At 36.3% G+C, this 144,179-nt stretch overlaps 1 protein-coding gene and 2 pseudogenes across 2 annotated transcripts; 1 reads left to right on the top strand and 2 right to left on the bottom strand.

Annotated features, from left to right (window-relative positions):
* Positions 1–12,473: 12,473 nt before the first annotated feature.
* On the bottom strand, positions 12,474–12,961 carry LOC113187176 (vacuolar ATPase assembly protein VMA22 pseudogene; annotated as a pseudogene).
* A 5,361-nt stretch (positions 12,962–18,322) lies between these two features.
* Positions 18,323–19,298, top strand: LOC113187220 (MORN repeat-containing protein 4 pseudogene; annotated as a pseudogene).
* A 23,481-nt stretch (positions 19,299–42,779) lies between these two features.
* Zmym2 (zinc finger MYM-type containing 2) lies at positions 42,780–130,969 on the bottom strand. 2 transcript variants are annotated; one of them, XM_026394909.2, is made up of 27 exons: positions 130,882–130,969; positions 129,822–129,890; positions 119,989–120,035; positions 103,707–104,208; positions 103,352–103,445; positions 99,749–100,034; positions 98,041–98,206; positions 96,342–96,554; positions 84,570–84,641; positions 78,761–78,911; positions 78,179–78,294; positions 75,226–75,342; positions 72,945–73,095; positions 69,849–70,021; positions 66,844–67,009; positions 66,208–66,242; positions 60,844–60,973; positions 60,049–60,164; positions 59,252–59,423; positions 57,170–57,295; positions 56,255–56,349; positions 54,691–54,859; positions 54,361–54,512; positions 50,300–50,414; positions 49,446–49,697; positions 49,031–49,151; positions 42,780–47,850 (listed from the first exon to the last, which is right to left on the bottom strand). In XM_026394909.2, the coding sequence occupies exons 4-27, from the start codon at positions 104,196–104,198 to the stop codon at positions 47,658–47,660; spliced, it is 3,873 nt and encodes a 1,290-aa protein (XP_026250694.1). In that variant the 5' UTR covers positions 104,199–104,208; positions 119,989–120,035; positions 129,822–129,890; positions 130,882–130,969; the 3' UTR covers positions 42,780–47,657. The 2 variants fall into 2 exon arrangements, with proteins under 2 accessions (XP_026250694.1, XP_077651358.1); XM_077795232.1 differs by having other exon boundaries at positions 103,352–104,208.
* Between the last annotated feature and the right edge of the window lie 13,210 nt (positions 130,970–144,179).

The following is a 144,179-nucleotide window of genomic DNA, read 5'->3' as shown; positions in this document are numbered from 1 at the left end:
GTTTGAGGCCAGCCTTGGCAACTTAGTGAAACTGTCTTAACATTAAAAAGGGCCAGGGATGTAGCTCAGGGGTAAAGCAACCCTGCGTTCAATACCCAGTACCTGAAAAACAAAAAATCAAAACTTCATTTCATCCAACTGCACCCTTAACTTATTTGCCAATAAACTTATGGGCCAATAAAGTTGATTTCAAAGGAACTGTGCATATTTGTGTATATGTATATATATTCTCAGTCAATATAAACCCTAAAGTTCACACAAAATATTGATTCTTTAATTTCATTTATTTATCATTTCAATGTTTAATTTTAAATAGTCTTTTTTAATGGTTGTGGCTCAGTCTGAGAAACAAGGTTTGGGGGAATCTGAAGCTGATGAGCCATTAGGAGCCAATTATCTTACATCAAAGTGTGAAAACGGGGGCTGGGGATATAAATCAATGATAGAATATTTGCCTAACATTCACAAAACCCTGGATTCCATCCCCAGCATCACAAAACACAACAAACAAAAACACAACTGTGAAAAAGACAGAAGAAAGCCCTTGAATTGCAGCAGGTTTGGGACCACCTGTCAAATAAGACATCCTGGTAGACAAATATGTCACCACACCCACATGCCTGGGTGGACCATCACTTAATAAATGATAGCTAGGGGTGTGGCAGATTCATTTTTCGTGGCTGCTATAACAAAAGACCACCAATGTAAGTGGCTTAAAACACCACAAATATATTCTCCATTAGTTCTGGAGGTAAAGTTCCAACATCAGCTTCATAGAGCTAAAATCAAGTTGTGATCACTCTGGTTCCTTCCAGAGATCTCAGGAAGAATTGGCTGGCTCCCTGAGTCTTCCCTGCAGAGCTGAGCATTCCTCCACTCCTACCTCACCACTCCAGTCTCTGTCTCCATGTTCATTCCACCTCACTATCAAAGTTCCATGTTTCCTCTGAGGAGGAGATTTGTAATTACCTCAGTATTCCAGGATATGCTCCCCACCTCCAGCTTCTTAACTTGGTCATATTGCCAAAGTCCCTTTTGTCAGAGAAAGTGATACTTCCAAGTTCCGGGGACTAGGATATGGACACAATCAAGAGCAGTTAATTAGCCCTGAACAGTGGTGATCATTAATTCAGGCTAGATAGGCACTTTTCATGATCTGCCTTAAGGCAGTGTGCTTGGCTCTGTCTTTCCTCAATGTCGTGTCCATAATGTGAAGGAAGATAATGAAAGTCAGTTTATGAAATAGATAGGTACCACTAAGGTAGAAGGGACTTGCTGAATGGGAGACTCTTGAGTCCACATACCTTGCCATTTGGATTGTTAGGCTGAATCCAACTATGGAGTCGACATGGAGATCAAAGTTTAAACCTGTCCTTGAGTACAAAAAAATCAAGCTGCATTAGTACAGGACTCACATGGGCAAAGCCTCGATGGGGGTTCATAAACACAGAGATCATGCAGCTGGCAAGATAGAGACCAGGTCTCCAAGCAGGAGTAAGGAACCAGAGGCCCTCCCACTCTTCCTGCACCCAAGTCTGACCCACTTGATTGTGACAAGGATAAGGAGCCACATTTTTTAAGAGTGATTCACATGCTAGAACCACTCTAGTTGAAGGCCTGACAACCCGGGGGGTGCTGCAGAAGGAGCTAGCAACACCGGGCTGTCAAGGAGACAGCCTATGGCTGTCCTGTACCATCCATATTGTATATGGCTGCCCTAGATCATCCATATCCAGGAGAAGATGCCCAATGCCCGCTGGGCTCCAACCAGAGGGTCCATTCTGCTGGCCTGTAGAGGAGCGTGCTGCCTTTCCCCAAGACACTTTACAGACATCCTCACCCACTTGGCCTCCCTGTTGACCATGATGGACAGGTAAGCAGGCCTTGCTGCCCCTTCAGGAGATGCCCTTCAAGGGACCCAACCCAGTTGGCTTCCCCAGGACCCAGACTGGACTCCTCTGCAGCCTCCAGCCATGCCCAATTTAGAATCCACAAAAACAAGGGGTAGCATCCTGATGTTTCAGTTGAAAGATAAAAGAAAGCCCAGACCTGACCTAAAAATTTATTTTAGTTCACAACAGTATGTGGAATATGTCATCAATAAGGCAGTGTTTTTAGTTAATAAGTACAGTTGATAAGGAGCAGGCTCCAGATGGAGGTTCAGGCCCTTGGATGCAAACTCAGGTGTCCTTCACTACATGGTAGTTACTGTCAGAGCCTCATGGGGCTACAAAGGCTGCAGAAGCAGTTCCTGCTACAGAGAAAGGCAGTTTGTGGGTGGGAAGAAGCATAGGAGGGAGATGAGAGGAGACAAGGAAGGTTGTAGCAGGAAGATCTGTCACTCCTCAATGATAGACCCTCAGTGAAATCATGGAAGCCAAGCAGAAAGAGCTTGGCATGGTTGGACCTCACTATGGTGGAGTCCTTCTGAAAACAGCCACACCAGGAAATCTAAAATCACTGGATGGTGATTGTAGCCTGAAGGGATGACCCTAAGTGGTGTTACTACCTACATTTATGTGCACCAACACTTGCAAAGCTAAAGACTCCATTGCATAGTATCTAGTGGTTGTTCAATTTCAGTTTGTACAAGAATCACCTGGAGGTCTTATTAAAAATAGATTTGTAGGCCCCATCCCTACAGTCTCTGTTCAGCAGATCAGGATGGTACCCAGGAATCTGTATTTCTAACAAGCTTACAAGTAATGACAATGATACCATAATCAGAGAACCATTGTCACTCCAGAGATGCACAGTGAACAATCTGCGCAACCATACACAGAGACCCTACTTACCATAAAAGTTGTCTTTAAAAACAGCTTTCAGGCCTGCATTTGGGAGAAGAGCCAAACTGAAAAAATGACAGTGAATAATGTCCATTATCCATTAGTCAGGGACAGACACAGATGTACAGGCACACCTCAGACTAATGACAGATTTGGTTTCAGATCACTACAATAAAGTAAATATTGCAATAAACTAAATCACACAAAGTTTTCTGATTTCCCAGTGCATATAAAAATTATGTAATTATGCATTATTAGTGTAAACACTATGCTGCAATCTATTAAGAGTGCAACAACATTATTTCTAAAAAACAAAGTACAGACCTTAACTTTAAAATATTACATTACTAAAAACTGCTAACAATCATCTGAGCTTTTGTAAGCATGTTGCCAATAGACTTACTCAACAGAGTCGCCACAAACCTTCAATTTGTAAAAAAAAAAAAAAAATGCAACATCTGAGAAGTATAATAAGGTAAAGCACAATAAAATGAGTCATGCCTGTTCCTGCAACCTAGATAATTCCGGGCTACTTACCATGCCTCCTTTTTAGGGTATTGTCACTCTGACATTTTTGACAAGTCGCCTGCAGAAATGACATGTACCTTTCTCAGTATACTGCACCAAGTGGTGCATGATATGGATCTGACTTAAAATTGGTAAAGCAGACCTTGATCACTTGGTTAAGGGAGCACCTGCCACTGTAAAATTAACAACTTGAGGAAATACTCTGAGATAATATAAAGCCTGATTTTAACATTCACCCTGATTTTGCCATCCATCACTGCAATAATTACTCATATGGGGTTTACCTAGTACTGATTTTCTTTTGTTCCCTCTACATCTGTGAAGTACTGGTCACTGCTTTCCAACTGCCGTAGTCTCAATGTTGTCCCACGGTAGTCTTTCAGACAACAAAATCCCAGGACTTTTGCTGACAAAATACTTAGCTTTTGTAAATTCACAGTTTACACATGCTTTCACTTCTACTGCCTCATTTGATTTTCTCACATGAACAGCTAAGCAGAGAGGCCTCTGCATTCCAGGACCCCTTCAATGGGCTTTAATCACCCAACCTAAATGAAAATCCCACATTATTGTCACTAAATCATCTTGTTAAATAGGTACCAGCCCCCACTGGCTAGTTAAGTTTGGAAACTCAAAAACCTCATGCATTGTATCAAGCTGGTATCCTTGGAATATGAAGTAAAGAGACTTCCTCAGTCCTTATTCAAGTCATTGGTAAAATATGTTGAACAGAATAGAACCATGAACCTGTAATTTTTTAATTTCAATAGCACATTTACTATTAATTGGACTACCTAATTAATACTTAATGAATTTTATACATAGCATTTCCTAGTCAACTTCCGAAATTCTGAAGTCCAAACCACATACATCTGCAACCAATGATAATTTTCTACCTATACAGAATTGTATGAGTTCAGTTAGTTTCTCTGGCATCCATAATAGCTACCAAGTGATAAATGAAACAAAAATCTTGTTAAAAATATGTATGCTGCACCATCTTTAGTATGGAAGTGTACAGTCAGTCTGCATTATCTTATCACTCAGGGTAATTTTAGTATACTGTGTGCCTGACAAACAGTGGGGATTAATAAATACCTGTTGAATTAATAAATGGATGGGTGAATAAGTGTGAAAACTAATGAATGAATATAAATGTAGCTTATTCTGGCTATAACAGAATAACTGAGACCAGGTAATGTATAAATAAAAGAACTTTATTTGACTCCTACAAAAGAAAAAGGGGGCAGAATTCAAAAGCCTCAAGCCTTTTCATAATTGGCATTCATCTATTCATGGGGGAGAGTCTCAGAACCTCTCAGACCCGACCTCCCAACACCATTGCATTGGAGATGAAGTTGGCAGCACGTGAACTGTGTGGGGAACGTTGAAACCATAGCAAAACATAAACAGTAAGAGGCTTAAAAACACAGGTCTGTTTTCATTCATTTTAAGGCAACATAGAGCGAATGGGATGACAATTAAATGAATAGGGTTATTGCTTAAAAATGTCCAGGCAGTAAACCCATCTTGATGTTGAGAAAAAACATCTGCTGAGCCGGAAAACCAATGCCACCCTTTCAGTCTGTTTGCCCACTGCTTCCAGGATGCAGTCCCTTCCTGCTACCTTCAGTAGAAACTGCTCCAAGCACTATTTTCACTCAACTGGGATCCTGCTTACATCCTGGTCTCCTGAAAGTCTACTGCTAATACAGTAGCAAATAGTCAAATCACAACCCTCTTTCAATAAAACCTCCGCCAGCCACTTCCTCCTCGCTCAAAGTAAAAGCTGACAGAATTCACAAAGGTCTATCAGGCACTCTGGTCTGGAGTCCCAGGCTTCTTTGAGCCCTACTGTCCCTCCATTGCAATCACAGGTCCTCAGCTTGGACCATTCTTCTCCCCAAGACACCTGTGTCTCCCCTCCAGGTCTCTGATTCAATGTCACCTTCTCAAAGGGGCCTTCCCTGATCACCCAATTTTAAATTGTAGCTCCTCTCCCACCTCTTCTCAAAAATGTTTTTCCACCACACTTGTCACTATACAACACACTGCATATCTGATTTATATTGATTAATACCTTTCTTTCCCAATACTTATTCCCTCTCAGAGGGCAGGAATTCTGATCTACTTTGTTTACTACTCTTTTCCCAGCACGTCACATAGAGTAGCATAGGGCTGGCACATAATAAGCTCTCAATAAGCACGCATTGAATAAATGAATCAACGAACCCTACGTTTTCATATTTATAAAATATTTTGGAGGTCCTTAGATTGGAAATACTAAAAGTTATCTCATCTAGTCTTGGACTCAGCCAAAACAGATTAAACATCTATTTTGAAATAAGGACTTTGCTTACACAAGACTTCTATTTTCCATTTAATTTTTCCATTTTTTTCCCTGTTGGATGTCATTGTTTCTTCTACAGAAATATCTCCAACTGATGAATGACTTTTTCAAAAAGAAAACTTGTGTTCGTTTTCCATTACTATAAAAAAAAAACACCTGAGATAAAGAACTTATAAAGAGAAAAGTTTTATCTTGGCTTATACTTTTGGAGCTTCCAGTCCATAATCAATTGGCCCCATGACTTCTGGGCCTGTGCAGAGGCAGCACGTAATGGTGAAAGTACATGGTGGTCAGAACCACTCTTGTCATGACCAGAAAGTAGAAAAGAAGGAGAACAGAAAAGAAGAAGGAAGAAGACGGGGCTGGAGTTCCATAATCCCCTTTGAGGGAATGCCCCCAGGGACCTAAGAACCTCCCACAAAACCCCACCTCTTAAAAGATTTCACTACCTCCCAAAAGCACCACCTTGAGAACCAAGATTTTGGGGGATACATGATTAAAATGTGCATCTTCCTAATGTTCTTTTTAAAATTCCTCCTCCTGGGATATTCTCTGGATAAAGAACAGAGAAGTTCCCTGTTACGATTCCTTCCTAGGGATCTGAGTTAATTAAACCTACTGGGAACAGGACAGGAAGGACCTGTCCCACAATATCCCTCTTCCAACCTAGAATATCATGAAAATAAATTTAAATGTTTCAGTTCTCCACCACCTCCAGCAGGTTCTTCAAATATTTCTCTCTAGTCTGAAAAGAATTTCATAGGTTTAAAATCACATAGCTCTAGAAAGAGACTGGGAGTCAGCTTCATCCAGTCATCTGACTTTGTGGAAAGGGAGAGGCAGAGGTTCACAAAGACCAAAACTTTTTAACTATTCCTAATTCAACAAACACTAAGAATCTACTACTTGTCAGGGATTGCACTGGACTGTGGAGATATGGGAGTAAACAAAACAAAGTCTCTAGGAAAAGCATTCTCTTTTCAACAAGTTGTATTGGAAAAACTGCATTTTCACATGCCAAAAAAAAAAAAAAAACGGGAATTCTGCACATCCAATGCAAAAATTAAATCAAAGTGGATCCAGGACCTAAACAAAATATCTAAAACTATAAAACTAGAAGAAAACAGGAGCTCTTTATGACTGGATTTGGCAATAATTTCTTGTCTATGACACCAAAATCTCAGGCAACAAAAGAAAAGAAAAAAGATAAACTGGACTTCATTAAAATTAAAAATTTTGTATATCAAAAACACTGCCAACAGAGAGAAAAGGCAGCCCGCAGAATAAAATATATATAAGCAAACATCTAACATGAGGCTAATATCCAGAATAGATAAAGAATTCAACAGCAACAGAATAACTCAACTCCTATAGAAAACTCCTACAATTCACCAATAAAAAAAATAGCTAAATAAAATGGGCAAAGGACTAGACTAGACATTTCTCCAAAGATGAGATACAAATGACCAATCATCACATGAAAAAATTGCTCAGTGTCACTGACCATCAGGGAAAATGCAAATCAAAACAAACTCACACTTGGGGCTAGGTTTTGGTTCAGTGATAGAGAGCTCACCTAGCACATGTGAGGCACTGGGTTCCATCCTCAGCACCACATAAAAATAAGTAAGTAAAATAAGGGTATTGTGTCCATCTACAACTGAAAAGTATTAAAACAAAACAAAACAAAACAAAACAGCTCATTAGGATGATGTGCTATAATAAGAAGTGTTTGATCTTTGTTCCCAGTGCCTGGCACAGAACAGCCAAGATCTTTGGAATTTCTTGAATGAAAGGAGATTCTTACTTCAATTATAACAAGCACTTCCCCTTTCAAAATCACCTCTGGGTTTTCACTGATGAGGTGACTTAGAGTGGGGGTCCCTGAGTAACCTCAGGATGGGGCTGGTCACTAGAAAGAAGTGGTTAGAGGCTCAGAACTTTCAAGTCCATCCACGGATCTCTGATAAGGAGGGGAGCACTAGAGATTAAATTTTATAAAAACTCTTGAACAAGGATATTTGATGAGCTTCCAGGTTATTAAACACAAGGAGGTGCTGGTGGGGTGGAACACTTTAAGAAAGCACTCCCACCACCACCCCATATTTTGCCCTCTGCATCTTTTCCATCTGGTTATTCCTGAGTTGTATCCTTTATAAAAAATGGGTTAAAGGTAAGTAAAATATTTTCCTGAGTCACTCCAGCATACAATTAAACAAGGAGAAGCTGTGAAAACTATTGACTTAGAGCCAATTGGTCAAGAGTATGGGAGACCCCAAAACACAATTGGCCGCCTCTGAATCAGGGGCAGTGTGTGGGACTGAGCCTTTAAACACATTAGGCCTATATTGTCACTTGAGATAATTAGTGTCAGAACTGAATTGACTTGTAAAATATTTGGAGGACTCAGTAGAGGGTTTGGACATTTTATTATATTTGTGTTCCTCATATATAATGGGACAAAATATAGGGCCATGCCTATGAACAGAGGTAATATATGGGGTGGGTTGACTGCCCACTGCATGGATGAATTTCTTCAAATGTTATGAGTACGTTCTTTAACTTTGCAAGCAAGGTCACTCTGCTTTGATGCCCACCTAAAGATTGGAGACAAGGGACGTGGTCAGTTTTCCCTCTGTTTCTTTCATTATCATATTCTCTGGAGTCCTTATCTCACCTTCAGAAACAACAAGACTTCTTAGGCACTGATTAATGTTTGCCCCAACAGACATTCAGCTTGAGCCTGACCAATTAGAGAATTGCTGGGTGTGGATAAACCCACACCTCTGGTGTCAGTGTTGAGTGTGTTTTTCCCAAAAATGACTACTGTAAAAAAAATAAAAATTAAGAAAACAACAAGTGTTTGTTGGTGGGAATAAAAAGTGATAGATCTTCTGTGGAAAACAACATGATGGTTCCTCAAAAAATTAAACAAAATTCCCATAGGATCCAGCAATTCAACTTCTGGATATATAACCAAAATAATTAACAGTGGGTCTTAAACAGATGTCTGTACACTCACTTTCATAGCAGCATTATTCACAATAGCCAAAGAGTGGAAGCAGTCAAAGTGTCCATCAGTGGGTCAACAGATAAATAAAATGTGGTATGAACAAACAGTGGAGTATTCTTTAGCCTTATAAATGAAGGAAATCCTGGCACATGCTACAACATGGATGGGCCTTGGGGACATTATGTTGTTAGACAACTGGGGTCTTTTGAGAACTGAGGCAATGTGAAGATCCACTTCCGGCCCCGATTCTCGTGACCAAGTCAGAAAGATTTTAGACATGTCGCTTAGAGTAACAGGCATGAGTTTATTGAAGGGATGGGAAAAGGGAAAGGGGACACTCTGGAGGAAGAGAGTGGGTCCTCTTGGAGAGGAGAGGCACGTTGTGCCTGCACTTGAGTTTTATTGGGGATCCCAGAGAAGTTTCCAGAGCCCCACTCAGGTCTACCTCTTGACTTTGGACTGACAGTAGGGTAACATCAGATTTTCAAGTCCCCGTTGTCATGGCAACTGTAGGTCACCTTGGCCCGTGCCAGCTGGTTATAATTGGATTCTTAACCATACATTGTGACAGATTTTATGATTAAGAGGAACTATCCTAATCTCCCATAGTTTCAGGACCTTACAAAAGTCTCCTGGGTTCCTCCAGTCAACATTATTTGGGGGCCTGCATTTTTGCAGTGAACAGGTAGTTTGCTGAGGAATGTGACATATCCTGTTTGCTCAAGTCAGGCAGGGCTACAGGTAAATTGCTTCTTGGAAGAGAAAGCATATGGGGGTCAGCACAGTTGGCCCATTTTATAGAATTATTGTCTTAACCTCATGTTCACACTGTCCTCATCGGTCTGTTCCCTAACAATGCTAAGTGGGGGAAAAAAAACACAAAAAGACAAATACTGTATGATTTTTTCTTATATGAAGTGTCTAAAGTAGATAAGGTAGAGATAAGAAATTTAAAATTATTGACAGGTACTAGGACAGGGGATTGGGAAGTTAATATCTAATGGGTACAGAGTTTCAGTTTGGGAAGATGGGAAAAGTTCTGGGGGTGGATGCTGGAGACAGTTGTACAATGTTGTGAAATGGCTAACACCACTGGCTCACACACCTAAAAAAGGTAATGATGATAAATTTTATGTTAGGTATATTTTACCACAATAACAAACAAATCCCCCTTTTTGAAGTAGTTTACATTCTACTGAATATAGACAATAAACTGATGAATATACACTGTCAGGAGATGTCAGTAGTTGGGTGAGATAATTACAGCAAGTCCAGGAGGTAAGATCTGAGGCACCGGTGAGTATCTACAAGAGGAACATTCCAGACTGAAGCAGGAATGTGCTCAGCATTCCTGAAGAATAGCAAGGGGGCTTTTGTGGCTAGACCATCCCATGAGGGTAAGAATGTGCCATGATGAAGTTGGAAGGGAGCCAAAGGTCGATGCATATACAGAGTTTGCATCTTTTTTTTTTAATAATGCAGTCCATGGAGTTCTTAGTAGGAGAGCGAATATGCCTATTTACATTGAAAAGAGGCATACAGGCTGCTATATGAGGACTAGAGTGTATGGGAATAAGGATGAAAGCAAAGGGAACAAAAAAGACAACAATGGTTTGACTAGTATGGAAATGATGAGAAATGAAGAGATTCTGGATATTCTCTGGAAATAGTCAATGGGATTTGCTAACAAAAATGTTGGGTATCAGAGGGGCTGGGATTGTAGCTTAGAGGGAGAGTGCACGGCTTGCATGTGAGGCACTGGGTTTGATCCTCAGCCCCACATAAAAATAAAATAAAGATATTGTGTCCACCTATAACTAAAAGATATATATATAAAAGAAATATGGGGTGGGCTGGGGATGTGGCTCAAGCGGTAGTGCGCTCTCCTGGCATGCGTGCGGCCCGGGTTCAATCCTCAGCACCACATACAAACAAAGATGTTGTGTTCGCCGAAAACTAAAATACAAATATTGAAATTCTCTCTCTCTCTCTCTCTCTCTCTCTCTCTCTCTCTCTCTCTCTCTCTCTCTTAAAAAAAAAAAAATGGAGTATCAGAGAAGTCCAAGATAACTCTAAGGGCTTTGGCCTGAAAAACTAGATCAATGAATGACTTCAAAGGTATTAAATCTGAGATGCTTATTAGACATCCAAACATCTATATCCATCTAATTTGGATATATCATCTGTAGTTCTGGGGAGACATTAGAACTGGTGATAAAATTTGAGAAGCCTCAGCAACCAGATGCAATAAACGATTGAGCTCTATTGCATTTTAACAGTCAGAGAACAAGAAATACAGCATATTAGTTATCCATTTGTTGTCCAGCATTACAACATATCCAGCATAACAAATCATCCCTAATTTAGTGGCTTAAAACCATGATAATTATCACCTCTTCTAGTTTTCTGGGTTGGGGATCACTTGGCTGGGAAACTCTAGCTCTCACTAAGTGGCAGCTGCAAATCAGCTGGGAGTGTAATTACCCAAAGCTTCCACCAGGATGAAGGATTGATTTCTAAGTGTCTCATTTTTTTTTTTTTAAGGTTACTATAGCTTTCACTTTAGTCATTCATTATTATTCTGTGCAGTTGATGTAGTTTTATTTTACAATGAAAAAGTTTTTTTAAAAAAACAACTTTACAGGGGCTGAGGCTGTTGCTCAGTGGCAGAGCTCTTGCCTACCACCTGTGAGGCACTGGGTTCAATCCTTATCACCACATAAAAATGAACAAATAAAATAAAGGCATGCTGTCCATCTACAACTACAAAGATAAAAATTAAAAAAAAAACACTAGAAGCAAAGTTAAAAGACAAACTGGGGAGAAATATTTAATTTCATATTATGAACAAAGGATTGCATCCCCCCCTCAATGGCAAGGGGGACCAGAAAGAGTCCCTAGAAATTGCTAAAAAGATAAACCACACAGTAGAAAAGTGAAATACAAGAGTTTCTGAACAGGAAAAAAAAACTGGCCCTTCAACAAATGTAGAAAGTCTTTGTCTCACTCCTGGTAAGATAAAGGCAGGTTTTTGAAACAGTCAATCTCTTCCTAAAGATCCCTTGAAAATCAAGGTCAAACCTCTTTTTTACTTCCTGGTTTAGAACCTGCTAAGGGCTACCCATCTACTCAGGTGTTTGTTTTGTCTTTGAGACAGAATCTCAATATGTTGCCAGGCTGGTCTCAAACTCAAGGCCTCAAGTGATCCTCCTGCCTCAGCCTCCTGAGTAATTGGGACAACAGGCGGGCACACATCACACCCAGGTAGGTGTTTTTATTTTTATTGACTGGAATCATATTGTAATCATATTGTATTGGCCATGTATTATCTTTTCCTCTATCCAGTCAGTTTTGTGTATCTGGTGACCCTGAAGCCCTATCTTTTGTCTTTCACTGCCGCTCTTTGTGCAGTGTTTCATCATCCAGGAATGGCACTTTAGTTGGCTAATCTATGAGGCTGTTTAATCGTTCATTAACATAAACAGCCTTGTACCTGTCCCCTGGGAGAGGGTGTCCTATGAGAACATGGGCCTAGAAGTGGTTCCAAAGAAAGTGGCTTTCAGTATTACTCAGTTTAGGAAGAAATATCTATAGCTCATATTACGAATATAGGATTAAAAACTTTGAACTTCACACCTGACAAAATCGAAAACATGAAGACCAAGGACATTTTAAGGAGGGGGCATTAGCTGGAGGGGAGGTTGAAACAGGGGCTAATTGTGAAGGAAGAATGCCTGAGAAAAGGCAGCCAAATCCATGAACAGCTGTGCTGAGTTCCTGCCTCCATGGACACAGATCAGGCAGCCCCAGGCTCCAGGTGCTGAAGTTTCTCCTGGGGCATGGGAGCTGGCTTTCACCCCAGTCAATTCCTGGGAGCTGGCTTCGGCCTGCCACAGACTGTGAAGAACCAGGATCCCAAACCAGTCCAGGGGTCCTGTGGGGCTTCAGAGAGCTCTGGCTCTGGAGTTTTGGTAAGGGACTTTTTGCCTGTGCAAAAGCTGATTCACAGGGCCCCAGCTCCTTTGGAGTCTGGGCATCGACTCTCACCACCCTGAATGTCTGAAGTCCTTCCAGGGTCTTACTAGCATACACACATACAGACCTGGGACTCCATGAGAGAGGCATACTGCAAGGGCCCTACTGACTTGGCACCTATTACATAGCGAGCTTTTCCAGGGAGAGCCAGCCCTTCTCCACTCAGACATTCACTTCCAGCTCCTCCAGGTCTCTGAGCAGCTGCAAGATTAGTGAGTCTGGCTCCACCTGCAGGTTGGGCACCACCATGGGCCAAAAAGTGTCTCTCTTTTGTGACTAACAAGTTGGTGCTGGCTGTTGGTGGTTGGATCCCCTTCATGAAGGCATCTCCATAGGGCTACATGTAGCTGGTTTTCCCTAAAGCACCAAACCAAGAGAATAAGGCTGCAAACCCTTTCTTGACCTAGTCTTAAGAGCCACTCACCATTATATCTGCTGAATCCTTTCTATGGATTTCACAGAAGTAACCCTGATTTGATGCAGAAGGATGCTACATTAGGGCATGTGGTCCAAGGTTACCATGAAGACCACCCAGCAAAGGTAACTAAGAAGCAGTCATGATCTAAGAGGAAAACCAAGAGAATGTGACATCCCAGAAGCCAAGTGAAAGACGAGCAAAATAAGGGGGCAAGCGCCTTCTAGCAGAGGAATCTCTCAGTCTGGTTCATGAAGTTTCTTTTTTCCATTCCCTAGTCAACCTGAGCTCACAAGAAAAAGATCACTCTCACCTCGTATATCCCAATAACACACTCTTCCTTGTGAATGATTCTACAGAGAAGCCATGGAAGTAACCATTTGTGTCACTCTCACCCACCTCATCCGTGGTGTCCCCAACAGAAAATGCACCCAGCTGTTCTTTTGAACCATACCCAAAGCTGCTGCAAACTTGAAAGGAATGTTTTGTTTGTTTGGGGGGTACTGGGGATTGAACTCAGAAGCACTCAACCACTGAGCCACATCCCCAGCCCTATTTTGTATTTTATTTACAGACAGGGTCTCACTGAGTTGCTTAGTGCCTCACTTTTGCTGAAGCTGGCTTTGAACTCATGATCCTCCTGCCTCAGCCTCCCAAGCCTCTGGGATTACAGGCATGCGCAGCTGCACCCAATTGAAAGAAACGTCTTTTTGCACCCGAAAATGGAAGAAGCGTGAATGGGGCTAAAAGACACGAAGTCAGTGGGGTAAATGTTGGCAGATAGAGCAGCCACCGCTCTCCTGACAATTTCAATTGTCCTGGACCTGCCTCCTCCCTTCCTCACCAAACTGGGGGCTGGGGCCTTGTGGTGGATCCAGAGCTGGGGAACAGACAGGTGGGGGAGGAGAAGACAACTGGGGGAAGGGCAGGAACTGGTGCCTCCAGAGGCTCTCTCGGACTAAACTGGTTTGCCCATCTCAGTCCACCTCTGCTCCCAGGCTAGAGGAGCTGGAAGCCAATTCTGTTGACTTCAGCACTTTGGGAGACTCCTCTGACCAAAGGAAAAAGGAGAGCATGACGCCAAAGCCCTGGAGAAGGGAACGGAACTCCTTCCAGCAGAAGGATCTGCTTGATCTGGTTCCAAGAGGTTTCTTGTTTCCACTCCCTGATCAACCTGATCTCCCAAGAAAAGGGTCACTTTGTACCCTTCCAGGTATTGTCTACCTCTGATGCCATGTTGACTTTTCCATGGCTTATGGTTATCTATTGCTGCATAACTAATTACTGAAAACTTAGTGCCTTTCAATCATAATGAATATGTATTATCCCATGTCATTTTCATGGGAATGGAGGTACTTCCCTGGGTGGTTCTTGCTGGGGTGCACTATGTTAGAAGTTGGGTTGTTGGTCAGCATTGCAGTCTTCCTAAGGCTTAACTATAGCTGTAGGATGCACCCAGAACAGAGTACTTACCTATATATTAGTGGAGATCTCCATTCCAGAGACAGCTCTCAGCTCTGTCAGCACCACAATTGCTTCCCCGCCACCACCACCATAAGTGACTGCTGAAAGGAAGGAAAGGACAGCTATATGCCTAAGATGACCTCTCTGAGCCTGGGTAATATATGGACACCTGTCTGAAAAAAAAAAGAATCTCTCTATTGAGTTCTGCTTTAGTAATTCAATGAAATATTGCTGCCAGGACCCCAAAGAACACAGATTTCTCAAGGTCTGAGAATTTACCCAACTCTTTTTTTAAAGCAAATTGTTTTCTTTCTTTCTTTTTTTATTATTGTTTAGTTGTCAATAGACCTTTATTTTATTTATTTATATGGAGTGCTGAGAATCGAACCCAGTGCCTCACATGCTGGGCAAGCACTCTACCACTGAGCCACAGCTCCAGCCCTGGATTTACCCTACTCATTTTTTAAATTAATTTTTTAAATTTATATATGACAGCGGAATGCATTACAATTCTTATTACATGTATAGAGCACAATTTTTCATATCTCTGGTTGTATGCACAGTATATTCACACCAATTCGTGTCTTCATACATGTATTTTGGATAATAATGTCCATCACATTCCACCATCATTTCTAACCCCATGCCTCCTCCCTTCCCCTCCCACACCTCTGCCCTATCTAGAGTTCATCTATTCCTCCCATGCTCCCTCTCCCTACACCACTATGAATCAGCCTCCTCATATCAGAGAAAACATTCGGCATTTGGTTTTTTGGGATTGGCTAATTTCACTTAGCATTATATTCTCTAACTCCATACATTTACCTGCAAATGCCATGATTTTATTCTCTTTTAGTGATGAGTAATATTCTATTGTGCATATATGCCACATTTTTTTATCCATTCATCTACTAAAGGGCATCTATGTTGGTTCCACAGTTTAGCTATTGTGAATTGTGCTGCTATAAACATTGATGTGGCTGTGTCCCTGTATATGCTGTTTTTAAGTCCTTTGGGTATAGACCAAGAAGAGGGATAGATGGGTCAAATGGTGGTTCCATTCCCAATTTTCCAAGAAATCTCCATACTGCTTTCCATATTGGCTACACCAATTTGCAGTCCCACCAGCAATGTATGAGTGAACCTTTTTCCCCACTTCCTTGCCTATACTTATTGTTGTTTGTCTTCATAATAGCTGCCATTTTGACTGGAGTGAGATGAAATCTTAGAGTAGTTTTGATTTGCATTTCTCCAATTGCTTGTGATAATGAACACTTTTTCATATATTTGTTGATTGATTATATATCATCTTCTGAGAAGTGTCTGTTCAGGTCCTTGGCCCATTTATTGATTGGGTTATTTGTATGGCTCAGTTGGTAGAGTGCTTGCCTCGAATGCACAAGGCTCTGAGTTCAATCCCCAGCATCACAAAAAGAAAAAAAAAAAAAAAGGATTTACCCTACTCTTGAAAGACAAAAGGCTTGACAACCTTGAGCCTGAGTCCCCAAAGCAATGGAATTACAGGAGTGGCCTCTCTCTAGGGAAATGTACCTCCAGGCCAACTGGTGTCGTGGGATTTGTGCTTTGCTGCCCCCTCTAAGGTCTGGACTTCTGGTGAAATGTTCATTCGTTTTTTCTTTTTTCTTTTTCTTTTTTTTTTTTTTTGTAGTACTGAGTACTCTACCACTGAGCTACATCCCCAGCCCCATGTTCATTCTTCGATGTTATACTTTAGAACCCCTGGCCTCCAGGAGTCCTAGTGATACATTGATAATAAAAACTTAAGTGACAAGGAGTCGTCTGGAGGGAGTGTCTGCTGGACAAGAGTGTGAGATTAGTGCATGGATATTGTTACAACCTAAATAGGACCTTGAACCTCCAGCTCAACCAAGTTATGATGTCCCCATTTTCAAGAGAAGTAATCAGGGTGACAGACTCCAAACACTATTGGCGATTCTTAAGAAAGTCAACCTCAGGGCTCTGGGCCTATTGAAGAAGAGATGTGTTGATATTTACATTGACATGGAACTTTTATCATTGCACATCTCCTGCTTAAATTTGCTTTTGCTTAGAAAACCCACTTCCAAAAATTACATCGATACTAAACATTTACAAACTATTTTCTTGTCATGATTTCCCAAACAATACAATATAACAACTATATCCATAGCATTTACATTTCACTAAACATTACATGTCACCTAGAAATGATTTATCATATACCGAAGGATGTGCCTAGTGAAAGAATTCCCCATGCAAAGACACTTCGCCGGGAGAATTCCAATTTTATTGCAAAAAGCTGTGTGCTTATATAGAACTAAGGGGGAGATGGTAGGGCTTAGATAAATGGCAGGCCACCCCGTTTATTGGCAAGTTCTTCCAGATATCAGCTCCGGAGCCCAGGAATTAGTTCTTATTGGGGATAAGGTTCCCCACCAGCGAGATTTGAAATTGGCGCCGGTGGGAGAGTTCACAAAGGCGGGAACTTTTCGCGCCACTGCAGAAAAGAAGAAGGTAGGAAGAAGAGGTCCTTAGGTGCCATGTTGGGGTTTTTTCTCTGGGGTACGGCTGCCATTTATACTTTTCCCAACACATAGGTTCTATAAATACTATATTATTTTATACAAGGGACTTGAGCATCCTGAAAATTTGGTGTCATGGGGAGGGAGTTTCCTGGAACCAAACCTGTGGGTACAGAGGAGTCACTTACAGATATGAGAAAGGTTTTTTTTCAACTCTACCCACCAAAGGATTGTCTATTATGATTGGCAATGTCCATGGTACCTCTGCCTCCCACCCACTTCCCTTCTGCCCTCTCATAGAAGGGTTTACCTGAAAGCTAATAAGCTTGAGTTTCAAGTATCTCACTTACCTGGGCTCTTTCCAGGCCTTCAAGGGGGTGGTAGCAATATATTCAACAGATGTGTTTTTTTTTTATTTTTCAAAAAAATAAAAATAAAAATATTTAACAGCAAGGGGTTCAACTCAAATTTTTCACTTGACTCCCCATTCACACTTCCCTTCCTGCAGGTGGAGTACCAGAGGCATCCTAAATCATTATCACTCCTCACTACATTAATTTCCAAATAAACATTTATCTTTATTCCTGATTTTATATTTGTGCTGGTGCATTATTTTTCTTAAAGACCTTCAAGCACCACAAGCCAGGCTCCCTCTGACGACACAATCTCTTTAATAAGACTGTCTTCAAGTTGGCTCTAACGATCTGGACAGAGTGGCACCTCTGGATCTACTCCATGGCAGACAAGCCTTTGGGTCAGAGCAGAGTCCAGAACTGCTCAGGTTTTAAGAAGCTACAGTTGGCAAAAGATCAAAAGTGGTGACTAGAGGTCTCGGCCACCGAAGCCCCACGTCGGGGCGGGACAGTAGTCCTGAAAGGCCAAGCCCCTTTTTGCTGGCAGCACCGGTGAGAGGGGGCCGCGAGAGAATGGTGAGCCAGGTAGGGACAGAGGAGCCAAGCAGATGACGTGGGCTGGGCAGCGCGGCTTCATCCTGATGCCCTGACCTGAGGGCTGCTGCCTGGGGAGGGTACCAAGCCCAGCACTCGAGTTTAGACCACTCGAGTCTCGGGAGAGTGCGCAGCACCCGGGTTAGCGGTCAGAGCATGAGGGGCTGCGTCTGGAGGGAAGGACAGAACTGTGTGAACAGAAGAACCTGCGGGGCTGGAGAGCAAACCCAGATTTCATCTTTTTCTACTGTAAGCTGTCACCATGACCCTGACCAAAGGTTCTTTTGAAAGGGTAAAGTTTCTAAGCTGCAAAGCCTGAGTTAAAATGTAAAGGACTAGGTATTGTAAAGTTTCTGAACTGCACACAGAACCTGAGATTCCTGAGGCAGTTAAGACAATGCCCAGTACTGACCATTTAGTTGTTAAATAACCTGGACCCTGTGCAGTTTGGCACGTAGGCATTCAGGGCCCAAACCAATCAGTTTGAATGTATCCCCTCCTTAGGATTGACCTATCACCCCCGCCCGACCTGTTCCCGCCAATGAATGGACTAATCATGTAGGAGAGTTGTTGTTTGATTTTCCTGCGGTGTATGGTGATTTGTTAAAGGAGACTGTGATGTATGTAAAGTCCCTGCCCTCCCTAAAAAAGTGTACTTAAGCACTGCTCAACCCCTGCTCAGGGCTCTGGGCTGCTCTCCCTTCTTGAGTGAGCATGGAGCCCCAGCGCCCTGGATTCTCAATAAACCCCCTTTTGCTGTTGCATGAGTCGGTCTCTTGGTGGTCTCTTCCTCCGACGTTCGCCGGACCCTTACACTTTCACCTACTCTAGTGGGGAGGAATACCGTGGCGAGTGGAAGGAGGGCCGCAGGCATGGTTTTGGTCAACTGCTGTTTGCAGATGGTGGCACCTCTCTGGGTCATTTTGGAGAATGGGCTCTTTAATGTCTTTGGGGTACTGACCTTTTCAGATGGTTCAGGGTATGAGGGGGAGTTTGCCCAGGGCAAGTTTAATGGCGTCGGAGTCTTCATTCAGCATGACCACATTACCTTTGAGGGGGAATTTAAAAATGGCAGAGTGGATGGTTTTGGCCTGCTGACTTTCCCTGATGATTTTCATGGAATACCCAGCAACCAAGGTCTATTTGAGAACAATAAGCTGCTGCAGAGGGAGAAGTGTTCCGCGGTGGTTCAGCGGGTCCAGAGTGCCTCCGAGTCCACCAGAAAACTCACTGTTTGATGGGGCAGTGGGCACAGCTGGAAGAGTGTCAGTAAAGCCCGTGACCACCTGAGATGAACAGAATAAACCAGATCTCAGATGAGATGAGGATGACCACGGAGCCGAAGCCTGTAATGTGCCCCATCACCTGCCAATCAGCAATTTGGTCACAGAAAGTGCTAAGGATTTTGGCCCGAAGACCCCGCAGTGGTTAAGCAGTTCTGTCTTTTCCTGATGCTTATTTGCTGAAGGCAGGAGCTGTGTTTTCTTACTTGCCGACATTTCCTTTCCTGAGACCTGGGGTTACCCAGTACAGACTGGCTGCAGCCTTCACTCCATTTACTGCCAAGTGATTCAGAATCTCCTCATTCTGCCTATGTTTGGGGCACATGACCCTAGCCCCCACTTAGGGCCAATGCTGGGTGCTGCCCTGGCAAAATGAGGAACAAGATAGACAGTACAGTGACCCTGTGAAAGTCGGGCTAGAACTTCTCTGTACATGAGACCCTCATTCAGTGCAGTTTGAATCCTGGCTCCAGGCTCCCACTTTGTCTGATCAGACTCCTCTTTGTGTCTCTTATTTCCCCTGTGAAGGATCTGGTAAGAGTGTTGTTTTCTTCTTTCTTGACTTTACAAGTCATGTTCCTTACCTGAGTTAGGGCATATAATCCAATCTCCATTTGTGTCTCTCTGTCCTTAGGGTCTATCAGACAGAATCCCTTTGTGGCATAGTCAAGAAAGAAACTGATGTAATAGTAACCTTGTAAGTTGTATTTGTCACTCACTCCAGGTCAAGGGGCAGATATATCCAGCCTCGAGACCTTCCTGGGGAGTGGACTGAGTGCTGGGGAAGGCCTGCACTCCCCTGTAGGTAGTAGATCAGACTCACCTGCACCCCTGGGTGTAGGTAGACTCACACCCACCCTGGGACTGCGGTGAATTAAAAGCATTGATTGTTCCTCGAATTTGGCTTGTTATGACTCTCCCACCAAGAGCCTTGATCTTCAGGCCTTGGTCAGATCTTGGCAGGTGGAATCCCTGTTCAGTTCATCATGAGGCCTCCAGTTACCACAGGACCCAGACACACCCCCAGCACCCATCCTCACACCGAATCTCCCTCAACAGCAGACTGTGGTGGAAATTATAACCGTGTGCCTCTATTTATTCTGTGAACTGTATTGTAGAATCAAGTGTTCATAGAAATAAACAAATCACCAGATCTGCCTATAAAAAAAAAAAGTGGTGACTAGAATATCCAGCTGTTGTTTGGCAATAGTCCTACCATAATAAAGAGAGAGTGAAATGGAATGGCAGGGGAAGACAGAATTGTCATCTGTATGAGTTTTCTGTTGCTGCTGTTACAAATCACTACACATTTAGTGCTATGGGTTGGATCTTGAATGTCCCCCAAAGACCTAAATGTTTAAAGGTGTGGCCCCAGCCCATGGCATTATTGGGAAGTGGTAGAAGCTTTAGGAGGTGGGGCAGGCGGCTCTTGAGGCCTAGGGGCTCCTGCTACTTTGGAGTTCTCGTGGGGATTCCCGGAGAGTTCCCATTGGTTGGGGAAGTGCCGGAGGAGGGATTTCCGGTATGGGGGTTTCTGGAAGGGCCGCGTGGGTGGCGTTGGCGGGAAAGCGTGCATGCAGTGCCAGCGAGAGTTGAAATAAAGTAGTTGCTATTTGAACCTACAAGGCTTTGTGGCGGCTCGGTTATTCATGCCCAGCCAGACTGCTGCAATTGGGACCCCAACTTCCTACTGTCTGTTTCTCTTTGCTTCCTGGTTGCCATAGGTGAGCAGCTTTTCTCTACCATGCACTCCTACTATAATGTGCTACCTCATCACAGGCCCAAAGGCAATGGAGCCAATTGACCATGGGTTGAAACCTCTGAAACTGTGATCCAAAATAAGCCTTTCCTCCTTATAAGTTGATTATCTCAGCTCTTTTGTCACTTAATGGAAAGCAGACTAACACACTTGGTGACACAAAACAATACAAATATGAATCTTACAGTTGTAGAGGTCAGAAGCCCATACTGAGTCTCACTGGGCTGCTTAGTGTCTGCAGGGCTGGTTCCTTCTGGAGACTCAAGGAATGAAAGGCAAGTGACTCACCTGAGACAGAGACTCAACCAAGAGATTTTATTGAGGGGCTGCCCAAAGGGGAAGAAAGGAGAGGCAGAGAGAGGAGAGGAGGAGGAGTGCAGAGAGAAAGAGAAAGAGAGCAGAGAGGGGAGAGAAAGAAGAGGAAGAGGGCAGAGAGCTGAGAGCTTGCAAGCTTCAGCTTAAGAAGGGCGACGTGGTGGGTGCTGATTGGCAGGGTGACTCAGGAACAGTGAGTGGACACTGTGTCCAGTGGGGATTAGTTGAGAAAACTTTTGAATTTGGTGCTCTTCAGAGAGGAGGGAGAGGGGTAAGGGATTCCATGATGTTCTGGCAAGAAGGAAACTTCAGTGGGGAGTCTCCCGCACACCCAACAAGGGAAGCATCCACTTCGTTGATTTTCTTGCTCCTAGAAGCCACTGAATTCCTTGACATGGGGTCCTTCTCCATCTTGAAAACCTGCAATGGCTGGCTTAGCCCTTCTCATGTTATACATTCAACCTCCTATCCTGCCTCCCTTTATCATTTTGAAGAACATTTGTGATTACCTTGGGTGCACAGTGGTAACCTTCCTATCTTAATTTCAGTTGATCAAAGACCTTAATTCCTGCTTTGCTAAGTAACCCAACATATTGACAGTTCTGCAGGTTGGGATTTGGATGTCTCTGGAGGTGGAGGGGACATTATTCTACCTATCTCATCCCCAAAGCAAGCATAAAAAGCAGTAAGGGAGGCAATCTTCATTTCTATAGGCCCTCAAACTGGACACTGCCACTTCTCAGATAGCCAACTCTCTGTTCTGTTTTGTTTTACTTCAGTATGATTCTTCTCTCTGTTCTGAATTATTAGATGTCAGAGAAATTACATGCAGGCATAGAAAGTATTATCATTCTTAGTACAGATGTTAAACCCTTTTAATTGTCCGAACTGCTTTGGACACATATTCCTACTCATTCTTGGAATAGAAATGTGAATCCTGCCATCTCTGTCTCTTTTCCCTTGCTGCAAACAAGTTTTACGAGAACTGTCTTCCTCAAAGATGGATCCAGCAGCCATGCAGCCAGAAGTCCTGCTACTCTTTCATCCTCAATTTCTTCATTCCTTTCCTTTCTCCATGACTGTCCTCTTCCTTCTAACCTATAAATGATAAAGACCAAGCTGATGAGGTTTTGATCTCATAGAATGATTAAAATTCACCCATGTTATATCCTGGAAAAGAATTTAACTGCATTGTGTCCATGCTCTGAGACTTTGTGGGAGGTGGAGTTTAAAAGTGATGGACTAGTTTTCCCACCTCTGAACATATTGCACTGGGACCAATCCTTCAATATATGAGTCTTTGGGGGACATTCCAGCTCCAAATCATAATACCCAAGTCTTAATACCAGCCTTAACTCTGACTTGTCATTGTCACCTTCAGAGGGAGCCACTTAGCAACTCTAACCTCAGTTCCATACTTTTATGCAGTGAGGGGAGGTGGGAGGATGGAGACTGTTGGTATTGATGCCTAAAACTGGAAAGAGGACATATGGAAGACCACTCATTCTTTCCCCTCCTTGCTTCAGGTAGGCTGGGACCAATTTTGTCTAGACCATGTCTCGGCATGCAGTAGTCTGTTTTCTGTTTCTAATAACTAAAATACCATAAACTGAATAAATTATAAAAAAATGAGGTTTATTTTGGCTCATAGTCCTACACCAAGATCAAAGTGTTGCATCTAGTAATGGCCATCTTGGAGGCAGAATCCTGAGTCCATTCAGGGCTTCCCATAGCAAGAGACAGGGAATGTGTAAGAGACTTAGCTAAGCTGGTTTTTATAGAAAACTCACTCTCAGGATAACCCATTAAATCATTAATCCATTAATCACATAAACTAATTAATCTATTTCAGAGGGCAGGGCCTTAATCACCTCCTAACTGTCCTCTGAGTCTCTCATAATGGAAATTAAATCTCAATATGAGTTTCAGAGCAGACAAACCATATGAAACCATAGCACCACCTGAACTGCTGAGGGCCATTACCAAGTAGGTATTGACGCATCGTAATCCTTGCCAGTGTACCCCATGTTAAATGGACTTGCCTTGGAAATTTGCTGCGACCTTGCTTGTGTGTTTGAGAAAGATGACCCTGCTCAAGGTGATCGAGGGTGGATCCAGGTTTGAGGAAGTATCCTGCAGGTTTGAGGAAGTATCCCGGTCCTTGGGCTTAGGGTGTTCCCGGTTTAAGGCGTTTCCCGGTTTAAGAATATGGGTTTTAGGGAAGTTGAGGTTGAAGATTATTGCTGCTGGGATTAGGGTGTTCCTGTTGCTTGTTCCCGTTGAGTTCTCGTGAGATTCAAATGGGATTTTGGAAAAAGCCTCGTGGAGTAGGTAAAGTGTGCGGGAGAACGAGACTGCCCCTGAACGTGTGTGGAGGCTGGTGTGAGATCCGGAATAAAGAATTGCTGTTTGAACCTACAGAGCTGTGTGGTGGCTCGTGATTCTGTGCCAAGCCGAGTCATTGGCACTTGGCTTCGGCACTGAACCTCATGTGACACAGATTGGAACATCAAAGAACATGCTATTAGAGAAACTCATTCACTTGCCAAGTCTGGGTAATTCTTTTATGTTTTTCAATCCTCTATACTGATATTATTTTTGCCAAATGTATTATGTAGCCATTGCCACAATCAAGAACATTTCCATCATCCCAAAATTTCCCTTGTGCTTCTTCGCATCAATTCTCCCTTACCAACAACCCCAGGCAATAACTAATCTACTTTCTGACACTGTAGATCAGTATGTTTTAGAATTTCATGTGTTTACCATTTGGATCATTCTATGAATTCTGTCATTTTTCACTGTTTTCAAGATTCATCTCGGTTGTTGCAAGTTTTAGTAGTTTGTCTCTTTTTAACTGCTGAGAATCCCATTGTTTATTCACCTGTTAATGATTTTTTGTGTAGTGTATCAGTCAGAATTCTCCGGAGAAAAAGAACCAACAGAATCGGGAAGAAAGAGAGTCAGAGAGATAGAGACTGAGGAAGGAAGGACAAATTTATCTTATAGGAACTGGCTCATAAACTTACTGAGGCTGAAACAAACTGAAGGCCCAGTAGAGCCAATTTTGTAGTTTCAGTTGGCTTGGGACCAGAAATTGGTTGTATTTCAGTTTGAGTTTGAAGTCAGGAAAAAAACAATGGCCCAGCTAAAATGTAGGGAAGTAGCTGGATACAGTGGCACACACTGTAATCCCAGCAACTAGGGAGGCTGAGACACGAGGATCACAAGTTCAAAGCCAGCTTCAGCAATGGTGAGGCACTAAACATCTCAGTAAGACCCTATCTCTAAATAAAATTCAAAAGTGGGCTGGGGATGTGGCTCAGTGGTCAAGTGCCCCTGAGTTTAATTCCTGGTACCAAAAAAAAAAAAAAAAAAAAAAAAAGGCAGTGGAATAGAAGAAATTCCCTTTTCCTGGAAGGAGGGTGAGCTTTTTGTACTAGTCAAGCTTTTAATTGATTGGATGGGGCCCACTCACACTAGTGAAGGCAATCTGCTTTATTTAGTCAAATGTTACTTTCATCCCAAAACACTACATTAGTACTTTTCCATTACTATAATGAAATATCTGAGGCTGAATAACTTTACAAGGAAAAAAAGATTTATTTATGTCATAGTTCTGGAGGTACAATGACATGGCATCAGCTGGGCTCTGATGTGGTCCTCATGGCAGGATTGTATGTAGGAACATGACGTAGAAGCAGCTATGGAAGGAAGAGATCATATGCTAAAACAGGAAGCCAGAGAGTGACTCAGGGATCAGGCTCACTCATAACAACTTGCTCTCATGAGAACTACGTCAGGGGGCTGGAGTTGTGGCTCAGCAGTAGAGCACTCGTCTAGTACGCGTGAGGCCCTGGATTCAATCCTCAGCACCACATAAAAATAAAATAAAGGTATTGGGCCCAACTACAACTAAAATAAAAAAGAGAGAGAGAGAGAGAGAGAGAGAGAGAACTACCTCAGGGTTCAACAAGAAGCACCTTAATCCCTTCTGAGGACAATGCCCAAGATAAATACTCACCTCTTAAAGTTCTACCTCCCATCATTACCACCAATGTCCAACAGGAGAACCTTCAGTGAACAAACAGCCTCTAAACTATAGCAAACATCTTCACAGAAACACCCAGAGTAATGTTTGAACAAATGTACCCCAGGGCCCAGTCAAATTAACACATACAATTATGTGTTTTCCAGTTTGGACAGAAATAAATGAATGTTTGTGTACAATCTTTGTGGAGACATATGTTGTTGGTTCTCAAGATGCAATGGCTGTGTTGAATAGTGAGCATATTTTCATTTTTTAAAGATCCGGTGAACTGTTTGCCCAAGTGGTTAAGAGCAGGAGAGTTTCAGTAGAGCTGCCCAAGTCTTGGCAAATAGATAAGTTTTATAACCATAAGCTGATTCTCACTCAGATTTGCTCACTAAATTCACACCACTAGATGGACAGATCCTTTCAAGCTTAGTTGCCTTTAAGTTGTCTCCAAACTGGGAGAGGAATCTGTAAATCTTTTCTGGATGAATTCCCTTCATCTTTCATCTCGAAGAAGCCCACAAAGAATTTTCCAATGAACAGCTGTGGAAGAAGTAATGGTCTTTCTTTTTCATCGACAAGAAAATTCATTTTTTATTTATCCTTATACAGCTCACAGATAAAACTCATTACCTGCACAAAGAAATGAGGCTCCATGGGTGAAAATAGATAGAAACAAGAAACAGGGGAAACAGACCTGCAAAAAGTTCTGATTTGAGAATTATCAGATGCAGAAAATAATATCTTTAAAGAATTAAAAGACAAGATTGAAAGTATGTGCAGAGAGCAAGAAATTATAATTGCTGAATAGAAATTATAGAGATTAAATAATAATAATTGAAATTTAAAACTCAGAGTTGACGTACAGCTAAAAAAGGGAATTGGTGAACTAAAAAAATATAGCTGAAGAAATTATCCAGAATGTAGCATTAAATATATGAAAAAAAGAGGTTCAGGGACATGAAGACTAGTAGGGAGAGAAAACTTCACATATGTGTAATCAATATACCAGAAAGGAAGGAGAAAGGGAGCAGAGACAGTATTTGAAAGATTACAACTGATAATTTGCCAGGATTCATGAAAAATTCTATTCATAGATTTACAAGCCCAACAAATTCCAGGTTAAAAACAAAGCAAAACAAAAAAGAACCATAAAAAGACACATTTTCATGAAAGTACAAACACCAAAATATGAAGAAAAAATATAAAAGCGATTCTTATTTCTCAGAAGTAGGCTCTGCTAACACTCTGATTTATTTTCTTTGAAGTATTTTTAAGTGTATATGATACAAAATTAGATCTGTCTCTTCTACATTTTACTTATTATATTAGGAATATCTTTCCATATTAATATATTTTCTTCAAAACCATAATCCTAAAGGTTTCATGATAGTCCACTGTATAAACATACACAATTTTTTAAAGCAGAATCTAATTGTTAGGCATTTAAGTTATTTTCAATTTTTTACTATTTTAAATAAATGTTTTTAAAAAATACTTTCCATATCACTGATTATTTCTTTAGGACAGATTTATAAAAGTGGGATCTCTGAAGTAAAGGATATATCTCTAACACATTTGAATGCACATTGCCAAACTACTTTCCAAAAAGACTATATGAAATCCCCCACCTCTAACCCCTGCCATCAGAAACCCACAAGGCTATATCTCACTCATGGAAGGACTGCTCTTACCTAACTTTACTCAAGTAAATTTACAATAGGTCGGTGGACTTATGCTCTAAATGTTAATTGGCTTTCATCCATGCATCCATCCCAAAAATAAAAAGACTTTGATGTTTATAAACTAGTAAGAGAGCCCTACTTCACATCTCACTGAAGAACGAAAGTAACCCAATTCACTCAGAAATAAAAAAATATGAAAATGTGAAAATGCTTTCAACAGTTTCACAGCTTTGCTTTTCTATTTTCCAAAATGACTGTGCTTCATTTACTTGAACAAAACGTTTCAAAATGCAGTTGTCATCTATTCCATGCCTCTGAGAGCCCGACAGTTTGTTTTATGATAAATGGTGGCCTTAGTTTAGATCACGTGATAAAAGGGATTCAGCACACATCCCAGCCTGTAATCACAGCCTATAATCTCGTTTTTTACATTTCTCTCTGGTTATCCTGCTTGACCCTGCTGACCCAAGCACTTTTATTGTGCTGGCTAAAAGGACAAGGGATTGAGCAGAAACAAAAGTGAGGTCTGAGAATTGTTTTTATACCATGTGCCCTGTCAAGCTCTGCTGCTAAATGAACAGAAACTATCTGGAATCCAGCCAAAGCCACTTGATGGAAAACTCTGACTTCTAAAAAGTATTCCTGGTGCTTTTTTTTTTTTTTAAACCACAATTAGCTCAGGTTGAAAGAGAAAGACTCATCTGCTCACAGTAAGAGCACACAACTGGCTAGTTGGCTGATGACCCCAATTCCACAAGCCTTTTTGTAAAGAGCTAGATGGTAGATATTCTAGATGTTGTGAGCCAAATGGTGTCTTCAGCAGCTACTCAATTCTGCCTGTCATAGGAAGCAGCTATAGATCATATGTAGATAAATGGGGTATGACTGGTATCAACATATCTTTACCCAGAGAAGACAATGGTGGAATTTGGCTTGCAGGTAGTAGTTTTGCCAATCCTCTTTGTAATCTAACTCTGAATCTGTTTCTAGGCTTGGCCCATGGGAGCATGTGGTATTTTGGATTTCTGTTACCTGGTATTGACTGATGGTAGAGCTGAAGGTAGAGGGAAAGGGGAATCTGCCAATGGCCGAAGGCAAACAGGGTCAGTGAAATGCACCAGTTGGAGGAAGGGAAACTCAAGTTTCTTTCCTCCTCTCTTATGGCTTGTCTGTTAACATCCAAGTTTTTCCTCACTCTATTCCTGTTAACTTTCTGTAATTGAGATAAATCTTGCAGATCCACAGATGGAGTGCACTTGTTTCTACACCGTGCTGTGATGAGAGGCAGCCAGTGGACCCATCCCCACTTCTGGGGACCAGCACAAGACAAAAATATAAGAGCCCAACTCTTAATCACATGACTGGTCCCTACCTCTTCATGAATTCATTTAAAGGAAATAAGAGACTCTGAAGCACCAACTTCCATAAAAGTCTCAAAAGAGAAACTGAGCTTTTCTCACTCCTCCACTTCTTACTGGCAAAATTCTCAGAGGAGGGCAGTGGGACTTTCTCAAGCTCCTGTCTGTGTTTTCAACTCCAAGTTCATATTGTCCACTGGACATCTGGTATCAGTTTCCCCCCCACCCCACCCCCACCCCCGCTTTCTAAGTGCTCTTCTGAGGCTCTCAGAAACGGATTTTGGAGCATGCCCCAAAGTTATGCCCTTTTTTTGTTTTGTTTTGTTTTGTTTTTACTGTAAACATTATCTTTCTGAAGTCTCATCCATTTCTAAGTCTGCATCTCACTGTGACCAACTTTAACCTCTTCCTATCTTTCCCTAGAGTGTCACTATTGCACCTAGATCCCGAACTCAACATGCCAGAGCTAGATTTAAGATTTACCTCCAAGGTGGTCTTCCTCCTGATGATCCTCTTGCAGTTTGTGGAAACTTTCATCACCCTAAACTTAAATTTTAAGAATAATCAGTCACTTCTCCCTTACTTTCAATCCTGAATGCTATCTGTTCCTCTGTCCCAATACCTCTTCTGGCAAACCCTACTTCCTACTTCTGCTACTCTGGTCTTTTAACTGTACTCTCTGCTGCAGATGACCCCTATTCAGTCAGCTTGAACAAAACTACTCAGAATATTTCAAAACATTTTGAAGCTACTCTTCTACTTAAAAACAATCTGTATTGCTATGGTTTAGGTCTGAAATGTACCCCAAAGGCCTGTGTTTAAAACACCTCAGCTTGGCACAATTTGGAGCTGGTGCAACTTTTAGGAAGTATGACCAAGTGTAATGAAGTGAAGTCATTCAGGATGTGCACTTGAAGGAGGGGTTATTGAGCCAGATCTTCTTTTTCCTTTCTCTCTTCTTCCTCCACCATGTGCTCCTGTCATGGTGTGCAAAGGCAACAGGCCAACTAACTATGGACTGAAATCTCCAAAACTGTTAGCCAAATAAACCTTTCCTCTTTTTAAGGTGATTATCTCCGGTATTTTGTCATAGTGATGGAAAGCTGACTAACACACCATTTAAATAAAGTTTCAATGCCCTCTATAATCTGATACCAAGCTTTTGGCCAGCACTTTTCACATGATTCAGTGGTGATTCTTTAAAAATTGCTCTAACAAAGCTGGGAGCAGTGGTATATGTCTGTAATCCCAACCATTAGGAGGCAAAGACAGGAAGATCACAAGCTCACGACCAGACTCAGGAATTTAGCAAGGCCTTTAGTAACTTAGTGAGACCCTGTCTGGAAATAAAAATAAAAAGAACTGGTGATGTAGTTCAGTGGTAAAGCATCTCTGAGTTGAATCCCCAGTTAAAAATTAATTCTCTCTTAAATTGCTGTAACAACAACTACAACTGGGAAATAGAATGGCAGCTCCTTCCCAATGATGTTGTACTTAAAAAAATTAAGGAAGTTATAGTAAACTGTGAATTATTTGTTTTTATTTTTGTTTTTTTAAAGTTACACATGACAGTAGAATATATTTTGACAGATCATACATACATGGAGTATAACTTCCTATTCTTGTGGTTGTACATAGAGTTACACTGGTCATACATTCATATATAAACCTAGGAAAGTTATGTTTGATTCATTCTACTGTCTTTTATCTACAGATAATTTCATATAATCAAAAATCTCCAGAGGAACTATGTAAAAATACTTGTATCAGGGAAAACATGGAATATAAAAATGATTGTATTTATAGGTAAATAATATAAATATATGGATAAGGACTAGATGGGGGAAATAGTAATATGTTGGGAGCAAAATTTCAGATATATTTGTTGTATTAAAATTTTTCTTCTTTGTGGGTATAGTTGTATATCTTTACTACTTTTATAAAATAATGACTCAAAACTTTTAAAGATTTAAGGCAGAATATTTTTTATCAGAATAAGAAGTGTCCAGAAAACTGTTATTTAGAAATCCTAACTCCAACAAGTAACTAGCCACTTTCTGCTGTCTCTGACATAACTCTTTTGTGCTTCACATCCCTAACTTCCTGCATTTCACCAGAATGTGTTTCCACCACGTCTTTCATGACAGGTCCATTTATGGCTGCAGTTTGTTGTTGTGTGCTCATTGAAAGCTCAATCTCATGATGGTCTCAGACTTATCATTCAATAGAGTGGAGAAGCTTCTGCCTGTATAATCAGCTTTAGGGCAGAGAAGAAGAAAAAAAAACAAGAAGAAGTAAAAGAAGACACACAGAGAGAATTTAAACAGAGTTTGCATTTTATTTCAGAAGGTTTGGTTCTTCATAGAAAAGTCTCTGAATAAAAACTCACCTAGGTTTTGAGAGTTCCAAGATTACCACAGGACTGAGATTTCAGTTATAAAATAAACCATTTCATTTATGATGCTGGTAGAATATATGGGAAGACCATACCATATGATCTTAGAAAACTATACATGAAGAAATGAAGTCATTATAATAATATTATAGAATTATGTAAGCTTAGTCAACTTTCTGTATAATAACAACAGCAGCTCTTGTCATGCACCTACTGTGTGCCAGGAATTGTCATCTGCTGCAACATGCTCCCCATCAGAGCTTGATGGGAAGAGTGAGCCAGGCAGCCAGCTGTGGGGATGCCAGTCTAGTGAGGGTCATTGAAACGTGGCCAAAGATAGAGCTGAAAAGAACACTTGACTTTGCACAACCTCTCAGCAAGACCAAATGAAGAGGAAAGAAATGCTTTTGTCAGCCTTCAAGGCAGAAAGCAAAACCCCAGAGTTGCCTAAACCATGATAGATGGTCCCCAGTTCTGCCTTTTATGGAGGGTAGATCCAGGTATCTATTTCCTGAGTGGGCTTTGCAAACTGGGGGTCAGAGCTAACTCTCTAAGGACCATTAGGGAGAGGCCAACCCCTCCCTCCCAGCCTCCTTTTTCACCACTACCAACCCCAGAGCAGCATCACTATTAAATAAAAACTGAGCAAATGTTGAAGAATATTATTTTAAAAGGGCACCAAATAATTAGCCCACACAGCCATCAATAGCCTCAAAACTAGCCCTGCTCCCCGTGTTTCTATAACAGTGATGCTACTTCCTTATTTACCTGTGGCTGCCTTTTAGTGTCAGACTGAAGTTTCCAGAGCCTGTACATAAATCTCCTGTCCTTACAAGCTGGCTTACTTAGACCCACAAAATCCCAGATATCTAAATGCTTTGATCCTACAAATTCCATCTACCGCCTCCCCAGTAAGAAACAGGCAAAGTGTTAGCCAATGTCATCACTGCACTAGTGCCCAACAGATGCAGTCTGCCTGTGTCTGCTGGGGACTGGATGATGGAGAAGCAAGCAGGACCCAAGCCCCGGGCTCTGGGTGAGCTCTCACACAGGCTGCAAAATTGGCATAGCGAGAGCTGTACTCAGGGGCTGGGATAAGGCCAGGCTGCTTGCCTGACTAGAGAAGCTAGGCTTGGCGGCAGCTGTGAAGGGCAAGCTGTCAATGTGAGATCCATACTCCAACCTTGTCACCATGGCACCCCATCTTTTTCTCATACCAAACCATCAAGGATGCAATCTCCTTCCCTACCCTTCCTTTCCCTTTCCCCTCCCCTCACCCCCCATTTCTTGAACACCTGTTTGGTCACTTCATTCCTCTTGGGTAAGTCTCTGCCAGTAAGTTCAATGTCCCCACAGACATAATGATTGCAGTGGAAACATCTCAAGATGTCAGGCACTTCTTCCAGTCTCAGTCACGGGGATGACCTTCCAGAAAGCATTTAACACAGTCCTCACTAAACCAAATCAAACAGCACAACTTGAAAACACATTCAAGATTGACTAGCCTACAGTCATGACAGGTATAGAGGCAGGAGTCCAGGAGCAGGGTTCAGCTCCACCCTCGTTCCGGTGGCCACAGGGCAAATTCTCACTCCCCTTTACAGACTGGCTCCAGTGCTCTGTGGCATGGTCCCTAAGCTCCTCCACTAGGCTAATCTGACAGTGTCCTCTTGTCCTGCTGTGAACTCTGCCCACTGTGTGCTCACATGGGGTCATGTTAGATCATAGACCCTGTCTTTCTTATTTATCAGGTGCCTAGTAGGACTGAAACATAGCAAATCCTCAAATCTTCCCTTAATGATATCTAACATGGCCATTCAGCTAGTCACAAAATACTATATTGAAACTTGCTCTTTTATATGTGTTTTTCTCCAGTATAAATAAATGCTTGAGATTAAGTAAAGCAAGGTAGTAGACATTTGATATTAAGACAAAGTTAGAGGGTAAGACAGAGAGGAAAGATAACTTTGATATAGTAAACAATAAATGAAATGAAATTCCCAAAGTATCATTCTCAAACTAATGCTTAATTTCCTCAGATTATAAATTGTAACATCAAAATTAATAATCTTTGTAGCAGAGACCCATATTTCAAATGCACCAATTTTAATAAATTTATTACTTATTGTGGTAAAAAAATAAAATTTGCCATTTTAATCCTTTTCGAGTGTACAATTCAGCTAAATATATTCACAGAGCTGTGCAATTATCACCACCATTCATCTCCAGAACTTTTTCATCTTCCTGAGCTCAACTGAAATTTGTATTCATTAAACACTGATTCTCCATTTGCCTTTTCCAGCCCCTGGCAACCACCACTTTACTTTCTGTTGGGGAATTTGCCTACTCTGGGTGAATAATATTTGTTCTTTTATGTCTGGCTTATTTCATTCAGTGAAATGTCCTCAAGGTTCACCCATGGTATAGCATGTGTCAGGATTTCCTTTGTTTTTCAGCCTGAATAATATCCCATTGCATGGATAAGTCACATTTTGCTTATTCGTTCATTTGTGGATGGACATTTGGGTTGTTTCCACATATTGACTATTGTGAATGGATTAAAAATTTTTAAGTAATACATCTAAATTATTTTAAAATAAAGTAGTACTAGTGGGGCACCATGGCATACTCGTGTAATCCCAGCGGCTTGGTAGGCTGAGGCAGGAGGATCACAAATTCAATCCCAGCCCCTATGTCATGCATTTATAATATCTCGATGTTTATATTTCTCTGTCAGGATCCAGAAAAAAGACAAAACCATATCAGTAATATAAATAGAGAAAATATAATATAAAGAATTATTAACTAGTAATTATGGAATTAAGTACTAAGAGGAATAAAGAGAACTCAAACACAGAAATAGCAAGTTCAGAGAGCAGCTGCTACTTCTAGAATGCAGGGAGAGCACAAAGGCTGACTGTAGACTTAGCCCACAGCCTGGTAAAGTAAGCAAGGTGCTGAAGCTGGGCTGATGAGCAGAAGCCACCAATGAATTGCCAGAAAAGTTCACTGGAAAGCTGCCCACTGGGGTCCCAATGAAAGCCTGGGCCATAAAAACAAGAGGCTAAGCCTTTTGCTCTTGCAATGTCCTCTAGAGCCCTCTATGGACAATCCTTGACATTGAGACAATCAGCAAAGGAGAAATGTTTACAGGATCCATCAGTTCCAGTATCACAAAGCAGGGCAGAAGGGTAGATTTAGACCTGAGAAGCAATAAAATGATAACTGGTACATTATAATTATGTTTTACAGTTGTCCTGAAACCCCTTCATCACCCTTCAATGTCTCTTATCTGGGTTTCTGGGTTGGATAGCTTATTTCCTAGATCCATATCTTCCTCTTTTCTCATTGATAATCTCATTTTGGCGGAAGATATATATATATATATATATATATATATATACACACACACACACACACACACATATATATACATACATATATATAAAATATTTTGTTTATATGGTGCTGAGGATCAAACACAATAACTTTATTTTGTTTATATGGTGCCGAGGATCAAACCCAGTGCCTCACACATGCTAGGCAAGCACTCTACCACCTAGCTAAACTTTCTGAAAATTTAAATATCTGAAAATGCCCTTACTCCCCAATACTTGGTTAGACATGGAATTCTAGGCTGGAAATAATTTTCCTCAGAATTTTAAAGGCATTACACCATTATTTCCTAATATCTAGCACTATTGCTATAAAGCCCAGTGATCATCTGATTCTTGGCCTTTTATATGTGATCTGGGTTTTTTGTTTTGTTTTTTAATTTTTTTCTTCTTTTGCAGAACTCTTTAGAATCTTTTCCTCATACCCAAATTTTTGAAATTTCACAATAATGTTATTTAAATATTTTTTAGTTGTCAATGGACCTTTCTTTTATTTTTATGTGGAGCTGAGGATCAAACCCAGTGCCCCACACATACTAGGCAAGTGCTCTACCGCTGAGCCACAACCCCAGCCCTGTCACAATGATGTTTTTTGGTCTGAACCTTTTTAAATTAATTAATTGCCCTGGGGACCTTATGCCCTCAGTCTATATCATCCTGTTCTTCTACTCTGGGAATTTTTCCTATTACTTACTTTTTTGCTATTTTAATTCCCTGAACTTTCTCTGTTTTCTCTGAAACTTGTAATTGTTTAACATGTAACCTCCTGGGTTGAATTTTTCTGTCATTTTCTCAACATTGCCATCCGATCTATGAAAATTTTATTTCTGCTATCATGTTTGAGTCTTTGTGATCCACCCCTAGCCCATGCCCACAAGTGCTTGGGATTGAACCCAAGGCCTCATGCATACCAGGCAAGCACTCTACCACAGAGCCACATTCCCAGCCCATATTTGAGTCTTTTTGATCAATATTCCTTTTTTATATCCCCTGATTCTTGTTTCCTGGATGTTTATCTAAAAAGTATAAATCTAATTCTTTAAAGGTTTTCTTGTGTCTCCTACATTGTAGTTCTTTCTTCCTCTTTCCTTTTTACTCTGGATCCTCATATTGAAAGTCTTCCTCAAATATCTAGCACATTCCTATTCCAGGGTGAGAAAGCTCCTGAAAGGAAGGTCTGTGGGCCTGAGGAGGATCTCCTGGCTGCTGGGGTTCACAGTGAGGTCACTGTGCAGGAATTTAATGTCAGCAACTGAGGTATGGATGTCTTTGTCCTGTGTTGCTCTATGTTCCCAGAGAGGAATCCTCAGATTTTTTGCCAGATGGGCTAGAAGCCTGGCCTCAGGTCTCCTAGGAACCAGGGACAGGGGTCCTCAACAGACTTACATAAAGCCCTCTGTTTTGAAAACAACCTTCTGCTTCTGCATCAGTCTTTCCTGGTCTCTGAGTCCCTCTCCAGAAACTAAACTTCAGTTCCTATGGGTCTGGATAATGACTGCATAGACTGGGGACAACATCTTGTAAAGGGCTGAAGGGTTTCTCTGACAGACTTCTTAATCTCTTAGACCCCATCTGCGCATTATCTGGTGTTTCCAACTCCTGAGACTTTTGGGAGTTCACAAGCATAAATTACCAGCTTTAAGTTAACTTTTTTGGAGATACATGCAATTTTCTAGGCACCGTAGTGATTGTAAGTGCACACACTCTGGAACCCAGACTACCTGTTGGAACCCTAGTTTCATCACATCATAGTTGGTGAGCTCAGGCAAGTTATTCTCTTTGTGCTTCTGTTTCCCCATCTTTAAAATAGGGATAAAAAATACAACTACTCGGGCTGGGGCTGCAGCTCAGTGGTAAAGGGTTTGCCTCGCATGTGTGAGGAACTGGGTTCGATCTTCAGCACCACATAAAAATAAAGATACTGTGTGTTCATCTACAACTAATATATATACATTATTATTTTTTAAATACAACTACCCTCTGATAGCTTATAGCAAGGGTCAGCACACCATAACCTACAGGGCAAATCTAACCCAAAGAATGTTTCTGTATGGCCTGTTAGCTAAGAATGGCTTTTACATTTTTAAATGGTTGAGGAAAATAAAATCTCATAGAAAAGATAAAAAATGTTAGGAGGCCCACAAAGCCTAAAATAGTTGACCCTCAATAGAAAAAGTTTTTTGATCCTTGGCTTATAGGGTAGTTACATTAATAGAGTTAATATAGTTAATACAGGTAAATACTGGAACAAAATAAGGTAATCCATTCATTCTCTAGAGTGTGTATTTTTTTCATACATGTAATGGAGTTTCAGTGTACTGATGATATTTAAAACCATTGGAACCACATGAGAACTCCAAAGGATTAAGTTAGATCAAAAAGAAGAGGCCCAAGAACTGTGCTCTGGACACCTGTGTGGCTAATAATGGTGTCAGCAAAGAATATTGCTAAGCGGCATATGAAGGAGAAAAAATCAGAATGTAGAATACTGGAAATGTTTTTTTTTTGTTTGGTACTAGGGATTGAACTCAAGGGCATTCAACCACTGAGCCACATTCCCAGCCCATTTTATTTTTCGGATAAAGTCTAAGTTGCTGAGGCTGACTTTGAATTTGAGATCATCCTGCCTCAGCCTCCCAAGTCACTGGGATCACAGGTGAGCACCACCATGACTGGTTTTGAAAGTTGAGTTATAAAAAGTGTTTCAAGTTTCTGGGGCTATAGCTCAGTGGTAGAGTGCTTGCCTAGCATGTATGAGGCACTGGATTCAATCATCAGCAACACATATAAATAAAATAAAGGAATTGTGTTCATCTACAAATTAAAAAACATTTTTTAAAAAAAGTGTTTCACCAGGTGCGGTGGCACATGCCTGTAATCCCAACAGCTCTGGAGGCTGAGGCAAGAGGTTCCTGAGTTCAAAGCCAGCATCAGCAATGGTGAGGCGCTAAGCAACTCAGTGAGACCCTGTCTCTAAATAAAATACAAAATAGGGCTGGGGATGTAGTTCTGTGATCGAGTGCCCCTGAGTTCAATCCCCAGTACCCCACCAAGAAAAAAAAAAAAAAAGAAGTTCAAAACAGAAGTGGGTTGTGGATATAGCTCAGGAGTAGAGTCTATGTTTAGCATTCTCAAGGCCCTGGGCTTAATCCCCAACATTGAAAACAAAACAAAAAGAAGTGATCTACAGTTTCAAATGTTAAGGAATATGATGACTGTTACCCACTAGTGTTCACAACACAGAAGCTTTGGGTGACAATGGTAATAGTCAGTGGAATGTTGGTAAAGACTTTAAAGTTTAAGAGACAACAGGAGTTAAGAGACTCTGAGGACAGACACCTCTTTTGAGGAATTCTACTACAAATGGAAGCAGAGAAATGGGGTGGAGGGATGTGGAGGTTAAAGATGGTTTTTTAAGATAAACAACAGTTTATGTGCTAATGCAACCAACCAAATCCTCATAAGTGGGTAGAAGAGATGGCAGAATCAGTGAACGTCTTTTTCAGTTGCTTTAAAATTGCATTAATTTGGGCTTAATTAATTAGAGCTCTTGCCTAGCATGTGTGAGGGAGGTTCTGGGTTCAATTCTCAGCATCACATATAAGTGAACAAAATAAAGATCCATCAACAACTAAATATCTATGTATGTGTGTGTAAATATATACATGTGTGTGTATATATATAAATTTTTAAAATTACATTAATTTTTTTGATTAATATAGAGAGCAAGGTAAGCATCTTAAGCCAGGATTGGCAAACTACAGGCTGCAGGTCAAGCCTTACCTACTGCCTGTTTTTGCATGATACATAACCTAAGTATGGTTTGTATGTTTTTAAATAGTTGGAGAAATGTAACACACAAAATTCAAATTGCAATGTCCATCAAGTTGGACTGGGGATGCAGCCACATTTTTTCATATATACTCTCTACAGCTGTTTTTGCACTACCAAGGACAAGGTGCAATTGTTACACAGTAGTACCCAGAGCTCCTATAGCTTTGCACTGTTGCTCAAAGCACTACAAAATGCAGTGACAGTGTTTCAAAAGAGATGCATATTGTTTCACTGCAGCATTGCATTATTCCCTTTACCAGTGAAAACAATTAAGGTGTTCTTTGTCACCTGTTAAAAGCACAGTGGAGAATGGATTATATTGTTGAATCACATGACATTGTGTTTATTGTGCACTAACACTAGAGATCCTTAAAGAACACAATATCCATTGATATTACCAGACTGAGAACTTGTCACAATATTTTCAACTCAAAGGAAAGCAATGGTCAGAAATGTTAGAAAATTTAAAACAGAATATCTCATTTCAGCAGAATTCTCTCACAAAAATGAAAAATTCCAATGAGGCTGTAATCAAAGCCTTAACCATTATCCATAGTAAATTAAATTGTTATTTGATTGCAGCAGCAGAAGAAATATAACCAGAGAAAATAAGTTTAAGATTATTGATCTTTGGCAAGCTTATTTGTTTTTAAAAAAATTTAATACAGCAGATGCTTTTTTGACTTTTTTCTTCAGTTTTGATGAGTCAAATTCTTTATCAGTCCTGCTTGTCTTTCCAAGGACTCAAAGCCAAATTTGAAGTAAGTAAAGACTTAGTCTCTACCCACACCACTTTCTTGGGGAGTTGGGGTCCAACCCAAGGCCTTGCATATATTAGACAAGTGCTCTACCACTGAGCTATACTACCAGCCGAAAGAATTAGCTTCTAGTAATAGGCCTATAGGTATAATTACAAGCAAGAACATTTTTAAAGAATTTAGTAAAACCTGCAAATAGAATCTGCTAAGATGGGTGTAACTAATGTGTATGGAGTAGAAGTCCTAGTTGAAATGTAAATGTTTAAATCCTAAGGTTGTTAGTGGTACTATACATCAGCAGAAATTGATGTATCTGAATTTATCATATTCTATTGAATCAGTAGTGACAACAGTGAATTTTATTCACTCTATGAGAGTCTATGAGACTTCACCTGTCAGTTCCATGGGCTTAGCAGTAGTTAATTCATTGCAATGTTTTGAGCTTAGGGCCAAAACTGAAATTTTTTCTTAGTGTGGGGAAAACACACACACACACACACCTTCAAACACTAGTAGTGAACACTAAATAGCTTTGGAAATCAGCTTTGCTGTAATGTTTCTTAATGAACTGAGTCTAAAATTGCAAAGCAAAACAGTACATTAAAAATATAGTTCAATAAAGCAATTTCCAATCCATATGTCTTCAATCACAAGTTACATCAAATTGTGTATACACTTCTCATGTTGAAAGTTAAAAGCAATGAGTAACATCATTTCTGCACACATTGGCAGCAAATTTTCCAGCCTCGGTTACATTTTTAACATTGTGTTTTAGAGCTCAGTGCATGTGTAAAGGAATTTTCATATTTAAAAATCCAGTTATTATGCAACTGAGATTTTCATCTCTCAATTTGAAGTGGTAAATCTGCAACACATGCTGAAAAGCAAACAGCAATAGAAGAATTTAATAGAATTGTACAAATAAATGCCTTAAAAGAGATAGATATGCTTGATTAAAATCAAATGCACAAGGCTTGATACGTTTTCAGTTGTATTTACTTATGTGATGATTGTGTGTTTGTGTACTGGGGCACTCTACTACTGAGCTACATATCCAGCCCTTTTTATTTATTTTGAGACAGGGTCTAAGTTTCTGAGACTAGCTTTGAACTTGCAAAGCCTCCAGAACTACTGGGATTATAAGCACCACTGTACCAGGCTTGAAGTCATTTTCAAGGTAGAAATATAGAAAACCTAACAGATAACACTCAATTTTGATGATGGCTAACTACTTATTAGCTTTGAGCCCCAATTAATCAAAATGGACACCCACAGGCATCCCATCCATCTCATTAGTCCTGTATTTAAAAAAATTGCACTCAATTATTCTTTCTTTGAGTAACTACTTGATATCCTTCAGTTGCCCTTGGTCTCAAAGTCTAAAATACTGAAAGCTTCCTGAGCCCTGACCTTACAGATAGTAAGTTGTTTCTTTCGGGACACTAAACTATGGAACGCCAGGTGGAGTAGGCAGGGCAAGTATGGCTATTACTAGGTCCCTTAGAGCCATTTCCATTTATCCATCTGCTTTCTAGCTTCCAAGATTTTGCTGCAAGCTCATTTGTGCATCATAGATCATATTTCCAATGGTTTGTTTTGGCACATGCCTACTAAACTTTTGTTCGATCAATAAGAGGAGGTTCATGAGCACATATGGGCTTAGAGGCAAAACCTAAATGTAGATAATAGCTGTGCCATTTACAATTTGTGACTCCAGGCATGGATTGATCTTTAAATCAGGGATAATACCAATATCTCACTGGTTGTCACACAGAAAAAACTCCAATAATTGCTCTTATTCCCATGGTAACTCTTGTAGGGATGGGGGGAAACCTCAAATTGAGGGCAAACAGCCAGAAAAATGGATCTGTTTATATAGTCCACACACTTGACTTTGGCTAGCCATTATGGCAAAACGAAAAGCATGTATCCTCACAGTCCACAACTCTCTGAAACATGCGGATAAAGTTAAGTGGTATCTGAAAACAAAACAGAGGCACAAGCTAACCCCAAACTTTTCCAGTGGGGAGTTTCTCAAAAGTCAGGGAAGGCTTTCAAGCTTTAAAAATCATAAAAATAGATTTCATATTTTCCACCCACTGCATAGGTCTATAAAACAAGGTTGATGAAGAAAATTCCTTTATTATGTTCTATTCCATGCTACTCTATTTTTCATTTAAAATTACTGTGGACTGGGCTGTGGTTGTAGCTTAGTAGTAGAGCACTTGCCTCTCACGTATGAAACACTGGGTTTGATTCTCAGCACCGCATATAAATGCCCACATACATACTGTGGACTGATTTTTGGACTGTGTAGGTCACCTTGAACCCACTCAGTGTTCAGGGAGTAGACCAGAAATTTCACGTGCTAGAAATGTTTATCCACTGAGCTATTACAAACCACCAAGCTCTGTATTCCAATCCCCTTGATTATCACAAATGGAAGTTTGAGGCATTCTAGAGGTATCAGTGTGTGGGGCAAGTCACAAAAGACTCAGAGGCTGGGGGCAGTGGCACACGCCTGTAATCCCAGCGGCTTGGGAGGCTAAGGCAGGAAGATGGTGAGCTCAAAGCACTAAGTTGCACTAAGCAACTCAGTGGGACCCTGTCTCCAAATAAAATACAAAATAGGCCTGGGAATGTGGCTCAGTGGTCAAGTGCACCTGAGTTCAATCCCCAGTACCAAGAAAAAAGAAGACAAGACCCACACAGAACCAAACAAAAGAGACAAGTGCTCAGAAGCACACCAAAATAGGCACTTTTTCATGCATCATAGGTCATATCTCCAATGGTTTCTTTATTTTCAAAGTTCTTGAACTTAATTGATACTTAGGATCACTGATTCATTCAACGAGCATATTAACACCTAGTGTGTGCTAGAAACTTTTCTAGGTACTTGGAAAAACAGCAGGGGGGGGGGGGAAGAAAGGGAAAACCCCCAAACCTTTACATTACATTCCAGTAAAATGTTTTGTTCTTGCAAGATACCTGGGTAAAAACTGAATGGACCAACACCAATTATTAACCTCAAAAGACTGACAACCTTTCCATCTGGTAGATGTTCATTGCTAATTTTCATTATGCATCTATTTGCATTCAAGTAGCTGGCACCTCCCCCTTGCCAGAACAGAAAACAGGTGTAATAGAGAAATCTGAAACCACAGTCTGGAGCCAGAACTTTTTAAAGTTCTTGATAGAATATTTTTAATTTAAAAGCACAAATGATTGAAGGGCCCATCTTATTCTGACTTTCCACCACACTCTTTTCTCTCCAGCTGAACTATGGCCCAGAGAGGAAGGGCTGGGTCTAATGTTCTACTGTGTTCCCACTACCCAGGTTCATTGCCTAGGAGGATAATCAATTTGTTAATAAATAAATGACTCTTCTTTGTAGGATATTTATGCTACAAATGCTGAGGCAAGATGGAAAGTTAAAAGAAAGCATGTTACTCGCATTTATGTGTTCTAAGCATTTCATGCATTTTTCCTTAAAATCTAATATGCAAATTTTACAAGAAACCTTTCAGTTATGTAAATATTTTATTAAGGGAAAATACTACATCTATTCAGTTCTTATACAGATCAGCATTTCCTTCTCAGTATTAAAAAAAAACTCTGAAAACCTAGTTTTCTCCTAAGTTTGTGACAAAAACTGACCTGAATGAGGTAAAGCAGTTTACTCCAATTACTATGTCTAATTTATAACTGCAGAAATAATTTTATTATGGGGTGCTGCCCCAGATGCCATTGAGTTTTTTGTAATCTACAAAGTACATTTCATCTTTAAAAAGGAAAAAATAAGAATTCCAAAACCCCCAAGGATTTCAGATAAAGGATTATATCTTTACAGCATAAAGCATTTGAAACCTTGTGCTGTGTGCACTGTTGCCACCTGCTGGCATGAATTTAGAACTATGTAATCAAAATGGAAAGGATTTATCTTACATATGGGGTTAAGAGGAGCATACCCATGACTTAGAAAATAGTTATTTTAAATTGCCATGGAAAAAAACAAAATCCTTTGTAGATGAAATTTTTTAAAAAATTGAACCTTGTACATTCCACCCATTCTACATAACCTAGAAATTGGATCACACATGTTGATTCAACATAGTTGAATACCTTTTAGACTTACCTCTAATGCCTGGAGAGAGTATTCTAGTCCACCCTTTGGGTGCCATTTTTAACTACGCATGCACTGCACTGGGCTGAAAGCCAGTGATAAGAACCGATGCCATCAAAACAGTATATCAAATTAATCAGAAATGGCAGTTATAGGAATCTCATTTTACATACTCACAGGTGGTAGTAATCCATCAAAACCTACTCTAGACCATAATAATAATAGCCTTTTGGAGTACTTCTGAGTGTCCACAACATTCTCTGTTCTAAATTATCATGCATAATATTCTTTATCTGTTCCCTAGGTGTTCATTGTGTTTGGTTTATCTTGTTCATACTGCCCCCAAAGATGTAAGGTCTGCAACAGTAATATCTTTTTAATCTTTCACTTTTTCTTTTTCCATACCATAGAGAGCAGAAGTTCTTTGGCACAGTGGAAAAACACAGCAAATATTAAGTTTGCGATAATTTCTGTATGCTAAGTTTAATTATGCAGTTACCTGAGTTGGAATTTAAAAATTAGGTCTTACAAGCTCAGTATTAAGGCTGTTTTAGAAAAGATCCTTCCCCTCTTCAAGAAAACGTGCTTCTAAATAAATCACAAGGATTCATACATAAATCTGTAAAGTTTACTATCGACCATGCTTAATTTGAAACTCCAGAATCAGCAATTAAGGCGATACTATCATTTACAGATGAAGAAATTGAGGCCCAGACAGAATAAAGAACCTAAGTTTTTAAAAGAGTTGTAATTGTTCTTGTTACTATAACACAACAGAAAATACTCTTTAAGATTTACATCTCCTGTTGACAACACACAAAGGTCTCTGGACCTCTCTTCAGGTCTGTTAATACAGGTTAAGCATCCTCTGTCTGAAATGCATGGAACCATAAGTGTTTCAGATTTGGGATTTTAGAACATTGGCATAGACTTAAATGGTTGAGCCAAGTATGTTGGCAAAGTTTTAGATTTTAGAGCATTTCAGATTTCATATTTTTCAATAAGGGATGCTCAACTTGTATTTTATTCATGAATTAAATCTTAGCTTCTTTTGTTCTCTTTCAAAAGGCCTAAATTTACAAACTTTTACAACCTCAGTAATAAATTAGGGCACCACCTGCCTTGATTTTAGGGATGACATTTTCCTTTCTCATTCATTACAAGGTGGGGAATCATAGCCACTTATTGAGATCACTCTAAAACCTAATTTCCAAGTGAAGATGAAGAGAGTAGGGGAAAAAAAAAAAATTGGAACACCTCTACAGGAATTTCTATTCCCAACCCAGAATGATGCAGCTAACCTATTCTGGACATCAGCTTCTAAACTGGCAAGATTCTGTTAGTAGTATGATATACCCAGAAACAACACAAAAGTATTTGAAAATAGCATTTAAATTGGTCTAATCCTAAGGATACAGTAGAATGGAATAAATGAAATTCATAATATTCTCTAAAAATGAATGAGGAGCTTATGGGGGGGGAATACAAAAGTATTATAACTTAAAGAAATTTATTCTTTAAAAATACTTTCATGTACACTTTCATGACTACTTTTTTTGAGGGGAGCAAGAAGATTTTCCTATAGTCAATATTAGCTTAAACATAACTGGCATATATATAACAATACATTTTGGAAATAACTGAAAAAATAAAAATGTAAATGTTTATAGTGATTTAAGACTGTAAGATATTTAAGATCTCAGATTAAATGGACCCACATTAGAGTAGTGCAAACCAAAACTTGAAAATTTCGGACTCCTTGATTACTATAGTCCCTAATACTATGTATGAATAAGTTATCCCCATTTGCAAATCACAACTGGTGGGGGAAAAGGAAATTCCATGAGAAAAAAAGTGATAAATTTGAATGCATTGTACAATATTCATCCTCCTATTTCAAAGTTAAGCACACTGGTAACAACTCCATTTAATAAAACATGAATTACTACTTAAAGAGAATTTTTTAACAAGGGGGGAAAAAAAGCTGAGTTTGATGCCTTAAAAAAAATAAAAAACTTTTAATATCTTATGTTACCTACTACAGAAAAAAAGTCTTTAAAAACCTGTTAATAAAGAATCAATTTGCATGGGAATCCACCTCCCTCAATATGTCTGATCACTTTTTCACTAAATGATTTTAAGTGGAAAAAAAATTCTCCTTCAAGAACAGAAAAATATAGTATTTTCAATAGACATCTCAAGACAATAAAGTTATATTTACAGGCTGTTATCAATAATCAGAAATCACCAAGAAGCAAAAATAAACTAACATTTCATTGTCCCTTTTCTCAGCAGTCAGGTATGACCACACAAACTAGGGAGATCTAGGAATCAATGAAATATGTTCTAGGTGAAATAAATTTCCCAGAACAAACAATTCTCATAAAATAGTTTTTTTTTTCTTTTCCCCCTGAGAATCAAGTTAATCTATCATTGGAATGCAATCGAGACAAAGACAAGATCTAAATCCTTTATCATGCTAAGATCAAAATTATGTAGTCATTTCCACTTAGGAAAGCTAAAATGTACAAATGAAGAAAATGTAAATAGCAAAAGACACAGTGCTTAATAGCAGTACCATGGTAGGAATTTATGGTATTTGGTAAAATATACAAGAAATGACATTTGGGAAGAAGTTTATTGCTCTTGATGGAATATAGCACCACTTTGAAGAATAAAAGATGGTTAGTATTAACCACCTTTTAATCAACAATATGCATTTATAGGAAAAGTGCTTAAAGAAGTAGTTCTGGAAAAAGATTGAGGAGTTTTTGTATTATATATTTTAAACGTTACCCATTTTTTTTCATTAGACAATTGGCAATCTATTTTAGTAAAGTAACTTATATCAGATTTTCTACTGATTATCACTCAACAAATATAAAATTGAGGGACTGAAAGTTATTCAAACTTATAAAACAAGTTAGAACATTATAAAGTAATTTTATACCAAAAACATTTTAGATAATTATTGCTTAAATATACAGTGATTATACCTGTGAAATTTTCCAACTCATGATTGGGAAAATTCCCTTAGTGTGCTAATATTTATCCTAAAAGAGAGACATATCTAAGAGATGTGTAGATACTGCCTATACACTGTGGAAAACAGTCCAATTTCCCCCTAAATAGTTTTTAAAAACTAATGTCACCATGGTGATTCAGGATTTAGAGACAAGAAATTAACCTGATTATATACATGCTATACAAAGTCAGCCAAATGATTTCTTTATGATAATTTGCAGCTAGCACTTTACTTAGTCTTTAGAAAGTAGGATTTTAAGTAAGCTTCCTTATTCTAAAATAAAAGATCTGGACAGATAAATTGCTATGCCGAAGCACAAAGTTTTTTTTTTTTTTTAATGCAATCTTCTATAAGAAGTAAATTTTAAAAAGCCAAACAATCTAACACCAAGTGTGATTTCCTCTGAAACAGACTTTATCCAGTTTTTCTTTGCTCTTCAATCATCTGAAATAATCAGAATTACTACACTGGTAATCGTCATAGTAAAAGGTAATACTATCTTATTTAAAGTAGCTTGACTTTCTATAACAACTATTTTAGGAGTGGCATTTCTAAAAATAATTTTACTTAATGTATGCATCAGTCATATTTGGAAGCAGGCACAAGAATTCTAATAAAATTGGTAAAGGTATAGAGTACTTCACAGGTAATATTGCAGCATGATCTATATCCATAACGGAAAGGGGAAGAAAAAAATTTGAATCTATTAATGAAGGGGATTTCAGATCTTAATGGTTGGCATAGAAAAAGAAAACAGAATCTTATACTTTCATCAGACATTTTTACAAACAAAAATGTCTTAATGACCTGTTTTCAACTTATAGTCATTCTTTGTGTGTGTGTATATATATATGTATATATGTGTGTGTATATATATCATATATACATATACATATATATACATACATATATATTTTTTAAATTGGGGTGATGCAGAAAGCCACAAAATGAGAAAAGGACACTAAGGTTTTAATAAGGGGAACAAAAAGTTGTTTTCACCAGTATAGATTCACATTACAGTACACCAATATTGACAGCATTCTCTTGTCTATTTTTGGTACAGAAGATGGTATCTCTCTACATAACTTGTAAGGCTTCAGTAACTAAAACATAAAAACAAACAAACAAAAACCCCCCAAAACAAAACAAAAACCCAGCCTATTAGTTTACAGTTTATTTTAAAAATTCTGAAAGACACTGCAAGTTCTAAACTTTTAGTAGTGCTACCCATACACAACCATCTGGTCAAGAACCCAGTAAAAGCGCCCCTTGTTGAGGAAGCTTTGCAACAGTAGAGTTGTGCAATATGGATGTTTCTTACTACAAGAAAAAAATTATACATGGCACATTCTCATTCGTATTTTGTAATGTAAAAAGTTACAAACATACCTAATCAAATAAATAATAATAAAAAAAAAAGGATTTGAATGTATTTGTTAAGTATTCTAAAACCACTACATAGAATAATGGCAACTTTCACTCACAGATTATTTACATGGTAATACCCAGTGTGGGTACACTGCTACAAAACTCAAAACAGGAGTAAACTTGAAATGTTTTCCATAATGAAGATCTAGCAGCATGACTACCTAATGCTGTTTTTATCCCGATTGCTTCTGAAACATTCCTTTTTAGTCTGTGTCTTCATCCAGTTCATAATTGTCTTTATCATAAATATCTTTTACTAGAAGAACCCGTACAAGCATATTTTCCAAGGTGTTTCGGTCCAGTGAAGTAGATGTATACCAGACAGGGCTATCTGTAGAACTAGAGCATTCTGGTTGCAAATAAAAAACATCCATTCTCTGATTAAGATTCTGTGGACTTTGGGGAAAAGAAGAGAAAAGGTCAATTTCATAAAGTTTATAAAAAAATCCCCTACTACTTTTTGTTCAAGAATAATTTAAACCCCAGAAATCACATTATTTGGTCAGATGCTCTGCCTCAATTTTCTACATTAAATATTCTGACACTACAACATTTAGTTATTTTCTGTGGTAAAAAGATTACTTACCTACCATAATATAAACTGTATTTCACTGAATTCAAGACATCATTTATTTTAATCACTTTTTAATAGTAATAATACAAATTGAAGATGAAATCAGTTTAAACATTTACCCCGTGTCAGGGATAGTGAAATGTGAAAAATGTCTTAGTATTAATGAATATGGCAACACATAAAATAAAAAACCTTATTGAGCAAAAAAATTTAAAATAAAAAAGATAAGAATTTCCACCTAATCAACAATACCACGGGAAGTTCCTGATCCTGTTGCAACTGAATGGAGCTACACTTAAACCATGGTCAGAAATACTTCTATCATTCTATAGATGATGTAAACGTTTTTATAAGTTCTTGAGAACCATCCTGGAAGATGAATTATAAAGTTATTTTTATAAGGAAGTACATTCTGAGTTCATGCCTATCTTCTGAAACCAGTGGTTTCTGAAGTATAGTACTTTCAGAACACTACTGGTCTCTGAAAAGTACTTTCAAAACTCTACCATATCCTTCAGATCTTCCTAAAGGGCTATTTTCTCTTAAATATAAGTACTTCATTTTCATCTCCAACCCCTTTTTATCATTTATTTTTTCTTTGTGGTACAGGAATGCAAGGGTACTCTGTCAGATATATAATCATCTGGCTTTCTAGCTCTAACAGCAGAACCAAGTATATGAAATAGAGATTTGAGATATTTTTTATCTGACCTTTTACCGAAAAAGTTGTGCCATTGCTTCCTTGAATTTTTTGAAGAGGACAGCAGTAATTTCCTTAGTACAGAGTAATTTCTTAACATATACGTGCTTGAATCCTAAAGTATATGATAAGCTGGGTATTTCTTAACAATGGGACTCAAAAGTTACAACTGAATGGACTTAAGTATAAGCCAGAAGAGAAAACTAAAAAAGGATCAGGGGAAAATATCACCTCTTGGTCATGTTAAATTCAACCAACTTACACTACCATCTTTAAAAAGCTACTTCTTTATTAATACTCACCTTTTAGACAAGTAGCATTCAAACATTTTCACAGGACATCTAGAAGGATTGGATGTGTTTTCAATTTGCTCAAACACTGGCTCATCATCTTCATGTTTTCTTTTTCCAGTAGTAATTTTATCTTAAAAAAATAAAATAAACCACCTAAAGCCAATCTTGAAGGAAAGACAGTACTATACACTCTTAGCGTCTAGTTAAATGGGAATAGATGTCCAGCGTTCTATGTTGTAGTTTCTGGTAATGCACAATTTTTCAAACAAATGGACCTGAGACGACATAAGATATCATAATTTGTCTTATTTTATGAAACGACAGTCCTTAGGTTCTCAACAAGTGACACAGGTGGGCTTTGGTAAAATAAGGTTTAAATAAACCCACCAGAGGTAATCTCAAAATAAAAAATCTGTTACACTACCTTCATTATCTGTTCCACATAAAGAAGATACTTGGTATCGAAGACATGCTTTGTTTTCCATTGTTAAAGGATTTTTTTTCCAATGCCTAAACACAGTGCCAAAGGAAAGTCTTAAGTGTTGTTCCACTGTTTTGAGGCCAAAATACTTAGTGTTAAAGTAGAACAGGGTATTCAAAAGAGCTACTGGAGAGTGTGATCCTAGTTGTTTTATCCTCCAGAGATAGTCTTCTTCAACTCGAGAGAATATTGACCCTTAAATAGAAAGAACTACTTTAAACAGAAGTATCATAAATAAAACCATGTACATTTACATTACAAATCATCCATAAATAAAGGTAATTTAAAACAAACCTATACCAAGTCTCCATTCACACCAGATCAACTGGAATGAATTTCAGAATTATCCATGTAACTCTTTAGCAACACACAAATTAGAAACATAGCAATCTATGGAACCATCAGCTCTAAAATAAGGAACTGGGTGTATGCTTCTGCCCTTTGGTAGGACAAGCAGATAGTCAGAAAATAATTTAAATATGTGAAAGGCTTGGGGAATAAAAGGTAATTTCCATATATACACATTTTCTTCACATAACAGTGGTAAAAAAAATTTACATCTCCACTGTAGAGTTTTTGACATAAACATTCAGCTTCATAAAGTAGGTCACATTCTTACAGAGCTCTTCATAAACACTACTAACCATATTCATTTCTAGTTCAACAAAAAAATGAACAGATAAACTGATGAGTAAATGCTCTAAAAATGTCATCTGATTTATTTGCTAATTACAGTTTCTATAAAAATAACAATCCCAGTATCAAGTTATGGATACCTATATTTAAAATAACATTACCATCTGGAAGTATGCTTGGTTGCCAACTTCGTAGTATTTTATTCAATTCTTGTTCAAACATCTGGTATCCTGGATCAATAAATATGTTGTCCTTTCGATTACTACCACACAAGTACTTAAAAAAATAAATAAATAAATAGAATATATTACACATCATATTTCTTAAGAAAAAAAATTTTAAAAAGCTTTGTGTATAAGAAAAGCAAGCATATTAAAAATGAGAGATTACTGGCTTTATGTGTATACATACAAAATTATCAATTAATCTGTGGCTTAAAAGACTCAAAGCTATACACTCCAGAATCCCAAATACAAAAAAAAAAGGAATAAGAAATCTTTAGTTTATCAACCAAAACAGACTCTCTGTGTTTATTATATAATTCATGGAGAAAACTAACAATTTTAAAGCAGTAAATAGTCAAAAAACGTAAACCTTTAACATGCTACCTAAATCTCCAAAGCCCACTCTGATGTCCAGTAAACAGGCACTTTACTGATTTTTGCGGAATTAACCATTTACATCATCATTGCTATTAAAAAATAAAGCAAAATCCTGAGGTCCTATAGATAGTTTAAATTTAGAAATGTTATGTTTATTTTTAATAGAAATATTTAAAATTATCCATTTACACAGCATCATAAGTGAGTTAGTATATTTTTAAAAATTTAATAAACAGAGTTCACTCCTCTTAAAAATACACATTCCTACCGATAAAAGATTTAACATGTAAAAAAATAAAAATAAAAACCCGGAGGGAATATTTGTGAAAATGACAAGAGTTACTATCTAGAACAAATAAGAAACTCTCACAAAATGAAAAGGTTAATGAAAAGAAAATCATATTTCCTTTTCAACATTTTCTTATTACTATTGTCAGATGTGAACCAAACCAACAAAATATGAGAACAGAAAAATATGCACAATCTTCCAAAACCAGCTTCTAATTCTGTTTATGTACTTGAAGTAACATTTGATAGCACTGATTTCTGGAAAGTAGTCTAGAAATCTTTATGCTGAATTTTGAATAATTTTTTTAAACTGCTTACAAATACCACACAGTCTTTGCAAATGCATCCAAATGCAAAAATTGTATTAAATAGATTCAAACATAAAATTTACCATCTTAACCATTTTTAAGAATATAGTTCAGTAGTAAATCTTTTTTTGAAGAAACATTTATTAGTACATGAAAAACCTAAGAGAAAAGGTTGGGAGTGGGGGGTGGTTTCTGACATATCCTAAATGAAATAAGCCAGAACCAAAAAGGACAAGTGTATGGTTATACTTCTATGAAATAAACTTATAGAAACACCAAGTAGAATCGTGGTTGCCATGGGCTGACAGAGAAAGGGAGTTTTTGCTTAATGCATACAGAGTTTCTGTTTTGCCAAGATGGAAAAGTTCTAGTGAAGGATGGTAGTGATGACACAGCAAGTGAATGTACTTAATGCCACTAACCTGTACACTTAAAAATGGTTAAAATTGTAGATTTCATGTTGTACATATTTTTATCACAGTAAAAAAAAAAGTGGAAAAAGATACTAAAGATATAATTCATATCATAATCATTCATTATGCAATCCATTTATTTGGCCCTCATAGTATTTAGAGCTCTGATATTTAAAATAATCCGTTCAATAAAAAGCAATATAGAGACTCAACTTCCCATCATTAAGTCAAGGAAAATATAAACACAACATACCAAAATTTGTGGGATATAGGTAAACTAATATTAGAGAGACATTTATATCTTTAAATGTTTCCTTGAAAAGAAAAAAGTTCTAGGGCTGGGGCACAGTTTAGAGCACTTGCTTAGCACTTGTGAGGTTCAATCCTCAGCACCACATTAAAAAAATAAATAAAATGAAGATATAAAATATATATATATATATTTTTAAAGAAAATAGTTCTAAAAGTCCATGATCTAAGTTTCCATCTGCGGGTGGGGAGGAGGGAGGTTCACACAAATTAAGAAATTATAATAAAAAACAGACCCTCAAGAAAGAAGACAAGACAGGTATAACTGTAGCTAGAAAAGCTGCCTGAGCAAACTATAGCTCTAGCTTCACTGGGCCAAATTCCAGCAACTACCTATTTTTGTTTTTGTTTTAAAAGCTGTGAGCTAAGATTTTATAAATGTCTATAAATGATTTTATTTAAAGCAGTTGTCTAAATAGCTATATAATATCCTAGAGCTTTGCTTGTTGGTCTATAAAGTCAAAACTATTTATGATCTTTCCCTTTAAAAAAAAATTACTGGGCTGGGGTTGTGGTTCTGTTGGTAGAGTGCTTGCCTGGCACATGTGAGGCACTGGATTCGACCCTCAGCACCACATAAAAAATAAAATAAAGGCATTGTGTCCATCTACTAGACAAAAATATTTTTTAAAAAATTGCTGATTCCTGAGTTGGCCTATTCAAGAAACAAAAAGCACAAATTATCAATACTAGAAATGAAAATATGGTCACATTTTATATTTAAATATAAAACCAGCCTCAGCAACTTAGCGAGGACCTAAGCAACTTAGCAAGGCCCTGTCTCAAAATAAAAAAGGGTTGGGTATGTGGCTCAGTGGTTAAGCACCCCTAGGTTCAATCCCTGGTATTAAAAACAAACAAGCAAAAATCTACATATGGCATCATATTTAATGGTGAAAGACCAAAGACTTCCCTCTCAAGATTAGAAACAAGACAAAGGATTCAGCTCTCACCACTTCCTTTCAACAATGTTCTACAGGAGGTGGGAAAGAGGTTATCTTTAATAGTATAATAAGGCAAAAAAAAAAAAAAAGAAAGAAAATGCATATTAGAAATAATGGCTGGGGCTATAACTCTGTTGGTAGAGTGTTTGCCTCACATACACAAGGCCATGGGTTCAATCCCCAGCAACACACACACATTAAAAAAAAAAAAAAGAAAGAAAGAAACAAAGGGAAATAAAACCATGTTTATTCATAGACAACATGAATGGGTATATAGGAAATTCTCAGGAAAAAGAAAATCACCTACTAGAACTAATAGTAAAATGGTACAGAATACAAAATGAATATATAATAATCAACTGTATCTCTAACATGTGAGTAATGCCAGAACTTGAATAACAAAAAGTATCTGCATGAAGAGAGAGCAACTAGATGACAAAACACAGGGCTGGGGTAGGCAGAGAAACCCCCATTTTGACCTCTGGGCTAAACCTGTAGTATTTGTTCAGAGCTGGAGGTCATTATTTCAAGCTGATCTTTGTGTTTACTGTGGGAAACAGACTCAGATTCATAGATGTGGATAGTTTACTTCAAACCCCTAAAAGATTGCCTCTTTTTACGATATATTCCCAAAGAATTAGTAATCAGGAACATATCATGAAACAGACCTTTTATACACAGACCTAAGACAATTTTTTGTACACATATAGATCAGCATGGGTCTATAGCCAGAATTATGTGAATTCACTTATTTGTAAAAGAAATAAAGTCATCATAATTATCACCTATACACTGTGGCAAATATACAACTTTGTGACCAGTGGTTAAAGATGCATCAGTTTAAGCCTATCCACACCCTATTTTTTTCATTAATTCTTTTTGGTACACAGTCCTGGAGAACTTGAAAAGTTTTAGGAATATATATATATACTGTGTTAGAATACAAACATAAAAGTAGATAGAAAAGTCCTTTATAATATCTTGGTATTTCCAAATAAAAAATTTCTTTTTCATCCTTTCCTGTGCTAGGGATCAAACTCAAGGTCTCATGCATGCTAGGCAAGTGCTATGCCCCTAAACTAAATCCCTACCTTTTTAAAATTTTTTTTAAAATTTAAGTTACCAAGACTGGCTCAGCCTCTCAAGTAGCTCACTTAAATGCTTATCTTTCTTGGTAAGCCAATAAAAAAGTTAACAGAAAACTATCCTTAACATGGCAAATGTGGACTTTAGGCTCCATTATTTCATGACTTTACATAAGACATCTCTCAATATTCTGGAAGCACATTTTCTCTCCAAAAACTACAATAACTTTCCTTATAAATGTTACATTTAAAAGGAGCCAACAAATTACTAACCTCCTGTATTCCAAGGCAGAGATAATAGATGCTGTCAGGTGCATAATTCTCTCCATTTGGTCGTCGGATCTCATTGACAAAATGAGCTAACCCATAGTTAAGCTCAGCTGTAGTATGAGACAGTAGATCTTCTTTTAACTTTACTGATTTAGCTAAAAAGAAATAAAAGTCAATAACTGTTATTAATTAAGTCTCACATAAGGCTAAGAAACTTCCTGAAAATGATTTACTCTTTAAAAAAATGCATTTTAGAATTGTTTTGAAATACTTTTTTTTTAATGAAATCAAAAGTTCAAATAGGACTTAGCAAAAATAAAATCAAACACTTACAAGATTTCAGCTCATCTAATACTAGAAGATCTTCATCAAGTTGCCTAGTTTTGACCCAGTGTTTCCAAGCATTCACACCATATGTGTATTTGAAAGGAAAGCTGCATTCTGAATTATCAGAACTATCGTCATGAGACTGGTATCCTGATACAGCTTTTCTCTTGGCTCCCTATTAGGAAGTAAAACACATGGCAAATGTGGACTTAGGCTCCATTATTTCATGACTTTACATAAGCCATCTCTCAACAAAGGCAAATAAAAAAAAAAAAACATATTTATTTGCTTTAGAATTGGCTGAAATTCCTGAATCCGACAATAGATAGAATTCCATTTCAAGAAAGGTAACTAAGAATGTCATATTTCTAAACAAATCACTTTGTACAACAAAATCAAATAAAATATCCATATGGCCAAATGATTCTAAGTATTAACTGAAGAACTTTTCAACAACTCCCCCTTATAGGGAAGGACCATTCAACTTCTTTTCACCTTTTTCCTGTTATTAGGAATTAAATCCAGGGCCTCATGCATACTAAGCAAGTGTTCTGTCACTAAGCTACATTACCAGTTCCCTCCTTTTCTTTTTCTTTCTTTTTTTTTTTTTTTTAAATATTGGGGATTATACTCAGGTACACTGCCTATGAGCCACATCCCCAACCCTATTTTGTATTTTATTGAGAGACAGGGTCTCATTGAGTTGCTAAGTGCCTGGCTGTTTTGAGGCTGGCTTTGAACTCTAAATCCTTCTGCCTCAGCCTCCCAAAGCCACTGTGTGTGCCACTGCGCCCAGCAACTTTTCACTTTTTGATGACAGTTTGCAATACAAAGTTCTTCATTTTACTTCAGTCCAATTTAATTTTTTGTCTTTTCTTTCTTGTACTTTTGGTATAGATGCCTGCTACAAAGTCACAAAAACTTAGACCTGTGTTTTTTTCTTCTAAGAGTTTTATATTTTTAGTTATTGTGCATGGGGTCATATAAGAGTTCACCTACACCCTAAAATAAACAACTCCTTTTTCAGTTTTTTCTCTTTTGTGGGAAATTTGTGAAAGCTATCTTTGTTACAGTGTTCTTTGATCTTGCCTTATGTTGTAAATCAGAAACTTGTTGATACGAACAATTACCATGTACATTAGTTTACATTACATGAAGAATCAAGTGTCCAGCATGTCTTTCTCTGTGTTGGCATGCTTAAAAGGGACCACATACCAAAAAAACCTGACACTCGTCCTTGTTAATTAATCTCACCAAAAGTAATAGTAAAAAAAGCAGTTCACTAGAAAATAGTCTAAATTGTTCTCAAAGAACTGAATTTACTTTGTTAAGCAACTAGTTTCTATTTTGACCTTATGTCAAAATAAATTTTAAAAGAAAATCTAAATAGTCATAATATTTGCTCTTCTTATATGACATTGACAAACACCACTATTACTTAGAAATAAATTCGTTAGTCTTCAACCTAAAAAACACTCTTATCATATTCTCAAGCACACAAAATGATCACCATATCTTATGTGCCTATACAGACATTAAGTAAATGCAAGAATGATATTAAATTTTGTACCTTTTTTTTAGATCGAGGTCTGGGCTGTTCCTCGTATTCTTCTCCAAAAACAGGTGGTAATAAAAACTCATTTTCCATATCAAGCTCCTCAGCAGCTGACAATTAAATCAGAAAAACTTATTTCAAATGCAAAGCCACAGGTTTCTGTTACATAAACACAGCCAACAAAGAACCTGAGAAGGTGAACAAGCATTCACACATGGAGATAAGCAGAGTTGGGATGGGGAGTAAATGAGCTGCTGTACCTAACATGATCTGTGAGTTGTGATAAACACTGTTCAGACTCCTGAAAAACCATATATATAAAGGATATCAACAGGAATTTTCAAAAATAAGTACAAAATCAGAAAAATTATTACAACCTGAAATTCAATTATAAGATCTAAAAAGTTACAGTATAAATGTTTCAATCTATTAAATCTTCCCCAAAACAATGTTTTATACCCTACTCAATATGTTCATTAGTCATTCATACATTTAGAAAATAAATACTGAAAAATGGAATATATTTCTTTTACAAAAGACCTGAAGTAATTTTCCCCTTATAAGTGAATTTTCAAAAAGTCTTAAGTAGAATGTTATTTGTACTTTTTAAACACATAACTCTATTCTTTGCTCTATCTTCCAGACTTTCTATAATTCCAAAAAAAATTTTTTTATAAAACTCAAAGCAATCACTTTTATATCCGTACAACTCAATTCTATGCATTATTTTGAAAGCTAATTGTTAAGTTTTATTTGGGTAGAAAATAAAAAAGACTGGGGATAGCATAGCTTAGTGGTAGAGGGAAATTTTAGTATCAAAAAAGAAAACATAATTATGAACAATAGGACAATGACGTGAACATTAAAAAAAACAATGATTTCAACTACAGTTATAATCAGTTAATTCAATATTCAAAGTATTTTGAGTACCTCTGGGAAAATCTATCTCAATATCCAAATCTGGTTCATACGGCACATCAGGCATGTTGGACTGTGTCTCTGAGTCAGAGCTTTTAATGAGATCTGAACCAATTATATCACTTTCGATAATTACACCTGTAATTAATCCAGAATTTCATTAGAAATCAAAATAGAAAACTGCAACAGTATCTATTTAATCTGCAAAAGGGAACTCATTTAATTATAAATGCAATACAAGAATACTTAAAAGGAAAAGGCATATAACTATTTTAGCATGTAAAATACTGAAAAAACTAATTTTAACTGCATGAAAACTGTCAATGTGATAAATCTGAGCTGTCCCTTTTCAAAAGTTAATAGGTGTGCTCTGATGGTAAAATAATTCCAATATGTACTGTGAAAAATCTCATCAGAAATAAATTAATGAGGGGTAAATAACTGCAATTTTCAGCTAGGTGTGGTGGCGTACACCTGTAATGCCAGTGGCTTAGGAAACTGAGGCAGGAAATTCAAAGCCAGCCAACAAGGCCCTAAGTACTCCTCGGTTCAATCTTTGGTACAAAAAAATTAAAAAAACAAAACAAAACAAAAAAAGAAATCCTGCAATTTTCAGATACTCTTTTTGAATTCTGACCTAGAAATCTCCATCATTCAATATACGCTTATACACAACTTCTAATGTTTCAATTGCTTGAAGTTTTTGTGCTGTAATCAGTAATGCACAGAAATGTATTGTATCCTGTACATAATACAGTATGATTAATGGTGGAGGACAGAAAGATAAATAGACACATGCACACAAACTGAAAACAAAGGTTTCAAAAATCATTTACCCGCTCTATAAAGGATTCATTGATATTCACCCCCACTTTTTTTTTTTTTTAACTGGGGACTGAACCCAGAGGCACCACTGAATTACATCCCCAGTCACTTTTACTTTTAATTTTGAGAGACTTTCACTGAATTGCTTAGGGCCTCACTAAGTTGCTGAGGCTGGCGCTGAACTTTCGATTGTCTTTCCTCAGCCTTTCAAGTTGCTGGGATTTCAGGTGTGAGCCACTGTACCTGGCTCCATGTCATTAAAAAAAAAAAAAAAAAAAAAAAAAGAATACTGCTAACAACCCACTAAATTAATCTCAACAACAACTTATCACAATGCTTCAAAAACTACTATAATTACAAAATACACTCTACATTTCGATTGTTCTCTAAGGTAAAGGGAATTAGGCATCTCATGATTCAAATAGAATGCTGGGTGTCACCAGAGGGCTAAGGATAGGAATAAACTGTGTTGTTCCAAAAGAACTACATACAATACACTCACATAGAATCATGCTTACCATGTGGCAAGCAGTGTTCTAATAGAAGGTAATCGACTTATCTTAAAATAATGCAAATTATTTTATTAAGAAGAAATTAAAACAAAATTGGGGATGAGAGTTTGTTTCATTTCAAAAGCTTACTGCAGATTAGTTTTATATCTATGCTGCTCTATTAACAATCATGAGTTGGTTCTAATAGTCAAATCCTGTTATAATTAAAACAGGGAGCATAAACCAAGTGCAATATGTCCTTTTAGCAGCTACTTGGTAGGCTGAAGCAAGAAGATTAATTAAGCCCAGGCATTTGAGCCTAAGCTGGGCAACAAAGCAAGACCCTCAACAACTCAAAAGCAAATCAAAAATAAAAACAGGAGCCAGGCCTAGTGGCACGAGGATGGTGAGTTCAAAGCCAGCCTCAGCAATAGTGAGGCACTAAGCAACTCAGTGAGACCCTGTCTCTAAATAAAATACAAAATAGGGCTGGGGATGTGGCTCAGTAGTTGAGTGCCCCAAGTTCAATTCCCAGTACCCACCTCTCCACCCACCGACCACCCCCCCCAAAAAAAAATCCCCAAGAGGATAAAAATTCCTGCATTGGAGATTGGGCTTGGCAGAAGAGGGTACTAAATGTAGATGGATGGTGCTAGATGTAGAATGGATCTCTTAATATAAAAAACTTTCTTGTTATTTTTTCTTTACTCCCATATCAAGTTGAAGTACAGTAAGACACCAAAACCCATGAACCACATATTGACATATTGTAGCTCACTATTGATGTTGGATGCCTCTGTTTTCTCCTCATCTTCATTCATCATATCTGTCATTGTAAGCAACTCAGTATCAAGAGGATCTGAAGAAACTTTGCTTTTTAGCTCCTCAACTGCAGCTGGAATTTTCTCAGTGCTATCCAATGGAGCAGGCAGAAAAACAGGAACGGGCACCTAATTAACCAAAGCATTTAATGTTAACGTTATGAAACATTAAAAGGATCTCCCCTGCCCCCACATTCACTTTGCTACATCATCCATTTTACAATGTCATACTGAATAAAAGCTTTGCAAAAAACACATGTCAAAACTAAGATGTTACTGTAACAGGAAAGCCCAGAATATAAGCATTTACTTTTTGAAATAAAATTTTGGAGAAAATAATTTTTTAGATATTTCTGTCTCCCAGGGGACAGCCAAACTCGTCTGACCAGTGTTTTAAGTATTAAAAGTAATGTGAGGTGAAATATAATATTATTTTATATGAAACTGATGTTCCAGTTTTAAACTTTATGGCTTCACAAATATTCCTTTTGAAAATGAACCCAAATATAAAACATAAATGCACAGAGCAGACAGAGACATTTGCTAAACATAAACATCTCTCTCATGGATGAGTATACATAGATTAAACAAAAAGTAAGATCACCACAAAGATTCAACCAAATCTAATTGTTGAAGAAAGGTAAACATAGTTTAACAGCTTCATTAAGCTAATAATTCCAACTACAATACTTTCCCATCCATGCCTGATGAAATCTCAAAAAAAAAAAAAAAAAGAGCTTAAAATCTGACTTACAGGAACAGGAACTGTAGTAGGAACAGGAATATTCTGGCTGTACATGTGCATAGGTACTGGGATATACACAGGCACGGGAATAGGCACTGGAACGTATTCTGTCTTCCAATTATCATCTAAAAACAATGCACATATGTAAAAAAACAATATTAACTAGGACTTAATCACAGCTGCTCAATGTTAAACTAATTAGACAAAGAAAATTTTAACTATCATCCATTTAAAAGAAATTCCTAGTTTTTATAAGATTGCTTAAAAACAACAAAACAGAAAACAGAAACCATTTTTAGCTTAGAAAAAAAAGAGAAACTATTTTGTTTCATATTTGGTTAAAGAAAGAAAAAAAAAAAAAACTTTAAAAGCAATATAAATCCAGGCACTCTACTAGCCTGTCCCTGCTGTCCCCACCAATTAAACAATTAAAATATAGACTACATAGTAAATTTGATGAAAAAATATATTTTTGATTATTTCATTTCTTTCTGACAGGAAAGAAAGTTATCATTATAGACCATAAAGAGATAACTTCTCAGAAGTAACAACACAATTTTAGCAATCCAAGAAAATTTGTTGTGGTATTTTTTCACTTTTGACATTGTATCAGATTGGTTAGTCATAAATTATTTTAAATGATGCTACATTCAAAGTAATATTCAAAATTAGGTAAGCAAAAATCAAAATAAAACAATGAAATGACCCAAGATTTTCTCTGTAGCCTATCATTTCGGGGCAGGGGGACATCATTCAAGTGAGTTTTGAAGTATAAGGAAGCATATAGGTCAAAATTTAAGTTACCTGTCTGACAAGATTTGGTCTGCATGTGAGGCTTACAGTAAGTAGCTTTTGTCATTGTTAAAGGTTTGCAAAGAACTGCTTTGTTCTTCATCTCTTTGTTTGGTGTTGGAGAAGGGGGTGGTGCTGAACCCTAAATAGAAGCAAAGAGAAACATTTCACTTTTTCCTCTATTTTTCATTACTCCTGAGTTAATGAATATCTGATTTCTACATCCAAAGATGGAACACACAAAAGTCAAGGGGGACAATGAAATTATACTATTCATACTAAGTTCACAAGTTTTAATCTGGGAAGATCAATGCGAATCTAACCTAACAACTGATAAAGTTGTAGGAATTATTAATTCTGTAGGTCTCACTTTCAAATGATATCATCAGCAAGCTTTTAGGAAAATATGAGACGACAACACTATTTGAGGTGCAAAATCATAGCTGTAAACCTATACTGTGAAAATAATTAGATTCTTCAATATATGTTAATAAACGTTCTTACAGTTATAATGGCTGATATTCTAGCTCCTTCTAATTACACAAAAGCTTAATATGATACTAAATTTGAAATGTAAGAAAAACAATGCAAAGAATTACCACAGGAATTGTCAAACTTTAAGTTGTATATTTCCCAAGAACTGCAACGTTAGAAACTACATCTAAAGATCTACCCATAGGGACTAATGGTAAAGTATTCTTCATACCACCTATATTAAGGAGGGAAAGTAAGTACAGAATACTAATGCAGCCAATCCTAATTATTCAGGGTACTTATGTTCTATATAGTTGCCCTGAATGCTGAATTGGTGAATATTAAACTGCTGCTACAAAGAGTAATGCAAGGTTACCAAAGCATATTTTCATCAACTATTCAATACTTAACCTTGCTTAAAGACACTTTAATATGGACTAAGGCATTATCCAACAATAAAATTTTGAATGCAAAGTTTTCACCGTAAGACAGTGTTCAATTTCTAGAGTGAAGCACTTGTGGAACAAATCCCAAAATACTTCAGACACCATCCATGCCTTTTCATCCTACCTTCTATGGTAGGACATACAACTCAGGTTTTCCTCTTGAAGTGTTTTTAACCTCTGTATGTCATTGGGGGTTTGTACTTAAAAGTTGTTCTTGGCATTGGTGCACAATGGCAAAGTTGTACAAAACTGAATTATTTAAAGCCAAGGGTTTTGAAGACTATTTTCAGGTTTGTTTGCCAACAACCTTATAAAAAAACAAGCCAGTCTCATTAGTATTGAAAACTAGTTCTCCCACATAACCCTTATACTGTATAACATTTAGATAGTAGATGTAGTGTACTGATCCGCAGAACCCACCTCATCTTCAAGTTCAATTCTTAACATGCTTCAAACTGAAAAGCTCACGAAGCTGCAACAATGTTATTTGCTATGCTTTTTGTAATGGGTCATTATCTCATATATCCACAAATTTTGTTGCAGTAGGTGTTACTTCAGCTTTTGGAGTGATCGGCAAATTTGTTCTTCCTTTCTCTGGTTGTACTGTTGATTCATTAATACTGAATTCATATCAATTGCATTCTAACTTATGCCTGAATGAGACTTATTATCTAATACACATATTTTCTCCATAACGGACATTACAGCTTTCTTGTATTCAGGGATACTTGATAGCACTTCCACATCATACTTGTGGGCGCTGGGAAATAGCAAAATTACAAACAAAAAGCACCAAAAAAAAATAAAGCACTAATTAAATTGTAAAAAGGACATTTGTGCACAACATGAGAGCTGAAATGGGAAGGCACAGCATTGTCTTGATTTATCTCAACTGGAATACATGTATCAGGTGACTTAAAAATTTTTCTGCAGATGATTCTCAAAGGACACTACATATTAATTTAGGATTACAAGAAAATTCTGCAAAATAGAGAAATTCACAAATACAGAACCACAAATAATGAAGATTGATCATACTTAAAATTTTTTATCTGTGACTTCTTCCAGCCCTCCCACGAAGGTCTTTGTTACTGCGGACTGAACCCAAGGGTGCTTAACCACTGAGCCCTTTTTATTTTTTTGAGACAGAGTCTCACTTAAGCTGCTTGCTTAGGGCCTTGCTAAGTTGTTGAGTTTGGCCTCAAACTCGTGATCCTCCTGAGTCACTGGAATTACAGGCATATACCATCATGCCCCACTGTGAGGGTTTTGGTGTTTTTTTTTTTTTTTAAGGTATGGAAGGATGTGAACCGTTTATATAGCAGGTAGCCTATTAGTTACAAATTAGTTACAAATAATATATATGACCAAGGAGGCTGGCACAAAGATGAACTTATGCCAGATTTATCAAATGTACTAATCAGGTCTAAGAGAGTTCTGCACAAGGAGCTAGTGAACTTGGTGCTAACACTACTGCTGTGGAGACCTGGGGCAAGTCAACCTCCTGTGCCTTGAGCTCTTTGATTTTATACTTGAGAGGAAAAACTTACCAAAAGTATTTACTATATACCAGGCACTGGGTAAACTTTTTCTAACTGAAATAACAGGGAAGTCCCAAATCACAAATGTCCTAGAACTGCTTAATGTTCCACCCTTACCATTCTGCAAATATTACTTCATATCAATGAACTATGCTACCTGATGAAAAAACATAGACTCCAACCTCTCTGTTTTAGAATATATTTTGCTTTACTGCTTGTCAACAAGTGGGGATCTATAGCTACTTATGCTGAATATGGAAGGATCCAAACTAATGATAATTATAATGACAAAATCTACCATCTGTTGAGTACCTGTTATGTGTCAGGAACTATGTAAAACAGCAAAATCTTATTTCATCATTTTAAACACTGCAAGAGGCAGGTCTCTATCACTACCATTTTAAAGATGAGGAAATAGGGGGTTAGGAGTTACATAATCTGTCAAGGGTCACAAAGTTAAAAAGTTCTGAAATTAGAAATCGGATAGATTCATCTGATGTGAAAGCCGATGTTATTAACCACCATACATACTACTACTATGAGGTCTATAACAAAACAGCCACAATGTTCAGTATTAGTATGTGACAAACCTGACGTGGGTACAATTTTCATCTTGATCTTACAAATAAGGAAACATACAACAGTAAAATAACTGGCCGCAAAATTATCTACCTACACTTTGAGGCATATGGGTGCATATTCCAAAGGTTTACAAAGGAAAAATGGAAGGGCACTTAATAATACAAATGCAATAGTCACAATGGCACCCTGACTTTCCTTCCTCTTCAAAAATGCACCCCCCCATCTCTGTCATATAATGCAATTTAAATGCTGTGGGCAGAGAATGATGTTTAACATAGTGCTGGAAGAAATCATTTCTTGGAACCTTGGTCAAAACCTTGCACCTCTGAAACACGGTTAAAGAAGTGCCTAATTGGCTGACTGCACAAAGATAAAAAATAAAAGCTGAGCAAGGTAATCCTAGCAAATGAGGTAGGCTAAAGCAGGAGGATCACATGAAAGTTCAAGGCCAGCCTTGGCAACTCAGTGAAACTGCCTCAAAATAAAAAGGGCTAGGAATGTAGCTCAGTGGTAGAGTACTTGCCTAGCATATGCAAGGCCTTGGGTTCAACCAGCAGGACCATTTAAAAAAGGAGGTGGGGGAGAGGAAAAATAATTTTTATATTCTTTATCAAGGGTGAAAATACCTGGTGTTAACACCAGATAATTCAACTGAATACTTTAAGTTTTTCTGATTCTCTGACTTAAAAATGTTATTTCCACAAGGAGTAGAAAGGGGAAAGCAAAGAGAAAAAAGCACCCTTGCTTTTCTAGGACTACATCCAGTTATTAATATCAAAACAAACACTGAACAGAATGAATGTAAAAACACTGATCTTTCATCTATAGTCATCCTTTAGTATGGTGGAGGGGGCTGATTTCAAATTCCTTATATAAATATAAACTGCTATATTTGTCTAAAACCTAACACATCCTCCCACGTACTTTAAATCATCAAGATGACTTATAATATCAAATACAGTGTAAATGTTATATAAATAATTGTTATACTATTTTGTTTGGGGAATAAGGGAAGGGAAAAAAATATTTGTGCATGTTCAACACAGACACAACCAGCATATGTCTAACTATACAGTGCAAGACAACAGGTAAACAACACTGGAGTACTAGAGAGAGACAAAGTATCTAGGAAATGACAGGAGGCTATAGCACGGTGTGCCTACAACATCATTTCACTCATGTGAATTCAGCAGAATGTCTGGCATATGGCAATTTTGTTTCTTGAAACTTTCTGGAATTCTCCATTATTTTCAATCCTAGTTTGATTGAATCTGCAGATAGGGAACCCAAGGATATAGAAGGTCCATTGTGTATGGTGATTCTCAATCTCTGCTTACATATTGAATCACCTGAACAACTTTTCTAAAATAAGAATTTCTGGGTTGGAAACAAGATATTAGAAGTCCTTGAAAACCTACTAGGTGATTCTTACTATAGCCAGGAACTAAAAACTAAAACCACTCACTCAACTAGTCTTTTTTACCACAACAAGCACTAGCCCAGAGACTAACTGTGATGCCAATTAGTGATGAAGGGCTTCCCTTTGAATAAAGATGCTAGAAATTCCAGTAAACAAAGCATAAAGAGACAGTGCCTCTGTTCTTCAAAGTGTGGCAAAAGCATTACTTTTGCTCTTTAGCAGTCAATACATACAAAAGGCCACTTTCAATTACAAAACTCACGGTAATACCAGAGCAGAATTTGATGCAATACCAAAAAGGGAGAAGGAGAAAAAAAAAAAAAAAAAAAAAAAGACTAAATACAAGATAAAGTGGGGAGGAGGAATAAAAAGACACATGGTATATTTCTCAAATTTTAAAACTCACAGATCCTAACACCAACATAGATCATCAGATCTCTACTTTAAAAATACATTATCTGGTTCAGTCTATCCTTTCAGTCTCACTTTCCATCATTCAATCAAACATCCCCTTCCAAGGTTGACCCCAATGTATAGTTCTGTCAAATACATGTGTGCTGTGCACATTACTATTCCTCCTACTTTTCATACTATCTACCTGAGAATCTCCTATCCATCTGTTTGCAGTCAGCTTATTCATTCTTTGGGAACCATCATCTCACGCATATATTATAAGAACTTCAACCCAAATGCCATTGATATGTCTATCTTCCTCATATGGCAAGAGGCTGGAATTAATTCCACTTCTGTTTCCTAGTATATATGAAAGTCTCTGGTATCAGCTGAATACTTCCAAAGTCTCAACAAAGGAAATAAGAATAGCTTATTATTATAATCACATTACATTGCCCTAATTATTTTTCCCTAACATTATAATGTCACAAACTGAACACTCTATTTAAGCAATACTTACGGTCATTTTGGTTCTGGATGTCTGACAGCCCTGATCTAAAAAATAAACAAACACACAAAAAAACTTTAAAAAGACAAATATCACTTTAGAATTGAAGATGTTACTGAAGAAAATATTTAAAATTAGTTTAAGAATTTAAAATTTAAGTAGAAAGTATAGAAATACAGATTTACTAAGTAGTTAACTCTTTTCTCATTTTTCCACCTCTGAATATAACTGCTTTGGGGAAAATCCTGTTTGTAGATGTAGTTCTTAAATAAAATAAAAAGTAATAGCTTCTAGAGGGATTTTGTTCCATTCAGCCTACCCCAGGCACATATAATTTGATAAACCTGTTTTCATTTAAAGTTACAAAATGCCACGTGGTTGATAGGTGATTTTTTAAAATTTTTGTTATAATTTTATTCAGCTTCTCTCTGGTCCAACTAGGCCCTATTTTTTTCAACTAGCAAGAAATAAACTGTATCTATTAAAATATCACATGGGGTTCCTCCTTCTAGAGAAACCATGGAATTTAAGTTGCTATTAAGCCATCTCCAAAATCAACTATTCATTATCAGTGCTTTAGATTCATTCAACACTAAGAAAATAAACTGATACCAGGATTTTAAAGTTCCCACCTAAATTACTACATACCATAATGTAAGTTTTCAGGTCCTTTCTGAGTTGTCATGTTGGGCTCATTTTGTTGACAATAAAAACGTAACAAGCAGTGTTGATCACAAAAGTGTTTCATTTCCCCACGCCACTGCACTCGCTCCTTAAGAGTTCCTTGAGATTTACAACAGTCACACCTTGCAGCCTTAATTTAAAAAGAAATTACTTCAGATGTTTCGAATCAGAATATTTAAAATACCACACATATAAATTTATCAATGATTATTGTCAAATGTGACAAAATAATATCTGATAAAGAAAAAATATCAAGTCATACCAACAATAAAATTCTCTCTCTCTCTCACACACACACACACACACAAAAAAAAAAAAAAAGGAAAAATTTGAAGTCATTCTCTAACTGATAGTAAAGTCCCTACATATACCATAAGTCAAGACTAGGATTACAAAGATGGATAACATACCAAATTAATACAATCCATTTCATTATTTTTAAATAATTTAGAGGGCCTTAATAATAGATTAGTAAATACTCCTATAATTATATTAATTTGAAATTTTCTAATTAGTTAACAGATTTCCTAGCTTATTTGTATAAGACCAGAGTAATTTTGAAGTAAGCTCTTCTGATGGGAAAATTAAAAATATTAACTTTAAGTATTTTAGTTTTTTAAGTTTAATGAAAATGTAAAAAGTTAACATACTGATTTAATATTAATAACAAGATCTTTATTTTAAAAAACAACTAAATAGTTATCTTTAAACACCCAGCCTGATCTACATCTAGCAATCAGCCCCACATGGTTCACAGTTTAACATAAAAGGCAGGGGAGGAGGACACTGAAATTCATACACAATTACACTTTATAATGCCGAGTCCAATAATCTAGGGACAGATATTTTTACTTTTATTTTATAAATTTCTCTCTAGATTTTGTCCATGTTCATACTTAACAAATATCTTCGTCAATAAATGGACCAAAAGATAAAAGTAATTAATTTCAAATATGGTTCTTTTCATAATTGTTTCTGATCTAGAAATAAACTACTATAAATTTTAAAACTGATCTCCAGTTTAACTAATAACTAAGAAGTTGATAGAGCAACAAATATGAAATATTCTGTAATTCCTAATAATTGTGGCTGTGGCTTTTCATGATTGCTTTAAATAATCTAGAGTTTTATGCTGTGGGTTTTGAAATCTCTTTGTTTCAGATGAAGTTCTAAAATAAATATTTTATTAAAATTCCTAGTCAGGAGGGTTATGGATGTAGGGTCAATGGTAAAGGACTTGTTTAGTATATGTGAGGCACCTAGCTATAAAATAAATAAATACAAACCCCTGTGCTGCTAAATAAACACATATATACAACATACTAAATATTGGAGAGAAAGGTACATTTGTGTACATAAAACTAAGTTTAAGACCCTCAAAGAAACATTTTATTGCACAAATACTACCTACAATAAGAACAAACCACTGGTTTAGACACTTACACAAATGAAAGTGACACAATGTTTGTGACTTTGTCCTCTCTCTATTTCTAAAATTTGAACCTGAACTTTAAGAATTCATTCATTCAGAAGCAGGAGTAAAATAACGAAATAATTTTTTAAAAAAATACACCAAAATTCTCAATCATTTTCTCTGACAAGTTATCTTCCTTTTTATTCATAAAATATCAGTTAATTTGGTTTTAGATATTCAATCATTTTAACACTAATCAACTTTCATAATGTGAACTAAATAGCAATTTTATTGTTTGTTTCTGTAGAGATATCTATCACAATTTTGAAGTCATGGTATCTATCATCACATGCAGCTGCACATGGAGCTTTAGCATTGATATGACTTTCCATGTTATCAACACAGGAAAATTAATAATTTTTTCTTGGTTAATATCTAACCACCCAAGTCCAAATTTATATTCATTTTCTTATATACACACATACACACAAACAAACAAACAAACAAAAAAACAAGAAAAAACTAATATAGTGGGCCAAAGGGGACTTAAAGTCTGACTTTTTAAAAGTAGATTTTCACACAAATTACAGTAAATAATTTTTAATACCAAAGAAAAAAGTTGATTTTCATAACACACATACACAAGAGTTGGGGAATATGATGCTAAATGAAGTTAGCCAATCCCCAAAAACCAAATGCCGAATGTTTTTTCTGATATCAGGAGGCTGATTCATAGTGGGGTTGGGAGAAGGAGCATGGGAGGATTAGAGAAACTCTAGATAGTGCAAAGGGGTGGGAAGGAAAGAGAGGGGGCAAAGGGGTAGGAAAGATGATGGAATGAGATAGACATCATTAGCCTAACTACAAGTATGAAGACACGAATGGTGTGAATATACTTTGTATACACCCAGATATGAAAAAATGTGCTCTATATGTGTAATATGAACTGTAATGCATTCTGTCATATATATCAAATTTTGGTTGTGGCTCAGTGTTAGGGCACTTGCTTAGCATGGATGAGGCACTGGGTTCGATCCTGAAGACTACATAAAAATAAAGTCACAGTGTCCATCTATAACTAAAGTGTGTGTGTGTGTGTGTGTGTGTGTGTGTGATTTATTTATTTATTTATTTATAATGCTATAGCAAGTTATAAAGAACTGAAATGCAAAATAATGTTTTGTTTTGTTTGGCAGGGAAGAGTACTAGGTATTCAACCCAGAGGTGCTTAACCTCTGAGCCATATCCCCCCCAATATGAGACAGGATCTCGCGGAGTTGCTTAGGGCCTCGATAAATTACTGAAGCTGCCTTTGAATTTACAATCCTCCTGCCTCAGCCTCCTAAAATGCTGGATTACAGGCGTGCACCACCACACCCGGCTGAAATGCAAAATAATTTTAATGAAAAGTATCCAGGACTGGGCCTAAAATTTGTAGATTTTAAAAATAAATGTTACTATATTTATAACTACAATATTTATTAAGGTAGTTTGTTAAAAAACTGGGCAAAGTCTGAATTTATTGCCAAAGTAATAAAAATCTAGATTTACTTGCCTTATAGTACCAATCCTGAAATTTTTTACAGCAGTCTTCACTGCAGAAATCTCTCACAACACCATCAAGTTCTTTAGTTGCTCCCTTCTTACACAGCTGAGAACAATAGTTGCAGGTAACACACCTTAATCCTAAACGCCTTGCAAAATCCTGTTTGTATAATAGTTTGCAGCCTGAAAAATATAAGTTTTAAATATTAAAACAAAAAACACATGAAAAGTAGATCATTAGTTTTAGGAAGTGTCTAATAAATTCACATATAAGTCCTTTCTCTCCCAATCAAAACTCTATCAACACCAACCTGTAAAAACTGGAATAGAATATGGAATATTCTATTATTATAATATTCTATTATTCAAAAACATTTAATGTGTTGGTTCAAACAATACTTTAAGATATTAAAATCTAGTAATATCTCAGAACTATTTTTAAAAATTTTTTTTAGTTGTTGATGGATCTTTATTTTATTCATTTATTTTTATGTGGTGCTGAGAATTGAACCAGTGCCTCACACATTCGAAGCAAGTGCTCTATCACTGAGCCACAACCCCAGCCTGGAACTATTTTTATTTGCTCCATTAAATAGAATCTAAGTATCAGAGAAAGCAAAACACAAACAAGCATTTTAGAGAAATGAATAATGCGGAGTGCTAACAGGCTCCAAGTAAATTTACAGACATGTTCAACTAGTTAGGTAAGCATTTTAGTCAAATTTTCTAGCTTACCTGTTACCCTACATCAATCCTTCCAAGAAGTACAAATGGTTTACTGACTTGTCCAGAGAAAATCCTATTATCTATTCTCTTAATGAAATAACTTCTTTTACTTAATGCATAAAAGTATTAAGAATTTTCACAAATCTAATAATTGCCCTATAATATCTGAGGATTAAATGATCTTCCATACTTGTATTCATGACTGTGCTACGTAAGTAGAATGACTTTTTATTCATTTATGTATCTAATGAAATCCTACCCATCCTATAACAACAAGCACAAAGGACACCTCCACAACAAATTGTTCTCAACTTAGTTTTAAATTATCTTTCCTACTTGTGAACATGAATCGCAATTTTTTTTTTGTTTTTTGTCTTTGGGTTTTCTTGTTTGGATTTGGTTTTTTGTCTCTTGTTTTTTATTTTAGGTACTGGGGATTGAACCCAGAGGCATTTAACAACTGAGCCTCATCCACCCCCCACCCCCGCTTTTTTGGATAGGGTCTCACTAAATTCCTCAGAAGCTTGCCAAGTTTCTGAAGCTGGCTTCACCATCCTCCTGCCTCAGCCTCCCAAACTGCTGGGATTGCAGGTGTGCGTCACCACACCTGGCATGAATTATAATTTTTTATGTAATAAATTTTCAATCATTAATGTATTAAGACTTTTCTGTTATTTTTGAATTACTTCGAAGTACTTTTAAAAATTTACCTTCATTTACTTTATCTACTTAGATTTTGGTGGTAATACTAGTTATGTTACTTCTGAGGTTTCAGCAGAAAACTAGGTGGAGTAAGAGAAAGCAAAAAATGGCATTTCACAGGGGGAAAAAACACATCCTTTTTAACTTCTTATTACCCATCTAAAATCTTAAGTCCTTCCAATAGAAAATTATGCTCTTACATGTCAATCATCAGTCTGCTATTCTCTAATAATTTTAGTAAAATACATATGGAATATAAGTTCATTGACGTATGTGAACAATTAGCATCAATGTGTTCAGACCTGTGAACCAGGAAGACTGTTATTGCACAAAACTTAGGTGTAAAAAGAAAAATTTAGAATTATTCTTAATATTTTAGGATTTATCATTTTTCATTATACCTTTATTCTTAAAGAGTAGTAAAACATGGTTGCCTTTAATTCTAGGTGAAATGTACCAATTAAACCTAAATAGAATGCCTTATTTTATATATAGTACCTTCTTACAAACATAAAATATTTAGATGTGAAAAGTATATATAATTGGTGCCACTAGTTGAATGGCCTCATAAATCTTACTGACTTTTGATTCCCTACTGCTAGCATCAAGAATTTTCCAACCTTTCTCTTGCCCCAAACTAGTAATAGAAATCCATAGAATAAGTAGATCTAGAAAAAAAAAAAATCATCACTGGAAAACAATAGGTGAAGATAGAAGATAGGAAAGCTAAAAGCTCAGTGACTTGAGCCAAAGACAGAATAAAAAGTGAAAGCCAGCTTAGAATAAGAATGTGACATTTGAAAAATATATGACAAGAGCACAAAAAACCCACAGCTACAATCCTGGTTCATATCTCTGGAAAGGCAGGTTTAGAGTTCATTTCTATAATCTGCTGCCTGGCACCAGAGCAGCAAAAAGTAAAGAAGAGAAGAAAGGAAATTCTTGAATATGCCTATAACAGAACCCAGAATATCTCCCAGGCAACCCAAATTAAAAACTTAAAATTTCCCCACTGTAATGCTGTTCCTGTAAAAATGTGGATTTTTTTCTCTCAGATTAAGTGTTCCTTATCTGAAATACCTAAGGACCAATTGGGTTTCAGGTTTTAGAGTTTGTTTGTTTTACTATTCTCAGATTTTACTGAGCTTCTCTAATACAAAAATCCAAAATCTGAACTACTCCAAAATCCAAAATTTTAGGAGCATCATGTTGACACTTAAAAAGTTTTGAATTTCAGATTTTCAGATTAGGGATGTTCAACCTATATATTGAAAACCTTTGAAGGCTAGGCAGTTAAAAAAAAAAAAAAAAAAAAAGCCAGGTAGGCACATGAAGCTAATGAACAACTGTTCTAATTCACTTAGAAAACAAACTTTCAGGCCACAATGTATAGGTTCAGAGATGGCATGGTATCATAATGCTTATATTTGATTCTCAAAACTTCCTTGTAATGAAAAAGTGGTTACCAACATTTTAGAGAGAAAACCTTGAGGCCCAGAGGTCTAAAATACATATAGAATATAACAAAATAAGTAAAAAAGTAAATTCAATTTTTTTTGTTCAGCTATATTAAAAATTGTGCAGCTGGACATAGGTACTCATATATTTTTAAAAATACTTTGGCAAAAAAAACATTAAATATCAATAAAGTTATGAACAACACTGTATATACACTTGCCTTCACTACAGAAAGGTCTCTTAACGCCAGAGAAATTTACTGTTTCATGAAGAGTCTTCTCCTCTTGACAGTATTCGCAATATGTAACTATGCAATGCAACTTCTTATAGTCATCTGAACAAGTTTTGCTGCAGAACTGATGCACTTTGTTCTAAATGCACAATGGGAACCTTGGTGAGTATATGACAACCACCTCAATAACAAATTTCAGAAATAAACAAGCTACTTTTATAGAAACAAAGTTAAATCATTTACCTATTTTAATATAGTATCCTTGGGTATACATTTCCTATAGGCCACAGACACCTAGTTTAACCAATTCACTGCTAAATATAAAACAGCTCTACAAAATTCAACACCATTAATCACACTGAAACAGTGAAAGTATCACTATAATAAGATGGCAATCTGATATTTCTAACAGAATTTGATAAACAGGAAGGAAACAATAGAACATGAGTAAGTTACAGAAAGATGAGAATTATGGTACTGATAACATTTTCAGTCAAAGAGATTTGTTTTTTGAGTAGATTCAATCACCTTTCTGTCACACCATGATACATTCCTGTAACAGATCTATCACAGCCAAAGTATTCAATTTGGTGCTATCCCATTGTATGCTGTGAAACTCGAGACTGAGTTGGTTTTTCCTTGATTAGAATACGGTTTACTAATTATTATTTATCCTGGCCCCAAACCCAAAATAGCCAAAGCTACTTTTTAAATACCCAGTCAGGTAGTTATAAACAACTGAAAGCTTCCCAGAGGCAGGTTTTTTTTCCCTCCCATTATTAGTGGAGGATACAGGTTACATCTAAAACATCTACCTAAGAAATCTGAAGATCAAAATAAGCAAGGTGAAAGAGCCTAGGTATAAACTCAAAATAGTTAAAATAATCATCCATGGAAAGTTGCACCCCACCTCCCACCAAAAACAAGTTGCCCCATTATAAATATGTAACTCATAAGAGGAAAAAGGCAACAAAGAAACCACAACTGCCAACATGGAATAAGTAGCAGCAAGGGGCACTGAACTCTCAACATCCTGAAGGACAAGACAAGCTCTCCTTCAGCCTGCTTTCAACACTTGCATCCATGTAAATAAAAGCAACACACCAAGATTCCAAGAGTTGGGGAGCACTAACAGGTACATGGTGGGAAGGACCTCATTTTCACCTAGTATTAACAAATTAGATCTAAGACCTTCATGTCCTACCTGACAATATTTTATGTGTGTACTAATTGCTTTCCTCATTCCCTCATTCCTTTATTCTCTCTTCTTGGGTCTTCAACACTTTTTCTGCTATTACTTAAAGAGGGTATTAATGCTAAAAATCATCACTGGATGCCAACAACAGTCTCAAAAAACCAACTGATTTAAATGCTCTGGAGGAGCACCAAATAAAATAATAAACTAAAAAAATTTCTAGGCACTGAAGTGATGAAATTCAGATTTCCAACTACTTTAGAAATCACAAAGTTCAGTTTTGGGTACCACTTTTCACCTAAGACTTCAGATACTGAGTGACCTGCCAACAATTACTACTAAATTTTTCCTCAAGGCAATCTGTTGTTAGTTCTAAATCTTGTGCACCGTTTTATTACCACCTTCCACCCCATACTGTCCTCGAAAGAATGAAAAGAAAGGAAGACCAAAGGTAAGCTTTGCTCAAGAAACCAATGGGCAATCACAGCAGCTTTGTCCATTTATCCATCTCCTATTGCCCCTTATGGAAATAAAAATCATTCTCGGAGGTGCTAATGGCAAAAGGACACAGGCAAAGTTAAATTAAGTACACGGATAAAGGTACCAATGATAAGGAAGGGAAAATAAAGTTAATGTTAAGACCCATACTCCTCTATTCTTTTATGGAAACAATTCATACAACATTAAATGACAATATGGTATGACTAACAAATCCTTATTTTTATAGGTACTGAATACCAGAATGTATTATAGCTCTGAGTTAATATTTATGAGACCAAGGAGAAAAATAGAAAGAATTGTCATACAAGTTGCTCTAGGTAAGCAACTAAACAAAGGAGAATTCTGTACTCTCTTATGGGCATAATATATTGCAAAGATGACTTCAAATATTTTTGCTTAACCCATAAAGAAATAGCTTAGGTTGATTCTACTCCCACATAAGTACATAAGCCAATCATCACAAAATCTGAAAAACATGCCTACTAAGAAATAGGTCTTCTTATGAAAATACTAGTTATTTTACTTAATTCTCATTTTAGCACTAGATAATATACATAACAAAATGTGACTTGCCTCCCATTCCAGGATTTCTGGTTTTGAACAAAAGGAATTTTTACAGTAGTTGCATTTCAACTGAATATCACTTGGTGCTACAAATTGGCCATTTGGAGATGACTGCATGCTTAGAGCCTAAAATAAAAAATAAAATAGACTGAGCCTGGTATGGAGAATTACTACTTATGATTACTATGAAAAATCTAATGTGCATAGAAAGTCATATATATCTGTTAAATATTGTTGCAGCACACAAAACTATATTTCTGAATTTTGTTTTTTTTTCTGCTGTAACAGACTTTATTAATATATTCTGAAAATCTACATTTTTACTGTTTATTAGAAAGTTATACAAAGATAAGAACTTATATTACATCTAAACCACTTTGTTTTGGACACATTAACATCATTTCCACTTTTGTTTTTAAAAATTATGCTAACACACTGTTTTATATAATTGAAATTTATTCTTTTTATAACCAAAGGATTACTATTTACCTAAAATTTTAAAATATAGACAAGAAAGTACAATTCAATTATGGTTTATCTTCACTTGAAAATGTAAACAATAATATTGAGGTTAACTGCTCAAGTTCTGAACTAGCAAATAAAAGTAAGAAGAAAGAAAGAAACCAAAAAGCCACAAAATTAAAAAAAAAAAAAAAGGTCTTGTTTTCTCCAAATATCTAATGTACTAATGATCTGTCTCACTGCATCACTGCCTTAATTTTCATTGCAAGTCCATCAGTGATGTTACAGCCTATGTTACTATTCACACTAGGAATTTATTTATTTTAGCTTTTTTACTTAAAAGAAAAAAATTTTTAGTTGTAGATGGGACACAATCCACTTATTTATTTATTATTTATTTATTTTAAATGTGGTGCTGAGGATTGAAAACAGTGTTCCATGTGTGCTAGGAAACACTTTACCACTGAAGCTACAACCCCAGCCCCTTATTTTTCTTACAGTTAAAATAACTTACAGATTAAGATAGGACACAAGCATAGATGTTTTTAAACATTATTTTCTAATTCTTAATCTGAGTGGTAATTAAACTGGTATATAATTAACATTCTTTTGAGCCACATCACATATTACACATACATATTATATATAATCTGAAGGTACAGTGGAGGGAAAGATCTTTTTCATTTTTAAACATCTGTATGCACTACAACACAATTAAAGTCTGTAGAAAAAAAATACAACATGGCAGATTTAAGACATTAGTATCAGGTGAATACTAAAAGTAAAATGAAAAAAAAAATTATCCTTAGAGGTACCAAAAGAATTGAACCTCCTCAAGGTTAACTATTCTTTTAAAACAAACTCAGATATTGAAATCCTAACTTTCAGTGTGACGGAATTAAGAGGTCTTTGGGCCATCCTATTGATTTTCTTAGTGCCTTTAAAAATCATCTAATAAAGGAGCTTGTTTATGCCTTCAACCACATGAAGACATATGAGAAGACACCCCACTGAGAAAAGGGACTTCACAAGACAAAAATCTACCACAGCACTATCTTGGAATTCCCAGCCTCCAAAGCTGTGAGAAATACATTTCTGTTGTTTATGACCTATGCATATTTTGTGATGTTATATATATATGTATTAAAATAATAAAATATTATATTTTGTTATAGCAGCCAAAGAATACTAAACTGTTCTCTTTCAAAAGGAAAAACACCTAATAAAGACACAAAGTTCAAATACATGGTTTGCTTTCAAGATTAAAAAAAAAAAAATGTTGCCTTTCTGTTTAACAACTTTTTATTATTCATATGCCAACAGCAATAAGGCTGTATATAGAATTATCTGAACGCAATCTTCAAAATTAAGGGCCTAAATTCAGTATTTCTTTAAAATATACAGAGTACAAAGACAGGGTTATATCAAATCATATAGTTTCAATTAAAAAAAATTAGTTAAAACATTTTCAATTACCAGTTCAGTTTACCCAACATCAAAAAGACAGTTTAACATCTGACAAGCAGCATGCACACTGTCCTTTTCTCCTTGAATTAACCATTATTCCTTAATTTCTAGTTAAGAAAAGCTAAGCAAAAAAAAAAAAAAAATTACTAAAAGAACTTACCAAATGGCCATTATCTCAACTTCTAAAATAAAAGTTTAGTCTTGAATGTGACTTATCATCTTAATTTAGTGAGTATATAACTTAACAAAAACATTCACTTGGCTGAATTCAAAACAACCTAAAATTAAATGAGTTTATAACTGTTGCAGTAACTATTGTAACATACTTAAGTGACTATATTTTCAGGTTAATAAACATAGAGCACAGTACCTGGAATAAAGTAGAATGTTGGATGAATTAACTCATGAAGCATGGCTTTATGCACTGGTTTGAATCTTTGGGCAATACCCTGAAATTTTCACATACAACAGGTAAACCTACTAGTACTACCTAACTAATGCGTGAATCCCCTCTAAACTATGCCTTTCTTTCTAGTGGTCAACCAGTTTAAATCAACACTATCTCCTGAGATTATCCGTATTCCAACTCTGAAGAACTATGTCAGAAAGTACATTATATTTACCAACACAAAATATGGCTCCCTGAAATTGATCCTATATTTCATTTCCAAGCTAAATAAACCTACATACTTCACTCATCACAGAACAGAGTTCCCCTTCAGATTCACATTTTATTCAAACCATCTAATAGGAAAATACTGTAGATGGAGCAATGAGTTAACTATATTAAAATTTATTTTCCTTTAAAATTTCTATTATCGTAACAATTCAAAAGTCAATCACATTCTTGTGGGTGAAAGAAACTGGTAAAGCCAAGTCTTCTATGACTCATTCTAGAATATTCACCCTCCCATTTGATCCTGAAAAAATCTATATAAAAATTAACAGATAACAAGGATAAAAGAATATTGCACTGATTATTTTCTATGCGTATTTAATTGGGGTTGGGGGTTATGCAAAATAAATAACAAACCTGAAACTTAGCCACACAACTGGAATTGCAAAAGTTATACAGTTTTCCATCAGGCATTGTGGCTTGGTATTGAGGTAAAGAGTTTCGCTTACAAAAATGGCAAATAATTCCCAAACCTAGGAAAGAAAAGGTACATATCTGATTTCTTTATAAAGTAATAATATCTGATTTCTTTATAAATAAAAGTTTTTTTTTTAACTTACAAATGACATTTAAAATCTTAAAAATAGAATCTCCTATAAACTATTTCTTTTATATTTGTGCCTTAAATATTCAAGATTTTTTTTTAAATACTGTCATAAAAAAGACTGGTATTATCTCTCAAACATACACATATACATCAAAATTTTTTGTTTTAGATAATTTTTGGATGGAACAACAATTTTAGCTAAGACAGATATGCAGAGTACTTCAATACACTGGAATGATCAAATAATTACAAGTTTGCAGTAAATGGTATGATAATAAATTTAAGTTCAAAATAGCAGTTTAAAAACAAGTATAAAATCAAAATTATACAGCAGTTACTTTTTGAGGAAAAAAAATTAAAGTTCTTTAACTTTTCAAATACCTGAAACTTACTTTGTGATTTTGCATATTTTGTCTTGTGACTATTCATGCAAGCAGTTGAACAATATGGCTCCATATATCCATTAGGACCTATACACTGAGTCATATCAAAAAACCTGCACTGAGTTCGGCAACCAGTACAAGTTGTCAGTTTTCCATATTTCTAAAATGTAAAACATAAAAAGTCATTTTGTTTTAAAACCACATATGAACTAAGAAAAACATAGTCCTATTTCTCATTACATCTTTCATCTCTATAAAACACTTTTGTTAATTTCTTATCAGTTTTAGAGTCAGAAGACTTCATCTGGATTCAAAGAATTAGCTGCAACAATTGCTATATTAGGTTCAAACCAAGAATGGTTGTTAGGTAACTGTTCTTCAAAAATGTTTTCACTAACTTAATTTAACAGAATCCCTACATACAGATAAATAAAAACTGAAAATCTAGAAAAGCAGGGTTGTTTTTTTTTTTAATGCTTCTTTTATTATTTGACAGAAGAAATTAAAGACTTAATAATCAAAAGTACTTCAAAGCAAGAATTTGAAAACTTTTAAATCCTTTTTCCACTGAGCAACTATGGTCCCAAGTTTTGTTTTTTGTTTTTTGGGTTTTTTTTTTTGGGGGGGGGGGGGACGGACCGTAGCTTAAAAAATGATTAAGCAGCCAGGCACACTGGCACATGCCTGTAATCCCAATGGTTTAGGAGGCTGAGACAGGAAGAGGATCCAGAGTTCAAAGCAATTTAGTGAGGCCCTGAGAACTTATCATTAAATAAAATATAAAAAAGGGCTGGAGATGTGGCTCAGTGGTTACACACTTCTGGTTTCAATCTCCAGTGTGCACACACACACAAACACACAAAAGATTATAATCATTTATGTACATGTAAAAAACTCATAGGTCATGGTAACATATAAAAAAAATTTAAATGAAAAAGTTTAACATTCAAAATGATTTCTTATTATTAACTAAAGTCAATATAATCGATTAGTAGATTAAACACTATAATACTTTTGGCATGGAGAATTGATTGACAGTGAAGTAACTTGGAAGAAATGAGATAGAGTAGGAATGTAAGACCAAAGAGGATACTTCAAAAATTACCAGGACAGGGGCTGGGATTGTAGCTCAGTGGTAGAGCACTTGCCTAACATGTGTGAGGCACTGTGTTCAATCCACAGCACCACATAAAAATAAAGGTATTGTGTCCATCTACAACTAAAAAATATATATTTACATTTAAAAATTTACCAGGACAAAAGAAAATACATATAGTTTTACAAATATACAATTCAGATAAACTGGTATGTCTATATTTTTAAAAAAAATTTCACAATCACAATTAAAAATCAACTATGGAGCTGGGCATGGTGACACACATCTAGTTTAGTTAGGAAACTGAGGCAGCAGGATTGCAAGTTTGAAGCCAGCCTCACAAACTTAATAAGAAAATCTCAAAATAAGAAATAAGAGACCCAGTATTAAAAAAAAAAAAAAAAAAAGGAAAGAAATGAATCAAAGCAAACATGAAAAGCAAATTTTTAATCCATTTTGTCCATCATCCCAGATGTGGAACACCTATAGAAATTGAGCAACAAATACACCACTTATATATATGTGAAACTCTAAAATAATGTTTTTACAGTTCTAGTCTCTTAAAAAAGTGAATGATTTGATTATTTGAAACTATTTTTAAATTCATTGTGAAAATGCTTAAACATTACTGAAAAAGTTACTTCTAATGTTGAAATGAACAAAATATTATGTACACAGCTCATATAATATAAAAATGTATTCATGAAAGTATTTTCTAAAACGATGTTATCATTTTATTTCAAGGAATGCATATATTTAAAATTATCATGGGGCTGGGACTGTGGCTCAGAGGGAAGGTGCTCGCCTTGCATGCATGAGGCACTGGGTTTGATCCTCAGCACCACATAAAGATAAAATAAAGATACTGTGTCCACCTCATAACTAAAAAAATAAATATTAAAAAAATTTTAAAAAATAAAATTATCAATGCTCCAAAACAGCTGTTCTATAAATAGGAGACTGGGACAATGTATACTGCACAGTTATGTGTGATATACTGCACTACTGCCTGACAAACTATGTGTTCCTACTTGTGGTTATTTGTGCTTTCATACATAAATTACCCTCCATAAGAAACTACTGGTCAATTGATGAAGATTTCGGTATATCTTTCATTAAAAATGCAGAGTCAAGGGGCTGGGATTATGGCTCAGCGGTACAGTGATCATCTAGCATGTGCGAGGCCCTGGGTTCGATCCTCAGCACCACATAAAAATAAATAAACTCATTACTTCTAAAAAATAAATATTTAAAAACTTTTTTTAAAAAGTCCAGAAATCATTTAAAGAAGATGAAAAGATCATATACTTTTCAACAATAATGAATGGCAAGAGAACACTGAAGATAATGGTCTTAAAATTCATCTTCTAATAAATATGATTTAAAAGTCATGCATGAGGTCTGGAGATATAACTCAGCAATAGAGCATCTTCCTAGTATGTACAAGGCCCTGGGTTCAATCCCCAGTACCAAAAAAAAAAGAGTCATGCATGAAAGTAACTATTTTGAAGTATGTCTGACAGTGGATAAAATGATGTCAGATATTCCAAACACAATTCACTCAAACAATTTATAGGAGGTAAGTCCATAAGATTTGGTTATAATTTCTAAACACTGCAGTTATTGAGATATTGCTATAACATTAACTTGTACTGTGAAAAAGTGCTCAAAAAAGACCCAACAATGATCTTTGCTTGGAAGTAAGAGTGTTCTGCAAATGCTTGAAGTGGTAGAGAATTCACAAGCATACTGTTGTTGTTGTTGTTTTTTCCAACAATCTACTTAATGGTTGTAACTTATTGGTACTGCACTGAAATATCAGATTCTAAGCAATAGGTACTATGAGGGAAAACAGACTAAAGCGTCCTCTGAAAACAACACCAATGATGAAAAAGAGGATCATATGATTACAGATTCAATACAAATACTGAAATTTTGTAAAATGATTAGATAATAAATGTATCATTGTTGAAATGGACTACAATATAATAGAACCTCTTGGCAAAGTTCAACGATGCAAGAAAGAAAGTAGAGCCAATGTGCCTCAATCAAAGGTAGTAAGCACCTATAATGAGTTCATTGGTGGTATGGACAGACACAATTGGTTGGTTTCCAAATATTCCACATCCATTAGAGGTTAAAAAAGGGTACTGGATTTTGTTCATTCAAATAATTGACATGTGTACCACAAATGCATAGATTATTCACACATTTGTGAACAAAGACAAGAGAGATCTCGTAAATTTGCTGAATTTCAAATGAGAAATCTGCTCAGCATACCTAAAATGACACAATGAGAAACTGCAAGGACGAAGAAAGCGTAATACACCCAGACCTACTATCAGATTTGACATGAGAAGTCATATTATGGCAAAAACAACAACATGAAAACAAGTTATATCATGAGAAACTGACCATATATTGTCAAAAATGATACAACCCTTTGTTTGAAGTGTTCGAACCTTTCCACCAAAAATAATTGCTAAACAGGTCATAAAAGTCACTTATTTGTATCTTGTGTAATGTAGAAAAGGATGGCACATTTGCCCAATGTCCTATTTTATAGGTTGGCTTGTATCTATAAAAGACATTGTATTATCTTTCTGTCCCTAACTAAAGGACTATCCATATTTTGTTCTTAATTATAATAAAGGATATATAAGTTCTAGATTATAATTCCAACCAATTTTATGACACTGCATCAATTTCATTGAAATATTTGCAAAATTGAGAATTTGGGATTTAATGGGTTGCATACAACTTGTACTGATCCCCTTTCTGAGCGTTCACAGAGAAGTCTGTCATAATCAAGTGACATATCACAAACTGTGATAAAGACATCTATCTCCCCCACCTAATGTTGAGATTATTTAACTCAATTTTTTTTTTATCAAGAAATGTCTTAGGGAGGGTGGGGGGGTGGCTCAGTGGTAGAGTGCTTGCCTGCATGTGTGAGGCCCTGGGTTCAATCCTCAGCACCACATATAAATAAACAAATAAAGTAAAAAAATCTATTGACAACTAAAAAATATTTTTAAAAAAGAATGTATTGTATGAGGATACAAGAAGGCCTCGAAATGTTCCATGCACTGATGAATAAGATGCCACACCAACAGAAAAATCAAGCCAGATATAACACATAAAATCAATTAACTTCAAGAAAATTTTCACAAATACTATGGGATTTCAGAAAACAAAGGTAATGAATTCCAAGTGGGGACAAAAAATTAGGGCTGGAGGTATAGCTCAGTGATAGAATGCTTACCAAGCATGAGTTTGTGGATTTCGGCCCCCAGAAGCCACCAAAAACAAATAAACAAAAAGCCCCCACAAGCAACTTCCATCAATATAAAGAATAATTTTCTTAGTATGCATAAATAGAACACGTATGAGAAGATAGTTGCTTACATGGCAGTAATGTCCTTATACACTTAAATATCACCTAGAGAAGACGTGAGTTTTACTTTCCAAAATGGAAATTAACTCATTCTTCAATCTCTAAGCCTCAAAAAGAAACTTATTAACAGCAAAGAAATAGTAACAAAGAACAAATAAGAATGGCTATATAGACTGGGGTTGTAGCTCAGTGGCAGAGCACTTGCCTAACATGTGAGGCACTAGGTTCAATCACATAAAAATAAATGTTTTTTTTTTCTTTTAAAAACAATCTAGTGTTAAAAAAAATTGGCTACAAAGATATCTAATTAAGATTCTATCAACAATACAAGGACATTAGAGAAAAATGCTTTGTTTACTTCCTGAAGTCTATTTGATGACTTAAATATTTATGTTAGGCAAAGAACAAAAGAAAACAGATGGATACAATAATGGAAGAAATTTATTTAAACCTGAAACCACTGTACAAATTAAAAATACTAAAAATTAAAAACCAGGACACTTAAAAATATGTTAAAGATTGTATTGAGAAAATTAAACCAGCTCCCCCTAGACAGATATGCATGTGAGGCTTCCACATATCAGCACCTATGAAGAATCCTTTAACCAATACAAATGAAGCCCAACTATCAAATCTTAGCTTTGATGACTTTTTTTTAAGCAAAGTAGACAGTCATCACTGGATTTGTGATCCTGACACTGATTTTATTAGCAGAATTATTAATAATAGCTTTAACACATCAAGTATACAAGGAACTAAGCAACTGTTCCATGTTGACAAACAGTACTTTCTTATTCTCTTCAGAATAACACATAGAATGGATAAACTCAGAAAGATAAAATTGTTAGTATTAAGATTTCAACTCAGGCGCTGGGGATGTGGCTCAGCGGTAGCGCGCTCGCCTGGCATGCATGCGGCCCGGGTTCGATCCTCAGCACCATATACCAATAAAGATGTTGTGTCTGCCGAGAACTAAAAAAAGTATAAATATTAAAAAATTTAAAAAAAAAAAGATTTCAACTCTTGTCACTTTTTTTCCAACACTTGTCACTAGTTACCATTGTTCCAAAGACAAAAGGATCCTTGATGAGAGAACACTGGCACAAAAGGATATAAACTTTCATGCCATGTTTGCTTGGCTTCAATGTGAACAATCAAAGTAATCTATGTCTTGCAGATAACAGAAACATTCATTATTTGATACAGCTCAAGTTCATAAATTTTAATATACTTCAAATGGCACATGATTTTTTTCATACATATTAAAGATATTAGCAGTGCTTGAAAATATGCTTAATGTGAGCCTTAAACCCCCATCTGCTTACCTCAGGCTGCATTAAGAAAGAATCCTGCATGTGATCACGAACCTCCTTCAGGAAGCTTGGATGGCTACCTACCTAAAAAGAGATTTTAAAAGGCTTTACAAATACATATAAAGACTGCTAGACTAGATGGTAAATGAGCAATTTATAAAAGTTTCTTCTCAATTGTGACTTACAATCTCATTCCAACTCTAAAAAATGTGTATCGGTCTTATCCCCAAAGTGGCTATCCAACTTACAAGAATTATCAAATAATTTAATTCCTAGAAAAACTGATAATAAGAATATAATAATGGAGTAAGAAATTAAATATAAACACTTGAATTTGACACCTCCAATTGAGAAATATTTCTCTTAAATGGCTTAAGTGTATTCCAAGATCTTTTTTAAAACATGCTAACTTATAATGAAATCTCAGTTTTCTAAAGTAAGTAACCTGGAGATTACAATTTTCATCATTTGCAAAATGGGTTGTTTGGGAAAACCTCTTTAAAACACATATGACAACTTCTAATACATAATGCAAATTTAAATCCTTATTCTTACAGAAAATAAAGAAGAATACAGGTTCCCTGCTTTCCATGAAAGCTAAAACACTATGGTAGAAGAGGGAAACTACTAAAAGCAAGTCATAAGTCTTATACAGTTTCCATTTCCAGGTTCTACATTAATAATTAAATATATCAGAATATTTCAGAAACCAACTGAACAATGAAGACATAAATAAACAACAAAGGCAGCCAAATTAAATGCTAGAGACAAAGGTCAAAGATGGAAAATAAGACAAGATTATCATGTAATTTCAGTTTGCAGGCTGTAGGAAAAGAAAATTCACTGGTGCTTCTCATGGAGTGGTCTCCCAACCTGTCAAATTGGGTTCCTTTATAAGTAAAAATGTATGCAGACTCCTATTTATATATGAATTATGAACATATAACATATGATGATAAAATATATGCAAACAATATTCTAAAGAATAAAAGATGGAATTCTATTTTTAAATAATTTTTATTTTAATTAATGATGGAGATAGGGGTTATAGTTAGGTAGTAGAGCATATACTTAGCATGCACAAGGCCCAGGGATCAATTTCCAGCACCAAAATGATAATGATGATGATGATGATGATGATGAAGAAGAAGAAGAGGAAGACAGTATAGAATTTTTCTGTACCTACTAGAATAATTTGGTAATCATTGGAAGCCAGAACTCCCACACCCACTTAAAAATAATAAGAAGCTATCCAATCTTCCATGGGTATTAACAAGATCAAGCAGAGAGGTTTGACTTTACCTCTGGCAAAAAATTAGTGGCCTTTCTTCTCTTGCTGGAACTTTGTCAACAAAAGGTTTAAATAAAGATACAGAGCCCCCCAAAAGAAAACCCAAAATGTTCCAAGTTTTAATCAAAACTCACTTATACCCAAAACTAGAAAACCACAATGTAAATTTAAAAATACAATAGACACCAACACCAAAAGTACACTGATTTTAGAAAGATTTTAAAGCAGTCGTCATAAAATCTATCAATAACCAAAACACACACACTTGAAAACAAATAAAATAACAGAAAATGTCAGCAAATAGAGAATATAAAGAAGAATAGTTAACAAATTGTGAACTGGAAAACAGAATAAAAGAAATAATCCCATTTGCACAATAGAGGAGAAAAAACTGGGTAGGGGAGGAGGAGGGGGGAGGAGAGGAAAACAGGAGGAAGAAACTGAAGGGGCAGGAAAAAAGAGGACAGGACTAGAAAAATCTACAAAAGAAAATATCTCAAACTAGGCAAAAGACATAAATACACAGATAGAAGAAGCCAAGCAAACTAGAAGTGATAAACACAAAGAACACCAAGATATATCATAAATTGCTGAAAACCAAAGACAAAGAGAACATTTTGAAACCAGCAAAAGAAATAACACACCTATAGAAAAAATATAATTGGAATGGCAGCCTAGAGAAATGGAAAACATGGACAATAGCCCCTCTACTCTAGCCAAATACCATAGACTTTAGCCCTACCCACACAATAAAAGGCCAAGTAGAGAACCTAGATTTCCATCCTGTCCTGGTTGCAATGAGGTGCTTCACCCTGGGGCCCTAGCCATGGTGAAGTTAAAGCAGACCAAGTATGAAGTATGATCTTCAACTCCAATAATAAGATACATTACCACCGCCAACCCCCTATTCCAACCCTAAACCCTGATAAAAAGGCCTGTCCTGGTAGAAAGTAAAAATTCACCAAAAACTAGAGTAAAAAGGTCAAAACTGAAATTATAGAGACTGAGCAGAAAAAAAAAGAAACAAATCAACCAACCCATGGGGCCCATGGGACAAGATCAGGCAGACCAGCATGAACATTATGAGAGTTCCAAAAGGAGAAGAGAAAGGGTCAGAAAGATCAAACTGTTGAAAGAGAATCTTTACAGAAGCAAGAAAGAAGTGACTCAGCACAAGGAATCCTCAAGAGAACCACAATTTCACAAAAGAAGCCACAGAGGGCCAAAGGCAAGGGGATGCCAGATTTAAAATGCTGGAAGGAAAAAACGCTTTCAAACAAGCCAAACTGCAGGAGAAATAAAGACATACCCAAGTAAAAATTAAGAAGGGCTGTTACTACTAGACTACTAATGAGAACTGGTAAAGGAGATCATTTTTTTAATTAAAATGAAAGACCATGAATCATCACTAGTAAATATTTGGGCATATACAAAATTTAGCACTATCATATTTTTGGATTATAAGTCCACTCTTTATTTTCTACATGATTTTAAAGACACATACACAAATACAATACTCCTCCAAGATAACCACAAAGGAAATCCCTAAAATAATAGGTGGAAGAAAAGGAGAAAGCAATCAAAACAATCCACTACAATCAACTACACACAAAATAATGGAGGAAATGAATTATAAAAAAGGTATATGACACACAAAAAAACAAATTTTGAAATGGTAGAAATAAATCATTCCTTGTCACCAATACTCCAATCAAAAGGTAGAGATTATAAAAAAATCAAATGCTGAATGTTTTCTCTGATATAAGGATGCTGATTCATAATGGGTTGGGGAGGAGCATGGGAGGATTAGATGGACTCTAGATGGAGCAAAGGAAAAGGAGGGGAAGGGACAGGCCATGAGGGTAGAAAAGACAGTGGAATGAGATGGACATCATTACCCTAAGTACATGTATGAAAACATGAATGGTGTGACTCTACTTTGCATACAAACAGATATATGAAAAATTAGAATTTTTTTTTAAATGACCAAACAGTTAAAAAAAAAAAAAAAGTAGAGATTTGGGGACTGGGATTTTGGTCAGTGGTAGGGCACTTACCTAGCATGTATGAGGCACTGAGTTCGATCCTCAGCACCACATATATATAAATAAATAAAATAAAGGGCTATCAACAACTAAAAAGGGGGGGTAGAAATTGGTAAACAGGGAAAAAATTATCTAATTATATGTTTATATGTTTACAAGAGATTTACTTTACATCCACAGACACAAATAGGTCAAAACTGAAAAGACAGAAAGATATTCCACACAAATAGTAAGTAAACAACAGATGGAGTTCTTAAACTAATATCAGGCAAAAAGAGCCTTTATTTTCAAAACTCATACAAGAAACAAAGAAAAATATGTCAGCACTCCATACCAGATTCAACCAACCACAGATCAAAAGTCATACTGGACATGTTTAGACTTTTTTCTTTGTTATCATCCCTAAATTCTGTAATAACATCTCTGTACATACCATTTACATTGTATTAGGTATTACAATTAATCTATAGATGATATGAAGAATGGGTGAATAGGTTCCACGCAAATACTATACAATTTTATATAAGAAACTTGTATAAAAACCAAGGGATGATTGTATACACCAATAAAAGGGTCAATTTACTAAGATGTAACAATTATAAACATATGCACTATCAAAGCTTCAAGAGAGCTGGGAGTGGTGGCTACTCAAGAGACTAAGGCAGGAGGATTGCCAAATTCAAGGCCAGCCTCAGCAATTTAGCAAGATGCTGTCTCAAAATTTAAAAATAAATTAAACTAAAGGGCTGGGGATATAACTCAGTGATAAAGTGCCCCTGGGTTCAATTCCCAGCACCAAACCAAAAACAAACCAAAAAAACCTATGTTTTAAAAAAAGCATCAGAATTCACTAAGTAAACACTGACAGAAGGGAGGAACAGACAGTAACTGAGGGTAAAAACAGATAATTTTACAACAATAATTGGAAACGTCAATACTTGATTTTCAATAATTTTTCAAGAACCTTTTACATAGAATTGCAATAAATAAAGACCAGGCTTGAACACCACATAAACCAACTAGAGCTAACAAAGCAAAGTGTGGTACTCTACCCAACAAATGGAAGAATAAATATTCTTGCCAAGTTCACAGGAAACATTCTCCAGGATATATTACATTTTAGGTCACAAATCTCAGTATATTTTTGAGACAAAAATCACACAGTATCTTTCTAATCATGAAAATGGAAGCTATCGTTACACTCAAGGGTAAAATAGAAAGCTTTTCCTCTGAGATCAAGAATAACAGAAAGATATACACTTTCTCTACTTCTATTCTACACAGTCCTGAAAGTTCTAACCAGCACAATTGGGTAAGAAAAAGAAATAAAAGGCATCCTAAGTAGAAAGAAGGTAAACACTATTTCTGTTCATAGATAACATTAGTAGGCAGAGAAAATCCCAAGAATCTACAATAAAGTTACAAGACCTAATAAGTAAATTCAGTAAAGCTGCAGAATACAAAGATCACTGCATAATAATCAGTAGTGTTTCTATACCCTGGCACTACTATTTATTTATTTATGGCAGTACTGGGGATTGAACACAGAACCTCATACATGCTAGGCAAGCACTCAACCACTGAACTACATGCCCACTCCGGTTTCCATACTCCACCAAAGTACAATCTAAAAAGGAAATTAAAAGAGCAAGTCAATTAACAGAATTAACAAATAAATATCTAGGGATAATTATAAAGAAAAGTAAAGACTTATACACTTTAAAAGGTTTTTTAAAGATTGCTAAAAGACATTAAAGGCATACTTAACATACTATCCAAAGCAATCTACATATTCAAAAAAACCCTATCAAAACTTCAACAGTCCTTCTTGCAGAAATGGAAAATTATTCCCTCAAGTTCACATAAAATTGGAATAGGGCCAAGACATCCTGAAGAAAAATGGGTTGAGAATACGCAAACAATACTGAAAAAGAAACCTCCAAAGATGGAGGACTCATATTTTCTGATTTCAAAACTTACTCTGAAGAGGCTGGGATGTGGCTCAAGCAGTAGCATGCTCGCCTGGCAAGCGCAGGGCGCTGGGTTCGATCTCAGCACCACATAAAAATAAAATAAAGATGTTGTGTCCACCGAAAACTAAATATATATATATATATATATACATATACATATATATATATATATATTTTAAAAAATGTAAAAAAAAAACTTACTTTGAAGATAGGTTAAAAAAAAAAAGTGCGGTACATTCATAAGAATAGACACAGACAGACATATGGACCACTGAAACATAGAACCAAGAGTCCAGAATAAACCCACACATACATGGCCGATTCATATTTAAAGTATATCAAAAGTCCATGCCACAGCCTATGCCATAGCAACAGTTGAATAATATCTCAAAATGCTAAAACAGAATGACCCTGTAACCCAGCAATTACCACTGCTAGTTTGAACAGTTTTCTATTCTGGCATATTTACAAATATCAAACTGATACTTATATGCCAACATTTACTATAGTTTTATTCACAACAGCCAAAAGGAAGAAATAACAAAGTATCCATCACATGGACAAGGAATTGATAAACAAAACACTGTATTGTGTATGTGTGTATGGTGGGAGGGGGATGTATAATGAATATTACTCAGCTATAAAAAGTGATGCTAGTATTTCTGATAGATGCTATACCATGGATAAAACTGAAAATATTATGCTAAGTAAAATAAGCCAGATACAACAGGACAAATACTGTATATTCCATTTATGTGAACTATCTAGCACAGACACAAAGTGGAAAAGGAATGATTAGAGTTTACCAAGGACTGGGTTAGAAGGAAATGAGAAGTTATTGGTTAAAAACAGAGTTTCAGTTTGGAACAATGAAAAAGTTTTAAAAATAAAAATGATTACACAACATTTGAATGCTACCAATGCCACTCAATCACATATTCCATGGTTGAAACTATAAATTTTATGTATATTTTACTACAATTAAAAAAAAACTAATGAGGGCTAGGGTTGTGGCACAGTGATAGAGCACATGCCTAGCATGTGTGAGGCACTGGGTTTGATCCTAAGCACCATATAAAAATAAATAAAATAAAGGTCCATCAACAACTAAAAAAAAAAAAGAGTTATTTTCTCCTTTTTATGCTTTGGAATAGCTTAAATAATACCAAAATGATCTGGTTTAAATTTGATGGTACTCTCCTGGAAAACATCTGAGCCTGGTTCTTTTCCATGGAATGGTTCTCTGATGACTTTTAATTCATCTGTGGAAATCGGTCTCCCAATTCTACCTGCTCTAAATATATCTTAGGGAAATTTTACTTTCTAGATTTCCAAAGACCAGATTTTCCAAAGAGGTAACATTTTTACTTAATTCAGTATTATTTTATTTCTTAATCCATTAATTCCTTTTTTTTTTTTTTTTTTTAGAGAGAGAGAGAGAGAGAGAGAGAGAGAGAGAGAGAGATTTATTTTTTAGTTATTGGCAGACACAACATCTTTGTTTGTATGTGGTGCTGGGGATCGAACCCGGGCCGCACGCATGCCAGGTGAGCGCGCTACCACTTGAGCCACATCCCCAGCCCCCATTATTTCTATACTTTTTAATTTTATTTCCTTTATCCTCTTTCATCTTAGTTTATTGGTTTTTAGACTTGAATAAAACATTTAATTCATTTCTTTTCATTTTCATTATTTATATGAAGATATTAATTTTCCTGAGCATTTTTATAAAGTAAATATAACACTGATATCTTAAAGCAAAAATAAAGGAAATTACAGGTGAATCTCACCTTTTTAAAAAAAATAAATAATCTGGTATGGTTCCAGGAATGCAAGGATAGTTCAATAGATTAGGAAATCCAGGGATATAATTCACAAATTGTCAACTCTAAAGAGGAAAGAACTATACAACCTTCTCCACAGACTCACCGAAAACACCTTCAAAACTCAACTCTCATCAGTGTTCTGATAAAACACTTTACTAAAATAAAAATCAATGGAGACATCTTTAATATGGTGAAATATATATACCTCAACCTTAAAGCTAGCTTCCAATTTACTGAGGAAACACTAAAATCATTCCCACTGGAACAAGAAAAAGTTACTTACTATTCTCAACTATTTAAACAGTATTGAAATTACCAGAAAACACCATCAAGAAATTAAAAGTGGTAATGAGAATAAGAACTATAAAGGAAGATTTATTTAAACTTTATCTATTGCAGATAATATAACGGTAAAGCCAGGAAATCTAGGAGAATCAACTAACAATGATGATTAAATTAGGTAGAAGATACTTTGAAAAATCATAAATATGTATGTACACATAAACACAAAATAATGAAAAAGAACTCACTTAAAATAGCAACAAAAAGATGACTTTTTTGGTGAAATCAACAAAAAGGTTGATTTAACAAATGGAATGAAACACATTGTTCTTTGATAGGATAGTTTGGAATCATAAAACTGCCAATTCTCCTGAAGTTAATATATATGTTTAACTTCAATGAGATTTCAGGAACAATACCAATTGCAAGAGAAGGGTATATACAGACATCATCATTAAATTTCATATGGAAATGAAAATAAGAATAGCCAGTAAAACCCTGAAAAAGAAGCATAATGAGAGAATAGCCTTGTTCAATCACATACTAAAACGTCTGTTATTAAAATGGTATATGAAGGTTGGGGATAAAGCTCAGTGTGGTAGAGGGCTTGCTACCTAGCATGCAAGAGGCCCTGGATTTGATCCCAAGCACTGCAAAGAAAAAAAGGAAAAAAACAAAAACACTACACAATAGTGTGGAAAGAGCACATGAATTTAGAATTGAAGCAATAGAAAAAGTTGAGAAAGATTTACATAGAAATATGATGTTAATATACAACCAAAGTAGCATCTCAAATCCCTGGGCAAAGGGTTAAGTAATTTTTACTTAATTATGTTCAATCAAGGAGACACATTTTGAAGGAGTTAAAATTACCCATAACTCAACTATATTCCATAATGAATTTCAAATGTGTTCAAGATTCAAATATTAAAAATGAAGATTCCATACAATATCAAGAAAGAATCTCACTACACATTAATGCCATTTATAAATAAGTCAACCTATGATGTCAGAAGTCAAAGATAGTGGCCCACTACTTTTGAAAAGAGAAAAGGTGATAATAAAGAGTTGAAAGGGTTAAAACTAAATATTCTGTCTTCTTGAAATAAAACATGAAAAGCACAGGTCTGATTTTTATAACACTATGATACAAGAATTAATATATTCCCCAACTTTACATGTGATGAAAAAAGACACAGGGAGGTTAAGTAATTCCCATAGACCACACACTTATCAACAAGTGGGACCATAATTTTAACCTAGGCCAAGTAACTTTAAAGTCAGCACACTTAACAAACTTTCCAGGTGTCAGAAGTTAAATGCAACATTATCAACAACATTAAACAGTATGGTTAACCTTGGGGATTATAGTTTGATCCTTTCCACTATTATATGGCCTTCCTTATGTACAAGAATTGGAAGAATGCCACTGTAGGAAAGTTAATGGTATGAAGGCAGTAACTATGTCTGCTTCCTATCTCAGAATATTACACCAAGCATCCAGTGCAGCGTCTGGAACAGAGTGACTGGTGAATAGTATCACAGACAAATTATAGATTTACTTTTTACATTATACATTCAATATAATGAAAAAAAATTAAACAGATCAAATAGCAAAAGATACAAACAGTTCACAATAAAGATAGCTCTGAAATAAAAAAAAAACCTGCTATCGTTCCTAGTAAATGTAAATTACAATTACACTGAAGATACTATTTTCAATCAGAATAAGATGTTAATATTCCCTGTTGGTGAGTTTATAAAAAACATACTGCAGGGCTGGGGGTTGTGGCTCAGTGGCAGAGTGCTTGCCTAGGATACATGAGGCACTGGATTCGATTCCCAGCACCACATCATAAATAAATAAATGAATAAAGGTGTTGTGCCCGTCTACAACTAATATATAAAAAAAAAAAATTGTGATTGTGTGTGTGTATGTGTGTGTGTGTGTGTGTGTATTAGTGTGTATACACATACATACACATATTTCCATACAATAGATGGAAAAAATATCCCATATGTTACTGAAAAGAAAGCAAACTAGTAGACTCCGACAGAGGGGTTAAAATATCTAAAAAACTTGGGCTGGGGTTGTGGCTAAGTGGTTGAGCAGTTGTCTAGCATGTGTGAGGTACTTGGTTCGATTATTAGCACCAAAAATAAATTTTTTTTTAAAAAAGGCCCATCAACAACTAAAAATTTATATATATATAAAACAAACTGACATTTACCAAACAGTCTTTCTTCTAAGAATCTACCTTCAATTCATACATTTTCAAATGCAAAGAAAAATAGATACCATGTTATCCATCATCCACTATTTGTAAGAGGAAAAGACTGAAAATAACTCAAATACCATCAACAAACTGATTGAACAAATAACCAGGAATTATCTTACATATGATCAATCAAAGCTCTTAGGGGTGAAGAAAAATGTATTTACTTAATTAAAAAAAATAAGAAACATAACATTAAAATTAAAAATATTTAGAAAAGAAGCACAGGAACCACAATTTGCTGTAAAAACACTCCCACTATGGCTACCTAAGGCTACCACCATGGAATTGATCATGGAATTGGAAAGAGATATACACAGAAGCACACAGTTCTATATAATATTTCCATTATACAAATATATTGAATAGTACAAAATCTTAAAAGCACAGATAATACTAAAATGGAATAAAATTAGAAGAAAATGTAAGTTGAATATTTTTAGTATTACTAAGGACTGAATTATGTGTGGTCCCCTTCATACCCACATAATTCCTATCTTAAAACCCAAAACTCCAATATCTTAGAGATAGGATCTTTAGGAAGGTAATTAAAATTAAAGATCATAAGGATGGGCCCTAATCCAATAGGACTGGTATCCATTCAAGAAAAGTCACCAGAAGGCTCTCTCTCTCTCTGTCTCCATTCATATACAGAGGAAAAACCATACATGGACACAGCAAACAGGAAGGCTGTCTTCAAATAAGGAAGAAGCCTCAAACTGATGAAGAAAGCAATTATGATACCATCTTTTTTTTTTTAACATTTTTTAGTCATATATGGACACAATATCTTTATTTTGTTAGTTTTTATGTAGAGCTGAGGATTGAACCCAGTGCCTCACGTGTACGAGGCAGGGGTTCTGCCACTGAGTCACAACCCCAGCCCATATGATACCATTTTGATAACGGCTTTCAGCCTCCAGAACTGTGAGAATATAAAATACTATAAACTCACCCTATCTGGGGTATTTTGTCATGGCATCCCTAACACTAATACAAATAATTATCTATTAAGTTTCTATAATTTTTAATAATGGACTAAAAAATTCCTATAAATAACTATGCTGCTATAAAAAAGAATGAGGAAGAACTACCTGTTATTGATAGTAATTGATTTCCAAGATAACACTATGAAGTGAAAAACGGAAGCCGAGAATATACATATACTGTTATCTTTTCTACAATAGAAATATTCTAACAATGAATATTCTAACAATGAATTATGTATTTCCTTAATTTTTAAAGAAAAAAGTAAGAAACATAACATTAAAATTAAAAATATTTAGAAAAGAAGCACAGGAACCAAGAGGAAAAAATAAAATTGAAATCTAAGTTTCTCTGGAGTATATCTTTTTATGTACATTTTACTTTTAACCCCCCCACACACACACATACATATCCACACACAAATTCAAAACTAAACTAAAGACTTTAATACTCAAGTAAAAACAAGATAATCATTCCTACGCTAAGCTTTAACAATTTCAAAATTCATACTTCTAACCTCTTTCCAACTCCACAAAAGAAATTCAAAAGAGAAACCCAGCATGATAGTACACCCTGTAAGTATAGGTTCTCAGAAGACTGAAGCATGAGTATACCAAGTTCCAGGCCAGCCTGGGCAATATGTTGAGACCCTGTGTCAAAATAAAAACTAAAAGAGCTGGGGCTGTAGCTCAGTGGTAGAGCATCCCTGGGTTCAATCACCAGTACTGCAAAAAATTTAAAAAGAGTAATCATACTGCTGATTGGAGTTGTAGCTCAATGGTAGAGGGCTTGCCTGCATGTTTGAGGCACTGGTTCAAGTCTCAGCACCACATGCAGATAGATAGATAAAAGTCTATTGACAGCCAAAAAAACCTTTTTTTTTAAGAAGAGTAATCATACTAACATTTACCATTTATCATAAGTTTATTTATAATAATCTATTTGTATTTGGGGCATCAATTTGAGGCAGACTGTCATCATATGATGACACAACAGTGGAATTAAGTGAGATTCCAAGATATATCTGGTTAACAAATGTAACAACACTATAGCACTTTCAATACATTACAATGAATACCTAATTTTTAATAGTATATGAATTACCTGTTTGTATTCACTGACACAACTTTGACAGCAAAATCGTTTCTGCTGACCATCAATCACCAGAACATTATTTCCAGCACCTTTACTGGGCAAATATTCTCCACACTGTTCACAGCAATTCATTATGAGACCATTGGCCATTCTGTATCTATTAAAGCAGTGGTCACTGCACAGTTTATGAGTCATATTTTTAAAGCTAACTTCATGGCGAATCTGAAAGAAAAACAATAAACAGAATTTTAAAAAACAAACTCATAAACCTTGGTCATGTTCCTGGAGCAGTGTTTGTCAGGTTCCTACCCTGAAAATTTAATTTGCACCCCCCAACTCCCAATTCTCTATAGTACTCTTTAGAAGGGATTCACTATGCTCAGGCCACAATTAAATGCCAATAAAATGATGACTGTAGTGCAGCAAATTAATGTCCCTTATCTTACATTATCATCCATTTTGTTTGTGTTTATGTGGCAAGAGCAACTAAAATGTATTAATTTAGCAGGAATTACAAATACAGTACAGTTTTGTTGCCTATAGTCCTCATGCTGAATGTTTTTAGCAGACTGAGGTCTCTGAAAACTGTGAATGCCAAATAAAAATTTCTTCCTCCTCAAAAAAAAAAAAAAAAAAAAAAAAAAAACTCGTAGGCAGGCACAGTGGCACATGCCTGTAATCCCAGGGACACAGGAGGCCTGAAATGGGAAGATCAAAAGTTCAAAGCCAGCCTCAGCCTTGGTGAGGCACTAAGCAACTCAGTGAGACTCTGTCTCTAAATAAAATACAAAATAGGGCTGAGGATGTGGCTCAGTGGTGGAATGCCTCTGAGTTCAATCCCCAGTACCCTTCCCTGCCCCAAAAAAGCATACTCGTGTTCAAGTAACTAAATAATAAGATGATCCAACAGAAAAAAAGACCCAATAAGGCTTGTTTGGGGAAAAGGAAAAATAAAATGCATTTCTTTAAAACTATTTTTACATGCCCAAGAACACATATATAGCACTGAAAAAGAGAAATCCCACCAGTAACATCACTATAAACTTTTCTAGATGTATATTAAAATAACAGAAAATAACCAAGATTGGATAGTGTTGATACTAACAAACATACTAGGAAATTTCAAGTGATTCCAAAAGAATTGCTCTAAAAAAGGAAGGAGAGAGAGAACCAATTATTATGAATAATTCAAATGAGAAATGTATCCACAGTTTTCTTTTTATTATCATAATTAACAATATTAATTTACCAAAAAATATTTCCTTCCAGTTGGGGAAGAAGGCACACACTTTAATCCCAGTTATTTAGGAATCTGAGTTGGAGGATTCCCTGAGCTCAAGCTCAAGACCAGCGTGGGCAATAGTGAGACCAGTATCAAAACACAGAAAATATTCTTCCATTTTTACTTCCCAGCAAAAGTATTTACTGTCTTTCCTGTATAGTCAGACAATTTGTTTAACTAAACATGTTACTAGATCAAAAAGATCAACCACAATACTTATTTTTGTCTGTGACTGCTCCCAACCTCAGGAAAAAAAATAGACAACATAATTTTTCCAAATTCAGCACCTTATTGAAGAATGGGATTCTTAGATAATATACTCAATCTCAAGGAAATACACTTGATTTTTTAAAAGCTATGTAATAGCTAGTGGAGTTTAAAATAGTCCCAGCTAAAGTATAAAGTATACAGTATAAAAATACAAACCTCTGTTAGTTTACCACAGATTGTACATCTTGATTTATTTAGAGTTCCTTTAGTAGGATTCTGTTTGTCTTCATAAAGAGACAAACAAGATGTACTACAGAATTCCTGGAAGGACTCACTTGAATCTACTTGAGCAACAATGGTTCCTTTCATCGTAGTTATATCTCTGAAAAATAAAAGGTACAACTTAAAGTCAAATTCCATTAGAAAACTGATGTTTTCATTTCCATAGATTGAATCACAGAAATCAAACAACTTTCGTATCCAGGAAATCATTTTTACTACTTATAAATTCTTGGCAATAAAATTTGAAAAGTGAAAACATCTTATAGTATTAAATTCCTGCTACTGTGCAATTTTCTCCAAATTTAGTAGCAAGGCTTTTAGATATTGGAAATAATAAAAGTGGCTATTAATTACATGGAATTAATGTCAAGGACTAATTTATTGAGATTTAAGTTTATATATACTTATTGAATTCTCCTCCCTTGGGTAAGTAGAAAACATGAGACAGGAATATGACATACATTTAAGAGAAGTAACTGCAATCTTTTTTGCTTAAATGCACTACCCCATTCTCCAAATAATGTTATCCACCATTCTACATTGCTCTCCCACTGCAATTAGAAATATTAGGAAATAACATTATTGATGAACCTTCCTTTAAAAGAAAGAAAATCTGAATTCCAAAACCCTCCACTGTAGTATTTAAACCTACTACTATAAAGAAATACAAAAACTATAAATTAATTGTTTCCATATTTGAAGTTATTAAACATGTACCTAGCACTGAACCCTTTTTCAGAGTTCCAAGATCTAAAAATAGTGTCACAGTCTTAGGCTGCACCAAGAAATGTCAATGTGGCTTTACCTTGTATATAATATACCATATTCCAGTTATCTTTAATTAGAAAAGCTAGTTTAAAAAGGGAGGAGAGGATCCTGTCTTTCCTAGGCTAACAAAAATCTAGTACCTGAATCCAAAAACTATAATGATTAATGTGTTCAAAAGAAACACATATAAAACCCAAAGGCTTATAGATTTTTATTAATCTCAATCTAAAGATACTATAAAATTTGACCCAGAACTATTCACATGTTTAGCTTTTTTTAAATTTTATTTTTATGGGGGAAGCGGGGTACTGGGGATTAAATCCAGAGGTACTTTACCAATAAGCCATATCCCCAGCCCTTTTGTTTTTTGAGACAGGATTTCATTAAATTGCTTAGGGCCTCACTAAGTTGCTACGATTGGACTTGAAATTTTGATCATCCTGCCTCAGCTTCACTGGGATTATAGACATGCACCACTGCACAACAGCTTACTTAACATTTTTATCTGCCAAAAGAGCTAAATTCTTATAATAATGTATTCAGTGGCAGAGTACTTACTTAGCCTGTGTGAGGCCCTAGGTTTGATCCCCAGTACCACAAAACCAAACACACAAAAATTTTAAAATAATGTAAATAACCATGTATGTTTACAAATTCCAGGAGTCCAAGTAATAAACTGTATTTATAAGCCACCTGGGCTTGATGGAGAAATTTCCAAAGCTGTTACAAATCTGAGCTTGATTTAAGATTCAAAGTAGCTTACCAATTCTTAAAACATAGCAATTCACCTTCAAGACTCTCACTGAAAATTTTCTTAAAATTTTACATCACCAATATTCAACCACATGGAATTGTACTGAAAGATAAACCTTACTTTTTACACATAACACAGAGTTTCTTTGGAGCAGGCTTGTGGGAGAAGGAAGAAAGGCAGGTAGTCGAACAAAAGAGATGAGCTGATCCTTTTCGTTGATAAGCTGTCTGTCCCTTCTGTAAAGGTTTTTTGCAGTTTGCACAAGTAACTTTAACTGGTTTAGTGGGTTGCTGTTGGGCAGAAGGCTGAAAAATCTGTTTAGGAAGTGAGGCCACTGGTGATAAAGAATCCACCCCTGTTTGTTTCTGATTACGGGGAAATGATGCTGACTGGGAGATCCAAGAATCTGAAAAACAAAATGCACAAGGATGATTAATAAAATAGGTGTTTATACATATTGAAATTTACATCAGAAAAATAGTTTTGACTTCCTATTGTATACAAGTTTAAATGTTAATATAGCAACCATCAAGTCTGACTCTTACGAACAATGTTTAGTATTCTTGAAAACTGCTAGTAATTTTAAGTGTTTCAACAACAACAAAGTATATGTTAGGTAACATGTTCTTTAATTAGTTCAACTTCACCACTCCACAATGTACGCATATTTCAAAACATGATGTAAATGCTAAAAAATATAATAATTTTTGTCATTTACAAAAGACTAGTTCATATTCTAGCTCCATTACTTATAAAATTGTTATGCTAGTTAAATTATGCCTCACTCTTCTCTAAAATGGAAATGGTACCAAACTCATACAAACGGTAAATAGTAAAAGAGATAATATATGAAATAAAGCATAATGACCAGCATAGAGGAAGCACTAAAACAAATATTCATTAGTTATTAGGCAGGAAGTATTCATGTATTTGTGGAATGTTACTTTAAATAAAGAAAATATAATGAAATTTTAATCAAACAGGACCTTTAACAAATGAAACACAGGTCTGACAAGGCTTATATAATTATTTTCAAACATTTCTTTTGAGATGGGGGCAGGCCTTGACTTGATCGCCTGGCCCCAAGCGATCCACCTCAGCCTTCCAAGTGCTGGGATTACAACTGTGCACCAACACACCCAGTTTCCAAACATCTTTATAAGAACAGTTTTGCCACACATTTAGTTTCATGACCTCTAAATATACCACAAAATCTCAGAAGTTAGAGGATTAACACAGAAATTTTGGAGTTAAGCTTATGTATAATGACCAATCCAACAACAAATTACAACTGCAAAGGTTCAACAGAGAACTGAGTTATGTGCAACTAATAATACTAGATGAATGAATTAGTCAATTCATTAAAAAGTATTCAATTTTCTCTTTTGTGCTAACCTTCTTTAGTACTCTGAAGGAAGTCTCCAGCTTGCCACACTAGGTCCTGTTCCAAATCCCTGTCATAACACAACCAATACCATAACCTATCTTCAGTTCGAAAGTGTCAAGCTATCAATTCTAATTGCTACTATTGATCTCTCAAATTCTTCCCTTCTCATTCTTTCTGAATTTTGAACTTCCATACATACATAAAAGCTATACTTTCATAAGAAATACAAACATAAAAAGAGCTTGAAGACACTCCAATCCATTCCATCAACCTAATAGTTTCAAGCGACTACACACTGTCATTCAGATTTTAAGTCTACAACAACCCTCCCCCCCCCCAAAAAAAAAAAATACTTTTATTCAGAGTAAACAAGTACATTCTGGAATCCCAAGACTATCTTGCTACAATCAAGGTAACTGACTAGTTTTAACAAACAGGCAAAAGTACTCATCAACAGAAGAAAAACAAGCAATAAAAGAACGGGGAATTCCATGTTTACAGAGAAAACAAGGCCTTCAATCAAAAATTACGCTTTAGTGCATGCTGGAATTTTGCATGCTTATCTTTTAATACATACCTTAAAAAGTTTATTTAAACTTAAGGGTATCTACTCCCTTGATTTTGGAAAAAATAGCATTTTCGGTTTTTTCAGTTTAGCTGTAAGCCCTGTATAGATAATAAAATGGCTTCCTTTATCTACATTTTAGCCTTTACATCTCCCCTACTTTCACATCTTCACCTCCTCCAGCAATAAAAAACAATTTTTAAAAAAGAAGGGACATAATCTTTGTCTAATCCCTCCATTCCACACAGAGACAAAAGGGAATAGCAGATAAATTTGTCCAAGTCACAATTTGTCCAAGAATCAGTACAAATAGCAAAGATTTTATAACTCTTAATTTACTATTCTCTATTAGGAATAAAAACAGCCTATAAATGCAAGAGCAAGAAATATATGTTTGTATACATTTTTCTCATGAGTATTTCCTTATATAAGAGTTTGAGCAATGCTGGGCACAGTGGCGCACACCTGTAATCCCAGAGGCTCAGGAGGCTGAGGTTCAAAGCCACCCCAGCAACTTAGTGAGGCTCTAAGCAACTTATTGAGACCCTATCTCTAAATATAAAGAATAAAAAGGGCCAGGGATGTGGTCAGTAGTAAAGCACCCTTGGGTTCAATCCCTGGTACCAAGGGAGAAAGAAAAAATGAGTTTGAGTAAATAGGAACACAATTCTGTTTTTCTTTTAAACATAATTTTAGTTGTAGATGGACACAATACCTTTATTTTATTTATCTGTTTATGTATTTTATTTATTTAATGGTGCTGATGATAGAACCCAGTGCCTCACACGTGCCAGGCAAGTACTCTATGTCTGAGCCACAACCCCAACCCATGAATACAATCCTTATGATGATATTGGTCCCTTTTACCCAACAATATTCCTAAAGAAAGAAATATCCCAAGATACATGTATAAGAATATTCTTGCTGGGCATGGTTGCACACACCTGTAACTACTGGGAGGCTGAGGCAGTTGGATCACAAGTTCAAAGCCAGTCTCAGCAACTTAGCAAGGCCCTAAGCAACTTAACAAGACCCTGCCTTTAAATAAAATAAAAAAGGGCTAGAGATGTGATGTGGCTCAGTGGTAAAACACCCCTAAGTTCAATTTCTGGTACCAACAACAAAAAAATCTGCCAGCCTTCAAAAATGAAAATAATTAGCAAAATGCTAATTAAAGTTAAAATTAGGCAGTCAAAAATAAATATAAGGACCAATCAAGTTGTATAAATATGTGCAGTCAATAGCCCCTTAACAATGGTTTAAAAAAATTAATGAGAAGGAGGATGTGTGTTTGACTTTCTCCAAAAGTTAAGACAGGAAATAAAACTTTAGCCAAATCTAAAAAAACATGAATAATAAAAACACAGAAAAAATAGAACCAAATCTAAATGCAATTTATTACACAATTGTTCTTTAAGGGTATTATTAATCCTTCTGTTGCCTAATTTTACATATTAAGTCATTAGTAAAAATTATTAGCAAATAATACATAACAAAATTACTAGCAAATAATACATAGTAAGATGCCAAAGGCAAAGGGTATTATAATCTTTTAAGCATAAATCACTATGATTAATATTCTAATCTGCAAAAAAAATACTTGACATGGTTTTACAACTCTTATTAGTTAAAATTTCAAACTTAAAAGAACAGAATTAACATATTTTACATGAAGAATCTAAACAAGGTAGTACCAATTACAATAATAAAAAAAGAATTAAACAAAACTTTGAATTCATTTACATGAGGTAGAATATCACTCACTGCTTACCAGGATTATGATGAGTTGCAGATTCTCCATTCTGAAATACATCTCCTGCCACATTCATTCTACCAGGATTAAAAGGTCCTACTCCAGTCTTGGTCTGTGAAGTTAAAGATGGGGTGTATGTTTGTATATTAACACCAAAATTACTTGTCTGCAGTCCGTTAGAGACATCTCCCAAGTTGGTATTCTGCAGTGATGTTACATGTGTAATCATTAAGTTCATATCTCTCCCGTCAGTATTTTCTAATTGGCCATCATTCACAGAGCTTACACCTGTTTCTAAGGTGGTAACATTAGCAATCTGAATTTCAGAGTCAGGTTCTGTGGTGATACCACTATTACCCATTCCTGAATTTACCTTACTTCTTGAAAAACTGGAAGTAGAGAAATCCACATCATTGGTTCTATTTTTAGTCTCAGAAGGTCTCCGTTCTATAAAATTGGAGGAATTTTTTTCTTGCCCTTGATTTGTTTCCATGTCCTCTTCGTCATCAATGACAATTGTCTCACTTACACTTCCCTTCTGAGAAGCCAACTCTTTTGAGGAAGAAGTAATTTTGGAATCATTTCCTTGTAATTCTTCATTTTTTGACGAAGTAAATGTTATGTTTCTTTGATCAGTTACCACTGGTGCAGAAGGTGGGGGAGGTTGTACAGGTTCAATAAAAACAACATCATCATCGTCTTCCACTGATGAGTTTTGAAATTTATTAGATCTAGACACTAAAGGATTGGGTGGACCACTAAATGAATTTCCTACATTTGTGAGACCAGTTGCCATGGCCGTACTTCCCAATAAAACAGGAGTCTGCTCAGTCAGTTCTAATGCTCCCACTGAACTTGTGTCCATGCCAAAGAACCTGTTGGAAAAATAATAAAAACATCAGACTGTGACCTTATGTTATTAAACTAAAACCAATTTTTTGGTGGGGGGCAGAGGAATTACTGAGGTGAACCCAGCGGTACATTAACAATGAGCTACATCCCTCTTTTTGGGGTAGGGTACCAAGGATTGAATACAGGGAGCATTTAACCACTGAGCCACATTCCCAGCCCTTTTTTAGATTTTATTTTGAAACAGAGTCTCACTAAATTGCTGAGGCTCTCCCCATTGGGATTACAGGAGAGTGTCATGTCACCATGCCCAGCAGGAAATCTTTTTTTTTTTTTCTTTGTTTTGGTGGGAAGGAAGTACTGGGGATTGAACTTGAAAGCACTTCCACCACTGAAACACATCCTCAGCCCTTTTTTGTATTTTAGAGACAGGGTCTCACTGAGTTGCTTAGAGCATCACTCAGTCTAGCTTTGAACTCGAAATCCTCCTGCCTCAGCTTCCTGAGCTGCCTGGGATTACAGGAGTGCCCACCACACCTGGCTCTAAAACCATTTTTTAAAGGTACTTGCCCCCTCTCCCCCGCCAGCCTCAATTTGGGGACTGAACCCAAGAGGACTCTATTTACTATATCCAGCCCTTTTTAAATTTGGTGACAAGGTCTCACTAAATTGACAAGGCTGGCCTTGAATATTTGATCCTTTGCCTCAGCCTACCAAGTAGTTGGGATTATAGGCATGCACCACCACACCTGATTTATCTTCTTTTTTTTTAAACAATACTTTTATTTATTTATCATTATGTGGTGCTGAGGACCGAACCCAGTGCTTCACCCATGCTAGGTGAGTGCTCTACCACTGAGTCACAACCCCAGCCCCTCGCTTATCTTCTTTATAAGTGAAAATGCTCACAGAATGATCCATTCTGTGATCTTCTCAATTAGCTATTTCATATAGCTTACGTGTCAACTTCTACAGGAAAACAAGACAAACTATCTAATTTTCTGTATCCATGTGTTAAGTCCTACCACTACTATCTCCTTTCCAGGGTACACATTTACTCTATATCAACTTATCACTGAAAATGTAGGCAAATCATTCCACAAATTAGACCGGGAAAACAACCAAAAACTAACAATAAAAATAATCTTTCAATACACATCTATCCCATTTATCCAATGAATAAAATATGATCTAATTCCTCACTTCCCTTATCTCATCATCTTCTTTTAAATCCTTTTTCTTGTATTCCCTAGCTCCGATGTAAATGCACAGAACAATCTTTCTGAAAATTTGAAATCTCTGACTAATAGATGACGAGGTATTAAAAATTGTTAACTGAATGTCATAGCATTTTTCCTACTTTTTGGACCACATAATTTACCACAAATTTTTAAGCAACCTTTTTTGTTTTCTAATAATGCTGGGGATCGACGCTAAATTTAAAATTTTTAAAAGTTGGGGCTGGGGATGTGGCTCAAGCGGTAGCGCGCTCGCCTGGCATGCGTGCAGCCCGGGTTTGATCCTCAGCACCACATACCAACAAAGATGTTGTGTCCGCTGAGAACTAAAAAATAAATATTAAAAATTCTAAAAAAAAAAAAAAATTCACAAAGTCAGTTATATTTGACACCAAACCTGTCCTTAAAAAAAAAAAAAATTTTTTTAAAGCAAAATGATAACAGAAGGTTGGTGATCAGAGAAACAACTCTTTAAGCAAATGACAGTTACAGTGAAATCTGAAATAGCAACAAGAATCCAACTATGGGAAAACCAGGCCAAAAAAAAGTTCCTGCAAAATGAAAAGAGAATAAGGTTGCCTGATTCAAGCAAAAAAAAATTGCTATTGTTCGGATATTGAATGCCCCCCAAAGCCCATGTGTTGAAGCCTTGGTCCCCAGTCCCTAGCACTATTGGGAGGTGGTGGAATCTTTAAAAAAAATGGAGCCTATTAAAGTAATTGGGGTATACCCTTGAAGAAGACGCTAGAATACAGGCCCTTCCTTGCTCTTTTTTCACCTCTCAGGCACTAAGAAGTGAGCAGCTTTCTCTGCTCCACTTTCCCACCACCATATGCCTCATTCATCATGGACGCCCCCCTCAAAAAAATGGTCCGACCATGGACTGAAACCTCCAAAACTATGAGCCAAAAGAAAAATCAATTTCAAAAGAGAAGAAGTTATCTCAGTGTTTGTTATAGTAAGAGAAAGATAACTAACAAGAATAAAGCCAATGTTGCTACAACTAACTAGGAGGGGAACTGGGCACATGCCTGTAATCCCAGTGGCTGGGGAGGCTGAAACCGGAGGATATTGAATTCAAAGCCAGTCCCAGCAAAAGGGAAGCACTAAGCAACTCAGTGAGACCCTGTCTCTAAATAAAATACAAAAAAGGGTTGGAGATGTGGCTCAGTGGTTAAATGGTTAAATGCCTCTGGTACAAAAAAAAAAAAAAAAAAAAACTAGGTGGGGAAAATGACAAAAGGAGGCACAGAAATAAACAAAGAACAATTCACCACAGCAAACAAGCTGATTCATAATTACATTCAACAGATTTACAGAGCACCTATTATGTATCAGACTGTTTTAGGTACCTGGGGAAAAGCTGGTAAATAAAACAAGTAAATATCCCTGGCCTCAGAAAACATGGCAGATGTGGGGGCACCCAGGTGTGGTGGCACGCCCCTCTAATCCTAACAGCTCAGGAGGCTGAGGAAGTAGGTTCACCAAGTTTGAGGCCTGCTTCAGCAACTTAGCAAGGCCCTGTCTCAAAAAAAAAAAAAAAAAAAAAAAAGTCAAGAGCTGGGTATGTGGCTCAGAGGTTAAGCACCCTTGGGTTCAATTCCTGGCACCAAAAACAAAACATAGAATTCTAAAATAAATGTTTGCATTTTACTGTAGCAGGAAACATAGCCAACATAAAAAATAAAAGTTCTCAAAAGTGAAGAAAGCTCCCCAAGACCACAGCCAGGAAGAATAGAGCTCAGGATTTAAATTGTCACAACATGTAATTAAGTATTGAACAATAATATAAGCCAATAATGCAGATCTTTTAAATTTAAAAGATGTAGCCACTCAATGAAACAATAACCAAATCAATATTCAAACCACACAGGCTTCAAAAGGAAGAAATATCAAGCCCAAAGGACTTGTTTTAAAAAATAATAAAGAGAGTTTTAAAAAATAATAAACTTGTAGTTGACATTTACTTCATAAGGCAGGAAGTATCTAGACCAACACAGCATTTTCAGAAAACTGAGACTTAACCTAAATCTACAAATATTATGATACATGTAGGCTTTTATTGTGTAAGTTATCTGGATCCTTCAATCCTTTCTGTGTTTCAGCATGCCTAAAACAGAATAAACCAATTTCTGGAACAGAAAAGTTATAATTGACCTAATGTTACCCTCTGGTGCCTACTAGGAGAGTTTAGTCTCCTCACAACAGACACAGAATAGATCTTTCCTTACCAAACAGTTAATTCTCTACAATTATATACTCAAAACAACGTAACTGGGCTGGAGTTGTAGCTCTTTGGAAAGTGCTTGCCTCACACATGTGAGGCACTGGGTTCCAATCCTCAGCACCACATAAAAATAAATAAATAAAACAAAGGTATCATGTCCATATAACTTAAAAAATTATAAAACAAAACAAAACAAAAAACATAACTCTGAAAGGAAAATCAAATCTTGACTGCAAATAAATCTAGTCACTGCTAAATGTCATTGAGAGTATGTCCTAAAAAAATAGTCCAATTGAAAGTTGACCATCATTAACCACACAAAATCTACTATATTTAGTCACTTTTCTTTCTTGTGGTGCTAGATATCAAACTCAGGATCTTCAGCATGCTAGGCAAGCACTCTGAGTTACCTCCCCAGCCCTTAGCCACTTTTCTACCTCAAATCAATTCTAATTACCTACTTAACATTGAGCAAATCACTTCTCTGAGCTTTAATTTTCTCTACAGGAGGGAAGAATGGTTTACAGGGCTGTTCTTAGAACTCAAAGAGATAACTGAATGTGAAAGCCACTTAGCACACTCCTAAACAATCACTTAACTCCTGATAATTACCAGGCAACTTTTGCCTGTACCTCAGAATTTCAGTAACTCTCCAATTAATTTTTAGTTTCCTTATAATATTTCATCATCATCGTGCTTTCAAAGTTTTACTTGTTCTTTATTTTGCTTCAATGAGAATCAATTAACACAAAAGATGTTCTCATGATAAAACAACAAAAAGGTAAGGGTTAAAACAGAAATACTGACATATTTATAAAAAGAAAATCTGAACACTTGTTGATAAAAGCTTATGAACCTTCAAAGACAAAAATCACAAAGAAAGTACTTCAAAGTGCTTAACATTTATTAATCACTTTCTCACAGCCTATCTAAAAGCTTTGTTGGTACCATAAAAGAATTACAAACGAAGCTAAGATGAATTCTTCTGTATAGCAAAGAGTATTGTTCAATATGTTTGAGGCACTCTATTAGAGTTCGGGTCACTATGATTTTAGTTTAATTTGTGGGGGAGCAGGTATCAGGGATTGATCAGGGGCACTCAATCACTGAGCCACATCCCCAGCCCTAGTTTGTATTTTATTTAGAGATAAGGTCTCACTGAGTTCCTTAGCATCTGACTTTTGCTGAGGCTGGCTTTGAACTTGAGATCCTCTTGCTTCAGCCTCCAGAGCCACTAGGATTATAGTGGGCCGCACACCCAGTTTAAAAATTCTATTTTTATACACCTTTATTAGCCCTCCTAATAAGAATAAAAATTCCTTAAACAGGTAAGAATAGACTTATATATAACTAGTAAGCCAGAATATACCAAATTTAATGGGAAATACTAAAAGCATTATTATTAAACTCAAGAAAAAGACAAGTATGACAGATGTGGTGGCACATGCCAATAATCTCAGCTACTCAGGAGGCTTAGGCAGGAGGATCTCAAGTTCAAGGCCAGCCTGGGTAACTTAATAAAAACAAAAAGGGCTAGTGATGCAGCACAGTGGCAGAGCACTTGACTAGTATGGTGCTAGGTTTGATCCACACAAACCACAAATCCACAAAAACTAAAGAATATCCTTATCTTTTTTTTAATGCTGGGGATAGAACCCAGGACCTTTGTACATGCTGGGCAAGTTCTCTACCACTTAACTATACAGCCCAGCCCAAAGACATTCTTTTATTATTACCATACAGCACTATTCTGGAGGTACTTGCAAATGCAAATACTCAAAAAGGAGAGTAATATAAAATTTTGAAAGGAAAAACATCATTATGTAAAAATTATGATTCTTTGTCTTAAGGATCTAAAAGAATTTCCTGGGAAACTAATGAAATAGTTTAATATTAAGTATATAAAAAATTAATATGTAAAAATTAACAGAATGGTCAACTGAAGACAAATATAAAATTGGTTCCATCCAAAGCCAACTAGACTTACTGAACAACCAAACTAAACTTACTTACTATAAGATTAAAAAGAGAGAGAATTCAGGAGCCTAAATTTTGAAAGGGAGAAAGCACAGAAGGATGGTTGTAAATGATTTCAAAGGCCTGAAAAAGATAAATCCTGGATCTACACTAACAAAAGTTCTTAAATGACCCAATTACAAATAAACTGAACTTGCAGTTAACATTCACTTCTCCAGTATCAAAACTGACATTTTCAGAGGAATGAGGCAATAGCTCAAAAAAGAATCCTGGATAGGTTCAGAAACCAGCCGCATGACAGCATTTTCTTTGCAAAGGAGATGGTATACCTAAGAAAGCTAAACTAACAGAACTGAGCAAAAGCTACTAGAAAAACAGATAACTAGATTCCTACCCCACTCAAATAAGTCTAGACATTTAATCATGTGGAAAAGTACAAGACTAACTTTGAACAAGAAAATTTCAAATATATAGTTTAGTACTTAACTTCCTATAAATATGGGGTATAAATTGAACCTATACATAGTGCTGAGGCTCTGAACTAACTCCTACCTAAAACCCTAGCCACACATATATTCACAGAGGAAACTACTTCTAGTAGTTTCCTACTCTTTTCTGGGAAATAATATGATTTCTATTTAACAAAGACCTCAAGATACCAATAATGGGAACTGCCAAACAAACAAACAAAAAAAAAAAAAAAAAACACGGAGATCATCCACAAAGGAGTATAATAATAGTCTAACTAAGGCTCAGCATATCCAAACTACTTGTAGATACCCATTCTTGTGCATGTGTTTGTGTGTGTGTATGTGGTGCTAGGGATTGAACTCAGGGCCTTGTGCATTCAAGGCAAGCACTCTACCAACTGAGCTATATCCCCAGTCCCTAGATATCCATTCTTAGTTATCAACACACAACCAAGGATTACTTTTTTTTTTTTTAAAGAGAGAGTGAGAGAGGAGAGAGAGAGAGAGAGAGAGAGAGAGAAATTTTAATATTTATTTTCTAGTTCTCGGCAGACACAACATCTTTGTTGGTATGTGGTGCTGAGGATCGAACCCGGGCCGCACGCGTGCCAGGCAAGTGCGCTACCGCTTGAGCCACATCCCCAGCCCCAAGGATTACTTAATAGAAAAAAAATGAAAGATATATTCACAATGACAACATATGGGATGAAATAAACAGAAAAACTCAACTAAGTGAAAATGATAATAATAGAGGGAAGAAATCTTTTAAGAAAATCATCATTAAGCCCAGCACAGTGATGTATACCTATAATTCCAGCAACTCCAGAGGCTGAATCAGGAGGATTCCAAGTTTAAGGCCAGCCTCAGGCAACAACTTAGTGAGGCCCTAAGCAATGTAGTGAGACCCACTGTTAGCAGTGAGAACCTTTTACCAAAATTTGTGTACTATGCATTTGGATTAGTCAAGAGAAGATATTTCTCTTGGTTTTTTTTTTTTTTTTTTTTTTTTAATATTTATTCTTTAGTTCTCGGCGGACACAACATCTTTGTTGGTATATGGTGCTGAGGATCAAACCCGGGCCGCACGCATGCCAGGCGAGCGCGCTACCGCTTGAGCCACATCCCCAGCCCTTTCTCTTGGTTTTACCTCTCTGGACAGCAATAACTTCTCCTGTGGCACCAGAAGACTTACTACTGAGACTTGACCCATTTATTAATTTTTATTTTCTCATCCAGACACTTACAGAAATCAGGTCACCACTTCTTCACAGCAATAACAGAAGAGAAATTCCAGTAATCACAAACAAGAAAAAGTCTGTCAAACCAAGAATTCTATATCAAGCAAAAAAAATAATAATAATCATCTGCAAAAATAAGGAGAAATTAAGACATTTCCAGATGAGCAAAAGTTGAGGAAGTTCATTTCCTACAGATCTGCCCAATATGAAATACTAGAGAGAGGCTTCCAAGCAAAAAAAGAAAACGCACTGGTGGCACATTCGTGTAATCCCAGATACTCAGGAGGCTGAGGCATTAAGTGAACAAGTTCCAGGCCAACCTAGGCAACTTAGTAAGACCCTGTCTCAAAATAAAAAGGGATGGGGATGTAGATCAGTAGTAGAGTGCTTGCTAGCATCCTCAAAATTCTGGGTTCAATTCCCAGTACTCCTACTCCCCCCCCAAAAAAGGAAAAACATAACAGATAATAACTCAATACTATAAAAAGAAATAAAGGATACAAGTGAAGGTAACTACAGAGATCAACTAAAAATCCAGCTTTAATGTCCTTCAGGTTATAATTTTTTTCCCCTAAATGACTTAAAAAGCAAAGACAAAAAAATTATAAATTTATGTTAATGAACACGACATATAATCTGTGACAATAATAAAGAAATGTGTAGCAGTACATACTATTCAAATACAATTGGTATTATTTGTAACATACTGTTATGAATTTAAGACATATACTGTTATAAGTTTAAGACAATCATTTTAATCCCCATGATAACCACTAAAGAAAATAATTTTAAGACATAGAAGGGGAACTAAGATGGTATAACAACAACAAAAAATTAACAAGACAGTAATAGAGGCAATGAGAAGTATGACATTAAAAAAAGAGACACAACTAGATCCTTATCAATATTTAGCATAAATGTAAATAGAGCAAATTCTCCACCTATATAAGAGATGGCACACTGAATTTTAAAAAAAACATGTTATATTCATATACTGTCTTCAAGAGATTCACTTTAAAGCCAAAGAAGCTGAAAATATAAAAGATGAAAAGGATGTTACATGCAAATATTAACTAAATGAGAACATCAGACAAAACAAAGTTTAAACTAAAAAAACAATAGGAGACAAAGAACACTATATGTTGATAAAAGATTCATTCTAGCAAGAAGACTTTAGACAATTTTAGACAAAGATTTTAGAACAATTTTAGACATACAGACATTCACCTAACAATTGAGCCCGAAAATACATGGAAGCAAAAATTACCAAAATTAAAAGGAGAAATAGACAATTTTATGAAAATAATTGGAGATTCCAATATGCTACTTTTTTGGGGGGTTGGGGGGATACCAGGGATTAAACTCAGGGGCACTTAACCACTGAGCCACAGCTCCATCCCTATTTTCTATTTTATTTAGAGACAAGGTTTACACTGAGTTGCTTAGGGCCTCCCTAAGTTGCAGAGGCTGGCTTTGAACTCTGGATCCTCCTGCCTCGGCCTCCTGAGTCACTGGGATTATAAATGTGCACCACCACACCTAGCTCAACATACACTTTCAATAGTAGATAAACAACCAGGCAGAAGATCAGTAAGGAAATAGGATTTGAACAACAGACATATATTCAGCACTCTACAATAGCAAAATACACATTCTTCAAAAAGTGCACATGGGCCGGGCGTGGTGGCACACACCTGTAATCCCAACAGCTCAGGAGGCTGAGGAAGGAGGATCCCGCGTTCAAAGCCAGCCTCAGTAATTTAGCAAGGCCATAAGCAACTCAGCAAGACCCTGTCTCTAAATAAAATATTTAAATGGGCTGGGGATGTGGCTAAATTGTTAAATTCTCCTGGGTTCAATCCCCAGTACCCCTCCCCCAAAAAGTGCACATGGTACATTCACCAGAATAGACCATATGTTGGGGCTGGGGATGTGGCTCAAGCGGTAGCGTGCTCGCCTGGCATGCGTGTGGCCCGGGTTCGATCCTCAGCACCACATACCAACAAAGATGTTGTGTCCGCTGAAAACTAAAAAATAAATATTAAAAATTCTCTCTCTCTCTCACTGTCTTTAAAAAAAAAAAAAAAAAAAAAGAATAGACCATATGTTACCCACAAAACAAGTCCTCATAAGTTTAAAAGGAACAAAATGATACTGGGTATCTTCTCAAATCACAATGGAATAGCAGGGGAAAAAAACCCCAGAAAACTCACAAATACATGGAAATTAAACAACAAACTCTTAAAAAAAAAAAAAAATGGACCAGAGAAGAAATCACAAAGGAAATGAGGAAATACTTCAAGATGAATGAAAACAAAAACATGATACAGAATGATAAAGTAAAATCAGGGATCAGCATGAAACTAAGTCAGGGGAGGAGGTTAACAAGAGCTGGAGGTCTAGAAACCAGAAGGCTTATTCATAAATACATACTGTGGGAAAACACTTCAACAATTGTTCAAAAAACTCATACATGAATTAATATATAACCCATCAATTTCACTCCTAGGTACTTACCAAAAAAAAAAAAAAAAACTGAAAACAAGGACTCAAATGGATACCTGTAAACCAATGATCAGAGCAGCATTTTTCACACTGGCCCCAAAGAATTGGAAAATCCCTAGTCTCCATTAACAAATGAACAAAACAAAATGATGGTGATCCATGTATCAATTAAATAGTACTCAGCCATAAAAATCAATGAAATTCTGACATATATAACATGGAACCTTGAAAACATTATGCTAAGTTAAATAAGCCAGAAATACAAGGATGAGTACTAAATGATTTCACTTATGGGGTACTTATAATAGGCAAATTCATAAAGACAAAGATAGAATAGAGGTTACCAGGGGCTAGGAAAAGGAGAGACTGAGATTGTCTAATGAGTAGTTTTTCTTTGGGGTGACAAAAAATTTCTAGAACACAGACAATGATTTTTGCCAAACACTGTGAATGTACTTAATGAAGCTGAACTGCATACATTTAAAAGTGGTAACTGTGTATGTGCGCACACACGCACTCAATACTAGAAATCAAACTCAGGGCCTTTAGCATGCTACATAAATGCTCTACCACAGAGCTATATTCCCAGTCTTTTTTATTTTGATACTAGTTCAAAATTCCCCAGGCTAGCCTCAAACTTGTGATCCTCCTGCTTTAGTCTCCCAAGGCATGTGGCACTAAAAATGATAAATCTTTTTCCCTTTTTATTGGCACATTATAATTATATATAATAGTGGGATTTGTTATAATATATTCATACATGTGAAAAATGAAACAGTATAATTTGATCAATTTCATTCCCTAGTACCTCCCCTTTCCCCCCCCACCTCCTCCTGATCCCCTTCTTCTATTCTACTGGTCTCCCTTCTATTTTTTTTTTAATTTGTTCTAATTAGTTATGTGCAACAGTAGAATGCATTTTGACACAATGTACACAAATGAAGCACAACTTCTCATTCCTCTGACTGAATATGGTACAGAGTCACACCAATTGTGTAATAATATAGTATACAGGATAATATATACTATACTATATATACTATATATCTCATTCTACCATCCTTCCCATCCCCACAGCCCCAACCATCCCTTCACTACCCTCTGCACAATCCAAAGTTCTTTCATTCCTATCACCACTATGGATCAGCATTCACTTATCAGAGAAAACACTGGACTTTGTTTTTTGGGACTGGCTTTTTTGGGATTCAGCATGATGTTTCCTAGTTCTATCCATTTACCTGAAAATGCCATAATTTCAAAAAATGATAAGTTTTATATTAGTATATAATACTGGATTTTTTTTGTTGTTTTTTTTAAGAGAGTGAGAGAGGAGAGAGTGAGAGAGGAGAGAGAGAGAGAGAATTTTTTAATATTTATTTCTTAGTTATCGGCGGACACAACATCTTTGTTGGTATGTGGTGCTGAGGATCGAACCCGGGCCGCACGCATGCCAGGCGAGCGCGCTACCGCTGAGCCACATCTCCAGCCCATAATACTGGATTTTTAAAAAAAAAATAAGAAACAAAAACCGAAGACAACTATATAGGGGAGGGAGGAATACTACAAACATAATAATTGAGTTAATGAAATAAAAACTAAAGAAACCTGTTTCTCCTATACTGTCACTTAACAATCAACACAAAATCTGTGACCAAATGTCTGGTGGAACCAGGGTTCCACACACACCATCGGCAACCCTCTGATTCAGTGTACTATGTACCCAGAGATAGCATCAGATCTCATAGGTCAAGGGGAGACTCAGTCTCCAAGATTGCCACCCACCACTTCAGATGCCAATAACAAGCTGTAGATTTGACTTACTTGTACATCTGACTGACTAGCTATAAATTGTAGTTGCCACCATCCCCTCCTCAGGTGTGACTAATTTTCTAGAGAAACTCACAGATCTCAAGACAACACTTTACTTACATTTATCAGTTTATTCTAAAGAATATTACAAAACATATAGATGAAGGGTTGCACAGGGCAAGGCATGCAGAAAGAGCACAGAGATTCCACACTCACACTGAAGTGGCACCCTCTAGGAACTTCCAAGAATTCAACTAACTACCCAGAAGGTCTATAGATCCTTTGGGGGTTTTATGAAATCTTCATTAAGTAGTTGTGACTCATTAAATTACTGACCACTGCTGATCAACTTAACCTTCACCCCTCTTTCCCCTCTCAAGATGGGGGGGAATGGGGCTGAAAAGCCTTGGTCTTTCCAGTGACCAGCACTACCCTGAAGCTACCCCTAGGGACTTCCAACCACTAGTCAACTCCTTAGTGTATCAAAAAAAAAAAAAAAAACTTTTGGAAGATTCCATGAGCTGTATGCCAAGAAAACAAAGATCCAAACACATATATTTCATAATATCACAATAATCAACTGCAAAACAAAAAAAAATAAATATAATAGCAAAAACAGAAAAAAGAAAGAAATATTACTTGGGAGGCTGACGCAGGAGGACTGCAAGTTCAAAGCCAGCCTCAGCAACTTAGCAAAACCCTGTGTCAAAATAAAAGGGCTGAAAATGGTAAAGCACCCCTGGGTTAAATCCCCAATACAAAAAAAAAAAAAAGGGTAAAAATCAGAAGATTTAAAGAACCTAAATGATTCTTTTTTTTTTTTTTTTTTTTTTAAAGATAGTCTTGCTAATATGCCCAGGCTGGCCTCAAACTCACAATCTTCTTACAGACTTGCACCATCTCAACCAGCTAAGTGATTATTAACAACTAGTAAAATTAATGATGACAAAGACAAAGAAATACAATGAAGGTTTGGAAACAATGAAGAAACTGGAAACATGAGAATATGGAACAATCTCATATACAAATTTAATTCAAACAACATGGTACAAAACAATGGATAAACAAATATATAAACACTATCTCTGGATAAATACCCAAGAAAAGAACAGAGGTTGGTCTCTAGGACACAGAACTGTGTGGATGAACCAAAGGGAAGGTAAGTCTTCCTCACAAGGTTTCACTGAATTTAGATTAATCTGGAGAAAAAAAATTAATGTTTTTATATTATTACTGCTTTTCCATTCATACACATGCATATCCTTTCATTCACGTTTTCTTGTATCCCCTACGGTACTGTTTTATAGTTTCCTTCCATAAAGTCTTATATATTTCTTATAATTATTTCTATTTCTTGGAATACTGAAATGAATTTTCCCCATTACATTAAAAATGTTAACATAACAAACATATACCATAAGGAAGGTTTAAAAACATGAAAACTGAGAAGGGAGGGGGACGAAAAACCAGAGGTACTGAGGAATTAAATCAACCAAATTATGCTATGTGTATGTATAACTATATCATAATGAATTCCACTTTTATGTATAATACACTAATTGAAAAATAAACAGGGACCACTAGAGTAGAAGAAAGGGATGGGGGAAGGAGGAGGAAAAGGGAAAGTACCAAGGAAATAAAATGGAGCAAATTATGTTATATCCATGTATGAAAATGTTGCAATGAACCCCACTATTATGTATAATTATAATGCACTAACATAATAGAAAACACAAACTGAAAAAATGTTTTCGTAATAAATATAACAAAGAATTGATGAACATATTTTAATAAAACACATTATTAAATCAGGAAAAAATTAGCTATTTGATGATATGCAGTGTTGGGAAGAATGTGAAAAAACTTATGAACATGCAAAATTAATATGCATATACTGACTTAGCAATTCCTACTTTCAGAATCTTCCTTAGAGAACATGCACATGACTCAAAAGAAATAAGTATACTTCTTGCAGCTTTGTAAGATATAACAAGTGGGAAAAAATAAACAAGTTGCATAAAAATATGTATGGTATACATGTTTTAAATTCTACACACTAGGGGCTGGAGTTATAGCTCAGTGGAGAGCACTTGCCCAGCATGTGTGAGGCACTATGTTTGATTCTCAGCACCACTTATAAATTAATTAAATAAATGTCCATCAACAACTAAAAAAAAATTTAAAAAACATATACACACAAAATTACGACATATTAATACATGAAGGAAAAAGGACTTGAAATACTAAACACCAACATGATAATCTCTGAACAGTGGGGAAAAGGATCAGTGGACCAATAATAGTATAAACAGATTATGCCCTCACACTGCTTACGATATAGCCACAAACCTTTTTTCCAGTAGTAGGTGGACATATTTATTTATTTTTATGTGGTGCTGAGGATCAAACCCAGTGCCTCACACAGGCCAGACAAGCACTCTACCACTGAGCTACAACCGCAGCCCCCACAAACTTTTTTTTAAAACATATCTTTAAGAGATAACTAAAACAAGCCAGGTGCAGTAGTGCATGACTATAATCCCAACAGCCTGGGAGGCTGAGGCAGGAGGATGAGAGTTCAAAACCAGCCTCAGCAACAGCAAGGCACTAAGTAACTCAGTAAGACCCTGTTTCTAAATAAAATACAAAATAGGGCTGAGATGTGGCTCAGTGGTTGAGTGCCCTGAATTCAATCCCCCATACCCTCCTCCAAAAAAAGATAACTAAAACAATCCTACTCAGGCTTTAGAAGCAAATAATTCATGTACACTTAACTAAAAATCCACACAAGGGTTATGAAAGAATCTGTAAAAAAAAACTCTTCGATCTAAAAACTCAATCAATTTATTCAGGTATTAGTGATATTAATATCTTAAATAACCCTAACTCCTTAATTTACCTCAAAATATTTCAGAGCTCCAAACTTCCTATTCTATTTTTTCACTAACTTGATCTCTTCCCCTTTATCTTCACCTATACCATTTTTTGACATTTCAGAAAATTATATGTCTAGCTCCCCATACCAAAAATCTGAAGATCATTCTTAATTTCCTCTCCTTTCAACTTCAGCCCACCAACACCAAGTACTATCTGACCTCCAAAATAAATCTTGAAATTATCCACTTTTACCCATCTCCTACTAATACCTCTTTTCATTGGAGAGCCATCATTTTTCTGCTGGATTACTGACATTACCTTCTGTATTCCCCAGACTATGTAAAAGACTTTTTTTTTTTTAATTATATCAGACTACATCATTCACTTTCTACATGGCTTTACAATGTATGTAGGAGAAAACCTATAATTCTTCTCCAAGTGTTAAGACTTCTATTTGATCCCTACCTACAATCCAGGCTCACTTTCAGCACTCTTCTTCCTCACCTTGTTTTTATTAAGCTTAGCTAAACTATTCTTTCTTTTGAATTGTTGATGGATCCAAGTTCCTCCCATTATCAGGACCTTTAAACTTCTTCTGTCTGAAAGGCTCCTTTCCTCATTTCTCTAAGTCTCAGCTTAAATGTCATTCTCAAATATCTGTGTCAAATACTGCATCTACACATCACTGATAAAATCTGATCTCCTCATTACACTCTCACATTATCATACACATTTCCTCAGCTGCACTTAACCTAATTTGTAATATACTTACTTATTTGTAATCTGTATTCCCCATTAGATAGCATGCTCCATAAAGACCTGTATTCTCATTGCCCTCATTACCGCACTAATGTAGTGTTTAGCCAATATTTACTAAATGACTATTTTTTCCATAAAAGAGATAACAACCATTTAAGGTAGAGTTTTTATTGTTCTTTGTTTTTCAGAGTTTATTGTTGTTGTTTTGGTTTAAAGTTAAGTCCTCCCTTAGTCCCACTGAACTCTCTTTTCCTTCCTCTTGGCTATAAGATAAGCACTTCACCCCAGAGCCTCAGTTTTCCCATTATAAAAGAGGAAATTAGAATAATTTCCTTAAAAGATAAGATAAATTAAAAATATCTGTATCCTATGTCTTTGGCCATGATTTTTTACTATTTCTCTATTAATCTACATAATTGCAGTTAGTAACATGACCTTAATCCATGGTAAAAGGTTATTATTATACCCTGTCCATTTGTTCCCCTCAATCCAACACATTAAATCCACATTGAACTCTCCAAACATAGTTTACAAACTACAAGTAATTTCAACTTGTTAATTTGGAAATAAACCATCAAAACACTTATTTATTCTTAAGATCATTTGGTATTACAAATCCATATTCTGTTTTTTTATTACAATTTTCCTTGATGTTTAATTAAACATGATGGTGTTGAGGGCTTAAAAAAAAAAAAAACAACTTTACCTTCTTTATGTGACTTCGAATGTTCCATGATTAAGACCTCATCTAACCTAAGGAAACAACAATACTTGCATCAATAAGCAAATGAGATCAGATTCAAAAAGGCTAGGCTTTTGTATACTAAAAATCTATTTCTCCAACACAAATTACTTCTCCAATACAGATGATTATTATGTAAAAATCTATTGCCTCTGATTCATAAGACTAAAACAATTTTTGCCAGCATTTGTTCCTCAAGTCACATTCTTCAGATATTTCACTGCTTTTAAAAATCAAAGAAATACAAACAGAATATAAACTAAACCAAAGAAAATAATTTTTCCTTTAATAAACAAATTTCAGTATAGAAACAATCCTACTTATTATTTACAATTCAATGCAGTTTGTTTAATTATCCAGTAAATACTTAAAGCTCTTTAAAATAAACTTGAAGCAGACAGTTAAGTCACTTTTCACTTACCCCTTTTATTCAATCTCTTCATGCCTTGAGTTTTACTTTTCAAGAGTCTCATGACAAGTCATAACAACTACCATTTATAAAAGATATGCTTGATACCAGTCTCATTACAACTACCTTGAAATACATGTTGTAAGTGCTAATTATATTATTATTATCATCCTACTATGCAAGTGAATAAATTATTCTCTATAATAAAGTAAATCTCCTAGGGTACACAGCTCTCAAATGGCAAACTCAAAATTTGTACCTAAAGTCCACGTTCTTTCACTAAACCACATTATCTCCTAATCAAATAGAATTGAAACTTGAAAGCTACTCTAACATAGTGGTCATTTTAAAATTAAACCATCAGTTGAAAGTGTTTGTAACATGAAGGGAAGGCAATGATTACAAGAATGCAAGACCATGTCATATGTTATCAAATGTTGATAGTTGACAGTATATATGAAAAATATTAGTACAATGAACATGGATAAACACCAAAGAATATATTTAAAATCTTAAACACAGGTCTCAAGAAGAATGGGATTATGCGGGAACTTACATTTTCTGTCATATACTCCTTTTACTACCTTCAGAATTTTTAAAGGTGTTTTATTTTTATAACCAAAATATCAAGAACTGTCCTTTATATGTGGATATAATTGCTCATTTATGCATACTGCTTGTTATACTTCATTGTTTGGGGGTTTTTTGTTGCTTTTTTGCAGTGTCAGGGATTGAGCCAAGGGCCTCCTGCATGCTAGGCAAGCACTCCACCCCAGAGTCATATTCCCAGCCCCACTTTGTTATTCATATTCTTTCATTCATTTACATGATTATCTCTCCAAAATGGGCCTACCTACCTCCCCCCCACCCCCAACACACTTCCTAACAGAGTTCTCTTTTCTTTCTTTTGGTGCTATTGATTGAATCCACAGCCTTGCAAATGACAGGCAAGCACTCTTCCACTAAACTTTGTTACCAGCCCAGATTTCTTTTTTTTTTTTTTTTTTGTACCAAGGATTGAACTCAGGGGCACTTGGCCACTGAGCCACATCCCCAGCCCTATTTTGTATTTTTTAATTACAAAGACAGGGTCTCACTGTGTTGCTGATCACCTCCCTTTTTGCTGAGTCTGGCTTTGAACTTGAGATCTTCCTGCCTCAGCCTCCTGAGCTGCTGGGATTATAGACGTGCACACCCAGCTAGAAGTTCTTCTTTTTAATGGTTTTAAAGTTCAGGCTATATGTATTTTGTTTTACTTGCCAACACAAATCCCTCAACTTCTTCCAAATGAGTAATGTAATAAGAATGGACTTTAGGAAAAATTAATCTGGACTAGAAGAAAGAATAGGAAGAAATTATGTTGTAAATAAATTCTTTGTTTTCTAATACAATGGATTACAAAGTTCAAGAGGAGAGAGCTAAGAAATAAGGACATTTACAACATTTGAGAATATAATGAAGTGAAGGGAATGGTCAGAAGTATGAGATTACATTAAAATTCAAAGTTCTAGAAGTCAAAAGAATTTAAACATTAAACTTCAAATTTGAATGTTAAATCTAAAACATTAAATTTCAAATGTTATAGAATTAAGACCAAAATGCAATAACTAAAGATCTAGCAATTAGGTCACTAATGACTTCAAAAGAGTAGATTTGGTATAGTGTTGAGAGCGTAAATCTGAGAATGGATTTCTTTCAAATAGTATGGGGAAAAGAATTTTTTTTTTTTTTGTTTATTTGGTGCTGGGGACTGAACCCAAGGCCTTGTGCATTCTAGCCAAGCACTCTACCAACTGAGCTATATATCCCTAGCCCTAAAGAAGAAATTTTTTAAAAAGGAAGAGGAAGATCTAAGTTTGAAAAGGATGCAGAAATTTTGAAGTGCTACCAATAGAGACACTGTAAATTAACTGCATCAGAGATACTGTAAATTTACTGCATCAGTGGTGGCAACAAATTCATGATATTTGGTTAATTGTAGCCGCTATTAATTGAGTATCTATTATTGATTAGTCCCCTACTACTTTGTTTTCCAGTTCTGGGGACATAACGCAAGGCAAGCACCGTACCACTCACTGAGCTACATCCCTAGCTCCCCATACTATTTTTATCCTTACCTCAGCAATCTCAGGAAAAAAGGCATTACTCTATTCATTTATCCAAATGAGTCAACTGAAGCTCAGAGTTTAAATGACTTGCCTAAAATTACCAACTGGTGTTAAGAGTAAAATTGCTTTTTAATAGTTTTATTGAGGCATACTTTACATTGAGTAAATTTTATTTAAGAGAACTTTGTGGGGCAGGGGGTGTAGTTCAGCGGCAGAGCTCTCACTCGCCTAGCATGTGACAGACACTGAATTTGATCCTCAGCACCACATAAAACTAAATAAATAAAATAAAGGTATTGTGTCCAACTACAACTAAAAAAATTAAAGAGAGAGAGAGAGAGAGAGAGAGAGAGAGAGAGAGAGAGAGAGAGAACGAACTTTGATAAATTTTAGTATATATACACTTATGGGCCCATCACCTCAATCCAGTTCAGAACACTCCCATCACCCCAAAACCCCTTCATAAGCAGGGCATATTTTATCTTGAATCTGTCTAACTCCAAACAAGTCATGCTACAAATCTCTTAGGCAATATTCAGGTTTTTTTTTTTTTTAAAAAAAAAAAAGATTTCTTTTATAGGCAGAAAAACTACAAAAAAAAAAAAAGTTGTAAAAGTTGTTAGCCTTCCAATCTTCTTAGGCCTCACTAGTTCCCTTTCTACATGAAAGGAAACATGTCTCTAGAATCCTATTGTCATCCCATGATCTCATAGACTCACAAAATTTACTAAAATTCACAAATATTCTCTTTCTAAAAGCACAGCATAATCAGATTTAAGAATTTAGATGCTAAGCACCAGGAGCAGTTGCGCAAGCCTATAATCCCAGCAACCAGGAAGACAGAGGAAGGAGGATCTTGAGTTCAAAGTCAGCCTCAGCAACAGCAAGGCGCTAAGCAACTCAGTGAGACCCTGTCTCCAAACAAAATACAAAATAGGGCTGGAGATGTGGTTCAGTGGTCAAGTGCCCCTGAGTTCAAATCCCCAATATCCCCACCACAAAAAAAAAAAAAAAAAAAAAAAAAAATGTCGATGCTATTATACCTGTGTTCTTTTTTTTAAATGGTAAGGAAGTTATGAAAGAGAAAGGCAAATGAAACTTGAAGTCCAGAAGAAAAACAAGATGAAAACAGCTGGGTAAGACCATTTGAGATGAAAAACGTGACATACTAATAGACAGATCATAGAATTAAAAAATCAGGAGTTTGTTTCATGGGGGATAAACTAACCAAGCAGAGCTTTTCTTCTGTAAGAAATGTAAAACTGGAGACACAGGGTAGAATAACTTCATAGGCAATAGTTAATACTTGTTTGTTAACTGGACTATATATTAAAACAAACAAGTTAAAAAACAAAGTGCAACAATACTCATACAATCAAAGGTACTAAGCTAAAATTAGATATTTTATAGTAATGAAGTTATGTAAATTTTTAAAATGGCAAATTTTTCATTATATCAAAATCAAACACTGGGGCTGGGGCTTATAGCTCAGTGGTAGAGCACTTGCCTAGCACATGTGAAGCACTGGGTTCAATCCTCAGCACCACATAGAAATAAATAAATAAAGGTACTGTGTGTATCTACAACTTTTTTTAAAATTTTTTTTTTAAATCAAACACTAAATCATGAACATATAAGAATTGAGATCTAATATGAATAGCCTTTATCTGAAATGTTTGAGACCTGAAGTGTTTTAGACTTTGGATTATTTAATGTTTGCATATACATAATGAGATAACTTGGGAATGGGATCTAAATCTAAACAAAAAATTCATTCATTTCATATACACCTTTATAAACATACCCTGTGTGTAACTTTACACAATATTTTTAGCACACCTATGTTTTGACTTCAACCTATTGCAGGAGGTCAGATATGGAATTTTCCACTTGTAGTAGCATCATCTCTGGGCTCAAAAAGTTTCACATTTTGGAGCATTTTGGATTTCAGATTTTCAGATCAGGGAAATTCAACCTGAACCATTTTGGGACTAGAAACAATTAAAATAATTTAATTAAAATAATATCCATTCAAGCCTTTACTTATAAGTCCTACAGAACTAGAAACACAGTTACCAATCTGATAATCATTAAGCTTAGCCAAAAACTTAGAAATTACAAACTAGGGTCCTAGAGCATAGCATCAGAAATCTAGATGACAGAATCTAGAAGCGAAGAATCAAAGAAACTGCTAGCTTACTATTAACAGAATACAACTTTTATGACTATTTAACATATAGGTGTTCTAATACCCAACTTGTTAAATAAGTGATTTCTATAACACTTTGATTATTACTCTGAACCATCTGGCCCAGCTAAACACTGCAAGGAACACTGCTCTTAGTAAGCAAAAGACATGCCTCTTTGAAGCAAATGAATATAAAACTATCCCAGTATCTTTTTTAATGTTTTTAAATTAAACCAAAATTTACCTCCAAATTCTTACACTATTTTAATCAAAGTTTGGGGTGAATATAAGCAAAAGTCATACACATGTGCATTTCCATAAACCAAAAAGACTGAAGAGTTTGTCACACTTTATTATAATTGCAAGTTAAAGAGTATTCTATCTTTAAGCTCTGTGTATCACAATTTTACTTAAATTAGCTACTTATTTTTCTTATCCAACCTAAATGTATGGTTAGAAAATAACTAGTTGGAAAGTAATTACAACAGACTTTCCCAACTTCTATAATTTGAAGTTGTAACAATTAATTCTATTATTAGTAAATTCATCTTAAAACTTCCAATTTAGTGTGACTTTTTTTTCAATTTAACATTGCTTTTAAAATCAACATCAAATTTAAATATTCAATAATTTAATCCATTATGTTGCATCATTTTATATATAAGACACCTATTAAAACAAGTTGAGCAATTTTATAGGTGTCCTATAAAATCTTACAGGTTTTTGTGTGCGGCATATATACAGGTCAATGGGGCAAAATGGGATAATGATAAAATCTTTTCAAACCCCTCAGACTAACTTATTAATTCACAAAAACAAATCCAACCTTCAAATTCACTAAGGAGAAACAAAATCTAAAACCCTGTGGACAAATAAAAGAGAACCTGGTTCTTGGTAGCCAAATGATATTAAAGAAGAAGATCCAAACTCTCTTGACAATAATTTAGTACTGTTTCAAGCATAAAAACAAGATAACCTGTACTATGAAACATAAATATGCATTTTAAAAAAAAGACCTATTAAATAAATATTCATTACCTATTTCTCCTAATATCCAAAGTTTTCTCCTAAGTCATTTCTTGAAAGAGCAAACATTAATATTTAGAGAACATTGATCAAATCAGTAAAAATACCAAGTCATGCACTTTTTCAAATTAAACACCATAATTCTTCCCATTAAAAAAACAGAAAAAAAGGACAAATCCCAATCTAGTCCTGTGATTTTTATAACTAATCACTACCACAACTCTAAAGTAGTTTTTTCAATAGTTTACAAATATTCTGCAATTTCAGAAATGCTCCAAGTATTTAACTCCATTAAAAATTTGATATATTTTAGAATAAAACAATATATTCAAATGCATGGTAATCCAAATTTTAACACACCTTAATTATGAAGACTAATTCATCATGTTACCAAGTATTTGGTGCCCCTAAAGATCTTCTCCTATTTTAGTGAATTAAAAAAAATTTAAAAAAAAAAAAAACTAAAATTATAAAGTGAGTTATTGTAAAAAGTTTGCAAATAAAAATTTGGAACTACAACCATGTAAAACAGAATTTGGGGACTGGTACACAACCAAAATAAAATATAAAAATAAATTGCAATTGTTACCCATAGCTCTATAGTTCAAATTTCTGCATTTACCCAACAGAAATTTTTCTCAGTGACAAGTTTTAAAGTCTTACATATTAGAGTTCTGCATAAGAACATTTAGATTTGAGTAAAAGTCCTATTCAATCAATTCTACATCCATATTCTATGCTCTGACAGGTCTATCCCTGTCAGAAAATTAACCAACTGCAATTAAAAAAAAAAAAAAATGAAAGCAAAGAAAATGCAAAGTCCAAGCAATCTGCTTTCTAACTTGAGATATTCTACAAAAAATACAGTTGGAGAATCCAATGGAGAAACCACTTTAGTTTAGGCTCTCTTTGCATTCCCTAAACACAGGAAGCTGAATATGCCATTATAAGGCGGCTGCCTTATAATAAATGTCATTTAACATAATAAGGCATATGTTAATAACACTGTCAAGTGAAATGAGGACAGATTTTAATGCCTAGAGAGACAGAATATATAAAACTTCCACACCTTTTGACAACAGTTACAGAATTTTATACATATTCTTTCCATCACAGTAATACATCTGATTAAAGGCAAAGATTGAGTTTGTCACAATAACATTGTTTGTGCACTTTTGTACCTCAAACAAGAGCAGAATACAATAAAATAAACATATAAATACTGTTATACAAAGACAGTATGACAAGTTCCATAGCCAACCAAATCTAAAATGTTAAAAAGTCAGCTTTTGTGGAATACCTGAGTGATTCAGGGCTGTCCCCTACTTTTTTTAGATTAAAAATACAGCCCATGAGATTATGTAAAAACAGAAAATGTGAAAGGGGCCACTTTACCTTTCTCCCAACTATTTCAAAGGATAAGTGGTGGGGGAGAGAAGAGTAAGTACTAAGGAAAAATGTCACAAAACTATAAAGTATTTTAACTATTAAAATACTTTGAGCTGGGTATGGTGGCACATGCCTATAATTCCAGTGGCTGAGACACACAAGGATTACAAGTTCAAAGTCAGCCTCGGCAAAAGCAAAATACTAAGTAACTTAGTAAGACCCTGTCTCTAAATAAAATACAAAATAGGGGTGGGGACATGGCTCAGTGATTGAGTGTCCCTGAGTTTAATCCAGGCACTCCCCCACAAAAAAAAAAAAAAAAAAAAAAAAAAAAAAAAAAAACTTTGAAACTATATACAAAAGCATCTAATTCACATTGAGTACTCAATAAATATTAGTAGAACATAAACTTATATAGGCAAGGTTAATCAAAATTTGTCAGGTTACCTTCATCTTATTAATGTCTAACACATTATAGCACCATTAGTTGCTGTTTTTAAATAGACTTTTTAAATTCTGAACTATATCATTAAACAAAACAAGAACCACATTTTGGTATTATTTTTTAAAAAATCATTGCTTTCATTAGCATTCATTTGTTTTAGCATCAAAAAAAATCCTGATCTGTATGCTTTCTGTGTCATCTCCAAATGACTATCAAACATAACTAATTATCAAGTTCCCCCTATTAACATCATGATAAAAATTATAGAAATGGAAATTTTTTGTAAGATTATATAGTAATAAGCACCACCCATCTATCTGAAAAACCTGCTCCTCGATCCATCATATTTGAATGATCTAATGACTAAAGAGCTTAAAACTTATCATATAAATTACATTCATTCAAGTTACAGTATTCAGGAGACAATATGGACTATAAATTGTAGACACTTTGAAAAACATAAATTCTGATCCAAACTCACCCTGTTAGTTTTGAAATAAGGGAGTATAAAAAGCTAATTGATAAAATAAGTAGAAGGAAGACCAGTAGAGTAGAGAAAGGAGAAGAGAAGATAAGGGGGACTGAAATGGAGTATATATGAATATGTCAAAATGCAACTCAATATTATGTATAACTACAATGTACTAATGAAAACATTTTTTAAAGCTAATTCATAGCTATGATTCTCTTAATTTTAAAAAAGGGTACTCAACAAGATACAAATACTTCTGTATTTGTTTACACATAAGGAAGAAAAGACCATGGATTGGGAAGACTAATCTTGAATATTTTTCACTCTCTTGAAATCTGAATTTACAAAATGAGCATACTATGCCTTTTTAAACTGTACTGCATAATTGCTGAACTTAATCTCTGTAATCAAACTGCTTAAGTATAAACCCTTGCCTTACCAAATACTACTAACTGGGTTATCTTCACATGCCTGTTTCCTCCTCTGCAAATTTGGAATAAAAACAATATTACATCACTGAGTTGTGAGGATTAAATTACTTAATATATGTTAAAAATTAGTTTGGACATTTTGCATTCATAATTTTAGAATGTAAATGATGGGTACAAACAAACTTAAAAAGTTTTCACAGTAAACTTTTTTTAAAAAATGAGAATTGGACTGACATATATGGGCTCAATTAATGCTATTTGTATTATATCTTTATTCCCCTGCAGGCTACTCACTAAATTAAGGGAAGTATTCCATGAACATATCTTAACACTGTGCCTAGAATTAGAAGTGTATCATCCTTCACAATCCATATTCAGAAAATCCTTACCTCCATTATTTTTTACTCCCTTTGGTCCTTAATATTTAAGCAGAAGATCTGACACTTATGACCCACCTCTAACAGAGTCTATAAGTTACAATATCAACTGTTAATGGACTCAAGACAGCAAGAGATACAATGTGTCCACAGTGTTGATTTCACTGATATTTTATAACTATTTTCAATTGACTAAAGGAAATGTTTGGTTATTTTTATTTCACAGTCCTGTCATAACAAGATTGCCTTAAAAACCTCAAATTATAGGCCTTTAATATAATTCCCAGGTTACACATTCAATAAGACTCTTAAGTGAGGACTAATCAACACTGGAGGTGGTAGACTAAGAGTAACTAGAGCACTGGTCTGGTCAGCATTCTAGGTGGTGAGGTAAGAGTAGATTCTAGAGGAGTGGACGTCATCACTTTGCTAAGCAAAGCCACAGAAAAAAAAGATAGAGCAACTCTAGAGCCATAAAAGTCAAAAATTTGTGGTTTTGATGAGACAAAAAGGTAAATGGTTCTCTCTATGCTTCCAATCCTTTAATCAATTATCCAATGTGAAAGAAGAAAAATGTTAAAAATGGTTGTATGCATAGCATTTAAAAGGAAATACCGTTAATTCCCACTTTGGAACTCTAGAGGGCACCAGAAATATGCCCTCCTTAGCACCACCCCTCCTCCCCGGTAACGTGAGCAGCTGCAGAAGCCCGTCGTCTGGTTGCTGAGGTTGGTATTGCAGCAGCAGGAGCGATGTCTGCAGCGGTGGAAACAGCAGCGCCCACTCCCAGCTGCCTCACCAACCATTACCCGGGCTTCGCCCCGAGGGCAGCTTCTACCCAAGGGAAAGTTCCTCCCCTCAAAACAACCTGGAGGGCCAAGTCCCAGACTGAACCCCTACAACCTGACAATGTCCTCCATAAAGAGCAACACATTAGGGGCAAAGGACTCACAATCAGGGTGTTTTCCTTCTCACTTTCTGCCAAAGATGCACCAAACAGGGTTGAAGGCAATTTCTGGTCCTGGGATTAAAAAAAGAAAAAGAAAAAAGAAAAATTGATCAAGATCAGCTAACCTGGTGGGAGCACCAAGGCTTTTCTTCCAGAGGAAGGGAATGCGAGGTCAAGTAGGTTTGGCCCTTCTATTATTACCCAAAACCCGGGCACAACAGCCCCCTCTTACCAAGTGGAGCAAAATAACTAAAAATATGTATTTGGGGCCAAAACCCAGGTGGGAAGCAAAATCTGGAAAGGAGGGGGCCTAAGGGCATCAAGCATGCTACTGGGAAGGAAGGGGGGGAAGGGCAAACATTGCCCCGACGCCAGCAAGGGATTTGTATTCCCTCCTAAATTTGCCCACCTAGCGTCATCCCCGTCAATCTCGACACTAATTTGGAGGTAAGGAGGGGCTCACGTCACCGCTGGGTGGATAACGCCCATGCTTGCCCCAAGCAGTTGCCCTGGGCCCGAGGTTTGCCCCCCCCCCCTGCAGTCGGCGACCGGCAGCGCTGCCTCCCCGTCCGCCATTAGAGACCCAGCCAAACAATACGTGAGGAGCCAGAGCCGCGCAGCGCAGCCACGGGGAACAGAAGAGCAAAAGAAGGAACCTGGCGGGGCATAAGCAGGAACCCTCGCCCCGAAAAACTTGGGGACCCCGGCTCGGGCGGACAAGGTGGAAACGCAATCTGGAGAGCGGGAGAGCCGGCCGGCCCGAGCGCCCCTCCCCCCGTCCCCCCCGCAGGAAAGAAAAGAAAATACCCCTGGACCTCCCGGAGGCCCGCCGCCCCCGCCCCCGCCCCGGCGGCCCCGTGCGACCCCCGCCCCTGGCGGCCACCTCACCCGGCCCGCCCGGCCGCGCCCGCACTCCTGCAGCCCTCGGGCCGCACGCAAAGACGCCTGTGACATGAGCGCGGCCCGGAGCAGCCCCCGAGGCCCCGACGCCGCAGCGGCGACGGCGGCCGCGCCGTGGGGTATTAAGCCCGGGTCGGTGGGAGGCTCCGGAGGCTGCCCTCACCCATCTCCGCCTCCCCAGTCGCCTCCGCCTCCGCCTCCTCCTCCGGAGGCTGCGCTGCTCCCAGCCACCCCCACACTCAGAGGCCCTGGACTGCAAAGACAGCGGGGATAAGCCTCACCCGGTTCTGGCTGCGGCTCCGCGGAACGAACCTCCCCTCCCCCGGCCCACCCCCCTTCGGCGACACGCACAACTCCACTCGGTCCAGTCCCGGCTTTAGCGCTGGTGAGGAGGAGGAGGAGGCGGAGGCGGCGGTGCGGCCGAGCCCCGGGAGGCCCCGCCCTCCGCATGCTTATTGGCTGAAGGCGGAGGCGGGCCAGAGCCCTTCGGGCACATCCATAGGCTACACCTGCTTTCCTTCAGGACCCCCCCTTGGTGGGGTGGTCCATGAGACTGTCCGTCAGTCTCGGGCCACACCTCCGGCTCTGCCGTTCCACTCCCCCCTCCGCGGGTCTTCGGCTTCGGCCGCGTCCCCTCCCCTAGCTGCCCCCGCCCCTCCCCGCCCCCACCCACCAGGTCCGCCAGGGTCAGGAGCCCAAGTTGTCTTGTCCGCCGAACCGGCCGCGGCTCCGCTCGGGCCCCCGGCTCTCGGGAACGGGATAGCAGGAGCGACTGAAGTGGGGCTGCCTGCCCTCGCTCGGGCCCGGGCCTGGGCGTCCAGGCCGTCGCCGCGGCTCCCAACGAATCCGCCCGAGGAGAGACGCGGCCTCGATGCCCCAACGTCCACCCTGTCCAGTCCCTGGAAGGCACCCGCGAGGGGAGAGGCCGGGGGGCACTCGAGCGAGGAGGGGGGGAGGTCGGGAACGCGGCTGAACTGGGTACCTGGGCCCTCTGAGGGCCGTGGCGGCGCCTCCACCCTCGCCTCGCCCCCGTGGGGAACAGTCCCCCCACCTCCCGTCATGGCTGCAGCAGGAGGAGACGACGTCCTCCATTTTGTTGGAACCGCTGGGGGAACTTGGGACCCATTCAGAACCCAACCCCGTGGGACTGGGAAACTTGTCCCCGAGCAGCCCCGACTGGACTCTGGTTCGGCGGAGAGAAGGGCTCCCGATTTCCTAGTGCGAGTCCGCGGGGCCCTGGTGGGCAGCGCGACCCGGGGGAGACCCGGACGCCGCTGCCCACTTCCATCAGCCAAGATGGAGGGAGTTTCGGGCTCCCCGGATCGGGGCTTCTGCCCGCCAGAAGGACCAAGCTGTCCCGGGGCGTCTTTCAGCGTCGCCGTCGCCATCGCCGGCGAGGCAGCCCAGGCGTTGGCCCTCCCACACCTCCACCATCTCCTGGTCTTCAATGGTTGATGGAGGCCCCACTCTATCACCCGCATCATCACTGAGGCCCGTGGAGCCCTGCTGGGTTCAGACGGCGCCGTGTGCCCCGGGAGGGTGGTCCAGCACGAGGATCTTATCTTTTGTTCCTTGTCTACACCTACGTCTTCGGTGGACGTCATGGTGTTGATTTCCAAGACTCCTGGTAAAGATGGAAGTGATGCCTCTCGCGTCTGGCCCTGGCGGTGCTTACTGGGATTACAACTGATGGTTGTTGGATACTTCCCCACCAAATGGATGGAAGAATTAGACCTCTCAATTTCAAAATTGTGTGACAGCCCTGTCTATTAATAAGTAGACATGTGATATTACAATATAAAGCTCTACAGATGAGGAACATGAAGTTTTTAATGAAGTTAGTTATCCATAAAGGACTCTTAAAAACTGTAAACTCCAATAGACACCATTTACAATTAGGATAATCCAGTAGAAATTGAGATGCAGTCATTATCTGTAAGAGTTAATCCTTCCATCCGAAGCTAAATGCCATATACTTCATTCTTTTATTAGTTGAAAAATATCCACAGTGGCTTTTAAAAACTATCACTCATTTTACAGGATCATAATTACAAAATTTCTCAGTTCTCAATAGAAAGAATATATCCTGTGAGATTTTTATATGACCCAGTACTATTTTACACTGGCATGCTTAATGTCAGTTGTCACAACGGAAATGTCCTATCTTACTAAATGTGAAGTACATTGTAATCTGAAAATGTACACGATTTTCTGCTACCATGTTCTACTACCATGTTCTAAATCAGCTTGTTGAGTTTATAGTTAAAACACTAACTAGGAATACTTCCAACTAAGCTATGTAATAGGCTTTAATGATAGACCGAGTTGTCATATGCTATTCAATTGGAGGAAGCCATTCATTGCCATCAATTCTCTAACGTTAATGCTATTTTGTAATTAGAAACCACATTAATTACAGGAATGTTTTTTATTCACTCACATTCTTTCAAGCCTTTTTGTTCATAAAACTTTTCACCAGCTTACAGGCACATTATGAGAATTTTAGAGTTTAGAACAGGTTGAAAAAATAGAATTTTTTGTTAAAATTTAATTATCTTCAACTTCATGTAAAAGGACTCAAAAATAGACATCCAACTATTCATAATAGTATTATTCATAATTTCTAAAAGGCAGAAACAACCCACATGTTCATTAACTGATTAATGGATAAACAAATATGGTATATCCATTCAGTGGAATATTATTCAGCTGTAAAAAAGAATGATGTTCTGATAAATACTGCAACATGGACAAACCTTAAAAGACATTATGCTAAGTGAAATAAACCAGACCCGGAAGAGTTGTATGATTCCATTTTATTGGAAATACCTAGAATAGCCAACTCTCTAGTAACAGAGAAAGATTAGTACTTGCCTAAGGCTGGGGATATGGGAAGAAAGGAATGATAGCTAAAAGTTATGGTATTTCTTTATGGAAAGATTCAGTGGTAGAGAACCCCTGGGTTCAATCACACACACACACAAACACAGTTATACAATTGATTAAAGTGATTGTTGTTTTACATCTCTGAATGCTGAAAACTGTTGAACTCTACACTTTAAATTAATGAGTTGCATTGTTTGACTTATTCTTAAGCTGTAACTAAAAAATATGTGTATATATCTCTGTGTATGGAGTTATTCTATACCAATCACAAAGGCATACTAAGCATTATACATAAGAAAATTGAAGAAAATACCTGAGCAGAAAACTAGTATTTCAAATAATTTTTGGCCACTCAAAACCTTAAAGAAAAAGACCCTGTATGAAATTTTAAAAATTAAAATGGGAGCTGTATCTCAGTGATAAAACACCTCTTAATTCAATCCCCTGTACAAAAAATAAAAAAAGTTTCCTTTTCTCTGAGACTTCAGAAAGTTACTTTTTCTCTTAGCCTTTCTCCTCTGTTGCAATATAAGGGATACAGCGTTGATAAGACCAAACAACTTCTATGAAAGTGAAATGAAAAGGTATAATTGCACTTTTGAAAACCAAGAACTCACCATTAAGATGTGATATAACACTGATTGTGAGCACATATCGCTCAAGTCTGAATTCAGACATTACCCACAAATAGGTAAGTGATTTTATGCATGGGTTAACCTCTAATTCTCAGTTTCATTATGTGTAAAATAATGATAATTCCTCTCTCATTGAGTTTCAGGGGGATTAAATGAGCTACACATATAAAACTTGCACATTACACATGGTAGACCTCAATAACTGTAAATCATTTTCATTATTCATAATTGACTCAGAATATTACAAAAATTCTTCATAGTTTATGAAGGCCACAGTGATAATTCTACCACCAATACTGTGCTATTACATAATCCAAATAATAATAATGATTTCAATAAACAGATCAAGTAGACTTAACAAGCTTAATGTGACTGATTATTATATAAAAATAAAACCCTGAGTAGGGTGTTTTGCAAAGGTTTATAATAATTTTAAACAAATGTTATTTTTAGCATGCTTGACGTTTATTAATTTGTTTATACTGATATTAGGTTTACAGCAATCAAAAGTCAATAGTTCATTTGACCATTGGAGAAAATGGGAGAAATCCCAAAAAATGAGTTAATTATGCAATTTATATAGCAAACTGCATGTATAGTACTATATTCCATGAGTTATTCTGTTTGTTATTATCTTCTTAACAACTCTATAAAATAGTTGATATTACTTGTCCCATTTTGACAGCTGAGGAAACAAAAAAATAAAGGTCAAGGATCTTGCACAAGGTAATAGTAAGAAAATGATTAAGAGGGTCGTATCATTTGGAAGTGATTTGTACCCCAAAAATTCATGTACTAGAAGCCTGGTCCCCACTGTGATGGGTGTTGAGATGACAGAACCTTTAAGAGGTGGTACCTACTGGAAAATAATTCAGTCATGGGGCTCCACCTTCATAAATGGATTAATGTTAGACTCTAGGAATGGATTAGCTCTCTTAATAGCCGGTTGTTACAATATGAGGCTACCCATGTGCTTCAGCCCTTCTTCATGAAGCTGGTTCCCTTTACTTTTCTTTGCCATATTATATTGCAGCCAGGGAGTGAAATATTATTTGGACTCCCACAGCCACCAGAATCATCAGCCAAATAAACCCCTTTATTTTATTTTACCCAGCCGCAGGTGGTTTTTAGAGCAACACAAAATGGATTAAGACGAAAGGAATCATGAACCTAGGATTTTTGGCTCTAGAGTTTGCTTTTAGTCACCTCATACCCCTGCCTCTCTAGGATAACTTTCTCCTTATTCTTAACATTTAACTCTTAAACATATCATCTAGATAACTTAAAACAAAACTATATAATATATTCTAAAGCAGTGGCTTATGAACTTTTTTTAACAACCACAAGGATATATTACAAGGATATACATTGTACATTGAGACCCAGTACAAACCCACCTACCTGTATAATTATATAACTAAAACACAAGATTCACAAAATCATTTGCTTTTAGTCACCTCATACCCCTGCCTCTCTAGGATAACTTTCTCCCTATTCTTAACATTTAACTCTTAAACATATCATCTAGATAACTTAAAACAAAACTATATAATATATTCTAAAGCAGTGGCTTATGAACTTTTTTTAACAACCACAAGGATATATTACAAGGATATACATTGTACATTGAGACCCAGTACAAACCCACCTACCTGTATAATTATATAACTAAAACACAAGATTCACAAAATCATTTGCTTCACTTCCTTAGATGCATTTTCATAGTCTCTGTTCGAGTCTATGTAAGCTACAGCCCACTAAACTGATTTCATGGCTTACAAAACATTGTTTGAAAAACTATACTAGAAAAGCAAACCATGGATAAGTTTAAGTTCTAAAACAGAAGGAAAAAAAAACATATTACTGGAAACTGAGGTAAGCTAGATGAACTATAAGTTGCAAAATTTTTAAAAGAAGAGATATTATTAATAAGAAATAGAAGCCAGGCATGGTAGCACATTCCTGTAATCCCAGAAGATCAAGAGACTGTGGCAAGAGGATCAGAAATTCAAAGCCAGCCTCAGCAACTTTACGTGCAAGGCCCTGTCTCTAAGTAAAACATACAAAGGACTGGGGATGTTGCTCAGTGGTTAAGCGCCCCTGGGTTCAATTGTGGTACAGAAAAGAAAAAAGAAAAGAAAAGAGGTGGATTCCATCAAAACAGAAGAAAGATTAGAGGAGTGGAGGAAGGGGATCGAGGGACAGGGAGGAAGGACAGTGGAAATGAATCTGACCTAATTTTCCTAAGATTCACCCCAGTGAATCTCACCACTGTGTATATCCACAAAACACTAATTTAAAGAATAAAAAAAAAAAACTAAGTAAATAGCAGGAAGATCAGCAAAGAGAAAGTTACAAGGAGGGGAAGAAGGGGAAAGAATAAGGAAGCACTAGGGCACTAGGGACTGAATTAGAGCAAATTGTATTCCATGCTTTTATAATTATAATCAAAATGAATCCTAATGTTATGTATAACTAAAAAAGAACCAATAATAAGGAAAAATAAGAAATTTAAGTTGCAGTTCTTCCTAAATATTCCTGTCTAACACCATGCTTTATACTTCATGAAACTGTAATGCAACTGCCATGGATTGAGTGTATACCCCAAAAATTCATGTGTTGGAAACTTACTTCCTCAGTGTGGCAGTGGGAGGTAAGGCCTAGTGGGAGGTGTTTGGGTCATGGGAAGAGAACTCTCATGAAAGGATTAATACCTTTCTCATGTAGTTCTTACTCCCACAGGACTAGATTAGTTCCCAGAAGATCATTATAAAGCAAGATTGCCTCCTCATATTTTTTCTTTTGCATGAACACCTACTTGACCTTCTGCCTTCTGCTTTGGGTTGAAGCAGCAGGAGGCTCTCAACAGAAGCCAAGCAGATGCAAACACCCAATCTTGGATGTCCCAGCTTTCTGAACTTCGAATCAAAAGAGGCTTCCTTTATAAATACCAAGTCTCCTATATTCTGTTAATAACAACAGAAAACAGACTAAGAAACTGATTAGCAATGCTTCTGGAGAAGTAACATAAAAATTACGAGTACAAACAAAGATGTGGTGTCTGCCGAAGGCATAAAAAGGACATAGCTCAGTGCTAAAGCTCCCCTGGATTCAATCCCCAGTACGAAGGGTTGAATCCAGGGGCACTCAACTACTGAGCCACATCCCCAGCCCTATTTTGTATTTCATTTAAAGACAGGGCCTTACTAAGTTGCTAAGTGCCTCGCTAAGTTGCGAGGCTGGCTTTGAACTTGAGATCCTCCTGCCTCAGCCTACAGAGTCACTGGAATTACGGGCATGCGCCACCATGAGCAGCCCACCACTATAATCTTAACAAATATTATTCTTCACTCGTACTTACATGCCTATGAAGGCTAATTTTTTTTTTTTTTTTAGAAAGGAAAGATTTTCATTTTACAGTCTTTTTTTATTTTTTAGAGAGAGAGAGAGAGAGAGAGAGAGAGAGAGAGAGAGAGAGAGAATTTTTTTAATGTTTATTTTTTTAGTTATCAGCAGACACAACATCTTTGTTGGTATGTGGTGCTGAGGATCGAACCCGGGCCGCACACATGCCAGGCAAGCGCGCTACCGCTTGAGCCACATCCCCAGCCCGGAAGGCTAATTTTTTAAAACTAAATTTACTTTTATTGGCAAAATAATTGTATATATTTATCATGCACAACATGTGTTTTGAAATATGAATACACTCAAGATGGCTAAACCAAGCTAAATGACATATTACAATCTCACATATTTTTTAATTTTGTGATGAGAATACTTAAAACCCACTCTTAGTGATTTTCTTTTTTCTTTTTTTCTTTGTTTTGGTGGGGGGTAATGAGAGATACCAGGGGTGCTTTACAGCTCAGTCAGATTTGCAACCCTTTTTATTTTTTATTTTGAAACAGGGTCTCGTTAATTATTTAGGGCCTTGCTAAATTGCAGAGGCTGGCCTGGAACTTGTGATCTTCCTGCCTCATCTTCCTGAGTCACTAAAACAACCACCATGCCTGGTTTTCTTAGTGATTTTCAAGAATTCAATATACAGTAATAAACCATAGCCACCATGTTGTAATATGCATCTCTTCAATTTATTCCTGCAATGTAACTGAGATTTTTTTTTTTTTAAAGAGAGAGGAGAGAGAGAGAATTTTTAATATTTATTTTTTAGTTCTCGGCGGACACAACATCTTTGTTGGTATGTGGTGCTGAGGATCGAACCCGGGCCGCACGCATGCCAGGCGAGCGCGCTACCGCTACCGCTTGAGCCACATCCCCAGCGCTGTACCTGAGATTTTGAATTCTTTGACCAACTCTCCCCATTACTCAAACATCACCTCATCGCTTGGTAACCACTCACTTCAATGTGTACAACTTGTTTATTTTTATTCTTTATTTTTTATGCGGAGGATTGAACCCAGGGATGTTTATCCATTGAGCCACATTCCCAGCCCTTTTTATTTTTTATTTTGAGACACGGCTTGCTAAGTTGCTGCTTTGAACTTGCAGTCCTTCTGCCTCAGCTTCCCCAACCCCTGGGATTACAGGCATGGACCACCACACCGAGCTTCAACTTTTTTAGATTCCATGTGTAAGTGGGATCTTACAGCATTTATCTTTCTACACCTGCCTTATTTCACTTAACATAATTCATTCAAGTTGTCATAAATGACAGATATCCTTCTTTTAAAGACTGAATAGGTGCTGGTGTTACAGCTCAGTGGTAAAGGGCTTGCCTAGCATGTGTGAGGCACTGGGTTTGATCTTCAGCACTACATAAAAACAAATAAATAAAATAAAGGTATCATGTCATCTACAACTGAAATTTTTTTAAATGCCAATGTTCTATATTTACAAATAAGACTAAATAGTATTTCCCATTTTCTTTATTGATGGACACAGGTTGATTTCATATTTTAGTTATTGTGAATAATGCTATAATTCTGAATATATGAGTGCAGGTATCTCTTCAACATACTGATTTCATTTCTTTTGGATCCATACCCAGCAGTGGAATTGCTGGATCATATGGCAGTTCTATTTTTACTTTTTTGAGGAACTTTCATACTGTTTCCCATAATGGCTGTACTAATTTACATTCCCAACAAGAGTATGCATGTTTTCTTTGCATACTTGCCAGCACTTGTTTTGACTTTTTAGTAACAGCCATTCTAACAGGTGTAGTGAGGTGTCTCTCACCATGGTTCTAATGTGAATTTCCTTGATGAGTAGCGATATTCACATGCTGTTGGACATTTGTTTATTTATTTTGGAGAAATATCTATTCAACTCCTATGGCCATTTTAATAGGATTATTTGTTTTCTTGATATTGAATTGTTTGAATTCCTTATATATCTTTAATATTAACCCCAAATCAGATATGCAATTTGTAAATGTTTTCTCTCATTCTCTAGGTTGTCTCATCACTCTGTTGATTGTCTCCATTGTACATATTTTTAGTTTAATGTACTGCCATTTGTTTATTTTTACTTTTGTTGTCTGTGCTTTTATGTTTCTCATTTTCTCTCTTAGGCAGCAGAGCCTGCCCAAGTACCATCTAAGCTTTAGATGGACTCACTGAAGGAGTAAAGCAAATTTTAAGAGAGAAGATATATTAGGCTATTTCAGAGGTTCTTTCCAGAAATAAAAATTTACTATCTTATAAAATAATAAGTTGGAAATAGTTATTTTAAGGATAATTTTTGCCTACTGTGTTAGTCAACTTTCTGTTGCAGTGACAAAATACCTGAGATAAATCAACTTATACAGAGGCCAGCCTCAGCAATTTAGTGAGGCCCTAAGCAACTTAGTGAGATCCTGTCTCAAAATATAAAAAAGAGCTAAGGATGTAGTTCAGTGGTAAAGTGCCCCAGGTTAAATCCCTAGTATAAAAAACTAAGTAAATAAATAAATAAAGTAAAATATTTTTCCTACTTCCTCCGTGATTTTAAAATGATTTTTAGTTTTAAAAAGAAAAACCACTGGATATGGTGGTGCATGCCTATAACCCCAGCGACTCAGAAGACTGAGGCAAGAGGATCACAAATTCAAAGCCAGCCTCTGCAACTTAACAAGACTCTAAGTAACTTAGTGAGACCCTTTCTCGTAATAAAAAATAAAAAGGGCTAAGGGTGTAGCTCAGTGCTTAGGCCCCTGAGTTTAATCTCTGGTACCAAAATAATATAATAATAGTAATAATAATAATAAATAAATAATAATAATAGAAAAGGAAAGGAAAAAACAAAAAATAAGATACAAATTTGAAAACTGCAAACAAAAACTATGGCCAACAATTCTTGCATCAGAGGATGCCCATTGCTGCATTTTTAGAAAAATTTTAGGTTCACAAGATTGAGTGGAAAATGCAGAAACTTTCCCCATGTACTCTGCCCCTACATATATATAGCCTCCCCCATTATCTACATCTCCCACCAGAGTGGTACATTTGTTATATTATAACTCTAAGTCTACAGTTTACCTTAGGGTTTACTCTTGGTGTTATATCTTGGTATTGTTCATTACATGCTTGTGTTCTCCCTCCCTATCCCATTATCCCTAACAACCGCTGATCTTTTTACTGCCTCCATGATTTTGCCTTTTCCAGAATGTCCTGTAATTAGAATCCTATATATGTAGGTTTTTAGACTGGCTTTTTTTCACTTAGCAATATGTATTTAAGTGTCTTCCATGTCTTTTCATGGCTTGATATCTTATTTCTTCTTAGAACTGAATAACATTCCACTCTCTGGATATATCACAGTTTATTTATTCATTTACCTTTTAACGGATATCTCCCAAGTTTGGGCAATTATGTTTAAAGCTGCTATATACATGCTTAAGTCTTTTGTGTGGACATGTTTTTAATTCCTCTGGGTGATTACCAAGGAGCAAAATAAATTGGGTTATATAAGAGAGTGTTTAATTTTATAAGAAATTACTAAAATATCTTCCAAAGTGGAATTTTACATTCCCACCAGTAATGAATGAGAGTTTCTATTGTTTCACATCTTTGTCAGCATTTGATATTTTTAGTGTTTTGGATTCCCACAATTTACATTTATAATTGTATTCCACTGATGCTTTCAATATAAACATTTTGGTGGAGCAATATTTTTCCACTAACAGAATGTTAAAAAAATGTATCACTCCAAAAGTAGTACATATTGCATATTTTCCTTATTAGATAGTGATATGGTTTGGATGTCACTTGTCCCTCAAGGTACATGTGTAGGAGTTTGATCCCCAGGACAACTTATCAGGAAAGGATATGGTACCTTCTAGAGGTACAGCCTGGTAAGACATTCTTAGGCCAATTGAGGGTATGCCTTGAAGGGATTTGGGGACCCCAATCTCCTTCTGGCTTCCTGCTTTAAGGTATGATCCCCTCCTATATGGACTCCACCCTCACCATAGAACCCTTGCCACAACCTACACCATTTGGGGGCTTTCAGCCTCTAGAACGATTTATTATAAATAAATATCTTTTATTTTATTTATTATAAATAAATATTTTTTATTTATAAAGTTAGTCTGCGTCAAGTATTTTATTATGGTAATGCAACACAAATACATATGGCACAGAGTGAAGAAAAGATTCTGTAAAAACTTGTAATATTTAGAAAAACGAAACCGGCACAGAGAATACAGTAGTCATCTTCATTTTATTGTTGTTGGACAGGTAAAAGGATTTTAAGAAGAAATACATATAATGTCAAGTAATACATAACTACACAAAGAATTGCATTTTAACCTCATTCTAATATTAAAACATTGATAAGAAACCAAATCTAAGTATCTACTCATAGAAAAGTGGCACTGAGCATAGGCAGCATGCTCATAACAGGCAGAGCGATGAAAATATAAGGCATACTTATGTACTATGTGATAGAAAATAATTTTGTGGAAAATATTTCTGAGAATAACAATGGAGACCTATGCTAATAATCATGGAAGACCTTTCTAAGGAAGCAACATTTAAGCTGAAATTTGCTGAAGCAGCAGCCACTCGAAGAACCAGAGGAATATCTGGACAGCACAAAAATCAAGAAATATCCTTTTCCTAGGAATCTGAGAAAAGTCAGTAGATAGGGAGGGCTGGACCAAAGGAAAGAGTCACACCAACTGGAGCAGGAAGTGTTATGCAAGAGTGGTTTCTGGAGGGCCTTGTAAGCCATGCTAAGGAATCAGAATTTTACTGTTGTATATGGAAAAGTTACACAGGTTATAAATGAAAAAAAGTTATACAATGTAATATAAATTTTAAGCAGATAACCCATGGGCATTTTATTGGGAAGAGTTGCTGGTTAACAAGGTTTTAAGTGAATCAGTGATATAATATAATTAACCCAAAATATAAATTTTAAGTGGATAACCCTGGCCATTTTGTTGGGAATGGTTGCTGGGTAGCAAGAGTAGACTTTGGAAAGCTGATGAGAGAGAACTGATGTTGATAACCTCCTATTCAGTGGTGGCAATGAATGTGAAAGAAAAAGAGAGTTTGGGTTTAATGATGGAAGGACTTGGGGTACAGAACAGTCCACCGAAAGGCATTTCTAAAATGTGGAAGCTAGTTTAAAATTTAGACACAGAAAACTTTCTGATATTAAATGGTTAGCAAGAAAAGATGAGAAACTTCACTAAAGATAGAAGGTAATCTCCAAAAAGGGTGACTGATAGAAGTCATCACACATAGAACAATAAATTAATACACTTTGAATTGATCAGATTTTTAAAGAAATAATAGCCTAAATTATAAGTAAATATTACTGAACTTTTCGGGCGGGGGATGTGGCTCAAGCGGTAGCGCGCTCGCCTGGCATGCGTGCTGCCTGGGTTCGATGCTCAGCACCACATACAAACAAAGATGTTGTGTCCGCCAAGTACTGAAAAATAAATATTTTTAAAAAAATATTACTGAACTTTTTACTTATTTTTTACTGCTTTTCCAACAAACTCAGAAAACAGCTAAGCATTCTTACTACAAATAACTGTTGATTGTGTGTAACTTCAGATTTGTCAATGTTATATTTTAAATTTAATTACATTGTTTTAACATCATAGTTAGCTCTTTGAAGGTGAGTTTCTCCTTGATTTGATCTTGTTTTACTTGTTTTCATTTTTATTTTTTCAAAATATGGACGTGGAAGAAGAAGAAGGAGAGGTGATTTCCTTGAAGAAAAAAGAAAATTAAGAAATTCCCAGTGGAAAGTAAATCTCCTCAATCCTTTAGTTTTCTAGTCCACTTCTCCAGAAGCCACCACTATTGCCAGTTCCTTCTAAGTCTTTCCAGAAACATTCTTTTATGTAAAGTATGTATTATTTTCCTGCAACTTTTGACCTTTTCCATTCAACAATATATCTGAAAGCTGAGTTCACATCAACATGCCTAGATATACTCCAGTCTTTTTAATATTTAATTGTACTATACATATTTTGGGGTTTTTTGTTGTTGTTGTTGTTTTAGGGTACTGGGATTGAACTCAGGGACACTCTACCACCGAGCTATATCTCCAGCCCTTTTTTGTTTGTTTGTTTGTTTGATTTTGAGGCAGGGACTCACTAAATTATTGCGTGCTGACCTCAAACTTGCAATCGTTTTGCCTGCACCTTCCAAGTACCTGGGATTACAGACATGTGACACCATACCTGGCCCAATTGAACTATAATTTGGTTAAACAGCCACTTATTGATTACAATCACCATCAGTTACTTCATTATCTTATCCTTAATATCTAATTCTAAAAGTAGGAGGTGTAGGACTGGAAAGGTGCAATACTTTTGCTCACCCATTATAAGGATCATGATTGACATTCCTATTAACAAAAAATTAGGTTAGAGAAAGCAAGGCATAATGAATTTATTTAGTGGAAGTTCTATATGATATGAAAGTCTTCAGAAAATAAAACTCAAAGAAGATAGGAATTCAGGGATATAGAAAGA

The sequence above is a fragment of the Urocitellus parryii genome, chromosome 2 (genome assembly GCF_045843805.1).
Source record: "Urocitellus parryii isolate mUroPar1 chromosome 2, mUroPar1.hap1, whole genome shotgun sequence".
In the NCBI taxonomy this organism is placed as follows: domain Eukaryota; kingdom Metazoa; phylum Chordata; class Mammalia; order Rodentia; family Sciuridae; genus Urocitellus; species Urocitellus parryii.
This window is presented reverse-complemented; position numbering and strand designations above follow the sequence as displayed.

Bases quoted from the DNA above. Each gene is read 5' to 3' on its own strand.
- Zmym2 (XM_077795232.1), bottom strand. From the start codon at position 104,198: ATGGACACAAGTTCAGTGGGAGCATTAGAACTGACTGAGCAGACTCCT. The intron at 84,642-96,341 runs GTAATTCATATA...ATCTCTTTTTAG, and splicing joins GTGTCAGTGAATACAAACAG to GTAGGTAGCCATCCAAGCTT. The intron at 67,010-69,848 runs GCAAGTAAATCT...TTTTAAATTAAG, and splicing joins TTCAGGATTGGTACTATAAG to GCTGCAAGGTGTGACTGTTG.